Genomic DNA, 144,179 nt, shown 5'->3' on the forward strand with positions numbered 1-144,179 from the left:
AAATATCTCCACATTTCCTCTCTCGTTCTCTTGCCAATTATATTAAACGTGTGACCTCTGGCTACCAGTCCGATTGCCAGAAGAAGCAGTTTCTCCTGTTTTCTTAATCAAAACCCCTCAGATTTTTGAATCCCGCCATTTGTTGTCCTCTTTACTTTTTCTGCTCCGAGAACAATCCCACCTTCTGAAATGTTTCTACATAACTGAAGTCTCTCATTCCTACTATCATCCTATTAAACCTCCTTCTTACCCTCTCCAAGACCTTGCCATCCTTTCTCAAATGTGGTTCCCAGAATTCTACACAATACTCCAGCTGCAGCCTCAGCAGTGATGTGTAAAGGTTCAACATAGCTTCCTTGTATAGAATTCAATCCCCCATTTACAAAGCCAAGTATCCCACAAGCATTCTTCACTGTCTTATCAACTTGCCCTGCCACCTTCAAAGATTTGTGAACATTTACCCCAATTCATTCCGTTTTTGCACAATCCTCAAAATAGCACCATTTAGATTACACTGCCTCTCCATGTTGTTCCCCCCAAAGTGCATCACTTCACACTCAGCCACATTAAATTGTATCTGCCATGTGTCTGCCCATTTCTCCAGTTTGTCTATGTCCTCCTGAAATCTGCTACATCCTGCTCACTATTCAATACGTTGCCAAGTTTTGTATCATCTGATAATTTCAAAATTGTACTTTCTACAGTCGGCGAGAGGCGGGTGCAGAGTCGGGAGGCCGACAAGAGGCCAGCGTGGTGAGTCGGAGAGGCGGCAGTTGGCGAGAGGCAGGAGCAGAGTCGGGAGGCCTCCAAGAGGCCAGCGTGGTGAGTCGGCAGTCGGCGAAAGGCGGGAGAAAAAGCAAAAAAGTAGAAAGAAATCAAAAGGTGACGTCACAGCCAAGGGGGTAAGTGATTGGCTGGCGATTGGTGAGTAGCTTTTCTTTTTATTTTTTATATCAGTAAGTAACCTGTTAACACTGATATCATCAAATGAAGTGTATCTAAGGGTTAAGTCATGGCAGGAGAGCTCGGTCACGTGAAATGCTCCTCCTGTATCATATGGGAACTCAGGGACCCTTCCGGTGTCCCTGACGACTACATCTGCCGGTAGTGTATCTGCCTCCAGCTCCTGACGGACAGCGTTGAGGAATTGGAGCTGAGGGTGGATTCACTCTGGAGCATCCACGATGCTGAGAATGACGTGAGTAGCACGTGTAGCGAGTTTGTCTTACAGCAGGTGAAGGGTCCATCGCCAGACAGGGAATTGAAAACCAGCAGGAAGAGCAGTGCAAGGAAGGTAGTGCAGGGGCCCCTGTGCTCATCCCCCTGCAAAGCAGATACACCACTTTCAGTACTGTTCAGGGGGATGACTCATCAGGGGAGGGCAGCAGCAGCCAAGTTCATGGCACCGTGGCTGGCTCTGTTGCACATGAGGGCAGGAAAAATGGAGGGGGAGCGATAGTGATAGGGGATTCACTTGTAAGGGGAATAGATAGGCGTTTCTGTGGCCGCAACCGAGAGTCCAGGATGTTATGTTGCCTTCCTGGTGCAAGGGTCAAGGATGTCTCGGAGCGGGTGCAGAACATTCTGAAAAGGGAGGGTGAACAGCCAGTTGTCGTGGTGCACATTGGTACTAACGATATAGGTTAAAAAAGGGATGAGGTATTCCGAGACGAATTTAAGGAGCCAGGAGCTAAATTAAAAGTTAGGACCTCAAAAGTAGTAATCTCGGGATTGCTACCAGTGCCAGGTGCTAGTCAGAGTATGAATCGCAGGATAGCTCAGCTGAATACGTGGCTTGAGTAGTGGTGCAGCAGGGAGGGATTCAAATTCCTGGTGCATTGGAACTGGTTCTGGGGGAGGAGGGACCAGTACAAACCGGACGGTCTGCACCTGGGCAGGACCGGAACCAATGTCCGAGGGGAAGTATTTGCTAGTGCTGTTGGGGAGGAGTTAAACTAATATGGCAGGGGGATGGGAACCAATGCAGGACGACAGAGGAAAACAAAATGGATACAGAAGCAAAAGACAGAAAGGAGATGAGTAAAAGTGGAGGGCAGAGAAACCCAAGACAAAAAACAAAAAGGTCCACTGTATAGCAAAATTCTAAAGGATCAAAGCGTATTAAAAAGGCATGCCTGAAAGCTCAGTGCCTCAATGCGAGGAGTATTCGGAACCCAGGAGAGGACTCTGAGCTAGTTATAGTGGGTGAGAACGCAGATGAACAGGACCCCAAGAAAGAATGCAAAAGACAGGAGGCAACATAGCAGCGTACCACTGGGGTAAGTGTAAACTACAAGGTGATAGGAAGGGACAATATGTACGAATATAAAGTCGCTGCAGGAGGGGTCAAAACTAATAATCATGGTTTAAAAACTAGTATTAAAGCACTCTACATAAACGCAAGCAGCATTCGAAATAAATTTAATGAGTTGACGGCACAAATCATTACAAATGGGTATGATTTGGTGGCCATTACAGAAACGTGGTTGCAGGGTGGCCAAGACTGGGAATTAAACATACAGTGGTATCTGACAATTCGGAAAGATGGAAAAGAAGGGAAAGGAGGTGGGGTAGCTCTGTTAATAAAGGATGATATCAGGGCAGTTGTGAGAGACGACATTGGCTCTAATGAACAAAATGTTGAATCATTGTGGGTGGAGATTAGAGATAGTAAGGGGAAAAAGTCACTGGTGGGCCTAGTTTATAAGCCCCCAAATTAGAACTTCACTGTGGGGCGGACAATAATCAAGGGAATAAAGGAGGCATGTGAAAAAGGAACGGCAGTAATCATGGGGAATTTTAACCTACATATCGATTGGTCAAATCAAATCGCACGGGGTAGACTGGAGGAGGAATTCATAGAATGCATACGGGATTGCTTCTTAGATCAGTATATTATAAACCCTAGAAGGGAGAAAGCTATCTTAGATCTGGTCCTGTGTAATGAGACAGGAATAATAAACGATCTCCTAGTAAAAGATCCTCTAGGAATGAGTGATCACAGTATGGTTGAATTTGTAATACAGATTGAGGGTGAGGAAGTAGTGTCTCAAACGAGCATACTATGCTTAAACAAAGGGGACTACAGTGGGATGAGGGCAGAGTTGGCTAAAGTAGACTAAAATTTGAGAAGGAATTTTTCCCCCCAGAGTGTTGTGAATCTGTGGAATTCTCTACCCAAGGAAGCAGTTGAGGCGAGCTCATTGAATGTATTCAAGTCACAGATAGATAGATTTTTATCCAATAAGGGAATTAAGGGTTACGGGTAGCGGGCGGATAAGTGGAGCTGAGTCCACGGCCAGATCAGCCATGATCTCGTTCAATGGCGGAGCAGGCTCGAGTGGCTAGATGGCCTACTCCTGTTCCAAATTCTTATGTTCTTATGTTCTATCCCCAAGTTCAGATTATTTATATACAAGAAGGAAAGCTTATCGTGAATGGTCTTGGATTTCTCACGGATTTGTCTCCATTCTGAATAAAGCAAAATCCTTTTCCTCATTCAGTTCTTGGACCCAATTCTGGTCCTTTTCATCCAAAATATTGCGCAATGCAGAGAATTCAGAGTCAATGAGGTTCTGTGATTGATTCGACTGTTCCTGTGAAGTTTGTGAAAGAGTTATTGTTAAGGAAGGTCACCAGCATATTGATCACAATGCTTAATAAACGGCAAGCCACGCTGCTGAAAATGCACAGGGATAGAGTTCTGTTTGCCAGTATGAGATAGATAACACACTAACTGTACAGTCACATGCCACATTGCCCACTGATAATTCACCGTCATTTTGGAGATGCTCTCTTTATGCTCAAACTCACAATCGTCAAAAGAGGTTTTCTTCTGGCTCAGAGAATATAGGATTGTCTTCATTTCCTCCTGGGAGTGAAACTCCGAGATCTGAAGATAATTGGTAAATGGCAAAAAAATATCCAGGGGGTAAATGAGGGAATCCATTCTTAAACAGCAAGTTATGGTGATCTGGAGTGCCCTGTTTGAAAGGGTGGTGGAAGCAGATTCAATAGTAACTTTCAAAAGAGAATTGGATACATTTTTAAATAATAGACATTCACAGAGCTCTGGGGGAAGAGCAGGGAGTGAGACTAATGGGACAGCTCTTTCAAAGACCCAGCACTGGCAGGATGGGCCGAATTACCTAATCTTGTGCTGTATGCGTCTGTGATTCTCAGTGCTGACAACAGAGCCACGGCCCTTCTAAAATTGGAAATATTAAAAGTATAAAAGTCCCATCTCCTCCTCACATCCCACACCCTACTCCTTACTGCCCAATCCTCTTCCCCCATCTCTTCACCCACATCTTAACTCACCTGCACCATCCCCCAACCACTGTCATCTCCTCACACATCACCCCACATCCTGCCCCGTATCCTCACTCCTCCTCACCCCCATTCCGCCTCCTTACACCTATCCTCACTTCCCACCCCACATATTGCTCCAAATCCTACTCCGCCTCCTGAATCCTCTCCTCCTCCTCACACACCCCTCCCGCAATCCCAGCCTCCGCCTCACCACCACCCCCCCCCATACACCAGCCCTCTTTACCACACAACCCCGTGCCTCAGCCCGAATTACGCCGGCCCTCACCCCACATCCCCCCTCCATCCCCCCTTACCCGGGCGCTCACCACCAATCCCCCCCTCACCTCGGCCCTCACAACCCATCCCCCCCTCACCCTCCATCCCTCCTTATCCAGGCACTCACCCTCCATCACCCCATTACCCCGGCCCTCAAACCCATCACACCCTCACACTCCATCCCCCCTCACCCTCCATCCCCCCTTACCCCGGCCATTACCCACTATCCCCGCCTCACCCTCCATCCTCCCCTTACCCCGACCCTCACCCCCCATTCCCCACTCACCCCGGCCCCACCCCCCATCCCCTCCTCACCCAGGCCCTTACCCCCATCCCCCCTTTCCCCGCCCCACACCCTCCATCCCACCCTCACCCTCCATCCCCCTTACCCCGGCCCTCACCATCCATCCCCCCCTTACCACGGCCCTCACCCCCACATCCCCCCTCAACCTCCTACCCCCGCTTACCCCGCCCCACACCCTCCATCCCCCTCACCCCGGTCCTCACCCCAAATCCCCCCCTCACCCCCCATTCCCCTTACCGCGGCCCTCACCCCCATTCCCACTTACCCGGACCTCACCTCACATTCCCTCTTACCCAGGCCCTCACCCCCCATTCCTCCGCTCACCGCCCCAGCCGCCCCCTTACCCCGGCCCTCAACCATTATCCCCCCATTACCACGGCCCTCACACCCATCCTCCTCTTACCCCGGCCCTCACCCCCCATCCCCCCTGACACATTTCTCACCGCTCCGGCCCCGGCCAATCAGCGCCGCCGGGAGTCGCGGTTTGCGAGATGATTTGAGTTTGCCTTCGCCCCCAGTCAGCAACGTCCAGGGGGCCCCAGTCAGCAAGGTTCAGATGGCCCCCAGTCAGCAAGTTCCAGGGGGCCCCAGTCAGCAAAGACCAGTGCCCACAGTCAGCAAGCTCCATGGGGGCCCCATTTAGAAAGGTCCAGGGGGGCCGCCAGTCAGCAAGGTCTAGTGCCCCGGTCAGCAAAATCCATTGGGCCCCAGTCAGCAAGGTCCAGGTCCCCCAGTCAGCAAAGTCCAGGTGGTCCCGAGTAAGCAAGATCCAGGGGGGCCCCATTCAGCAAGGTCCAGGGGTGCCCCATTGAAAAAGGTCTCGGAGGCGTCCAGTCAGCAAGGTCCAGAGCGTCCCAGTCAGCAACGTCCAGGGGGCTCCAGTCAGCAAGGTTTAGGGCCCACAGTCAGCAAGGTCCAGTGGGGCACAATTCAGAAAGGTCCAGGGGGGCCGCCAGTCAGCAAGGTCCAGAGGGCCCCCAGTCAGCAAGGTCCAGGGTTCCCAGTCAGCAACGTCCAGGGGGCCGCCAGTCAGCAAGGTCCAGGGTGTCCCCAGTCAGTAAGGTCCGGGTGGGCCCCCATCAGCAAGATCCAAGGGGGACTCCAGTCAGCAAGGTCCAGGGGTGCCTCAGGCAGCTAGGTCCAGGGGTTCCCCCAGTCAGCAAGATCAAGAGGGGCCCCCAGTCAGCAAGGTCCAGGGTCCCCAGTCAGCAATATCAAGGGCCCCCAATCAGCAAGGTGTAGGGCCCCAGTCATCAATTTCCAGGGTGCCCCGAGTGAGCAAGGTCCAGGGGCCGCAGTCAGGAAGGTCCAGGGGGACCGCCGTCAACAAGGTCCAGGTCCCACAGTCAGGAACTTCCAGGGACCCCAGTCAGCAAGGTCCAGACGGGCCCCCAGTCAGTAAGGTTCAGGGCCACCAGTCAGCAAGGTCCAGGGCCCCCAGTCAGGAAGATCAAGGGGGCCTTCAGTCAGCAAGGTCCACGGCCCCCTGTCAGCAAGATCCAGGGCCTCCAGTCAGCAAGGTGCATGGCCTCCAGTCAGCAAGGTCCAGGGCCCCCAATCAGCAAGGTCCAGGGCCCCCAGTCTGCAAGGTCCAGGGCCTCCAGTCAGCAAGGTCCAGGACCCCCAGTCAGCAAGGCCAGGACCCACAGTCAGCAAGGCCCAGGTGAGCCCCCAGACAGCAAGCTGCAAGGGGCCCAGTCAGCAAGGTCCAGGGGGGCTCCCAGTAAGCAAGGTCCAGGGCCCCCACTCAGCAAGGTACAGAACCGCCAGACAGCAAGGTCCAGGGTGGCCCACTCAACAAGCTCTAGGGGGACCACAGTCTGCAAGTTCCAGTGCACCCAGTCAGCAATGTCCAGGACCCACAGTCAGCAAGGTCCAGGGCCCCCAGTCAGCAAGGTCCAGAGTTCCAGTCAGCAAGGTCCAGTGCCCCCAGTCAGCAAGGTCCAGGGACCCAGTCAGCAAGGTCCAGGGTCCCTAGTCAGGAAGGTCCAGGGTCCCCAGACAGCAAGATACAGCGCCCCAGTCAGCAAGGTCCAGGGGGGCCGCCAGTCAGCAAGGTCCAGCGGGACCCCCAGTCAGCAAAATCCAGGGGGCCCCCAGTAAGCAAGGTCCAGGGGGCACCCAGTCAGCAAGGTCCAGAGGGTCCCCCAGTCAGCAAGGTCCAGGGCCCCCAGTCAGCAAGGTCCAGGGCCCCCAGACAGCAAGTTCCAGGGGGCCCGGAGTCAGCAAGGTCCAGGGGTCCCCCTGTCAGCAAGCTCCAGTGCATCCAGTCAGCTAGGTCCAGGGGGCCCCCAGTCAGCAAGGTCCAGGGCCCCAGGCAGCATGTTTCAGGGCCTCCAGTCAGCAAGATCTAGGGGTGCCCCTAGTCAGCAACGTACTGGGGGTCCCCATTCAGCAAGCTACAGGGCCCCAGTGAGCAAGGTCGTGTGGGCACCCAGTCAGCAAGAACCAGTGGGGCCCACAGTCAGCAAGTTCCAGGGGGCCCCCAGTTATCAAGGCCAAGAGGGGCCACCAGTCAGTAAGATCAGGGGGCCCCCAGTAAGCAAGGTCCAGCGGCCTCAATCAGCAAAGTCCAGGGAGCCCCCAGTCAGCAAGGTCCAGGGGGCCCCCAGTCAGCAAGGTCCAGGGGTGACCCCAGTCAGCAAGGTCCAGGGCCCGCAGTCAGCAAGGTCCCGGACCCCTAGTCAGCAAGGTCCAGGAACCCTAGTCGGCAAGGTCCAGGACACCCAGTCAGCAAGGTCCAGCACCCCCAGTCAGCAATGTCCAGGGCCCCCAGTCAGCAAGGTCCAGGGACCCAATCAGCAAGGTCCATGGGGACCACAGTCAGCAAGGACCAGGGCCCCAAGTCAGCAAGGTCCAGGGCCCCCAGTCAGCAAGGTCCAGGGGCCCCAGTCAGCAAGGTCCAGGGGGCCCACAGTCAGCAAGGTCCAGGGCCCCTAGTCAGCAAGGTCCAGGGGGGCCCGATTCAGAAAGGTCCAGGGGGACCCCATTCAGAAAGGTCCAGGGGGGCCGCCAGTCAGCAAGGTCCAGGGGGCCCCCAGTCAGCAAGGTCCAGGGGGCCCCAGTCAGCAACGTCCAGGGGGCCGCCAGTCAGCAAGGTCCAGGGTGTCCCCAGTCAGCAATTTTCGTGTGGGCCCCCAATCAGCAAGATCCAAGGGGGACTCCAGTCAGCAAGGTCCAGGGGTGCCCGCAGTCAGCAAGGTCTATGGCCCCAGTCATCATTGTTCAGGGTGCCCCTAGTGAGCAAGGTCCAAGGGCCCCAGTCAACAAGTGTTAGTGACCCCAGTCAGCAAGGTCCAGGGGGGCCACCTTTCAGCAATGTCCAGGGGGGCCCCCAGTAAGCAAGGTACAGAGGGGCCCCCAGTAAGCAAGGTCCAGGGCCTCCAGTCAGCAAGGTCCAGAAGAACCCCACTCAGCAATGTCCAGGTGTGCCTCCAGTCAGCAAGGTCCAGGAGGCCCAGTCAGCAAGGTCGATGGCCCCCTGTCAGCAAGGTCCGGGGTGGCCCCAGTCAGCAAGGTCCAGGGCCCCCAGTCTGCAAGGTCCAGGGCCTCCAGTCAGCAAGGTCCAGGACCCCCAGTCAGCAAGGCCAGGACCCACAGTCAGCAAGGCCCAGGTGAGCCCCCAGACAGCAAGCTGCAAGGGGCCCAGTCAGCAAGGTCCAGGGGGGCTCCCAGTAAGCAAGGTCCAGGGCCCCCACTCAGCAAGGTACAGAACCGCCAGACAGCAAGGTCCAGGGTGGCCCACTCAACAAGCTCTAGGGGGACCACAGTCTGCAAGTTCCAGTGCACCCAGTCAGCAATGTCCAGGACCCACAGTCAGCAAGGTCCAGGGCCCCCAGTCAGCAAGGTCCAGAGTTCCAGTCAGCAAGGTCCAGTGCCCCCAGTCAGCAAGGTCCAGGGACCCAGTCAGCAAGGTCCAGGGTCCCTAGTCAGGAAGGTCCAGGGTCCCCAGACAGCAAGATACAGCGCCCCAGTCAGCAAGGTCCAGGGGGGCCGCCAGTCAGCAAGGTCCAGCGGGACCCCCAGTCAGCAAAATCCAGGGGGCCCCCAGTAAGCAAGGTCCAGGGGGCACCCAGTCAGCAAGGTCCAGAGGGTCCCCCAGTCAGCAAGGTCCAGGGCCCCCAGTCAGCAAGGTCCAGGGCCCCCAGACAGCAAGTTCCAGGGGGCCCGGAGTCAGCAAGGTCCAGGGGTCCCCCTGTCAGCAAGCTCCAGTGCATCCAGTCAGCTAGGTCCAGGGGGCCCCCAGTCAGCAAGGTCCAGGGCCCCAGGCAGCATGTTTCAGGGCCTCCAGTCAGCAAGATCTAGGGGTGCCCCTAGTCAGCAACGTACTGGGGGTCCCCATTCAGCAAGCTACAGGGCCCCAGTGAGCAAGGTCGTGTGGGCACCCAGTCAGCAAGAACCAGTGGGGCCCACAGTCAGCAAGTTCCAGGGGGCCCCCAGTTATCAAGGCCAAGAGGGGCCACCAGTCAGTAAGATCAGGGGGCCCCCAGTAAGCAAGGTCCAGCGGCCTCAATCAGCAAAGTCCAGGGAGCCCCCAGTCAGCAAGGTCCAGGGGGCCCCCAGTCAGCAAGGTCCAGGGGTGACCCCAGTCAGCAAGGTCCAGGGCCCGCAGTCAGCAAGGTCCCGGACCCCTAGTCAGCAAGGTCCAGGAACCCTAGTCGGCAAGGTCCAGGACACCCAGTCAGCAAGGTCCAGCACCCCCAGTCAGCAATGTCCAGGGCCCCCAGTCAGCAAGGTCCAGGGACCCAATCAGCAAGGTCCATGGGGACCACAGTCAGCAAGGACCAGGGCCCCAAGTCAGCAAGGTCCAGGGCCCCCAGTCAGCAAGGTCCAGGGGCCCCAGTCAGCAAGGTCCAGGGGGCCCACAGTCAGCAAGGTCCAGGGCCCCTAGTCAGCAAGGTCCAGGGGGGCCCGATTCAGAAAGGTCCAGGGGGACCCCATTCAGAAAGGTCCAGGGGGGCCGCCAGTCAGCAAGGTCCAGGGGGCCCCCAGTCAGCAAGGTCCAGGGGGCCCCAGTCAGCAACGTCCAGGGGGCCGCCAGTCAGCAAGGTCCAGGGTGTCCCCAGTCAGCAATTTTCGTGTGGGCCCCCAATCAGCAAGATCCAAGGGGGACTCCAGTCAGCAAGGTCCAGGGGTGCCCGCAGTCAGCAAGGTCTATGGCCCCAGTCATCATTGTTCAGGGTGCCCCTAGTGAGCAAGGTCCAAGGGCCCCAGTCAACAAGTGTTAGTGACCCCAGTCAGCAAGGTCCAGGGGGGCCACCTTTCAGCAATGTCCAGGGGGGCCCCCAGTAAGCAAGGTACAGAGGGGCCCCCAGTAAGCAAGGTCCAGGGCCTCCAGTCAGCAAGGTCCAGAAGAACCCCACTCAGCAATGTCCAGGTGTGCCTCCAGTCAGCAAGGTCCAGGAGGCCCAGTCAGCAAGGTCGATGGCCCCCTGTCAGCAAGGTCCGGGGTGGCCCCAGTCAGCAAGGTCCAGGGCCCTCAGTCAGCAATGTCCAGGGCCCCGAGGCAGCAAGATCCAGGGCCCCCAATCAGCAAGGTCCAGGGCCCCCATTCAGCAATGTCCACGGGGCCCAGTTAGCACGATCCAGGGGGCGCCTAGTCAGCAAGGTCCATCGTGCCCCCAGTCAGCAAAATCCAGGGGGTCCAGTCAGCAAGGTCCAGCGGCCCCCAGTCAGCAAGGAGCAGGGGGCCCCCAGTCAGCAAGGTCCTGCGGGCCCTGGCAGCAAGTTCCAGGAACGCCCCCAGTCAGCAAGGTCAAGGGCCCCCAGTCAGCAAGATCCAGGTTCATCAGTCAGCAAGGTCCAGGGCCCCCAGTCGGCAAGGTCCAGGTTCCTCAGTCAGCAAGGTCCAGTGGGGATCCCAGTCAGCAAGGTCCAGTGGGGATCTCAGTCAGCAAGGTCCAGTGGGGATCCCAGTCAGCAATGTCGAGTAGGGCTCCCAGTCAGCAAGGTCCAGGGGGACCCCAGTCAGCAAGATCCAGGGGGGGCCCGCACTCAGCAAGGTCCAGGTGAGCCCCAGTCAGCAAGGTCCAGGGCCCGCAGTCAGCAAGGTCCAGGGGCCCCAGTCAGCAAGGCCCAAGGGTCCACAGTCAGCAAATTCCAGGGCCCCCAATCAGCAAGATCCAGGGGGGTCCTCACTCAGCAAGGTCCAGGGGAGCCCCAGTAAGCAAGGTCCAGGGCCCGCAGTCATCAAGGCCCAGGGCCCCCCGTCAGCAAGGTCTAGGGCCCCCAGTCAGCAAGGTCCAGGGGTGCCCCCAGTCAGCAAGGTCTAGGGGGCCCCCAGTCAGCAAGGTCCAGGGCCCGCAGTCAGCAAGATCCAGGGCCCGCTGTCAGCAAGGCCCAGGGCCCCCAGTCAGCAAGATCCAGCGGTCCCCCAGTCAGCAAGATCCAGGGGGCCCGCAGTCAGCAAGATCCAGAGGGGCCCCCAGTCAGCAAGGTCCAGAGGGGCCCCCATCAGTAAGGTCCAGGGCCCCCAGTCAGCAAGGTCCAGGGCCTCCAGTCAGCAAGTTCCAGAAGAAGCACACTCAGCAATGAGCAGGTGTGCCTCAAGTCAGCAAGATCCAGGAGGCCCAGTCAGCAAGCTCCAGGCCCCCCAGTCAGCAAGGTCCGGGGTGGCCCCAGTCAGCAAGGTCCAGGCCCCCCAGTCAGCAATGTCCAGGGCCCCGAGGCAGCAAGATCCAGTTCCCCCAATCAGCAAGGTCCAGGGCCCGCTGTCAGCAAGGCCCAGGGCCCCAAGTCAGCAAGATCCAGCGGTCCCCCAGTCAGCAAGATCCAGGGGGCCCCCAGTCAGCAAGGTCCAGAGGGGCCACCAGTCAGCAAGGTCCAGAGGGGCCCCCATCAGTAAGGTCCAGGGCCCCCAGTCAGCAAGGTCCAGGGCCTCCAGTCTGCAAGTTCCAGAAGAAGCACACTCAGCAATGAGCAGGTGTGCCTCCAGTCAGCAAGGTCCAGGAGGCCCAGTCAGCAAGGTCCAGGCCCCCCAGTCAGCAAGGTCCGGGGTGGCCCCAGTCAGCAAGGTCCAGAGCCCTCAGTCAGCAATGTCCAGGGCCCCGAGGCAGCAAGATCCAGGGCCCCCAATCAGCAAGGTCCAGGGCCCCCATTCAGCAATGTCCAGGGCCCCCAGTCAGCAAGGTCCAAGGTGCCCCCAGTCAGCAAGGTTCAGGGGGGCCCCAGTGCAAGGTCCAGGGTGACCCAAGTCAGCAAGGTTCTGAGGGACCCACAGTCAGCAGGGTCCAGGGGGGACCCAGTTCAAGGTCCAGGGGTCCCCTTGTCAGCAAGGTTCAGAGTGTCCCCCAGTCAGCAAGCTCCAGTGGGGCCCCAGTCAGTAACGTCCAGGGGGGACCCATGCAGCAAGGTCCAGGTGGCCCAAGTCAGCAAGGTCCATGTCCCTAGTCAGCAAGGTCCAGGGGGGTCCCCAGTCAGAAATTCCAGGGGGCCCCAGTGAGCAATGTCCAGGGGGCCCTCAGTCAGCAAGGTCCAGTGTGTCCCCAGTCAGCAAGGTCCACGGGGCCCAGTCAGCATTGTCCATGGCCCGCAGTTAGCAAGGCCCAGGTGTCCCAGTCAGCAAGGTCCAGGGGGCCCCAGTCAGCAAGGTCCAGGGGCCGCAGTCAGCAAGGTCCAGGGGGCCCCCAGTCCGCAGGGTTCCGGGCCCCCAGTCAGCAAGGTCTGGGCCCCCAGTCAGCAAGGTTCAGGGGGCCCCCAGTTAGCAGGGTTCCTGGCCCCCAGTCAGCAAGGCCTGGGCCCCCAGTCAGCAAGGTTCAGGGGGCCCCAATTAGCCAGGTCCTTACCCAGTCAGCAAGGACCAGGGGGGACCAGTCGGGAAGGTTCCGGGCCCCCAGACAGCAAGGTCCAGGGCCCCCAGTCAGCAATGTCCAGGGCTCCCAGTCAGCAAGGTCCAGGGGGCCTCCTGTCAGCAAGGTCAAGGGGCCCCAGTCAGCAAGGTCCAGAGAGCCTCCAGTCAGCAGGGTTCCGGGCCCCCAGTCAGCAAGCTCTGGGCCCCCAGTCAGCAAGGTTTAGGGGGCCCCCATTAGCAAGGTTCTTACCCAGTCAGCAAGGACCAGGGGGGCCCGGTCAGCAAGGTCCAGGGACTCCAGTGAGCAAGGTCGAGGGCCCGAGCAAGGACCAGGACCCCAGTCAGCAAGGTCCAGGGTTCTCCCAGTCAGCAATGTCCAGGGGCAACAGTCAGCAAGTTAAAGTGCCCCAAGTCAGCATGGTCCAGTGCCCCCAGCCAGCAAGGTCCACGGCCCACAGTCATCAAGATCCAGGGACCCCAGTCAGCAAGGTCCAGATACACCAGTCAGCAAGGTACAGGGGGCCCCCATTCAGCAAGTTCCAGGGCCCCCTGTCAGCACGGTCCAAGGCCCCCAGTCAGCAAGGTCCAGCGGGCCCCCAGTCAGCAATGTTCTGGGGGGCCCATTCAGCAAGGTCCAGGGCCCCCATTCAGCAATGTCCACGGGGCCCAGTTAGCAAGATCCAGGGGGCGCCTAGTCAGCAAGATCCAGGGTGCCCCCAGTCAGCAAGATCCAGGGGGTCCAGTCAGTAATGTCCAGGGGCCCCCAGTCGGCAAGGTCCAGGGGGCCCCCAGTCAGCAAGGTCCAGCGGGCCCTGTCAGCAAGTTCCAGGAACCCCCCCCCCAATCAGCAAGGTCAAGGGCCCCCAGTCAGCAAGATCCAGGTTCATCAGTCAGCAAGGTCCAGGGCCCCCAGTCGGCAAGGTCCAGGTTCCTCAGTCAGCAAGGTCCAGTGGGGATCCCAGTCAGCAAGGCCCAGTGGGGATCTCAGTCAGCAAGGTCCAGTGGGGATCCCAGTCAGCAAGGTCGAGGGGGCCCCCAGTCAGCAAGGTCCAGTGCGGATCCCAGTCAGCAAGGTCGAGTGGGCTCCCAGTCAGCAAGGTCCAGGGGAACCCCAGTCAGCAAGATCCAGGGGGGGCCCGCACTCAGCAAGGTCCAGGGGAGCCCCAGTCAGCAAGGTCCAGGGCCCGCAGTCAGCAAGGTCCAGGTGAGCCCCCAGTCAGAAACGTCCAGGGGGGCGCCCAGTCAGCAAGTTCCAGTGGGCCCCCAGTCAGCAAGGTCCAGGGCCCCCAGTCAGAAAGGTCCAGGGGCCCCAGTCAGCAAGATCCAAGGCAGCACCCAGTCAGCAAGTTCCAGCGGGCCCACAGTCAGCAAGGCCCAAGGGTCCACAGTCAGCAAAGTCCAGGGCCCCCAATCAGCAAGATCCAGGGGGGTCCTCACTCAGCAAGGTCCAGGGGAGCCGCAGTCAGCAAGGTCCAGGGCCCGCAGTCATCAAGGTCCAGGGCCCCCCATCAGCAAGGTCTAGGGCCCCCAGTCAGCAAGGTCATGGGGTGCCCCCAGTCAGCAAGGTCCAGGGCCCGCAGTCAGCAAGGTCCAGGTGAGCCCCCAGTCAGAAACGTCCAGGGGGGCGCCCAGTCAGCAAGTTCCAGTGGGCCCCCAGTCAGCAAGGTCCAGGGCCCCCAGTCAGAAAGGTCCAGGTGCCCCAGTCAGCAAGATCCAAGGGAGCACCCAGTCAGCAAGTTCCAGCGGGCCCACAGTCAGCAAGGCCCAAGGGTCCACAGTCAGCAAAATCCAGGGCCCCCAATCAGCAAGATCCAGGGGGGTCCTCACTCAGCAAGGTCCAGGGGAGCCGCAGTCAGCAAGGTCCAGGGCCCGCAGTCATCAAGGTTCAGGGCCCCCCATCAGCAAGGTCTAGGGCCCCCAGTCAGCAAGGTCCAGGGGTGCCCCCAGTCAGCAAGGTCCAGGGCCCGCAGTCAGCAAGGCCCAGGGCCCCCACTCAGCAAGATCCAGCGGTCCCCCAGTCAGCAAGATCCAGGGGGCTCCCAGTCAGCAAGGTCCAGAGGGGCCCCCAGAAAGCAAGGTCCAGAGGGGACCCCATCAGTAAGGTCCAGGGCCCCCAGTCAGCAAGGTCCAGGGCCTCCAGTCAGCAAGGTCCAGAAGAAGCCCACTCAGCAATGACCAGGTGTGCCTCCAGTCAGCAAGGTCCAGGAGGCCCAGTCAGCAAGGTCCAGGGCCCCCAGTCAGCAAAGTCCGGGTTGGCCCCAGTCAGCAAGGTCCAGGGCCCTCAGTCAGCAATGTCCAGGGCCCCGAGGCAGCAAGATCCAGGGTACCCAATCAGCAAGGTTCAGGGGGGCCCCAGTGCAAGGTCCAGGGTGACCCAAGTCAGCAAGGTTCTGAGGGCCCCGCATCAGCAGGGTCCAGGGGGGACCCAGTGCAAGGTCCAGGGGTCCCCATGTCAGCAAGGTTCAGAGTGTCCCCCAGTCAGCAAGCACCAGTGGGGCCCCAGTCAGTAAGGTCCAGGGGGGGGCCCATGCAGCAAGGTCCAGGTGGCTCCAGTCAGCAAGGTCCAGGTCCCTTCTCAGCAAGGTCCAGTGGGGTGCCCAGTCAGAAAGTCCATGGGGCCCCAGTCAGCAATGTCCAGGGGGCCCTCAGTCAGCAAGGTCCAGTGTGCCCCCAGTCAGCAAGGTCCACGGGGCCCAGTCAGCATTGTCAATGGCCCGCAGGCAGCATGGGCCAGGGGTCCCAGTCAGCAAGGTCCAGGGGGCCCCAGTCAGCAAGGTCCAGGGGCCCCAGTCAGCAAGGTCCAGGGGACCCCCAGTCAGCAGGGTTCCGGGCCCCCAGTCAGCAAGGTCTGGGCCCCCAGTCAGCAAGGTTCAGGGGGCCACCAGTTAGCAGGTTTCCGGGCCCCCAGTCAGCAAGGCCTGGGCGCCCAGTCAGCAAGTTTCAGGGGACCCCCAGTTAGCAAGGTCCTTACCCAGTCAGCAAGGACCAGGGGGGCCCAGTCGGCAAGGTTCCGGGCCCCCAGACAGCAAGGTCCAGGGCCCCCAGTCAGCAATGTCTGGGCCCCCAGTCAGCAAGGCTTAGGGGGCCCCCAGTTAGCAAGGTTCTTACCCAGTCAGCAAGGTCCAGGGGGCTCCAGTCATCAAGGTCCAGGGGTCCCAGTCAGCAACGTCCAGGGGCCCCCCAGTCAGCAGGGTTCCGGGCCCCCAGTCAGCAAGGTCTGGGCCCCCAGTCAGCAAAGTTCAGGGGGCCCCCAGTTAGCAAAGTCCTTACCCAATCAGCAAGGACCAAGGGGGCCCAGTCGGCAAGGTTCCGGGCCCCCAGACAGCAAGGTCCATGGCCCCCAGTCAGCAATGTCCAGGGCTCCCAGTCAGCAAGGTCCAGGGGGCTCCCAGTCAGCAAAGTCAAAGGGCCCCAGTCAGCAAGGTCCAGGGGGCCCCCAGTCAGCAGGGTCCCGGGCCCCCAGTCAGCAAGGTCTGGGCCGCCAGTCAGCAAGGTTTAGGGGGCCCCCATTAGCAAGGTTCTTACCCAGTCAGCAAGGACCAGGGGGGCCCGGTCAGCAAGGTCCAGCGACTCCAGTCAGCAAAGTCGAGGGCCCCAGCAAGGTCCAGGACACCAGTCAGCAAGATCCAGTGTTCTACCAGTCAGCAAGGTCCAGGGGCCCCCAGTCGGCAAGGTCCAGGTGCCCCCAGTCAGCAAGGTCCAGGGTTCTCCCAGTCAGCAATGTCCAGGGCCCACAGTCAGCAAGTTAAAGGGCCCCAAGTCAGCATGGTCCAGTGCCCCCAGCCAGCAAGGTCCAGGGCCCACAGTCATCAAGATCCAGGGACGCCAGTCAGCAAGGTCCAGAGCCACCAGTCAGCAAGTTCCAGGGGGCCCCCAGTCAGCAAGGTCCAGGGGGCCCCCATTCAGCAATGTTCTGGGGGGCCCCCAGTCAGCAAGGTCCAGGTGACCCCCAGTCAGCAAGGTCCAAGGCACTCAGTCAGCAAGTTCCAGTGCCCCGAGGCAGCAAGGTCCAGGGCCCCCAATTAGCAAGGTCCAGGGCCCCCATTCAGCAATGTCCAGGGGGAAGAGTTAGCAGGTCCAGGATGCGCCAAGTCAGCAATGTCCACGAGGGCCCCAGTCAGCTGTGGCCAGAGCCACCAGTCAGCAACATCCAGATACCCATTCAGCAATGTCCAGGGGGCCCAGTAAGCAAGATCGAGGGGGCTGAAGTCAGCAAGGTCCAGGGGGCCCCAGTCAACTAGGTCCAGGGCCCCCAGTCAGCAAGAACCACGGGGCCCCTAGTCAGCAACGTCCAGAGGCCCTTGTCAGCAAGGTTCAGGGGGCCACCAGTCAACAAGTTCCAGGGGGGCCCACAAATAGCAAGGTGCATTTTTCAAATTAAAAAATCTATTTTATTTATATAAAAATTTGCACAGTTCATTCAAACGCAGTTCAGTACATTTACCTGCGGTCAGCAATGTCCTGGAGGGCTCCATTCAGCAAGGTCTAGTGGGCCCCCAGTCAGCAAGGTCCAGGGACCCCAGTCAGCAAGGTCCAGGTGGGCCACAGTCAGCAAGATCCAGTGACACCAGTCAGCAAGTTCCAGGACCCCCAGTCTGCAAGGTCCAAAGGGGCCCCAGTCAGCAAGGTCCAGGGTTCCCCCAGTCAGCAAGCTCCAGTGGGGCCCCAGTCAGTAAGGTCCAGGGGAGCCTCAGTCAGCAAGGTCCAGGGCCCCAGAGTCAGCAACGTCCAGGGCCCCCAGTCAGCAAGGCCCAGGGGCCCCAGTCAGCAAGGTCCAGTGGCCCTAGTCAGCAAGCTCCAGTGGGGCCCCAGTCAATAAGGTCCAGGGGGCCCCCGGTCAGCAAGTTCCAGGGGGCCCCAGTCAGCAAGATCCAGGGGGACCACAGTCAGCAAGGTCCAGCGGGCCCAGTCAGCAAGTTCCAGGAGGGTCCCCAGTCAGAAAGGTGCATTTTTTTAATTTAAAAATATACTTTTTTCTCATAAAAATTTGTACAGTGCATTCAAATGCAGTTCAGTACATTTCCTGCGGTCAACAATCTCCAGGGGGCCCGATTCCGCAAGGTCCAGGGGGCCCCCAGTCAGCAAGTTCCAGGGCCCCCAGTCAGCAAGATCCAGGGGGGCCCCAGTCAGCAAGGTCCAGGGACACCATTCAGCAAGTTCCAGGGCCCCCAGTCAGCAAGGTCGAGGGCCCCCAGTCAGCAAGGTCCAGGGGGGTCACAGTCAGTAAGATCCAGGGACACCAGTCAGCAAGTTCTAGGGTCCCCAGTCTGCAAGGTCCAGGGGGCCCCCAGTCAGCAAGGTCCAGGGGGCCCCCAGTCAGCAAGGTCCAGAGGGGCCCCAAGTCCGCAATGTCCAGTGGCCCTAGTCAGCAAGGTTCAAGGGGTCCCCAGTAAGTAAGGTCCATGGGGTCCTCATTCAGCAACGTCCAGGGGGCACCAGTCAGCAATGTCAAGGGCCCCCACTCAGTAAGGTCCAGTGGGCCCCCAGTCAGCAAGATCCATGGGGTCCAGTCAGCAAGGTCCAGGGGGACCCCAGTCAGAAAGGTGCAGTGGGCGCGAAGTCAGCAGGTCCAGGGGGGCCCCAGTCAGCAAGGTCCAGAAGAGGCCCACTCAGCCATGTCCAGGTGTGCCCCAAGTTAGCAAGGTCCAGGGGGCCCAGTCAGCAATGTGCAGGGGGCCCCCGGTCAGCAAGTTCCAGGGGGCCCCCAGTCAGCAAGGTCCAGGGCCCCCAGTCAGCAAGGTCCGGAGGGTCGCAGTCAGCAAGGTCCAGCGGGGCCCCAGTCAGCAAGGGCCAGGGCCCTCAGCCAGCAAGGTCCTGGGGGCCCAGTAAGCAAGATCCAGTGGGCTGAAATCAACGAGGTCCAGGGGGGCCCCAGTCAACTAAGTCCAGGGCCCCCAGTCAGCAAGAACCAGGGTGCCCCTAGTCAGCAACGTCCAGGGGCCCTAGTCAGCAAGGTTCAGGGGGCCACCAGTCAACAAGTTCCAGTGGGGCCCCCAGTAAGCAAGGTGCATTTTTTAAATTTAAAAATATAATTCATTCATATAAAAATTTGTACAGTGCATTCAAACGCAGTTCAGTACATTTACATGCGGTCAGCAATGTCCAGAGGGTCCCCATTCACCAAGTTCCAGGGGTCACCGAGTCAGCAAGGTCCAGGGCCCCCAGTCAGCAAGGTCCAGGGGTGCCACAGTCAGCAAGGTCCAGTGACACCAGTCAGCAAGTTCCAGGGCCCCCAGTCTGCAAGATCCAGTGGGCCCCCAGTCAGCAAGGTCCAGGGGGCCCCCAGTAAGCAAGCTCCAGTGGGGCCCCAGTCAGTAAGGTCCAGGGGGGCCCCAGTCAGCAATGTCCAGGGCCCCCCAGTTAGCAACGTCCAGGGCCCCCAGTCAGTAAGGCCCAGGGGCCCCAGTCAGCAAGGTCCAGTGGTCCTAGTCAGCAAGCTCCAGTGGGGCCCCAGTCAGTAAGGTCCAGGGGGCCCCCGGTCAGCAAGGTCCAGGGCCCCCAGTCTGCATGGTCCGGTGGCGTCCCAGTCAGCAAGGTCCAGTGGGGCACAAGTCAGCAAGGTCCAGGGCCCCGAGGCAGCAATTTCCAGGGGGCAGAATTAGTAGGTCCAGGGTGCCCCAAATTAGCAAGGTCCAAGGGGCCCCCAGTCAGCAATGTCCACGAGGGCCCCAGTCAGCTATGTCCAGGGCCCCCAGTCAGCAAGGTCCAGATACCCATTCAGCAAATTCCAGGGGACCCAGTAAGCAAGATCCAGGAGGCTGAAGTCAGCAAGGTCCAGGGGAGTCCCAGTCAACTAGGTCCAGTCCCCCAGTCAGCAAGAACCAAAAGGACCCTAGTCTTCAACGTCCAGGGGGCCCCCAGTCAGCAAGGTCCAGGGGGGCCAGCTGTCAGCAACGTCCAGGGGGGCGCCCAGTCAGCAAGGTACAGGGTTCACAGTCAGCAAGGTTCAGGGTGAATCCAGTCAGCAAGGTCCAGGGCCCCCTGTCAGCAAGTCCAGGGGGACCCACTCAGCAAGGTACAGGGGACCCCCATTCAACAAGGTCCAGAGGCCCTAGTCAGCAAGGTTCAGGGGGCCACCAGTCAACAAGTTCCAGGGTCCCCAGTCAGCAAGTTCCAGGGCGGCTCCCAGTCAGCAAGGTGCATTTTTTTCTATTTATAAATATACTTTATTCATATACAAATTTGTACAGTGCATTCAAACGCAGTTCAGTAGATTTACCTGCGGTCAGCAATGTCCAGGGGGGCCCCATTCAGCAAGGTCCAGGGGGCCCCGAGTCAGCAAGGTCCAGGGCCCCCAGTCAGAAAGGTCCAGGGGGGCCACTATCAGCAAGGTCCAGGGACATAGTCAGCAAGTTCCAGGGCCCCATGTCTGCAACGTCCAGGGGGCCCCCGGTCAGCAAGGTCCAGGGGGCCACCAGTCAGCAAGGGCCAGGGCCCTCAGTCAGCAAGGCCCAGGGGCCCCAGTCAGCAAGGTCCAGTGGTCCTAGTCAGCAAGCTCCAGTGGGGCCCCAGTCAGTAAGGTCCAGGGGGCCCCCGGTCAGCAAGGTCCAGGGCCCCCAGTCAGCATGGTCCGGTGGCGTCCCAGTCAGCAAGGTCCAGTGGGGCACAAGTCAGCAAGGTCCAGGGAGCCGAGGCAGCAATGTCCAGTGGGCAGAATTAGTAGGTCCAGGGTGCCCCAAATTAGCAAGGTCCAAGAGGCCCCCAGTCAGCAATGTCCACGAGGGCCCCAGTCAGCTATGTCCAGGGCCCCCAGTCAGCAAGGTCCAGATACCCATTCAGCAAATTCCAGGGGACCCAGTAAGCAAGATCCAGGAGGCTGAAGTCAGCAAGGTCCAGCGGAGTCCCAGTCAACTAGGTCCAGTCCCCCAGTAAGCAAGAACCAAAAGGACCCTAGTCTTCAACGTCCAGGGGCCCCCCAGTCATCAAGGAACAGGGGGGCCAGCTGTCAGCAAGGTCCAGCGGGGCGCCCAGTCAGCAAGGTACAGGGTTCACAGTCAGCAAGGTTCAGGGTGAATCCAGTCAGCAAGGTCCAGGGCTCCCTGTCAGCAAGTCCAGGGGGACCCACTCAGCAAGGTACAGGGTACCCCCATTCAACAAGGTCCAGAGGCCCAAGTCAGCAAGGTTCAGGGGGCCACCTGTCAACAAGTGCTAGGGTCCCCAGTCAGCAAGTTCCAGGGCGGCTCCCAGTCAGCAAGGTGCATTTTATTCTATTTATAAATATACTTTATTCATATACAAATTTGTACAGTGCATTCAAACGCAGTTCAGTAGATTTACCTGCGGTCAGCAATGTCCAGGGAGGCCCCATTCAGCAAGGTCCAGGGAGCCCCGAGTCAGCAAGGTCCAGGGCCCCCAGTCAGAAAGGTCCAGAGTGGCCACAGTCAGCCAGGTCCAGGGACACCAGTCAGCAAGTTCCAGGGCCCCCGGTCTGCAACGTCCAGGGGGCCCCCGGTCAGCAAGGTGCAGGGGGCCACCAGTCAGCAAGGTCCAGGGCCCCCAGTCAGCAAGATGCGGAGGGTCCCAGTCAGCAAGGTCCAGCGGGGCCCCAGTCAGCAAGGGCCAGGGCCCTCAGTCAGCAAGGTCCTGGGCCCCGTGGCACCAAGGTCCAGGGCCCCAAATTAGCAAGGTCCAGGGCTCCCATTCAGCAATGTCCAGGGGGCACAGTTAGCAGGTCCAGGGTGCCCCAAGTCAGCAATGTCCACGAGGGCCCCAGTCAGCTATGTCCAGAGCCCCCAGTCAGCAACGTCCAGATACCCATTCAGAAATGTCCAGGGGGCCCAGTAAGCAAGATCCAGTGGGCTGAAGTCAACGAGGCCCAGGGGGGCCGCAGTCAACTAAGTCCAGGGCCCCCAGTCAGCGAGAACCAGGGGGACCCAGTCAGCAAGTTCCAGGGGACGCCCAGTCAGCAAAATCCAGGGACCCCAGTCAGCAAGATCCAGGGGGCACCGAGTCAGCAAGGTCCAGGGCCCCCAGTCAGAAAGGACCAGGGGGGACACAGTCAGCAAGGTCCAGGGACACCAGTCAGCAAGTTCCAGGGCCCCCAGTCTGCAACGTCTAGGGGGCCCACAGTCAGCAAGGTCCAGGGTGCCCCCAGACAGCAAGTTCCAGGGGGGCTCCAGTTCAAGGTCCAGGGGGCCCCAATCAGCAAAGTCCAGGGGCCCCAATCAGCAAGGTCCAGTTGGCTGCAGTCAGCAATGTCAGGGGCCCCCTCTCAGTAAGGTCCATTGGGTCCCAGTCAGCAAGATCCATGGGGTCCAGTCAGCAAAGTCCAGGGGGCCCCCAGTCAGAAAGGTGCAATGGGCCCGAAGTCAGCAAGGTACAGGGGGCCCCCAGTAAGAAGTTCCAGAAGAGGCCCACTCAGCCATGTCCAGGTGTGCCCCCAGTCAGCAAGGTCCAGGGCCCCCGGTCAGCAAGGTTCAGGGGGCCCCCAGTCAGCAAGGTCCAGGACCCCCAGTCAGCAAGGTGCGGAGGGTCCCAGTCAGCAAGGTCCAGCGGGGCCCCAGTCAGCAAGGTCCAGGGCCCTCAGTCAGCAAGGACCTGGGCCCCGAGGCAGCAAGGTCCAGGGCCCCCAATAAGCAAGGTCGAGGGCCACCATTCAACAATGTCCAGGGAGCACAGTTAGCGAGGTCCAAGGGGCCCCCAGTCAGCAATGTCCACGAGGGCCCCGTAAGCAAGACCCAGGGGGCTGAAGTCAGCAAGGTCCAGGTGGGCCCCAGTCAACTAGGTCCAGGGCCCCCAGTCAGCAATGTCCAGGGGGACCCAGTCAGCAAGTTCCAGGGGACGCCCAGTCAGCAAGATCCAGGGACCCCAGTCAGCAAGATCCAGGGCCTCCAGTCATCATGGTCAGTGGCCTCAGTCAGCAAGGTCCAGGGGCCACAGTCAACAAGGTCTAGGGTGCCCGCAGTCAGCAAGGTCAAGGGCCCCCAGTATGCAAGGTCCAAGGGGCCCAGTCAGCAAGTTCCTGGGGGCCACCAGTCAGCAAGGTCCAGGTGGCCCGAGTCAGCAAGGTCCAGGGCCCCCAGTCTGCAAAGTCCAGGTGGCCCGAGTCAGCAAGGTCCAGGGTCCCCAGTCAGCAAGGTCTAGGGGGGCCCCAGTCAGCAAGGTCCAGGTCCCCCAGTCAGCAATGTCCAGGGGGCCCTAGTCAGCAATGTCCAGGGGGCCCTCAGTCAGCAAGTTCCAGGTTGACCCCCAGTCAGCAAGGTCCAGGGGGACGCCCAGTCAGCAAGGTCTAGGGCCCACAGTCAGCAAGGTTCAGGGTGCCCCCAGTCAGCAAGGTCCAGGGCCCCCAGTCAGCAAGGTCCAGGGGCCCCCCAGTCAGCAAGGTCTAGGGCCCCCAGTCAGCAAGGTCCAGGGGCCCAAGTCAGCAAGGTACAGGGGGCCCACATTCAGCATGTTCCAGAGTCCCCACTCAGCAAGATACAGGGGGGCCCAGTCAACAAGGTCTAGGGCCCCAGTCATCAAGGTCCAGTGGCCCCAATCATCAAGGTCCAGGGGCCCCAGTCAGTAAGGTCCAGGGGCCCCAGACAGCAAGGTCCAGGACCCCCAGTCAGCAAGGTCCAGGGGCCCCGGTCAGCAAGCTCCGGGGGCCCCAGTCTGCAAGGTCCAGAGGCCTCAGTCAGCAAGGTCCAGCGCCCCAGTCAGCAAGGCACAGGGCCCCCAGTCAGCAAGGTCCAGCATCCCAGTCAGCAAGGCCCAGGGCCCCCAGTCAGCAAGGTCCACCGTCCCAGTCAGCAAGGTCCAGGTGCCCTAGTCAGCAAGGCCCAGGGGCCCCATTCAGCAAGGACCAGGGCTCCAGACAGCAAGGTCCAGGGCCCCCAGTCAGCAAGGACCAGGGGCCCCAGTTAGCAAGGTCCAGGGGCCCCATTCAGCAAGGTCCAGGGGCCCCAGTCAGCAAGGTCCAGGGCCCCAGTCAGCAAGGTCCAGGGGCCCCATTCAGCAAGGACCAGGTCTCCAGTCAGCAAGGTACAGGGGGCCCACATTCAGCATGTTCCAGAGTCCCCACTCAGCAAGATACAGGGGGGCCCAGTCAACAAGGTCTAGGGCCCCAGTCATCAAGGTCCAGTGGCCCCAATCATCAAGGTCCAGGGGCCCCAGTCAGTAAGGTCCAGGGGCCCCAGACAGCAAGGTCCAGGACCCCCAGTCAGCAAGGTCCAGGGGCCCCGGTCAGCAAGCTCCGGGGGCCCCAGTCTGCAAGGTCTAGAGGCCTCAGTCAGCAAGGTCCAGCGCCCCAGTCAGCAAGGCACAGGGCCCCCAGTCAGCAAGGTCCAGCATCCCAGTCAGCAAGGCCCAGGGCCCCCAGTCAGCAAGGTCCACCGTCCCAGTCAGCAAGGTCCAGGTGCCCTAGTCAGCAAGGCCCAGGGGCCCCATTCAGCAAGGACCAGGGCTCCAGACAGCAAGGTCCAGGGCCCCCAGTCAGCAAGGACCAGGGGCCCCAGTTAGCAAGGTCCAGGGGCCCCATTCAGCAAGGTCCAGGGGCCCCAGTCAGCAAGGTCCAGGGCCCCAGTCAGCAAGGTCCAGGGGCCCCATTCAGCAAGGACCAGGTCTCCAGTCAGCAAGGTACAGGGCCCCAGTCAGCAATGTCCAACGGGCCCCCAGTCAGCAAGGTCCAGCGGCCCAGTCAGCACGGACCAGGACCCCAGTCAGCAAGGCCCAGGGCCCCCAGTCAGCTAGTCCCAGGAGGGCCCCAGTCAGCAAGGTCCAGGGTGGCCCCAGTCAGCAATGTCCAGTGCCCCCTGTCAGCAAGGTCAAGGGCACCCAGTCAGCAAGGTTCAGGGCCCCCAGTCTGCAATGTCCAGGCTACCGCCAGTCAGCAAGGTCCAGGGGGCCCAAAGTCAGCAAGGTCCAGGGGGCCCCCAGTCAGCAAGGTCCAGATACCCATTCAGCAAATTCCAGGGGACCCAGTAAGCAAGATCCAGGAGGCTGAAGTCAGCAAGGTCCAGGGGAGTTCAAGTCAACTAGGTCCAGTCCCCCAGTCAGCAAGAACCAGGAGGACCCTAGTCAGCAACGTCCAGGGGGCCCCCAGTCAGCAAGGTCCAGGGGTGCCAGCTGTCAGCAAGGTCCAGTGGGGCGCCCAGTCAGCAAGGTACAGGGTTCACAGTCAGCAAGGTTCAGGGTGACTCCAGTCAGCAAGGTCCAGGACCCCCTGTCAGCAAGTCCAGGGGGACCCACTCAGCAAGGTCCAGGGGACCCCTATTCAACAAGGTCCAGAGGCCCCAGTCAGCAAGGTTCAGGGGGCCACCAGTCAACAAGTTCCAGGGTCCCCAGTCAGCAAGTTCCAGGGCGGCCCCCAGTCAGCAAGGTGCATTTTTTTCTATTCATAAATATACTTTATTCATATAAAAATTTGGACAGTGCATTCAAACGCAGTTCAGTAGATTTACCTGCGGTCAGCAATGTCCGGGGGGGCCCCATTCAGCAAGGTCCAGGGGGCACCGAGTCAGCAAGGTCCAGGGCCCCCAGTCAGAAAGGACCAGGGGGGCCACAGTCAGCAAGGTCCAGGGACACCAGTCAGCAAGTTCCAGGGCCCCCAGTCTGCAACGTCTAGGGGGCCCACCGTCAGCAAGGTCCAGGGTGCCCCCAGACAGCAAGTTCCAGGGAGGCTCCAGTTCAAGGTCCAGGGGGCCCCAATCAGCAAAGTCCAGGGGCCCCAATCAGCAAGGTCCAGTGGGCTGCAGTCAGCAATGTCAGGGGCCCCCTCTCAGTAAGATCCATTGGGTCCCAGTCAGCAAGATCCATGGGGTCCAGTCAGCAAAGTCCAGGGGGCCCCCAGTCAGAAAGGTGCAATGGGCCCGAGGTCAGCAATGTACAGGGGGCCCCCAGTAAGAAGTTCCAGAAGAGGCCCACTCAGCCATGTCCAGGTGTGCCCCCAGTCAGCAAGGTCCAGGGCCCCCGGTCAGCAAGGTTCAGGGGGCCCCCAGTCAGCAAGGTCCAGGGCCCCCAGTCAGCAAGGTCCGGAGGGTCCCAGACAGCAAGGTCCAGCGGGGCCCCAGTCAGCAAGGTCCAGGGCCCTCAGTCAGCAAGGACCTGGGCCCCGAGGCAGCAAGTTCCAGGGCCCCCAATAAGCAAGGTCGAGGGCCCCCAATCAACAATGTCCAGGGAGCACAGTTAGCGAGGTCCAAGGGGCCCCCAGTCAGCAATGTCCACGAGGGCCCCAGTCAGCTATGTCATGGGCTCCCAATCAGCAAGGTCCAGGGTACCCATTCAGCAATGTCCAGGGGGCCCCGTAAGCAAGACCAAGGGGACTGAAGTCAGCAAGGTCCAGCGCCCCAGTCAGCAAGGCACAGGGCCCCCAGTCAGCAAGGTCCAGCATCCCAGTCAGCAAGGCCCAGGGCCCCCAGTCAGCAAGGTCCACCGTCCCAGTCAGCAAGGTCCAGGTGCCCTAGTCAGCAAGGCCCAGGGGCCCCATTCAGCAAGGACCAGGGCTCCAGACAGCAAGGTCCAGGGCCCCCAGTCAGCAAGGACCAGGGGCCCCAGTCAGCAAGGTCCAGGGGCCCCATTCAGCAAGGTCCAGGGGCCCCAGTCAGCAAGGTCCAGGGCCCCAGTCAGCAATGTCCAACGGGCCCCCAGTCAGCAAGGTCCAGCGGCTCAGTCAGCACGGACCAGGACCCCAGTCAGCAAGGCCCAGGGCCCCCAGTCAGCTAGTTCCAGGAGGGCCCCAGTCAGCAAGGTCCAGGGTGGCCCCAGTCAGCAATGTCCAGTGCCCCCAGTCAGCAAGGTCAAAGGCACCCAGTCAGCAAGGTTCAGGGCCCCCAGTCAGCAATGTCCAGGCTGCCGCCAGTCAGCAAGGTCCAGGGGGCCCAAAGTCAGCAAGGTCCAGGGGGCCCCCAGTCAGCAAGGTCCACGGGGCCCAGTCAGCAAGGTTCAGGGGAATACCACTCAACAAGGTCCAGGGGACCCAGTCAGCAATGTCCAGGGGTCACCCAGTCAGCAAGGTGCAGGGGAGGCCCCTCTGCATTGTCCAGGTTTGCTGCCAGTCAGCAAGATCCAGGGAGCCCAGTCAGAAAGGTCCAGGGAAGGCCCCTCTGCATTATCCAGGTTTGCCACCAGTAGGCAAGGTCCAGGGGGCCCAGTCAGCAAGGTCGAGGGCCCCCAGTCATCAAGGTCCGGGGAAGCCCCAGTCAGCAATGTCCAGTGTGGCACCAGTCAGCAAGGTCCAGGGCCCCGAGACAGCAAGGTCCAGGGTCCCCAATCAGCAAGGTCCAGGGTCCCCAATCAGCAAGGTCCAGGGTCCCCAGTCAGCAAGGTCCAGGTGGACCCCAGTCAGCAAGGTCGAAGGGGCCCCCAGTCAGCAAGGTCCAGCGCACCCAGTCAGCAGCGTCCAGGGGGGCCACCAGTCAGCAAGGTCCAGGGGGGCCCCCAATCAGCAAGGTCCAGGGCCCACAACTCAGCAAGGTTCAGGGTGCCCCAGTCAGCAAGGTCCAGGGCCCCCAGTGAGCAAGGTCCAGGGCCCCCAATCAGCAAGGTCCAGTGCCCCCATTCAGCAATGTCCAGGGGGTCCAGTTAGCAAGGTCCAGGGGGCCCCCAGTCAGCAAGGTCCAGGGTGCCCCCAATCAGCAAGGTCCAGGGGGCCCCCAGTCAGCAAGATTCTGGGCCCCCAGTCAGCAAGGATCAATTTCTTCTGTTGCGAAGGTCGAGTTCCACGGGACAAAACTATAAATTTCGAGCTAACCCGTTCAGGGATGATGTAAGGAATGACGTTTTCACACATTGGTTTGTGCAACGCTGGATCCATCTCCAAAAGCCATTGAGGCTGGGTTTCAACGGAGAATTTCAAAATTGAGATTGATCGATTTTTGTGAGGCAATGATTTGAAGTTTATTGGAATCATCGCAGGTAGATGGAGTAATGTTCACCCCGGATCTAATTGAATGACGGAGCAAGCTCGAGGGGCTGAATGTCACCTCCGCCTTCGATGTCCTGTAAAATGGCTGCAAAAATTACAAAACGTGCTTAGGAAAGGCTAAGTTAAAAAGCTTGGAAAGCAATGTCGTAAAATCTAAACGAGGTTATTCAAGGCCCCTGACAACACCTCTGACAACTGCTGTGGGGGAAGGTTGAGTAATGAAAAGATGTGCCTTCAGAAGTTCTGTAAAAAGAACCAAGCAGTCTTCTGCCTGAGGGGGCACTGATCAATCGAGTTTAAAACAGAATAGACTACCTGGTAACTCAGTACATAAGTCTGATGGTAGTAAGTAATCATTTTTCATGCAGTCAAGAACGAGCCGTTGGAGAAGTTACCCAGGGCAAAGTAAGTTTTACCAACTATTAGGTTTGGATAGTATAAAAAACGGAGCCCTTAGTTATTTACTCTGTTTGTGTTATGTTGTAGTGTTTAGCTAAATATAATCTTGCCCGCCGTGTCAGATTTAACTTTAGTTCAACAAAAAACATTCGACACGGTTAATCCGATATTGTGTGTATGTGTCTTTCATTCCCAGAGTCAGGTACACTGTAACAGGGGTAAAGGCACATTCCTTTTAGCCTACATATTTGGCAACCTGTGGCAGGACTCTGAGGTCAGACCATTATACAGAATGCAAATGTTACATTATTATCTGTCGAAAGTAAATCCTAAGGAAGAATGGATGAAATCCATTTTGAAAGCGTCTTCTTCAAAGGGACGGAGCTGTTAACTGGTCTAAGATTTCGGCCAGGAAAGGAAAAACGATGGAAGAGGAGAGGTTATTCCACCTTCGTTTCTAACTTTTAACAAAGTTTGATTTATTGAGCTTTAAAATGCAAAAAAATTCATCTGCTTGTGAAAAGATAATTTTCATTCAGAAACTTAATTTCTATGGTGCCTGCTACAAAAGATGAAATGAATTTGACCGTTTAAATAGTAAACAAGACAAAATATTTTGTTTTGATTGTATTGCAACATACTTGCTATTTGCTTACAGTTTCAATCCAACTCTAAAAGTCGAATCATAACAAGCAGCTATTTTTTCAATTTGGTTACTTGAACTCCGAGATAGAGACTCTCTAAGTTTTGCTAAGTGAAAAGTGTTCAGAAATTTTAAAATGGATGGACAAAAAAACATATTTGTTTATGATGAGATGCTCAAGGAAAGCTAAAATCTTTTTGAATTGTCGAGATGAGCTTACGGGGATAAGAATATTAAATGTAGGTGCAGGAATAGGCCATTTAACCCCTCGAGTCTGCTCCGCCATTAAATAAGATCATGGCTGATCTGACAATGGACACAGCTCCGTTGCCTGCCCGCTGCACATAACCCTTTACTCCCCTATCGCTCAAATGTGAATCTATCTCCGCCTTAATATATTCAATGACCCATCCTCCACAATTCGCCAGGGCAGAGAATTCCATGTATTTACAACCCTCTGAGGGAAGAAATTTCTCCTCATCTCCATTATAAATCTGCGGCCCCTTATTTGAAGTATATGTCCCCTAGTTATAGTTTCCCCTATGAGTGAAACTCTCTTATCTGCATCCACCTTGTCGAGCCCTCTCATATAGAAACATAGAAACATAGATAATAGGTGCAGGAGTACGCCATTCGGCCCTTCGAGCCTGCACCGCCATTTAATGCGTTCGTGACTGAACAGTCCCTCATTCCTGCTTTCTCGCAATACCCCTTGATCCCCCGAGTAGTAAGGAGTACAACTATCTTATAAGTTTGAATAAGATCAGCATTCAATCTTCTGAACGCCAATGTGTAAAGGCCCAATATACTCAAGCTATCCTCATAAGTCGCCCACCTCATCGCCAGAATCAACCTGGTGAACCTTCTCTAAACAGCCTCCAAAGGAAATATAACCTTACTTAAATATAGAGATCAAAATTGTACGCAGTATTCCACGTGTGGCATCAACAATACACTGTAAAGTTGTAGCTTCTCTGCTCCTATACTCCATCCCCATCGAAAGAAAGGTCAAAATTTCGGTTGCTCTCACGATCACCCACCGTACCTGCATACCTACCCCGCGTGTCCCTTGCACAAGGGCCCGCAGGTCCCTCTTCACTGCAGCACTGTGCAACATCTCTCCATGTAAATTATGATTTGGTTTTCTATTATTTCTGCCAAAGTGAATAATTGGTAACTGGCGAAGGTGCAGCGCGTGCCGGATAGCGAGCGAATAGATTTGACATCACCAAGGTCCTCATCGCTGATTGGAGCATCGGCATTTATAGCAAACGAGTTGAGATTGGGGCGCAAGAGCAGAGACTGATCGTGGAAACATAGAAACATAGAAACATAGAAAATAAGTGCAGGAGTAGGCCATTCGGCCCTTCGAGTCTGCACCCCCATTTAATGAGTTCATGGCTGAACATGTAACTTCAGTACCCCATTCCTGGTTTCTTGCCATACCCCTAGATCCCCCTATTAGTAAGGACGACATCTAATTCCCTTTTGAATATATTTAGTGAATTGGCCTCAGCAACATTCTGTGGTAGAGAATTCCACAGGTTCACCACTCTCTGGGTGAAGAAGTTTCTCCTCATCTCCGTCCTAAATGGGTTACCCGTTATCCTTAGACTGTGACCCCTGGTTCTGGACTTCCCCAACATTGGGAACATTCTTCATGCATGTAACCTGTCCAGTTCCGTCAGAATTTTCAACGTTTCTATGAGCTCCGAAAGCGTGTAACCTGGGGGCCCAGTGAGATCAGACAGTGTTTAACCAGGGGGCCCAGTGATATCAGACAGTGTGTAACCCGGGGGCCCAGTGAGATCAGACAGTGTGTAACCAGTGGACCATTGATATCAGACAGTGTGTAACCCGGGGGCCCAGTGATATCAGACAGTGTATAAACCAGAGACCAGTGATATTAGACAGTGTGTAACCCAGTGGCCCAGGGAGATCAGACAATGTGTAACCCGGGGGCCCAGTGAGATCAGACAGTTTGCATCCCGCGGGCCCAGTGAGATCAGGAAGTGTGCAATCCTGGGGCCCAGTGAGATCAGACAGTGTTTAACCCGGGGGCCCAGTGAGATCAGACAGTGTGTAACTCTGTGGCCCAGTGAGATCAGACAGTGTGCAACTCTGGGGCCCAGTGAGAGCAGACAGTGTGTAACCCGGGGGCCCAGTTAGATCTGACAGTATGTAGCCCGGGAGCCAGTGAGATCAGACAGTGTGTAACCCGGGGGCCCAATGAGATCAGACAGTGTGTATCCCGGGGCCTAGTGAGATCAGACAGTGTGTAACTCGGTGGCCAGTGAGGTCGGACAGTGTGTTACCCGGGGTCCCAGTGAGTTCAGACAGTGTGTAACCCGGGGCATAGTGAGATCAGACAGTTTGTAAGCCTGGGGCCCAGTGAGATCAGACAGTGTGGATCCCAGGGGCCCAGTGAGATTGGACAGTGCGTAACCCGGGGTCCCAGTGACATCAGACAATGTGAAGCCATGGGGCCCAATGAGATCAGAAAATGTGTAACCCGGGGGTGGGCCCAGTGAGATCGGACAGTGTGTAACCCGAGGGCCCAGTGAGATCAGACAGTGTGTAACCCCGCGGCCCAGAGAAGTCAGAGAGTGTGTATCCCGGCGGTCCGGTGAGATTAGACAATGTGTTACCCGGGGGCCAAGTGAGATCAGACAGTGTGTAATCCGTTGCACAGTGAGATCAGACAGTTTGTAAACCTGGGGCTCAGTGAGATCAGACAGTGTATAACCCAGGGGCCCAGTGAGATCGGACAGTGTGTAACCCGGGGCCCCAGTGAGATCAGACAGTCTGCAACCCGGGGATACAGGGAGATCAGACAGTCTGTAACCCGGGGATACAGTGAGATCAGAGTGTGTGTAATCCAGGGTCCCAGTGAGACCAGACAGTGTGTAACAAGGTGGCCCAGTGACAACAGACAAAGTGAAGCCATGGGGCCCAGTGAGATCAGACAATGTGTAACCCGGGGGCCAGTGAGATGAGACAGTGTGTAACACGGGCGCCTAGTGAGATCAGACAGTGTGTAAACCTGGAGCCCAGTGTGATCAGACAGTGTGTAACCCGGCGCCCAGTGAGATCAGAGAGGTGTAATCCGGGGGCCCCGTGAGATCAGATAGTGTATAACCCTTGGGCCCAGTGAAATCAGAAATCGTGCAACGCGGAGTTCAGAGAAATTAGACAGTGTGTAACCCGGGGTGAAGTGAGATCAGACAGTGAGTAACCCGGGGGTGAGCCCAGTGACATCAAAAAGTGTGTAACCCGGGGGCCAGTGAGATCAGACATTGTGTTACGCGGGGGTCCAGTGAGATCAGACAGTGTGTAACCCGGGGATGTGCCCAGTGACATCAGACAGTGTGTAACCCGGTGTCAAGTGAGATCAGAAATTGTGTAACCCGGGCACCCAGTGAGATCAGACAGTGTGTAACCCGGGGATGTGCCCAGTGAGATCAGACAGTGTGTAACCTGTCCGTTCAGTGAGATCAGACTGTTGTAACCCGGGGGCAAGAGAGATCGGATAGTGTGTAACCTGGGGGCCCAGTGAGATCAGACAGTGTGTAAGCCGGGGGCCCAGTGTGATCAGACAGTGTGTAAACCGGGGCGTAGTGAGATCAGATAGTGTGTAACCCGGGGGTCCAGTAAGAACAGACAGTGTGTAACCCGCAGGCCCAGTGAGATCGGACAGTTTGTAAACTTGGGTCCCAGTGAGATCAGACAGTGTGGAACCCAGGGGCCCAGTGAGATCGGACAGTGTGTAACCCGGGGCCCTAATGAGATCAGACAGTGAGTAACCCTGAGGCCCAGTGAGATCAGACAGTGTGTAACCAGGGAATCAGTGACATCGGACAGCATGTAAACCGGAGGCTCATTGAGATCAGACATTGTGTAACACGGTGGGCCCAGCGAGATCAAACAGTGCGTGCACCGGGTCCAGTGAGATCCGACAGTGTGTAACCCGGGGGCCAGTGATATCAGACAGTGTAAAACCCGGGGGTCCAGTGAGATCAGACAGTGTGTAACCCGGGGGCCCAGTGAGATCAGACAGTGTGTAACCCGGGGGCCCAGTGAGATCAGACAGTGTGTATCACGGGGGACTAGTGAGATTAGACAGTGTGTTACACGGGGGCACAGTGAGATCAGAATGTGTGTAACCCTGGGGCTCAGTGAGATCAGACAGTTTGGAACCGAGGGGCCCAGTGAGATCGGACAGTGTGTAATCCGGGGCCCTAATGAGATCAGACAGTGAGTAACCCTGGGGCCCAGTGAGATCAGACAGTGTGTAACCAGGGAATCAGTGACATCGGACAGCATGTAAACCGGAGGCTCATTGAGATCAGACATTGTGTAACACGGTGGGCCCAGCGAGATCAAACAGTGCGTACACCGTGTCCAGTGAGATCCGACAGTGTGTAACCCGGAGGCCAGTGATATCAGACAGTGTAAAACCCGGGGGTCCAGTGAGATCAGACAGTGTGTAACCCGGGGGCCCAGTGAGATCAGACAGTGTGTAACCCGGGGGCCCAGTGAGATCAGACAGTGTGTATCACGGGGGACTAGTGAGATTAGACAGTGTGTTACACGGGGGCACAGTGAGATCAGAATGTGTGTAACCCTGGGGCTCAGTGAGATCAGACAGTTTGGAACCCAGGGGCCCAGTGAGATCGGACAGTGTGTAATCCAGGGGCCCATTGAGATCAGACAGTGTGTAACCCGCGGGGCCCAGTGAGATCGGACAGTGTTTAATCCGGTGCACAGTGAGATCAGACAGTTTGAAAACCTGGGGCTCTGTGAGATCAGACAGTGTGGAACACAGGGGCCCAGTGAGATCGGACATTGTGTAACCCGGGGCCCCAGTGAGATCAGACAGTGTGAAAACCGGTGGCTCAATGACATCAGACAGAGTTTAACGCGGGGCCCAGTGAGATCAGACAGTGTGTAACTTGGGGGCCCAGTGAGAGCAGACAGTCTGTAACCCGGGTATACAGTGAGATCTGAGTGTGTGTAGCCCAGGGGCCCAGTTAGATCAGACAGTGTGTAACAAGGGGGCCCAGTGAGATCAGACAGTGTGTAACCCGGGGACCCAGTGAGATGAGACAGTGTGTAACCCGGGCGCCCAGTGAGATCAGAAAATGTGTAACCCGGGCGCCCAGTGAGATCAGACAGTGTGTAACCCGGTGCACAGTGAGATCAGACAGTTTGTAACACGGTGCACAGTGAGATCAGTCAGTTTGCAACCCAGGGGCCTAGTGAGATCGGACAGTGTGTAACCCGGGGCCCCAGTGAGATCAGACAATGTGAAACCCGGTGGCTCAATGACATCAGACAGAGTTTAACCCGGTGGTCCTTTGAGATCTGACAGTGTGTAACCTGGAGGACCAGTGAGATCAGACAGTTTGTAACCCGGGGGTGCAGTGAGATTAGACAGTGTGTATTCGGGGGTCCGGTGAGATCAGACAGTGTGCAACCCGGGGGTGGGTCCTGTGAGATCAGATAGTGTGTGACCCGGGGGTCCAGTGAGATCAGACAGTGTGTAACCCGGGTCCATTGAGATCAGACAGTGTTTAACCCGGGGGCCCAGTGAGATCAGACAGTGTGTTACCCGGTGCACAGTGAGATCAGGCAGTGTGGAACCCAGGGGCCCAGTGAGCTCGGACAGTGTGTAACCCGGTGCACAGTGAGATCAGTCAGTTTGTAACTCAGGGTCCCAGTGAGATCGGACAGTGTGTAACCCGGGGCCCCAGTGAGATCAGACAGTGTGAAATCCGGTGGCTCAATGACATCAGACAGAGTTTAACCCGGGGCCCAGTGAGATCTGACAGTGTTTAACCCGGGGGCCCAGTGAGATCAGACAGTGTGTAACCCGGGTATACAGTGAGATCAGAGTGTGTGTAACCCGTGGTGCCAGTGAGATCAGACAGTGTGTAACCAGGAGGCCCAGTGAGATCAGACAGTGTGTAACCCGGGGGCCCAGTTATTTTGTTCCTAACACAGATGAGACTGCACACAGGGAGGTTAAAGTAACAGTGACCTTAATCTTTATTAAGACACTCCAGAGTGAGGAACAGGCCTTCGAGGCTGGATTATATACAGTGCTCCCAAGAGATCTGGGATCCCTTGAGACTTCAGCGATGCACTCCCTGATGGTGGAATAGGAGTGCATGTTTTACAGATACACAACATCACTCCCCTCTCCAAAAGTGAAAACTATTTACAAGGTGAGGCAGTCGGGAGCCTTTTTTTTTCCCTGGTGGACCTTCTCGGTACAAATGTCTGTTGTGGTGTGTTAGTTTCTGGTAGTTTGAGGGCGGTTGGGTTACAGGTCTGCTCGATATAAAGATGACAGTACTTTGCTTATACAATATTTAAGTAACATACATCGGCAATACAGCATTCTTACCCACACCACAAAGGTAACCAGACCTTGGATTCGTGAAGTTCCCATAGACGCTAACCAACCTGAGAACCAGTCCCACAACGTGGAGACTCGTGGTTTCTTAAGCTTTTAAACCTCTTCTTGGATATGCTCTGCCAGATCAGTAATTTCTCCCGAGCTATCCGGGATGTATGTACAACATTCGGCCCTGATGAGGGCACAGGTTCCCCTTTTTCTGCCAACACATAGTTAAGGGCAATCCAATTTTGCAGAGCTGCTGTGCGGAGGGCTGCCTTCTCGGCATGAACCTTAACTGGGGCTTCAGCTGTATCGTTGGCCACCTGTTCCAGGAAGCAAGCTATGTTCATGGATTCCCTTGCCAATTTACCAGCTCCATATCAGGCAAACGCAATGGTCCAGAATCTTTCCGTCTCCGTGATTGCTCGTCTGGCTCTCCGGTAGAGGTCCTTCAGAGAACCCAGGTGATACATGTCGGGTGCGATATAAGCCCGAAAACCAGAACCCATCCATTCTCGGGGCAACCAGGGGTAGGACCTGTGACCGCACACAAAATTTGTCCCGTTGTAGGGCGTATACTTATGTATCACTGGGGGGTCCCTTTGGACCGGAAAGTCACCGTTTACGTTTAATGACGGGAGTGTCACCCTACCCCGTTCGGCAGCTAAGGCACAGCTATATGTGCAGTTACTGGACCCCACAATAGGATCTTCTGGTCGTCCCTGCCTTGTGAGACATAGCCCCCCTCCCTGTCCCTTCTTACATCTTGTACTCAGGAAGAGTGGTAGATAGGAATCGTTATAGGATGATCGTCTCCACCCACTACATTGTTCTGGATTATACCCATGTCTTTTAAGTTTTATTATGGTGCTGCCGTCTCCCTCTCTGGCACAAGAACCAACGCATGTGGATCCTGTTCTAACTCCAGACATCCAGCTGGCTATCTCATTATCACTAAATGGGATTGATTGTGGAGGGATTCCTTCCTCCGAGTTTGTGGGGACATGGGCACAGATCCAACAGCTGGCAACATTGGCTTTCAAGGCATAGGTGTATGACATGGACAAAAAGGTGTTCACATACTACTCTCTCTTGGTCCGTGGGGGTTCTATGGCCTGAGTTCTCCCTCGGCTACATAGTACAATTAGACAAAAAACAAACTGCACACAATATTGCATAAAACATTCATCTTGTATTGTCTTTATTTCTTCTGGCATTTTCTGCTGATGCGTCCGCTTTCAGTTTCCTAGAATGTGTATGAAGACAGGGTTATTTGTTTTGTTCGCTTGTGCTGGGGTCGTTGGATTCATATTCTTTGAGCTGAGACCAATGTTTCCATCGGCCAACCCCAACCATATCTATGCAGGCGCAGATATCTCCGCTAATTAGGACTTCAAATGGGCCAGACCAACGGGGAGCAAACCCCATTCGTCCTGGCAGACATTTTACCATTACCTTCGCGCCTATCTGCGGGACCTCCCCTTGGTCCTCCAATTCCTTCTATTCTTCCCTGCCTGCCTGCTGTTCCCTCACTTCCTTCTTCAATTCCTTCAGTTGCTTGCTCAGTTCCAAGACATACTTTCGAATCCGATCCCTCGGTCCTACGTCGGATCCCGCAGTTATGATTCCTTCCGGCAGGCGCATCGCCCTGCCTGTAATCAACTCATGTGGAGTTAATCCTGTCACTCGGTTAGGAATTGCTCTTTGTCTCATCAAGATTGTGGGTAGTAAATCCGCCCAAGCTTGTCCCGTCCCTTGGATGGCCTTTGCTAAGGCTGTTTTAAGTGTCCTGTTCATATGTTCTACCATCCCACAGCTTTGTGGGTGGTAGGGGTATGAAACTGCTTTCTAATACACAACATAGTACACATCCTTCATTATATGTCCGGTAAAATGGATTTACTGGTCGGAATCGATTTGGATAGGGACGCCCCAACGTGCGCTTACTTCCTCTGCCAATATTCGGAACACCGCGATTGTGGTGCAGTTTCACGTGGCGAACGCTTCTACCCACCGCATAAACTGATTTATTATTACTCGACAATATTTCTTGCCCCTTGAGGATGGTAAAGGTCCCGTGCAGTCTATCTATATACATTCCCACGGCCCCCTTGGTCGTGGTTGGTAAGCCATTCTAACCTTAACGGTCTTTCCTGGGTTTTGCTGGACACACGTGACACATTGCTGACAGTACTTATCTACGTCCCGTACCATTCCTGGCCACCACCAATCCCCAGTTATGTTTGTTATCATGACGTTCCGTCCGACATGACTGTTGCCATGGTGTAGTTCCATGAGCATTTGTCTAATACCAGCCGGGACTATCATCTTCCCATCATTCCTCCATACGAAGTCGTCACCCTGCCTCCCTCCTTTTGTGCCCCAATCTTTCTTTTCTTCATCACTTACATCGGCATGCAATCTCACAATGTCTATGTCTTCCCTGGTAATGATACTACATACAACTTCTTCCAGCACTTCTAAGGATATACTTGCTTCCTGTGCCGCTTTATCCGCTGCTTCATTGCCCCGTTGGACTTTGTTTACTACTTTCTGGTGAGCCTTAACCTTGATCACTTCTGCCTCTCCGGGTTTACCTGCAGCGTCTAACAGTAGTCTGATTCGGCCCTCATGTTTGATAGCCTCCCCGCCCGCAGTGAAGAACCCTCTCCTGGCCCAGGCAGTCATGTAGTCATGGACCACCCGAAGGCACAGCAGGTAAATGTATATCTATTTCCCCGCCGGCCTTCGACCAGTTTGAGGGCTTCAGTCAGGGCAGTGAGTTCAGCTACTTGAGCCGACATTCCTCCGGCGAACCTTACCTTTCGGACAGTGTTTAGTGCTTCGTCTACCACCGCCCCTCCCGAGTGCGGGGTACCCTGAATATATTTCCGGGACCCATCCACGTACAGGATCAGCTCGGGGTTTTCAATGGGAATCGCACTTATGTGTCCCAGTGAATCCTCCCATTCCTGTGCCTGGCACTCATGAGGCTCACGCAAGGATAAGAGGCCCTCTGTCGGGTTCTCTCCGAGTCTCGTACAATTTTTACGGAGCCATATGAGGGAAGTAATACTGCTTCCCATTTGGCCCGGCGGACGGTGGACACGGAGCACAATTTCCCGGTGTTGAGCTTTTCCACCAAGGTATGTTTGGTATGTAGTATAACCGCCCCTGTCATTATTACTGGCTCACTAACTTTCACCGCCCATTTTACACAATCCAAGGCTGCTACTCATCTTGACAGACCTCCTGCCAGGGGCGACTGTTTGGTGGAATAGTACGCTACTGGGCGGGCTCGGTCTCCATGCATTTGAGTAACGACTGCTCCGTAAAACCCGCCCTCGTTTTCACAATGAATGTGAAACGGTGCGTTAATATTTGGCAGTCCTAGGCCTGGTGCAGAAATGAGGGCTTCCTTTATCTGGCCGTATGCTGTTTCTTGTTCCGGGCCCCACTCCATACTTTCTAGAGCTGATTTTCCTCCCTAACTAGTATCTGTATAGGTTCCGCGATTCCGGCGAAGTTGGCTATAAACTTCCTACTGTAGTAAAAGAGTCCTAATAACTTACACACTCCTCGGAAAGTTTCCTTTGACGTGGGACATTGTTTTTGTCCCCTGCGACAGTTGATGTCCCAAGTGCTGTACCTCCTTCAATCCGATCTGAGCTTTCTTGGGGTTTACCTTCAATCCCGCTTTCTTTAAGGAATTTAGGGTTTATATTAGAGCCCGCATATGTCCTCTCTCATCCTCTGAGGCAATCAGCAGATCGTCCACATATCGGAGGATGGTACTTCGATAGAGGGCTAAATCTACGGTCTCCAAGGCACGACACTGAGTTCGGTGAAATATGGCCGGGCATTTGTGAAAACCCTGGGACATTCGTGTCCAAGTTTGCTGCCTATCCTCGACCGTGAATGTGATTTTATCTTGGGACTCCCGGACTATTGGTATGGACCAAAATCCATTAGCTGTACCTAAGACCGTGACTTTTTTATGTTCTGGTATCAGACCATTAAAAATGGTCACTGGGCTTGCTACGATGGAGTGCTGACGGGGAGTTACATTATTTAACGCCATTTAGTCTGTGGTCAATCGGTATGACCCATCTGGTTTCTTTACGGGCCAGGTTGGCGAGTTCGTAGTGCTTTCGGCTTCCCGAAGGACACCGGTTCGCAAGACGTCCTGCACTATTTGTTTTGCAGCATCTCGGGCTTCAGGTTTAATGGGGTATTGCTTATGAGGAGAGTGTTCGGGCCCAGGAATGACCAGTGGCTTGGTATTTACCAGCCCACAATCCTGCTTCGATTGAGCCCACACTTCCCTCATTTATTCACAAAATGGGCCGCAGTCTCCTGCTGTATCCCAATCTCTGGGAGAAGTTGCACACTTCCGACCTTTGCGTGATGGTGCAAATTAGTCTGTTCACCGTACGTTGTGATTTTGTGTCCTCCCTTATTTCTCCAAACTATTCTCTTATTCTGTGGGTCTATTATTGCCCAGAACTGTTCCAGGAGGTCGATCCACAATATGGTCCCTTCTGCAATTCGGCATACATAAAATTGTGCCGGGATCGAATAGAATTACTTCTCTCTGGTTGGCTTTGGAGGCAAATCCTCCCACGCCAGTTATATGGACTACGTGTTTAGTTGTGGGTAAGGGAATATCTGTCATAGATACCGATGTTCCGGTATCCACTAACATATTACGCTGCCGGCCCCCTAACAGTGCTGTTATGTGAATACGCAGATCCTCTCCCTGCCCCGTGGGGGCCGCTGGCCTTCAGTCTCTTCCTCAGTGCCTCAGCGCAGTGATTAGCGGCTTTCGGTTCATCGCTCTACTCTAAAGCCTGACTGACTATTTATTTTCTCCTTGGGCGTCCAACATTTATCAGTGGCATGCCACTTTTTCCCGCGATTGTCACATCGGATGGTTGGTCTTTTCGGGCCCCTTCAGTCGGCGGCAAAATTACCTTTCTTGCCATAGTTGTAGCATGCCCCTCGGCCAGCACTCTTACTACTCTTAGCCGCGGCCACTTCTTGTTTTAATCCCCCAGAGTTAATCGACACCTTGGTCATAGGTGTCCGTGACTACCACCCCCATTTTTAAGATCTTTTGATGGTCGGCCGAAATGCCATCCTCAAACATTTTCGCGAAGATTGGGTCATCTCTGTTCAGGGCCCCCTGTCCAGAGGATTCTTGGTGTTCGACCCATAATCTCTCTCCGTAGTCTTTGGCGTTTTCTTTCTTTTTCTGACGTGTCTGCATTATCAATCCCCAATTTGGAGTGGGTGCTCCCATTAAGGCCTGTACAGCCTGCACGTAGCCCGTTCTGGCAGCGTCCTTTTTTGCCCTTGTGGCACTCATGGCAGGTATCCATATGCCGTCACAGTGAGGGGATGCTAGCCCTGTCCACCGGTCCTTTCGACACTTAGCCCGAACTATTTGGTGGACATCTCGCTCATGCATATCGTGGGTCTCATAGAATTCTTCTAACTTTTGCCAAAATCCTACATTTCTCCTCCGTAGTTCCAGACTCCACAAATCCTGATTCGTTATTTGTTTTTCTGTGGGAATGAAAGTGTAGTATTGATATCGGGGGTTCCCTCCCTGTACGTCCTGGGTTACCTGAAGAGCAGCTGCCCTTTCTGTATTTACTGAATTTGACCCATCCATCTCGGTCTCCTCGTCAAAGGGAGGAGCCGAAGCCGCTACTGTGGCAACATAACATAGAAACATAGAAAATAGGTGCAGCAGTTGGCCATTCGGCCCTTCGAGCCTGCACCGCCATTCAATGAGTTCATGGCTGAACATACAACTTCAGTACCCCATTCCTGCTTTCTCGCCATACACATTGATCCCCCGAGTAGTAAGGATTACATCTAACTCCTTTTTGTATATATTTAGCGAATTGGCTTCAACAACTTTCTGTGGTAGAGAATTTCACAGGTTCACCAATCTCTGAGTGAAGAAGTTTCCCCTCATTTCGGTCCTAAATGGCTTACCCCTTATCCTTAGACTGTGACCCCTGGTTCTGGACTTCCCAAACAATGGGAACATTCTTCCTGCATCTAACCTCTCTAAATCCGTCAGAATTGTTTAACGTTTCTATGAGTTCCCCTCTCATTCTTCTGAACTCCAGTGAATACAAGCCCAGTTGATCCAATCTTTCTTGATATGTCAGTCCGGCCATCCCGGGAATCAGTCTGGTGAACCTTCGCTGCACTCCCTCAAGAGCAAGAATGTCCTTCCTCATGTTCGGAGATCAAAAATTTACACAATACTCCAGTTGTGGCCTCACCAAGGCCCTGTACAACTGCAGTGACACCTCCCTTCCCCTGTACTCAAATCCTCTCGCTATGAAGGCCAACATGCCATTTGCTTTCTTAAAAAACTGCTGTACCTGCATTCCAATCGTCAATGACTGATGTACCATGACACCCAGGTCTCGTTGCACCTCCCCTTTTCCTAATCTGTCGCCATTCAGATAATAGTCTGTCTCTGTTTTTACCACCAAAGTGGATAAACTCACATTTATCCACATTATACTTCATCTGCCATGCATTTGCCCACTTACCTCAGTTATCCAAGTCACTCTGCAGCCTCATAGCATACTCCTTGCTGCTCACACTGCCACCCAACTCAGTGTCATCTGCAAATTTGGTGATATTACATTTAATCTCCTCGTCTAAATCATTAACGTACAACGTAAACAGCTGGGGCCACAGCACAGAACCTTGCGGTACCCCACTAGTCATTGCCTGCCATTCTGATAAGTGGCCATTTACACCTACTCTTTGCTTCCTGTCTGACAACCAGTTTTCAATCCACGTCAAAACACTACCCACAATTCCATGTGCTTTAACTTTGCACATTAATCTCTTGTGTGGGACACTGTCGAAAATCTTCTGAAATTCCAAATACACCACATCAACTAGTTGCCCCTTGTCCACTCTACTGGAAACATCCTCCAAAAATTCCAGTCGAAGTGAGGTCATAATCTGATCCTCCTCACTTAGCAGTTTGTTCATACCGCTCTCTCCATTTCTTATTCTCGGCTTCTGTCTCCTTACTTTTCTCGACTAATTGTTTGATTTTACTTTGTAACACCCATAACTGATATACTAAAAGTACTCCGACTTTCTTTGCCATTTTCTTTTTCTGTTTCTCCCACCAATTCTTTTGCTCCTTGGGGAGCCAAGGGATCCCACACGTCTTTAATCATTTTATCTATTAAGCCCTTCTGGTCGTCTGCATAAAACCGACTAAGAACCCTCGCGGCCCCCATTCAAGGTCTTCCCCCGAGGCCATCATGTGATCTGACCACTCTCGCTTCCTCTATGAATGAGTCTCTTGTTCTACTCCCTCAATTATTTACTGAGATGGGATTTTCCCTGAACTCTCTCTCCAGTTCATGCGTATCACAAAGTCACTCACAGGTTTCCGCCGTCACTTTGTCCTCCCGGTGTTCCCTTCGACCTTAATCCTTGGCCATTACATGGGGCATTTACCCTCTTAATTCCGGCTCAAGTTAGGTGATTGTGACAATTGATGAGAAGGGGACACCCGTTTCTCTTACACACCACTTATCTTACTTATATTCTATTTTATTTCTACTCACGCTGTCTGTTATCAAACCTCTCCGAGTCTCACTTATTCGTTGGGAGTCCGGCAGCCTCACGCCTGCCGGTTGACGTTCCTATTTCTGGGATGTTGTGAAATCCGACCTTTTCCCCGTACATTCGATCCTCAGTCAGGAGGGCTTAACGTACACCTTGCTCACAGCGGTAAAACGTTTTGGGGAAAACCGCGAGGTAGAAATAAATCTACTCCGAGACTAGGTTAGAGAGTTTGAAAACACACACAGTTTATTAATACAAGGTACCTGGGAGTTTTATAGGCAGCAACTCAACTTGGGTTCACAAAAAATGAGTATTTAATGTCGTAAATCGCAAAAGTCACATATCACTGTTCTACATCTGTCATTGCCATAAGTGTCTAGGCAAGGAGTTCATTTTCGCCTTTGTCCCACTTACTTCAACATCTTCGGCCAGCGTCTGGTGTGATTGGTTTCATTCTTGCTCCGGGTCTTCTGACCTTTTCGCAATTGCTTATCTCATTCTGTCATGGTACATTTTCTAAAGCACAGCAATTTCGCACTAACGCGATAAACCCTTCAGGTTGTGACAGTATGAGTGAGGTCAGAGATGTACCTGAATGGGTAGAGACAATAAGAGTGACATCAGTCTTTATCTAGATGGGCAGTAAAAGTTGTTGTGAGGTCCAGATGTGCGTGGATGGGCAATTAAGTACCAGTGACGTCAATGATCTATCTGGAAGTGTAGTGGCAGTACGAGTGAAGTAAATGATTTATCTGGATGGGTAGTGTCAGTATGAGTGAGGTCAGTGCTGTATCTGGATGGGTAGTGTCGGCATGAGTGGGATCAGTGATGTATCTGGAAGGTTAGTGAAAGTATGAGTGAGGTCAGTGTTGTATCTGGATGGGTAGCGATAGTATGACTGAGGTCAGTGATGTACCTGCCTGGGCAGTGACAGTATGACTTAGGTCAGTGATGTATCTGGATGGTTAGTGACAGTATGAGAGAAGTAAGTGATTTAACTGGATGGGCAGTGACAGTACGAGTGATATCAGTGATGTATCTGGATGGGTAGTGATAGTATTAGTGAGGTCAGTGATGTATCTGTATGGGTGGTGACAGTATGAGTGAGGCCAGTGATGTATCTGGATGGGTAGTGACAGTATGAGTGAGATGAGTGATGTAACTGGATGTATTTGAGTGTATGCTTAAGAGCAACCATAAACATTGAATGGTCTGTAACTGTTGATATTATGTCAGTGAGATATCCAAATAGCCACCAAATCTTACCGCTTCTTTTGTGTGATGCGATAATTTGGTGTTGCAAATTCCAGCGAGTCTTTCAGATTAGATCACCATATTAATGCAGGTCGGTTGCACACAACAGCATCAGAAATTATTCCCGATCATTTTATGAAATAACTGAATTTATTTAAGTACAGATATAGAGAAGAGGCAATCAGGATATTCCAATTCACCCAAAGATCAGTGTCTGAATACACCACATTTGCTAAAATAGTATGATTGTTAAATCGTACTGGACCAGATAATGTTAGTTGTGATCTGACTTGCACCATGGATCATGGACCGTCTTGAGTGAAACCTAATCATTATGATGTTCTGTCCCAGTGAATGTTAGTTATGAACTGACTTGCACCATAGTTCAAGACCGACCTAGTTACATTGGATGGACAGTCGCTGAAATGGCATGATTAAAATTTATGACCGAAATTCCCCCTGAAAATCTGCTCTCGGTACTCGCCAGTGCTATCAGACTGTAGTTCCCACATGCGCTACACTTCTCAGTAGGAAGTGAAATAGGTGGATAGGCAATGGCAAACTTTTAAAGATCATATGACAGTGACAAGATCAGTACAATTCAAAAATTGTACATCCCTGTCTGCAGTAAAAATAAAAGGGGGAAGATGGCTGAACCGTGGCTGACAACGGAAATTAAGGATAGTGTTAAATCCAAGGAAGAGGCATTTAAATTGGCCATAAAAAGCAGCAAACCTGAGGACAGGGAGATGTTTATAATTAATCAGAGGAGGATAAAGGATTTAATTAGGAGGGGGAAAATAGGGTATTTGAGGAAGCTTGTTTGGATCATAACAACTGACTACAAAAGCATCTATAGATATGTGAAGAGAAAAAGATTAGTGAAGACAAACGTAGTTCCCTTGCAGTCAGATTCAGGTGAATTCATTACAGGGAGCAACACATTTACGGTGCAGTTACACAAATACTTTTGTTCTGACTTCACGAAGGAAGATACACATAACCTACCAGAAAGACTAGGGGACTGAGAGTCCAGTGAGAAAGAGGAACTGAAGCAAATCCTTATTAGGTGGTGAAATTGTGTTCGGAAACTGATGGGATTGAAGGCCGATAAATCACAGGGGCCTGATATTCTGTATCCCAGAGTACTTAAGGAATTGGCCCGAGAAATAGTGGCTGCATTGGTCAACATTTTGCAACAGTCTATCGACTCTAGATCAGTTCCTATTGACTGGAGGGTAGCTAATGTAACACCATTTTTGAAGAAAGGAGGAAGAGTGAAAACAGGTAATTATAGACCCGTTAGTCTGACATCAGTAGTGGGCAAAATGTCGGAATCAATTATTACAAATGAAATAGCAGCACATTTGGAAAGCAGTGACAGTACCGGTCCAAGTTAGCATGGATTTATGAAAGGGAAATCTTTTTTGACAAATCTTCTAGAATTTTTTGAAGATATAACAGATCGAGTGGACAAGGGAGAATCAGTGGATGTGGTTTATTTGGACATTGAAAAGGCTTTTGACAAGGTCCCTCACAAGAGATTGCTAAGCAAAGTCAAAGCACAATGTATTGGAGGTAATGTACTGACGTGGATAGAGAACTGGTTGGCAGACAGGAAGCAGAGTGTCGGAATAAATGGGTCCTTTTCAGAATGGCAGGCAGTGACGAATGTGGTGCCGCAGGGCTCAGTGCTGGGATCCCAGCTGTTTATAACATACGTTAATGATTTAGATGAAGGAATTGAATGTAATATCTGCAAGTTTGCAGATGACACAAAGTTGGGTGCCAGTGTGAGCTGTGATGAGGACACTAAGAGCTACAGGTCGAATTGGACAGTTCAGGTGAGTTGTCAAATGCATTGCAGATGCAGTATAATGTGGATAAATGTGAGGTTATCCACGTTGGTGACAAAAACACGAAGGTAGAATATTATCTCAATGGCGGCAGATTAGGAAAAGGGGAGGTGCAAGTGGACCTGGGTGTCATGGTTCATCAGTAACTGAAAGTGGGCATACAGGCACAGCAGGCGGTAATGAAGGCAAGTGGTATGTTGGCCTTCATAGCTGGGGGATTTGAATATAGGAGCAGGGAGGTCTTACTGCCGTTGTACAGGGCCTTAGTGAGGCCTCATCTGGAATATTATGTTCAGTTTTGGTCGCCTAATCTGAAGAAGGATGTTCTTGCTATTGAGGGAGTGCAGCTAAGGTTCACCAGACTGATTCCCGGGATGGCAGGACTGACATATGAGGAGAGACTGGATCAACTGGGCCTTTATTCACTGGGGTTTAGAAGGGTGAGATGGGATCTCATAGAAACGTGTAAGATTCTGACGGGACGGGACAGGTTAGATGCAGGAAGAATGTTCCCGATGTTGGGGAAGTCCAGAACCAGGGGGCACAATTTTGGATAAGGGATAGGCCAGTTAGGACCGAGATGAGGAGAAACTTCTTCACTCAGAGAGTTGTTAACGTGTGGAATTCCCTGCCACGGAGAGTTGTTGGTTTCCAGCTCCTTGGACACATTCAAGAGGGAGTTAGATATGGCACTTATGGCAAAAGGGATCAAGGGGTATGGAGAGAAAGCAGGAAACGGGTAATGAGGGAATGATCTGCCTTGATCATATTGAATGGCGGTGCAGGCTCGAAGTGCCGAATAGCCTGCTCCTGCACCTATTTTCTCTTTTTCTGTGCGTGAAGCATCCTCCTTTCCAAATTGCATAGCCTCCCTAATTATATGCATATATATTATATACCTTCTGTTTTATATGTAAAGTGCCGGACCAGAACGGGTTAATATCCCCCTGTGCAATGACTGTAATTAATACTAATTTCCATGGGAACTTATTATTGATATTAATTCTAGTCCGGACACAGCAGGTCCATGCAGTATACTTCTTCAAGTTTATTATTTTGGAAAATATTTACAACATATTTCAGATCTGCATGTTGCTTACAGCAATAAATCAATTCCTATCTTTTAATCATTAATACGCTGACTGTAAAGCACCAAGCGATTTTCATCTCACTCAGTGAGGTTGCTTTGTGGGAATTGTGGTCAGTGTGCAGGATTGAAAGTACAGACCTTGTGTGAGACAGTTCGAGCCATGAACTCATTGAGTGGCCGTGCAGGTTCGAAGGGCCGAATGGCCTACTCCTGCATCGATTTTCTATGTTTCTATGATTAATAGCAGGACTTTCAAAATACAGTAATAGATTCTCCCATTGCAAACAACAGCGTTCATTGTTTCACTGTTCATCTTTATAATTTCAGTCTAAAGTGCATCAATTTGGAAATCCGAACTCTCCGATAAAGGCAGGAACCATACAACACAAACAGTTCCTCATTGCGGGGAGGTAGATTGAGCTGAACGTTTGCCTACAATGGTGAAAATCTGGATCATATATTTTAATGCTCTGGTCCTGAACGAAAAATGTCCCACATAAGATCACTTTGATATTTCAAACACGATGAGTCATGCTGAATTCCAGCAATAAACACGTCAGGTTACTTAACCGACCAGATGAGGATGGGTAGTGACATTATGAGAGAAATCAGTGATAATGCTGCATGGATAGTGACAGTATGAGTGAGTTCAGTGATGTATCTGGATGATAGTCTCAGTATGACTGAGGTCTGTGATGTATCTGGATGGGTAGTGACAGCATGAGTGTGGTCAGTGATGTACCTGGATGGGTTGAGACAATATGAGTGACATCAGTGTTGTATCTAGATGGGAAGTGAAAGTTTTTGTGAGGTCCTGATGTGTGTGGATGGGCAATGAAATACCAGTGAGGTCAGTGATCCACCTGGAAGTGTAGTGACAGTATGGATGAGGTTAGTGATGTTGCTGAATGGGTAGTGAGAGTATGAGTGAGGTCAGTGATTTATCTGGATGGGCCGTGATAGTATGAGTGAGATCAATGATGTAACAGGATGGGTAGTGAGACTATGAGTGAGGTCAGTGATGTATCTGGATGGGCAGTGATAGTATGAGTGAGATCAGTGATGTAACTGGATGTGTAGTGACAGTATGAGTGAGGACAGTGATGTATCCGGATGGGTAGTGACAGTATGAGTGAGGTCCGTGATTTATCTGGATGGGTGTGACAGTATGAGTGAGCTCAGTGATGTACCTGATTGGGTAGTGAAAGTATGAGTGAGGTCAGTCATGTACCTGGATGGGTAGTGACCCTATGAGTAAGATCAGTTATGCACTTGGATGGGCAATGACAGTGAGTGAGGTCAGTGATGTATCTGGATGTATTTTGAGAGTTCACTTGGGAGCAATGATAAACATTGGATGGTCTGTAACTGTTGATATTATGTCAGTGATTATCCAAATAAATACCAAATCTTACCGCATCTTCTTTGTGAAGTGATAATTTCTGTTGTTGGTGTTGCAAATTCCAGTGAGTCTTTCAGATTAGATCACCATATTAGTGCCAGTCGGTTGCACACAGCAGCATCAAAAAGTATTCCCGGTCATGTTTATTAAATAACTCAATGTATTTAAGTACAGATATCGAGAAGATGGAATCAGGATATTCCAATTCACCCAAAGATCAGTGTCTGAACACACCACATTTGCTAAAATAGTATTATTGTTAAATCGTACTGTAACAGATAATATTAGTTGTGATTTGACTTGCACCAAGGATCATGGACCATCTTGAGTGTAAACTGATCATTATGACGTACTGTCCCAGTGAATGTTAGTTATGAACTGAAATGCACCATGGTTCAGGGACGACCTAGTTAAATTGGATGAAAAGTCGCTGAAATGGCATGATTATAATTTATGGACAAAATTCCCAAAAATCTCTCTGAATATCTGCTCTCGGTACCCGCCAGTCCGATCAGACTGTCGTGCCCACATGCGCTACACTTCCCAGTCGGTATTGAAATAGGTGGATAGGCAAAGGCAAACTTTTAAAGATCACATGACAGTGACAGGATCGGTCGAAGTCAACAATTGTGCATCCCTGTCTGGAGTAACAATAAAAGGGGGAAGATGGCTGAACCGTGGCTTACAAGGGAAATTAAGGATAGTGTTAAATCCAAGGAAGAGGCATTTAAATTGTCCAGAAAAAGCAGAAAACCTGAGGACAGGGAGTATTTTATTATTCAGCACAGGAGGACAAAGGATTTAATTAGAAGTGGGAAATAGAGTATGAGAGGAAGCTTGCTGGGATCATAAAAACTGACTGCAAAAGCATCTATACATAAGTGAAGAGAAAAAGGTTAGTGAAGACAAACGTAGGTCTCTTGCAGTCAGATTCAGATGAATTTATAACAGGGAACAAAAAATTGGCGGACCAGTTAAACAAATACTTTGGTTCTGTCTTCACGAAGGAAGACACAAATAACCTTCCGGAAATACTAGGGGACTGAGGGTTCATTGAAAAGGAGGAACTGAAGGAAATCCTTATTAGGTTGGATATTGTGTTTGCAAATTGCTCAGATTCTAGGACGATAAATCACAGGGCCTGATAGTCTGCATCCCAGAGTACTGAAGAAATTGGCCGAGAAATAGTGGCTGCATTGGTGATCATTTTCCAACAGTGTAGCGACTCTCGATCAGTTCCTATGGACTGGAGGGCAGCTAATGCCACACCACTTTTTAAGAAAGGAGGGAGAGAGAACACGGGTAATTGCAGAATGGTTAGTCTGATATCTGTAGTGGGAAAATGTTGGAATCAATTTTTAAAGCTGAAAAAGCAGCGCATTTGGAAAGCAGTGACAGGATCGGTCCAATCAACATGGATTTACGAAAGGGAAATCATTTTTGACAAATCTTCTTAATTTCTTGAGGATATAACAGTTAGAGTGGACAAGGTAGAACCAGTTAATGTGATGTATTTGGACATTCAAAAGGCTTTTGACAAGGTCCCACACAAGAGATTGGTGAGCAAAATTAAAGCACATGGTATTGGGGGTAATGTACTAACGTGGATAGAGAACTGGTTGGCAGACAGGAAGCAGAGAGTCGGGATAAACAGTTCCTTCTCAGAATGGCAGGCAGTGACTCGTGGAGTGCCGCAGGACTCAGTGCTGGAACCCCAGCTATTAACAATATGCATTAATGATTTAGATGAAGGAATTGAGTGCAATATCTCCAAGTTTGCAGATGACACGAAGTTGTGTGGCGGTGTAAGCTGTGAGGAGGATGCTAAGAGGCTGCAGGGTGATTTAGACAGGTCTGGTGAATGGGCAAACGCTTGGCAGATGCAGTATAATATGGATAAATGTGAGGTTATCCACTTTGGTGGCAAAAACACGAAGGCAGAATATTATCTCAATGGTGGCAGATTAGAAAAAGGTGACGTGCAGGTGGACCTGGTTATCATGATACATCAGTCATTGAAAGTTGGCACGCAGGTCCAGCAGGCGGTGAATTTGGCAACTATGTTGGCCTCCATAGCTTGGGGATTTCAGTATCGGAGTAGGGAGGTCTTACTGCAGTTGTACAGGGCCTCAGTGAGGCCTCATTTGGAATATTGCGATCTGTTTTGATCTCCTAATCTGAGGAAGGACGTTCTTGCTACTGAGGGAGTGCAGCAAAGGTTCATATACTGATTCCCTGGATGGCAGGACTAATACATGAGGAGAGACTGAATTGACTGGGCCTGTCTTCACTGGAGTTTAGAAGGATGAGAAGGGATCTCATAGAAACATATGAAATTCTGACGGGACTGGACAGGTTAGATGCAGGAAGAATGTTCCCGCTGTTGGGGAAGTCCAGTACCAGGGGACATCGACTGAGGATAAGTTGTAATCCATTTCGGACCGAGATGAGGAGAAACCTCTTCACTCAGAGAGTTGTTAACCAGTGGAATTCGCTGCCGCAGCGAGTTGTTGATGACAGTTCATTGGATATATTCAAGAGGGAGTTAGATGTGGTCTTTATGGCTAAACGGATCAAGGGGTATGGAGAGAAAGCAGGAAAGTGGTACTGAGCTGATTGTTCAATCATGATCATTATTGAATAATGGTGCAGTCTCGAATGGCCAAAGCACCGTATACTGAACCTATTTTCTATGTTCTACGTTTCCATGTTTGGAGCATCCTCCTAACGAAATTTCAAAACATCTCTAATTATATGAGTTTCTATTATATATATTCTGTTTTATATGCAAAGTGCCGGACCAGAACGGGTTAATATCCCTTTGTGCAATGACTGTAATTAATACTAATTTCCATGTGAACTTATTATTGATATTAATTCCATTCAGGAGGACACAGCAGGTTCATGCAGTACACTTCTTCATGCTTATGATTTTGGAAAATATTTACAACATATTTCAGATCTGCATGTTTCTCACAGCAATAAATCAATTTCTGACTTTTAATCATTCAAATCCTGAATGTAAAGTGCGAAGCGATTTTCAACTCACTCAGTGAGGTTGCATTGTCAGTGATATAATTGGACATGTAGTGATAGAAGGAATAAGTTCAGTGATGTATCTGGATGGGCAGTCAGAATCTGAGTGAGGTCAGTGTTGCAACTGACATGGAAGCGGCAGTGTGAGTCGCGGCAGTATGAGTCACGTCAGTGATATATCTGGATGGGTAGTGAGAGTATGAGTGAGATCAGTGATGTATCGTGATGGGTAGTGAGAGTATGAATGAGGTCAGTGATGTATCTCGATGTGTAGTGACAGTATGAGTGAGGTCAGTGATGTTACCGGATGGGTAATGACAGTATGAGTGAGATTAGTGATGTATCTGGATGGGTCGTGACAGTATGAGTGAGGTCAGTGATGTATCTGGATGGGTAGTGACAGTATGAGTGAGGTCAGTGATGCAACTGACATGGTAGCGGCAGTATGAGTCACGTCAGTGAGGTATCTGGATGTGTAGTGAGAGTATGAGAGAGATCATTGATGTATCTGGATGGCTAGTGACAGTATGAGTAAGGTCAGTGATGTATCTGGATGAGTAGTGACAGTATGAGTGAGATCAGTGATGTATCGAGATGGGTAGAGACAATATGAGAGTGGTCAGTGATGTATCTAGATGGGTAGTGACAGTATGAGTGAGGTCAGTGATGTACCTGGATGGGTAATGACAGTAGGAGTAAGATCAGTGATGTATCTGGAATGGGTAGTGACAGTATGAGTGAGGTCAGTGATGTATCTGGATGATAGTGACAGTATGAGTGAGGTCAGTGATGTATCTGGATGGGTAGTGACAGTATGAGTGAGGTCAGTGATGCATCTGGATGGGTCGTGACAGTACGAGTGATATCAGTGATGTATCTGGATGGGTAGTGACAGTATGAGTGAAATCAGTGATGTATCTGGAAGGTAGTGACATTACGAGTGATATCCGTGATGTATCTGGATGGGTAGTGAGAGTATGAGTGAGGTCAGTGATATATCTGGATGGTAGTGACAGTATGAGTGAGATCAGTGATGTATCTGCATGCATAGTGACAGTATGGGTGAGGTCAGTGATGTATCTGGATAGGTAGTGACAGCATGAGTGAGGTCAGTGATGTATCTGGATGGTAGTGACAGTACGAGTGATATCAGTGATGTATCTGGATGGGTAGTGACAGTATGAGTGAGATCAGTGATGTATCTGGATGGGTAGTGACAGTATGAGTGAGGTCAGTGATATATCTGGATGGTAGTGACGGTATGAGTGAGGTCAGTGATGCATCTCGATGGGTAGTGACAGTATGAGTGAGGTCAGTGATGTATCTGGATGGTAGTGACAGTATGAGTGAGGTCAGTGATGTATATGGATGGGTAGTGACAGTATGAGTGAGGTCAGTGATGTATCTGGATGGGTAGTGACAGTGTGAGTGAGGTCAGTGATGTATCTGGATGGGTAGTGACAGTATGAGTGACGTCAGTGATGTAACTGGATGGTAGTGACAGTGTGAGTGACGTTAGTGATGTATCTGGATGGTAGTGACAGTGTGAGTGACGTCAGTGATGTATCTGGATGTGTAGTGACAGTATGAGTGAGGTCAGTGATATATCTGGATGTGTAGTGACAGTATGAGTCAGGTCAGTGATGTATCTGGATGAGTAGTGACAGTATGAGTTAGATCAGTGATGTATCTGGATGGGTAGTGAAAATATGTGCGAAGACAGTGATGTATCTGGATGGGTAGTGACAGTAGGAGTGAGGTCAGTGATGTATCTGGATGAGTAGTGACAGTATGAGTGAGGTCAGTGATGTAGCTGGATGGGTAGTGACAGTATGAGTGAGGTCAGTGATGTACCTGAATGTGTAGTGACAGTATGAGTGAGGTCAGTGATGTACCTGGATGGGTAGTGACAGTATGAGTGAGGTCAGTGATGAACCTGGATGGGTGATGACAGTATGAGTGAGATCAGTGCTGTATCTGGATGGGTAGTGACAGTATGAGTGAGGTCAGTGATATATCTGGATGGGTAGTGACAATATGAGTGGGGTCAGTGATGTATCTAGATGGTAGTGACAGTATGAGTGGGGTCAGTGATGTATCTGGATGGTAGTGACAGTATGAGTGAGGTCAGTGATGTATCTGAATGGCTAGTGACAGTATGAGTCAGGTCAGTCATGTATCTGGATGGGTAGTGACAGTATGAGTGAGGTCAGTGATGTATCTGGATGGGTAGTGACAGAATGAGTGAGGTCAGTGATGTAACTGACATGGTAGCGGCAGTATGAGTCACGTCAGTGATGTATCTGGATGTGTAGTGAGAGTATGAGTGAGATCATTGATATATCTGGATGGCTAGTGACAATATTAGTAAGATCAGTGATGTATCAAGATGAGTAGTGACAGTATGAGTGAGATCAGTGATGTATCTAGATGGGAAGTGACAGTATGAGTGTGGTCAGTGATGTATCTGGATGGGTAGTGACAGTATGAGTGAGGTCAGTGATGTACCTGGATGGGTCGTGACAGTATGAGTGAGGTCAGTGATGTAGCTGGATGGGAAGTGACAGTATGAGTGAGGTTAGTGATGTATCTGGATGTGTAGTGACAGTATGAGTGAGGTCAGTGATGTAGCTGGATGGGTAGTGACAGTATGAGTGAGGTCTGTGATGTATCTGGATGGTAGTGACAGTATGAGTGAGGTCAGTGATGTATCTGGATGGTAGTGACAGTATGAATGACGTCAGTAATGTATCTGGCTGGTAGTGGCAGTATGAGTGAGGTCACTGGTGTACCTGGATGGGTAGCGACAGTATGAGTGACGTCAGTGATGTATCTGGATGGTAGTGACAGTATGAGTGATGTCAGTGATGTACCTGGATCGGTAGTGACAGTACGAGTGACGTCAGTGTTGTACCTGGATGGATAGTGACAGTATGAGTGAGATCAGTGATGTATCTGGATGGGGAATGACCGTATGAGTGAGATCAGTGATGTATCTGGATGAGTAGTGATATTATGAATGTGGTCAATGATGTATCTGGATGGGTAGTGACAGTATGAGTGAAGACAATGATGTATCTGGATGGGTAGTGACAGTATGAGTGAGGTCAGTGATTTATCTGGATGAGTATTGACAGTATGAGTGTGGCCATTGATGTATCTGGATGGGTCGTGACAGTATGTGTGAAGACAATGATGTATCTTGATGGGTAGTGTCAATATGAGTGAGGTCAGTGATGTATCTGGATGGGTAATGACAGTATGAGTGAGATCAGTGATGTATCTGGATGGGTAGTGATACTATGAGTGAGATCAGTGATGTATCTGGATGGGGAGTGACAGTATGAGTGAGGTCAGTGATTTATCTGAATGGCTAGTGAAAGTATGAGTGGGGTCAGTGATGTATCTAGATGGTAGTGACAGTATGAGTGACGTCAGTGATGTATCTGGATGTGTAGTGACAGTATGAGTGAGGTCAGTGATATACCTGGATGGGTAGTGACAGTATGAGTGAGGTCAGTGATGAGCCTGGATGGGTAATGACAGTATGAGTGAGATCAGTGCTGTATCTGGATGGGAAGTGACAGTATGAGTGAGGTCAGTGAGATATCTGGATGGGTAGTGACAATATAAGTGGTGTCAGTGATGTATCTAGATGGTAGTGACAGTATGAGTGGGGTCAGTGATGTATCTGGATGGTAGTGACAGTATGAGTGAGGTCAGTGATGTATCTGAATGGCTAGTGACAGTATGAGTCAGGTCAGTCATGTATCTGGATGGGTAGTGACAGTATGAGTGAGGTCAGTGATGTATCTGGATGGGGAGTGACAGTATGAGTGAGGTCAGTGATGTATCTGAATGGCTAGTGACAGTATGAGTCAGGTCAGTCTTGTATCTGGATGGGTAGTGACAGTATGAGTGGGGTCAGTGATGTATCTGGATGGGTAGTGACAGTATGAATGAAGACAATGATGTATCTGGATGAGTAGTGAAAGTATGAGTGAGGTCAGTGATTTATCTGGATGGGTAGTGACAGTATGAGTCTGGCCATTGATGTATCTGGATGGGTCGTGACAGTGTGTGTGAAGACAATGATGTATCTTGATGGGTAGTGTCAGTATGAGTGAGGTCAGTGATGTATCTGGATGGGTATTGACAGTATGAGTGAGATCAGTGATGTATCTGGATGGGTAGTGATGCTATGAGTGAGATCAGTGGTGTATCTGGATGGGGAGTGAGAGTATGAGTGAGGTCAGTGAATTATCTGAATGGCTAGTGACAGTATGAGTGGGGTCAGTGATGTATCTGGATGGTAGTGACAGTATGAGTGACGTCAGTGATGTATCTGGATGTGTAGTGACAGTATGAGTGAGGTCAGTGATATACCTGGATGGGTAGTGACAGTATGAGTGAGGTCAGTGATGTATCTGTATGGGTAGTGATAGTATGAGTGAGGTCAGTGATGTGTCTGGATGAGTAGTGACAGTATGAGTGAGATCAGTGATGTATCTGGATGGGTGATGACAGTATGAGTGGGGTCAGTGATGTATTTAGATGGGTAGTGACAGTATGAGTGGGGTCAGTGATGTATCTAGATGGTAGTGACAGTAAGAGTGGGGTCAGTGATGTATCTGGATGGTAGTGACAGTATGAGTGAGGTCAGTGATGTATCTGGATGGGTGATGACAGTATGAGTGAGATCAGTGCTGTATCTGGATGGGTAGTGAAAGTATGTGTGAAGAAAGTAATGTATCTGGATGGGTAGTGACAGCACGAGTGAGGTCAGTGATGTATCTGGATGGGTAGTGACAGTATGAGTGAGGTCAGTGATATATCTAGATGCGTAGTGACAGTATGAGTGGGGTCAGTGATGTATCTAGATGGTAGTGACAGTATGAGTGGGGTCAGTGATGTACCTGGATGGTAGTGACAGTATGAGTGAGGTCAGTGATGTATCTGGATGGGTGATGACAGTATGAGTGAGATCAGTGCTGTATCTGGATTGGTAGTGAAAGTATGTGTGAAGAAAGTGATGTATCTGGATGGGTAGTGACAGTACGAGTGAGGTCAGTGATGTATCTGGATGGGTAGTGACAGTATGAGTGAGGCCAGTGATATATCTGGATGGGTAGTGACAGTATGAGTGGGGTCAGTGATGTATCTAGATGGTAGTGACAGTATGAGTGCGGTCAGTGATGTATCTGGATAGCAGTGACAGTGTGAGTGACGTCAGTGATGTATCTGGATGTGTAGTGACAGTATGAGTGAGGTCAGTGATATATCTGGATGAAGTAGTGACAGTATGAGGGAGGTCAGTGATGTATCTGGATGAGTAGTGACAGTATGAGTGAGATCGGTGATGTATCTGCATGGGTAGTGAAAGTATGTGTGAAGAAAGTGATGTATCTGGATGGGTAGTGACAGTACGAGTGAGGTCAGTGATGTATCTGGATGGGTAGTGACAGTATGAGTGAGGTCAGTGATGTATCTGGATGGTTAGTGACACTATGAGTGAGATCAGTGATGTATCTGGATGGGGACTGACAGTGTGAGTGACGTCAGTGATGTCTCTGGATGGTAGTGACAGTGTGAGTGACGTCAGTGATGTATCTGGATGGTAGTGACAGTATGAGTGACGTCAATGATGTACCTGGATCGGTAGTGACAGTACGAGTGACGTCAGTGTTTTACCTGGATGGGTAGTGACAGTATGAGTGAGATCAGTGATGTATCTGGATGGGGAGTGACAGTATGAGTGAGATCAGTGATGTATCGGGATGGGGAGTGAAAGTATGAGTGAGGTCAGTGACTTATCCGATAGGCTAGTGACAGTATGAGTGAGGTCAGTGATGTATCTGGATGAGTAGTGACAGTATGAATGTGGTCAATGATGTATCTGGATGGGTAGTGACAGTATGTGTGAAGAAAATGATGTATCTGGATGTGTAGTGACAGTTGAGTGAGGTCAGTGATTTATCTGGATGAGTAGTGACAGTATGAGTGTGGCCATTGATGTATCTGGATGGGTAGTGACAGTATGTGTGAAGACAATGATGTATCTTGATGGGTAGTGTCAGTATGAGTGAGGTCAGTGATGTATCTGGATGGGTAATGACAGTATGAGTGAGATCAGTGATGTATCTGGATGGGTAGTGACACTATGAGTGAGATCAGTGATGTATCTGGATGGGGAGTGACAGTATGAGTGAGGTCAGTGATATATCTGGATGGGTAGTGACAGTATGAGTGGGTTCAGTGATGTATCCAGATGGTAGTGACAGTATGAGTGGGGTCAGTGATGTATCTGGATGGTAGTGACAGTGTGAGTGACGTCAGTGATGTATCTGGATGGGTAGTGACAGTACGAGTGAGGTCAGTGATGTATCTGGATGGGTAGTGACAGTATGAGTGAGGTCAGTGATGTATCTGGATGGGTAGTGACAGTATGAGTGACGTCAGTGATGTATCTGGATGTGTAGTGACAGTATGAGTGAGGTCAGTGATATATCTGGATGGGTAGTGACAGTATGAGTGAGGTCAGTGATGTATCTGGATGGTAGTGACAGTATGAGTGAGGTCAGTGATATATCTGGATGAGTAGTGACAGTATGAGTGAGATCAGTGATGTATCTGGATGGGTAGTGAAAGTATGTGTGCAGAAAGTGATGTATTTGGATGGGTAGTGACAGTATGAGTGGCGTCAGTGATGCATCTGGAAGGTAGTGACAGTATGAGTGAGGTCAGTGATGTATCTGGATGGTAGTGACAGTATGAGTGACGTCAGTGATGTATCTGGATGGTAGTGACAGTGTGAATGACGTCAGTGATGTATCTGGATGGTAGTGACAGTGTGAGTGACGTCAGTGATGTATCTGGATGTGCAGTGACAAAATGAGTGAGGTCAGTGATATATCTGGATGGGGAGTGACAGTGTGAGTGAGATCAGTGATGTACCTGGATGGTCGTGACAGGATGAGTGAGGTCAGTGATGTATCTGGATGGTAATGACAGTATGAGTGTGGTCAGTGATGTGTCTGGATGGTAGTGACAGTATGAATGACGTCAGTAATATATCTGGATGGTAGTGACAGTATGAGTGAGGTCACTGATGTACCTGGATGGGTTGTGACAGTATGAGTGACGTCAATGATGTATCTGGATGGTAGTGACAGTATGAGTGACGTCAGTGATGTAGCTGGATGGGTAGTGACAGTATAAGTGACGTCAGTGTTGTACCTGGATGGGTAGTGACAGTATGAGTGAGTCAGTGATTTATCTGGATGAGTTGTGATAGTATGAGTGTGGCCATTGATGTATCTGGATGGGTAGTGACAGTATGGGTGAAGACAATGATGTATCTTGATGGGTAGTGTCAGTATGAGTGAGGTCAGTGATGTATCTGGATGGTTAATGACAGTATGAGTGAGATCAGTGATGTATGTGGATGGGGAGTGACAGTATGAGTGAGGTCAGTGACTTATCTTAATGGCTAGTGACAGTATGAGTGGGGTCAGTGATGTATCTGGATGGTAGTGACAGTGTGAGTGACGTCAGCGATGTTTCTGGATGTGTAGTGACAGTATGAGTGAGGTCAGTGATATATCTGGATGGGTAGTGACAGTATGTGTGTATTCAGTGATGTATCTGGATGGGTAGTGACAGTGTGAGTGAGATCAGTGATGTATCTGGATGGGTAGTGACAGTATGAGTGACGTCAGTGATGTATCTGGATGGTAGTGACAGTATGAGTGAGGTCAGTTATGTATCTGGATAGTAGTGACAGTGTGAGTGACGTCAGTGATGTATCTGGATGTGTAGTGACAGTATGAGTGAGGTCAGTGATGTATCTGGATGGGTAGTGACAGTATGAGTGAGGTCAGTCATGTATCTGGATGAGTAGTGACAGTATGTGTGAAGACAATTATGTATCTGGATGGGTAGTGACAGTATGAGTGAGGTCAGTGATTTATCTGGATGAGTAATGACAGTATGAGTGTGGCCATTGATGTATCTTGATGGGAAATGACAGTATGTGTGAAGACAATGATGTATCTTGATATGTAGTGTCAGTATGAGTGAGGTCAGTGATGTATCTGGATGGTTAATGACAGTATGAGTGAGATCAGTGATGTATCTGGATGGGTAGTGACAGTATGAGTGAGGTCAGTGACTTATCTTAATGGCTAGTGACAGTATGAGTGGGGTCCGTGATGTATCTGGATGGTAGTGACAGTGTGAGTGACGTCAGCGATGTATCTAGATGTGTAGTGACAGTATGAGTGAGGTCAGTGATATAACTGGATGGGTAGTGACAGTATGAGTAAGGTCAGTGATGTATCTGTATGAGTAGTGACAGTATGAGTGAGATCAGTGATGTATCTGGATGGGGAGTGAAAGTATGTGTGAAGACAGTGATGTATCTGGATGTGTAGTGACAGTATGATTGAGGTCAGTGATATACTTGGATGGGTAGTGACAGTATGAGCGAGATTAGTGCTGTATCTGGATGGGTAGTGACAGTATGAGTGAGGTCAGTGATATATCTGGATGGGTAGTGACAGTATGAGTGGGGTCAGCGATGTATCTAGATGGTAGTGACAGTATGAGTGGGGTCAGTGATGTATCTGTATGGTAGTGACGGTATGAGTGAGGTCAGTGATGTATCTGAATGGCTAGTGACAGTATGAGTGAGTTCAGTGATGTATCTGGATAGGTAGTGATAGTATGAGTGACGTCAGTGATGTATCTGGATGGTAGTGACAGTATGAGTGACGTCAGTGATGTATCTGGATGGTAGTGACCGTGTGAGTGACGTCAGTGATGCACCTGGATGGGTAGTGACAGTATGAGTGAGGTCAGTGATATATCTGGATGGGTAGTGAAAGTATGTGTGAAGAAAGTGATGTATCTGGATGGGTAGTGACAGTACGAGTGAGGTCAGTGATGTATCTGGATGGGTAGTGACAGTATGAGTGAGGTCAGTGATGTATCGTGATGGGTAGTGAAAGTATGTGTGAAGAAAGTGATGTATCTGGATGGGTAGTGACAGTATGAGTGAGATCAGTGATGTATCTGGATGGGTATTGAAACTATGTGTGAAGAAAGTGATGTATCTGGATGGGTAGTGAGAGTACGAGTGAGGTCAGTGATGAAACTGGATGGGCAGTGACAGTATGAGTGAGGTCAGTGATGTATCTGGATGGGTAGTGGCAGTATGAGTGACGTCAGTGATGTATCTGGATGGTAGTGACAGTGCGAGTGACGTCAGTGATGTCTCTGGATGGTAGTGACAGTGTGAGTGACGTCAGTGATGGATCTGGATGGGTAGTGACAGTATGAGTGACGTCAGTGATGTATCTGGATGGTAGTGACAGTGTGAGTGGCGTCAGTGATGTATCGGGATGGTAGTGACAGTGTGAGTGACGTCAGTGATGTATCTGGATGTGTAGTGACAGTATGAGTGAGGTCAGTGATATATCTGTATGGGTAGTGACAGTATGAGTGAGGTCAGTGATATATCTGGATGTGTAGTGACAATATGAGTGAGGTCAGTGATATATCTGGATGTGGTGTGACAGTATGAGTGTGGTCAGTGATGTATCTGGATGGGTAGTGAAAGTATGTGTGAAGAAAGTGATGTACCTGGATGGGTAGTGAAAGTACGAGTGAGGTCAGTGATGTATCTGGATGGGTCGTAACAGTGTGAGTGAGATCAGTGTTGTATCTGGATGGGTAGTGACAGTATGAGTGGCGTCAGTGATGCATCTGGATGGTAGTGACAGTGTGAGTGAGATCAGTGATGTACCTGGATGGTAGTGACAGTATGAGTGAGGTCAGTGATGTATCTGGATGGTAGTGACAGTATGAGTGAGGTCAGTGATGTGTCTGGATGGTAGTGACAGTATGAATGACGTCAGTAATATATCTGGATGGTAGTGACAGTATGAGTGAGGTCACTGATGTAACTGGATGGGTAGTGACAGTATGAGTGACGTCAATGATGTATCTGGATGGTAGTTACAGTATGAGTGACGTCAGTGATGTACCTGGATGGGCAGTGACAGTATGAGTGACGTCAGTGATGTACCTGGATTGGTAGTGACAGTATGAGTGAGGTCAGAGATGAATTTGTATGGTAGTGACAGTACGAGTGAGGTCAGTGATGTATCTGGATGGCTAGTGACTGTATGAATGAGGTCAGTAATGTATCTGGATGGGTAGTGACAGTGTGAGTGACGTCAGTGATGTCTCTGGATGGTAATGACAGTGTGACTGATGTCAGTGATGTATCTGGATGTGTAGTGTCAGTATGAGTGATCTCAGTGATATATCTGGATGTGTAGTGACAGTATGAGTGAGGTTAGTGATGTATCTTGATGAGTAGTGACAGTATGAATGAGATCAGTGATGTATCTGGATGGGTAGTGAAAGTATGTGTGAAGAAAGTGATGTATCTGGATGGGTATTGACAGTACGAGTGAGGTCAGTGATGTATCTGGATGGTAGTGACAGTGTGAGTGAGATCAGTGATGTACCTGGATGGTCGTGACAGGATGAGTGAGGTCAGTGATGTATCTGGATGGTAATGACAGTATGAGTGAGGTCAGTGATGTGTCTGGATGGTAGTGACAGTATGAATGACGTCAGTAATATATCTGGATGGTAGTGACAGTATGAGTGAGGTCACTGATGTACCTGGATGGGTTGTGACAGTATGAGTGACGTGAATGATGTATCTGGATGGTAGTGACAGTATGGGTGACGTCAGTGATGTAGCTGGATGGGTAGTGACAGTATAAGTGACGTCAGTGTTGTACCTGGATGGGTAGTGACAATATGAGTGAGTCAGTGATTTATCTGGATGAGTAGTGATAGTATGAGTGTGGCCATTGATGTATCTGAATGGGTAGTGACAGTATGGGTGAAGACAATGATGTATCTTGATGGGTAGTGTCAGTATGAGTGAGGTCAGTGATGTATCTGGATGGTTAATGACAGTATGAGTGAGATCAGTGATGTATCTGGATGGGGAGTGACAGTATGAGTGAGGTCAGTGACTTATCTTAATGGCTAGTGACAGTATGAGTGGGGTCAGTGATGTATCTGGATGGTAGTGACAGTGTGAGTGACGTCAGCGATGTTTCTGGATGTGTAGTGACAGTATGAGTGAGGTCAGTGATATATCTGGATGCGTACTGACAGTATGAGTGAGGTCAGCGATGTATCTGGATGGGTAGTGACAGTATGAGTGAGGTCAGTGATGTATCTGGATGGGTAGTTACAGTATGAGTGAGATCAGTGATGTATCTGGATGGGTAGTGACAGTATGAATAGCATCAGTGATGTATCTAGATGGTAGTGACAGTATGAGTGAGGTCAGTGATGTATCTGGATGGGTAGTGACAGTATGAGTGAGGTCAGTGATATATCTGGAGGGGTAGTGACAGTATGAGTGACGTCAGTGATGTATCTGGATGGTAGTGACAGTATGAGTGAGGTCAGTTATGTATCTGGATGGTAGTGACAGTGTGAGTGACGTCAGTGATGTATCTGGATGTGTAGTGACTGTATGAGTGAGGTCAGTGATGTATCTGGATGGGTAGTGACAGTATGAGTGAGGTCAGTCATGTATCTGGATGAGTAGTGACAGTATGTGTGACGACAATTATGTATCTGGATGGGTAGTGACAGTATGAGTGAGGTCAGTGATTTATCTGGATGAGTAGTGACAGTATGAGTGTGGCCATTGATGTATCTGGATGGGTAGTGACAGTATGTGTGAAGACAATGATGTATCTTGATGGGTAGTCTCAGTATGAGTGAGGTCAGTGATGTATCTGGATGGTTAATGACAGTATGAGTGAGATCAGTGATGTATCTGGATGGGTAGTGACACTCTGAGTGAGATCAGTGATGTATCTGGATGGGGAGTGACAGTATGAGTGAGGTCAGTGACTTATCTTAATGGCTAGTGACAGTATGAGTGGGGTCCGTGATGTATCTGGATGGTAGTGACAGTGTGAGTGACGTCAGCGATGTATCTAGATGTGTAGTGACAGTATGAGTGAGGTCAGTGATATACCTGGATGGGTAGTGACAGTATGATTAAGGTCAGTGATGTATCTGTATGAGTAGTGACAGTATGAGTGAGATCTGTGATGTATCTGGATGGGGAGTGAAAGTATGTGTGAAGACAGTGATGTATCTGGATGTGTCGTGACAGTATGATTGAGGTCAGTGATATACTTGGATGGGTAGTGACAGTATGAGTGAGATCAGTGCTGTATCTGGATGGGTAGTGACAGTATGAGTGAGGTCAGTGATATATCTGGATGTGTAGTGACAGTATGAGTGGGGTCAGTGATGTATCTAGATGATAGTGACAGTATGAGTGGGGTCAGTGATGTATCTGTATGGTAGTGACAGTATGAGTGAGGTCAGTGATGTATCTGAATGGCTAGTGACAGTATGAGTGAGTTCAGTGATGTATCTGGATGGGTAGTGACAGTATGAGTGAGGTCAGTGATATACCTGGATGGGTAGTGAAAGTATGTGTGAAGAAAGTGATGTATCTGGATGGGTAGTGAGAGTACGAGTGAGGTCAGTGATGTATCTGGATGGGTAGTGACAGTATGAGTGAGGTCAGTGATGTATCGTGATGGGTAGTGAAAGTATGTGTGAAGAAAGTGATGTATCTGGATGGGTAGTGACAGTATGAGTGAGATCAGTGATGTATCTGGATGGGTATTGAAAGTATGTGTGAAGAAAGTGATGTATCTGGATGGGTAGTGAGAGTACGAGTGAGGTCAGTGATGAAACTGGATGGGTAGTGACAGTATGAGTGAGGTCAGTGATGTATCTGTATGGGTGGTGACAGTATGAGTGACGTCAGTGATGTATCTGGATGGTAGTGACAGTGCGAGTGACGTCAGTGATGTCTCTGGATGGTAGTGACAGTGTGAGTGACGTCAGTGATGTATCTGGATGTGTAGTGACAGTATGAGTGAGGTCACTGATGTATCTGGATGGGTAGTGACAGTATGAGTGACGTCAGTGATGGATCTGGATGGGTAGTGACAGTATGAGTGACGTCAGTGATGTATCTGGATGGTAGTGACAGTGTGAGTGGCGTCAGTGATGTATCTGGATGGTAGTGACAGTGTGAGTGACGTCAGTGATGTATCTGGATGTGTAGTGACAGTATGAGTGAGGTCAGTGATATATCTGGATGGGTAGTGACAGTATGAGTGAGGTCAGTGATGTATCTGGATGGGTAGTGACAGTATGAGTGAGGTCAGTGATATATCAGGATGAGTAGTGACAGTATGAGTGAGATCAGTGATGTATCTGGATAGGTAGTGAAAGTATGTGTGCAGAAAGTGATGTATTTGGATGGGTAGTGACAGTATGAGTGGCGTCAGTGATGCATCTGGATGCTAGTGACAGTGTGAGTGAGATCAGTGATGTACCTGGATTGTAGTGACAGTATGAGTGAGGTCAGTGATGTATCTGGATGGTAGTGACAGTATGAGTGACGTCAGTGATGTATCTGGATGGTAGTGACAGTATGAGTGACGTCAGTGATGTATCTGGATGGTAGTGACAGTGTGAGTGACGTCAGTGATGTATCTGGATGTGTAGTGACAATATGAGTGAGGTCAGTGATATATCTGGATGGGGAGTGACAGTATGAGTGTGGTCAGTGATGTATCTGGATGGGTAGTGAAAGTATGTGTGAAGAAAGTGATGTACCTGGATGGGTAGTGACAGTACGAGTGAGGTCAGTGATGTATCTGGATGGGTAGCAACAGTGTGAGTGAGATCAGTGTTGTATCTGGATGGGTAGTGACAGTATGAGTGGCGTCAGTGATGCATCTGGATGGTAGTGACAGTGTGAGTGAGATCAGTGATGTACCTGGATGGTAGTGACAGTATGAGTGAGGTCAGTGATGTATCTGGATGGTAGTGACAGTATGAGTGAGGTCAGTGATGTGTCTGGATGGTAGTGACAGTATGCATGACGTCAGTAATATATCTGGATGGTAGTGACAGTATGAGTGAGGTCACTGATGTAACTGGATGGGTAGTGACAGTATGAGTGACGTCAATGATGTATCTTGATGGTAGTGACAGTATGAGTGACGTCAGTGATGTACCTGGATTGGTAGTGACATTATGAGTGACGTCAGTGTTGTACCTGGATGGGTCGTGACAGTATGAGTGACGTCAGTGATGTACCTGGATTGGTAGTGACAGTATGAGTGAGGTCAGAGATGACTTTGTATGGTAGTGACAGTACGAGTGAGGTCAGTGATGTATCTGGATGGCTAGTGACTGTATGAGTGAGGTCAGTTATGTATCTGGATGGTAGTGATAGTGTGAGTGACGTCAGTGATGTATCTGGATGTGTAGTGACAGTATGAGTGAGGTCAGTGATGTATCTGGATGGGTAGTGACAGTATGAGTGAGGTCAGTCATGTATCTGGATGAGTAGTGACAGTATGTGTGAAGACAATTATGTATCTGGATGGGTAGTGACAGTATGAGTGAGGTCAGTGATTTATCTGGATGAGTAGTGACAGTATGAGTGTGGCCATTGATGTATCTGGATGGGTAGTGACAGTATGTGTGAAGACAATGATGTATCTTGATGGGTAGTGTCAGTATGAGTGAGGTCAGTGATGTATCTGGATGGTTAATGACAGTATGAGTGAGATCAGTGATGTATCTGGATGGGTAGTGACACTATGAGTGAGATCAGTGATGTATCTGGATGGGGAGTGACAGTATGAGTGAGGTCAGTGACTTATCTTAATGGCTAGTGACAGTATGAGTGGGGTCCGTGATGTATCTGGATGGTAGTGACAGTGTGAGTGACGTCAGCGATGTATCTAGATGTGTAGTGACAGTATGAGTGAGGTCAGTGATATACCTGGATGGGTAGTGAGAGTATGAGTAAGGTCAGTGATGTATCTGTATGAGTAGTGACAGTATGAGTGAGATCAGTGATGTATCTGGATTGGGAGTGAAAGTATGTGTGAAGACAGTGATGTATCTGGATGTGTAGTGACAGTATGATTGAGGTCAGTGATATACTTGGATGGGTAGTGACAGTATGAGTGAGATCAGTGCTGTATCTGGATGGGTAGTGACATTATGAGTGAGGTCAGTGATATATCTGGATGGGTAGTGACAGTATGAGTGGGGTCAGTGATGTATCTAGATGATAGTGACAGTATGAGTGGGGTCAGTGATGTATCTGTATGGTAGTGACAGTATGAGTGAGGTCAGTGATGTATCTGAATGGCTAGTGACAGTATGAGTGAGTTCAGTGATGTATCTGGATGGGTAGTGACAGTATGAGTGACGTCAGTGATGTATCTGGATGGTAGTGACAGTATGAGTGACGTCAGTGATGTATCTGGATGGTAGTGACAGTGTGAGTGACGTCAGTGATGTACCTGGATGGGTAGTGACAGTATGAGTGAGGTCAGTGATATATCTGGATGGGTAGTGAAAGTATGTGTGAAGAAAGTGATGTATCTGGATGGGTAGTGACAGTACGAGTGAGGTCAGTGATGTATCTGGATGGGTAGTGACAGTATGATTGAGGTCAGTGATGTATCGTGATGGGTAGTGAAAGTATGTGTGAAGAAAGTGATGTATCTGGATGGGTAGTGACAGTATGAGTGAGATCAGTGATGTATCTGGATGGGTATTGAAAGTATGTGTGAAGAAAGTGATGTATCTGGATGGGTAGTGAGAGTACGAGTGAGGTCAGTGATGAAACTGGATGGGTAGTGACAGTATGAGTGAGGTCAGTGATGTATCTGGATGGGTACTGACAGTATGAGTGACGTCAGTGATGTATCTGGATGGTAGTGACAGTGCGAGTGACGTCAGTGATGTCTCTGGATGGTAGTGACAGTGTGAGTGACGTCAGTGATGTATCTGGATGTGTAGTGACAGTATGAGTGAGGTCACTGATGTATCTGGATGGGTAGTGACAGTATGAGTGACGTCAGTGATGGATCTGGATGGGTAGCGACAGTATGAGTGACGTCAGTGATGTATCTTGATGGTAGTGACAGTGTGAGTGGCGTCAGTGATGTATCTGGATGGTCGTGACAGTGTGAGTGACGTCAGTGATGTATCTGGATGTGTAGTGACAGTATGAGTGAGGTCAGTGATATATTTGGATGGGTAGTGACAGTATGAGTGAGGTCAGTGATGTATCTGGATGGGTAGTGACAGTATGAGTGAGGTCAGTGATATATCAGGATGAGTAGTGACAGTATGAGTGAGATCAGTGATGTATCTGGATGGGTAGTGAAAGTATGTGTGCAGAAAGTGATGTATTTGGATGGGTAGTGACAGTATGAGTGGCGTCAGTGATGCATCTGGATGGTAGTGACAGTGTGAGTGAGATCAGTGATGTACCTGGATTGTAGTGACAGTATGAGTGAGGTCAGTGATGTATCTGGATGGTAGTGACAGTATGAGTGAGGTCAGTGATGTATCTGGATGGAAGTGACAGTATGAGTGACGTCAGTGATGTATCTGGATGGTAGTGACAGTATGAGTGACGTCAGTGATGTATCTGGATGGTAGTGACAGTGTGAGTGACGTCAGTGATGTATCTGGATGTGTAGTGACAATATGAGTGAGGTCAGTGATGTATCTGGATGGGGAGTGACAGTATGAGTGTGGTCAGTGATGTATCTGGATGGGTAGTGAAAGTATGTGTGAAGAAAGTGATGTACCTGGATGGGTAGTGAGAGTACGAGTGAGGTCAGTGATGTATCTGGATGGGTAGTAACAGTGTGAGTGAGATCAGTGTTGTATCTGGATGGGTAGTGACAGTATGAGTGGCGTCAGTGATGCATCTGGATGGTAGTGACAGTATGAGTGAGGTCAGTGATGTGTCTGGATGGTAGTGACAGTATGAATGACGTCAGTAATATATCTGGATGGTAGTGACAGTATGAGTGAGGTCACTGATGTAACTGGATGGGTAGTGACAGTATGAGTGACGTCAATGATGTATCTGGATGGTAGTGACAGTATGAGTGACGTCAGTGATGTACCTGGATGGGTAGTGACAGTATGAGTGACGTCAGTGTTGTACCTGGATTGGTAGTGACAGTATGAGTGACGTCAGTGATGTACCTGGATTGGTAGTGACAGTATGAGTGAGGTCAGAGATGAATTTGTATGGTAGTGACAGTACGAGTGAGGTCAGTGATGTATCTGGATGGCTAGTCACTGTATGAGTGAGGTCAGTAATGTATCTGGATGGGTAGTGACAGTGTGAGTGACGTCAGTGATGTCTCTGGATGGTAATGACAGTGTGACTGATGTCAGTGATGTATCTGGATGTGAAGTGTCAGTATGAGTGATCTCAGTGATATATCTGGATGTGTAGTGACAGTATGAGTGAGGTTAGTGATGTATCTGGATGAGTAGTGACAGTATGAATGAGATCAGTGATGTATCTGGATGGGTAGTGAAAGTATGTGTGAAAAAAGTGATGTATCTGGATGGGTATTGACAGTACAAGTGAGGTCAGTGATGTATCTGGATGGGTAGTGACAGTGTGAGTGAGGTCAGTGATGTATCTGGATGTGTAGTGACAGTATGAGTGAGGTTAGTGATGTATCTGGATGAGTAGTGACAGTATGAATGAGATCAGTGATGTATCTGGATGGGTAGTGGAAGTATGTGTGAAGAAAGTGATGTACCTGGATGGTAGTGACAGTAAGAGTGAGGTGAGTGATGTTTCTGGATGGGTAGTGACAGTATGAGTGAGGTCAGTGATGTATCTGGATGGTTAGTGACAGTATGAGTAACGTCAGTGATGTATCTGGATGGTAGTGAAAGTGTGAGTGACGTCAGTGATGTATCTGGATGGTAGTGACAGTGTGAGAGACGTCAGTGATTTATCTGGATGTGTAGTGACAGTATGAGTGAGGTCAGTGATATATCTGGATGGGTAGTGACAGTATGTGTGAAGAAAGCGATGTATCTGGATGGGTAGTGACAGTACGAGTGAGGTCAGTGATGTATCTGGATGGGTAGTGACAGTGTGAGTGAGATCAGTGATGTATCTGGATGGGTAGTGACAGTATGAGTGACGTCAGTGATGTATCTGGATGGTAGTGACAGTGTGAGTGACGTCAGTGATGTCTCTGGATGGTAGTAACAGTGTGAGTGACGACAGTGATGTATCTGGATGTGTAGTGACAGTATGAGTGAGGTCAGTGATATATGTGGATGGATAGTGACAGTATGAGTGAGGTCAGTGATGTATCTGTATGAGTAGTGACAGTATGAGTGACATCAGTGAAGTATCTGAATGGGTAGTGAAAGTATGTGTGAAGAAAGTGATGTATCTCGATGGGTAGTGAAAGTATGAGTAAGGTCACTGATGTATCTGGATGGGTAGTGACAGTATGAGTGACGTCAGTGACTTATCCGAATGGCTAGTGACAGTATGAGTGAGGTCAGTGATATATCTGGATGGGTAGTGACAGTATGAGTGACGTCAGTGATGTATCTGGATGGGTAGTGACAGTATGAGTGAAGTCACTGATGTATCTGGATGGGTAGTGACAGTATGAGTGAGGTCAGTGATGTACCTGGATGGGTAGTGTCAGTATGAGTGAGGTCAGTGATGTAACTGGATGGGTAGTGACAGTATGAGTGAGATCAGTGATGTACCTGGATGGGTAGTGACAGTGTGAGTGAGGTCAGTGATGTATCTGGATGTGTCGTGACAGTATGAGTGAGGTCAGTGATATATCTGGATGGGTAGTGACAGTATGAGTGAGGTCAGTGATGTATCTGGATGGGTAGTGACAGTATGAGTGAGGTCAGTGATGTATCTGGATGAGTAGTGACAGTATGAGTGAGATCAGTGATGTATCTGGATGGGGAGTGACAGTATGAGTGAGGTCAGTGACTTATCCGAATGGCTAGTGACAGTACGAGTGAGGTCAGTGATGTATCTGGATGGGTAGTGACAGTGTGAGTGAGATCAGTGATGTATCTGGATGGGTAGTGACAGTTTGAGTGGCGTCAGTGATGCATCTGGATGGTAGTGACAGTGTGAGTGAGGTCAGTGATGTATCTGGATGGTAGTAACAGTATGAGTGAGGTCAGTGATGTATCTGGATGGTAGTGACAGTATGAGTGAGGTCAGTTATGTATCTGGATGGTAGTGACAGTATGAGTGACGTCAGTGATGTATCTGGATGGTAGTGACAGTGTGAGTGACGTCAGTGATGGATCTGGATGTGTAGTGACAGTATGAGTGAGGTCAGTGTTATATCTGGATGGGTAGTGACAGTATGAGTGAGGTCAGTGATGTATCTGGATGGGTAGTGACAGTATGAGTGATGTCAGTGATGTATCTGGATGGGTAGTGACAGTATGAGTGATGTCAGTGATGTATCTGGATGGTAGTGACAGTATGAGTGAAGTCAGTGATGTATCTGGATGGTAGTGACAGTGTGAGTGACGTCAGTGATGTACCTGGATTGGTAGTGACATATTGAGTGATGTCAGAGATGTATCTGTATGGTAGTAACAGTATGAGTGAGATCAGTGATGTATCTGGATGGGGAGTGACAGTATGAGTGAGGTCAGTGACTTATCTGAATGGCTAGTGACGGTATGAGTGAGGTCAGTGATGTATCTGGATGAGTAGTGACAGTATGAATGTGGTCAGTGATGTATCTGGATGGGTAGTGACAGTATGTGTGAAGACAATGATGTATCTTGATGGTTAGTGACAGTATGAGTGAGGTCAGTGATGTATCTGGATGGGTAATGACAGTATGAGTGAGATCAGTGATGTATCTGGATGGGTAGTGACATATGAGTGAGATCAGTGATGTATTTGGATGGGTAGTGACAGTATGTGTTAAGACAATGATGTATCTGGATGGGTAGTGACAGTATGTGTTAAGACATTGATGTATCTGGATGAGTAATGACAGTATGAGTGTGGTCATTGATGTATCTGCATGGGTAGTGACAGTATGTGTGAAGACAATGATGTATCTTGATGGGTAGTGACAGTAAGAGTGTGGTCATTGATGTATCTGCATGGGTAGTGACAGTATGTGTGAAGACAATGATGTATCTTGATGGGTAGTGACAGTATGAGTGAGGTCAGTGATGTATCTGGATGGGTAATGACAGTCTGAGTGAGATCAGTGATGTATCTGGATGGGTAATGACAGTCTGAGTGAGATCAGTGATGTATCTGGATGGGTATTACACACTGTTCCACCACAAATGTTGCAGCTGCGTGTTGATCTGGATATTTCTCCACACCAGGATTTGTATGTCGTGCCATCTGCCTGCACTGGCTTCAACACGCAGGCACACGTTACAATCATATCCCACAGGCTCGATGCTCACACCTGCTGGAGCAAACTTCGGTGCGGGCGGGCTGGCCCTATTTCGGACCCTGTTATCTGGAAACCGCTACAGGCAGGAGCCCTGTGCCACTGTGTATAAGAAAAGCACCAAAATACAGATACTGTGCTGCAAATTGTGGCTTGAAAGAGGGTGCTCTTATAAAGCGCGTTGGCACACTGAACGCTTTAAGCCCTAGAATATCAGATGCAGTGGTGGAGAGAGAGTGGGAGAGAGAAAATGTTGGATAGTGAGTTTGGGCAATTTGATAGTGGGGAGAGAGATAGAGGGGAGAGCGAGATTGTGGAGAGAAAGTGGGAGAGATTGAGAGACAAATTTTGAGGAGTGAGAGATACTGGAATGAGCATGGCTGAGGGAAACCGAGAGAGGGGCTAGAGATTGGGGGAAAGAGAGGGGAGATAGAGAGAGCAGTGGACAGAGAGATAGTGGTTTGAGTGGGAGAGAAACTGAGAGAAACAGTGACAGAGACACAGACAGACATACATTGAAAGAGAGAGCGGGGTCAGAGAGATAGTGGTGTGAGTGAGAGAGAGACTGATAGAAACAGAGACATAGACACAGACAGACATACAGTGACAGAGAGAGAGAGAGAGGGAGAGAGAGATAGAGGTGTGAGTGAGAGAGAGGAGAAAGTCTAGAGAGAAACAGTGACAGAGACACAGACAGACATGCATTGACAGAGAGAGTGAGAGGGAGAGGGACAGAGAGATAGTGGTGTGAGTGAGAGGGAGACTGAGAGAAATACAGACATAAACACAGACAGACATACAGTGACAAAGCAAGAGAGAGGGACAGAGAAATAGTGGTGTGAGTTAGAGAGTGACTTAGAGATACAGAGACAGAGACACAGACCGAAATACAGTGATAGAAAGAGAGAGAGGGAGAGGGACAGTGAGATAGGGGTGTGAGTAAGAGAGGAGAGAGAATGAGAGAAGCAATGACAGAGACACAGACAGACATACGTTGACAGAGAGAGAGGGAGAGGGAGAGAGACAGAGAGATAGTGGTGTGAGTGAGAGAGAGACAGAGAGAAACAGAGACAGAGACACAGACAGACATACAGTGACAGAGAGTGGGACAGAAAGATACTGGTGTGCGTGAGAATGAGACTCAGAGAAACAGTGACAGAGACATAGACAGACATACTGTGACAGAGAGAGAAGGAGAGGACAGAGAGATAGTGGTGTGAGTGAGAGAGAGACTGAGAGATACAGAGACACAAACAGACATACCCTGACAGAGAGAGGGTGAGGGACAGAGATGTAGTGGTGTGAGTGATAGAGCGACTGAGAGAAACAGTGACAGAGACGCAGAAGACATACAGTGACAGAAAGAGAGAGGGACAGAGAGATAGTGCTGTGAGTGAAAGAGAGACTGAGAGAAACAGTGAAAGATCACAGACAGAAATACAGTGACAGAGAGACAGAGGGACAGAGAGATAGTGGTGTGAGTGAGAACAGACTGAGAGAAACAGTGACAGGGACACAGACAGACATACAGTGACAGGGACAGAGAGGGGGAGGTTCAGACAGAGCGAGGGAGACTGCGAGACAGTGTCACACGGAAATGGAGGGAGAGAGATAGACAGCAAAAGAGGGGCAAAGAGAGAGAGAGAGAGAGAGTGAGAGGGAGAGGGACAAAGTAATAGTGGTGTGAGTGAGAGAGAGACTGAGAGAAACAGTGACAGAGACACAGACAGACATAACTTGACAGAGAGAGAGAGGGACAGATTAATAGTGGTGAGAGTGAGAGAGAGACTGAGCGAAACAGACACAGAGACACAGACAGACATACAGAGATAGAGAGGTAGCGGGGTCAGAGAGATAGCGGTGTGAGTGAGAGAGAGACTGAGAAAAACAGTGACAGAGACACAGACAGACATAAAGTGACGGAGAGAGAGAGGGTCAGAGAGATAGTGGTGTGAGTGAGAGAGCGACTGAGAGAAACAGTGACAGAGACACAGAAGGCATACAGTGACAGAGCGAGAGAGTGGGAGAGGGACAGAAAGATAGTGGTGTGAGTGAGTGAGAGAATGAGAGAAACAGTGATAGAGACACAAACAGACATACAGTGACACAGAGAGAGAGAGGGACAGAGAGATAGTGGTGTGAGTGAGAGAGAGACTTAGAGAAACAGTGACTGAGACACAGACAGACATACAGTGACAGTGAAAGAGAGGGAGAGAGAGATAGTGGTGTGAGTGAGAGAGAGACTGAGAGAAACAGAGTGTGAGACACAGACAGACATACAGTGACATAGAGAGAGAGGTACAGAGAAATAGTGGTGTGAGTGAGTGAGAGACTGAGAAAAACAGTGACAGAGACACAGACAGACATACAGAGACAGAGAGAGAGAGAGGGACAGTGAGATAGTGGTGTGAGTGAGAGAGAGACAGAGAGAAATAGTGTCAGAGACACAGAGACGCATACATGACAGAGAGAGAGATTGGGAGAGGGACAGAGAGATCGCGGTGTGAATGAGAGAGAGACTGAGAGAAACAGAGACAGAGACAGAGACAGAAATACAATGACAGAGAGAGAGAGGGACAGAGACATAGTGGTGTGAGTGAGAGAGAGACTGAGAGAATCAGTGACAGAGACACAGAGACGCATACAGTGACAGAGAGAGAGTGGGAGAGGGACAGAGAGATCGCGGTGTGAGTGAGAGAGAGACTGAGAGAAACAGAGACAGAGACACAGACAGACATCCAATGACAGAGAGAGAGAGGGACAGAGGGATAGTGGTGTGAGTGAGAGAGAGAGTGAGAGAAACAGTGACAGACACACAGACAGACATAAAGTGACGGAGAGAGAGATGGTCAGAGAGATAGTGGTGTGAGTGAGAGAGTGACTGAGAGAAACAGAGACACAGACAGACATACAATGACAGAGAGAGAGGGACAGAAATATAGTGGTGTGAGTGAGTGAGAGAATGAGAGAAACAGTGACTGAGACACAGACAGACATAAAATACAGGGACAGAGAGCGGGAAGTTCAGACTGAGCGAGGGAGACTACGAGACAGCGTCACACGGAAATGGAGAGAGTGAGATAGACTGCAAAAGAGGGGGAGAGAGAGAGAGAGTGAGAGCGGGGGACAGAGAAATAGTGTTGTGAGTGAGAGAGAGACTGAGAGAAATAGTGACAGAGGCACAGACAGACATATTGTGACATAGAGAGAGAGGGACAGAGAGACAGTGGTGTGAGTGAGCGAGAGATTGAAAAAACAGTGACAGAGACACAGACCGACATACAGAGACAGAGAGAGAGAGGGACAGCTTGTCGTGGTGAGAGTGAGAGAGAGACTGAGCGAAACAGAGACAGAGACACAGACAGACATACAGTGATAGAGAGAGAGCTGGGATCAGAGAGATAGTGGTGTGAGTGAGAGAGAGACTGAGAGAAACAGTGACAGAGACACAGACAGTCATTCAGTGACAGAGAGAGTCAGTGTGAGAGGGACAGAGAGATAGTGGTGTGAGTGAGAGAGAGACTGAGAGAAACAGAGACACAGGCACAGACAGACATACAGTGACGGAGAGAGAGAGGGACAGAAAGTTACTGGTGTGTGAGCATGAGACTGAGAGAAACAGTGACAGAGACAGCGACAGACATACAGTGACAGAGTGACAGGGAGAGCGACAGAGAAATAGTGGTGTGAGTGAGAGAGAAACTGTGAGAAGCAAAGATAGTGACACAGACAGACATACAGTGACAGAGAGAGAGGGTGAGGGACAGAGAGATAGTGGTGTGAGTGAGAGAGAGACTGAGAGAAACAGTGACAGAGACACAGAAAGACATTCAGTGATAGAGAGAGAGGGAGAGGGACAGAGAAATAGTGGTGTGAGTGAGAGAGAGACTGAGAGAAACATTGACAGAGACAAAGACAGACATACAGTGACAGAGAGAGAGAGGGACAGAGAGATAGTGGTGTGAGTGAGAGTGAGACTGAGAGAAACAGAGACAGAGACTCAGACAGACATACAGTGACAGAGAAAGAGCGGGGGACAGAGAGCTAGCGGTGTGTGTGAGTGAGAGACTGAGAGAAGCAGTGACAGAGACAAAGACAACATACCATGACAGAGAGAGAGGGAGAGGGACAGAGAGATAGTGGTGTGAGTGAGAGAGAGAATGAGAGAAACATTGACAGAGACACAGACAGACATACAGTGACAGAGAGAGAGAGGGACAGAGAGATAGTGCTGTGAGTGAGAGAGAGAAAAGAGAAACAGAGACATAGACAGACATACAGTGACAGAGAGAGAGAGAGAGGGACAGAGAGATAAGGTGTGAGTGAGAGAGAGACTGAGAGAAACAGGTACAGAAGCACAGACAGACATGCAGTGATAGAGCGAGCGAGAGGGAGAGGGACAGAGCGATAGTGGTGTGAGTGAGAGAGAGACTGAGAGAAACAGAGACAGAGACACAAACAGACATATAGTGACAGAGAGAGAGAGGGACAGAGTAATATTGGTGTGAGCGAGAGAGAGACTGAGAGAAACAGAGACAGAGACTCAGACAGACATACAGTGACAGAGAGAGAGTGGGGGACAGAGAGCTAGCGGTGTGTGTGAGAGAGAGACTGAGAGAAGCAGTGATAGAGACACAGACAACATACCATGATAGAGAGAGAGGGAGAGGGACAGAGAGATTTGGTGTGAGTGAGAGAGAGAATGAGAAAAACATTGACAGAGACTCAGACAGACATACATGACAGAGAGAAAGCGGGGGACAGTGAGATAATGGTGTGAGTGAGAGAGAGACTGAGAGAAACAGTGACTGATACACAGACAGACATGAAATGACAGGGACAGAGAGCGGGAGGGTCAGACAGAGCGAGGGAGACTGCGAGACAGTCCCACACGGAAATGGAGAGAGAGAGATAGACAGAAAAAGAGGGGGAGAGAGAGAGAGTGAGAGGGACAAAGTATTAGTGGTGTGATTTTGAGAGAGACTGAGAGAAATAGTGACAGAGACACAGACAGACATAACTTGACAGAGAGAGAGAGGGACAGATTAATTGTGGTGAGAGTGAGAGAGAGACTGAGCGAAACAGAGACAGAGACACAGACAGAAATACTGTGACAGAGAGAGAGAGGGACAGAGAGATAATGCTGTGAGTGAGAGAGAGACTGAGAGAAACAGTGACAGGGACCCAGACAGACATACAGTGACAGGGAGAGAGAGGGAGAGAGAGATAGTGGTGTGAGTGAGAGAGAGTCTGAGATAAACAGAGTCAGAGACACAGACAGACATATAGTGACAGAGAGAGAGCGGGAGACAGAGAAATAGTGGTGTGCGTGAGAGAGAGAGACTGAGAGAAACAGTGACAGAGGCACAGATAGACATACAGTGACATAGAGAGAGAGGGACAGAGAGACAGTGGTGTGAGTGAGTGAGAGACTGAGAAAAACAGTGACAGAGACACAGACAGATAGACAGAGACTGAGAGAGAGAGGGACAGCTTGTAGTGGTGAGAGTAAGAGAGAGACTGAGAGAAGCAGAGACAGAGACTCAGACAGACATACAGTAACAGAGAGAGAATGGGGGACAGAGAGCTAGCGGTGTGTGTGAGAGAGAGACTGAGAGAAGCAGTGACAGAGACACAGACAACATACCATGACAGAGAGAGAGGGAGAGGGACAGAGAGATAGTGGTGTGAGTGAGAGAGAGAATGAGAGAAACAGTGACAGAGACACAGACAGACATACAGTGACAGAGAGAGAGGGACAGAGAGATAGTGCTGTGCGTGAGAGAGAGAGACTGAGAGAAACAGTGACAGAGGCACAGACAGACATACAGTGATGGAGCGAGCGAGAGGCAGAGGGACAGAGTGATAATGGTGTGAGTGAGAGAGAGACTGAGAGAAACAGAGACAGAGACACAAACAGACAAATAGTGACAGTGAGGGAGAGGAACAGAGATATCGTGGTGTGAGTTGGAGAGAGACTGAGAGAAACACAGACAGGGACACAGACATACAGTGACAGAGAGAGAGAGGGAGAGGGACAGAGAGATAGTGTTGCGAGTGAGAGGGAGACTGAGAGAAACAGTGACAGAGACACAGACAGACATACAGTGACAGGGACAGAGAGGGAGAGGGTCAGACAGAGCGAGGGAGACTGCGAGCCAGTGTCACAAGGAAATGGAGAGCGAGATAGACAGCAAAAAGTGGGGAAAGAGTGAGAGAGAGAGAGAGTGAGAGACAGATAAATATTGGTGTGGGTGAGAGAGAGACTGAGAGAAACAGAGACAGAGACTCCGACAGACATACACCGACAGAGAGAGAGAGAGAGGGACAGAGAGATAGTGGTGTGAGTGAGAGAGAGACTTAGAGAAACAGTGTCAGAGACACAGAAGACATACAGTGACAGAGATATAGCGGGGGACAGAGAGATTGTGGTGTGAGTGAGAGAGAAACTGAGAGAAACAGAGACAGAGACACAGACAGACATACAGTGACAGAGAGAGAGAGGGACAGAGAGATCGTGGTGTGAGTGAGAGAGAGACTGATAGAAACAGTGACAGAGACACAGAAGACATACAGTGACAGAGATATAGTGGGGGACAGAGAGATTTTGGTGTGAGTGAGAGAGAGACTAAGAGAAACAGTGACAGAGACACAGACAGTCATACAGTGACAGAGAGAGAGCAGGGGTCAGAGAGATAGTGGTGTGAGTGAGTGAGAGACTGAGGGAAACGGTGACAGAGACACAGACAGACATACAGTGAAAGAGAGAGAGAGGGAGAGATTCAGACAGAGCGAGGGAGACGACGTGACGGTGTCATACGGAAATGGAGAGAGAGAGAGATAGACAGCAAAAGAGGGGGAAAGAGAGAGAGAGAGAGAGAGAGAGAGACAGAGAGAGAGAGAGAGAGAGGGAGAGGGACAGAGCGAGGGTGATGCGAGACAATGTCATACTGCAATGGAGAGAGAGAGATACACAACAAAAGAGGGGGAAGGAGAGAGAGAGAGGTGGAGATACTGTGGTTTGTGTAGTCCTTTCCCGGGGACTGCACAGCAGTCACATGTTGGACCGACAACACCTTCTATTTATATCGTGACTTTAACGTGGCAAAACATCCCAAGTTGCTCAATCGGTATATTATGAGATAAAACAAACTTGACACTGAACCACACAAGTAGAAATTAGTGCCAGTGATCAAGAGGAAGCTTATCAGGAACATCTTTATGGAGAAAAAGAGGTCGGGAGGTGGGGAGGATAAGTGACAAACTCCAGAGCTTGGGGCCCACGCAACAGAAGTCATGGCCACCAATGGTGGAGCGATTATAATCAGGAAAGTCCAAGAGAGCAGAATTATACGGATTGCAGACATCTCCAGGGTTGTAGGGTCGAGGAGGTTAGATAGATAGAGAGGGGCTAAGGGCAATGGAGCGATTTTAAAACAAGGATGAGGATTTTGAAATGGAAACTTTGTTTAACCAGGGAGTCAATGTAGTTCAGCGAGCACAGGGGAGATGGGTGACAGGAATTTTGTGCGAGTTAGGTCATGGGCAGCAGAGTTTCGGATTACCTCTAGTATACGTCGAGTAGAATGTAGGAGGCCTGCCAGGGGTGTGTTTGAATAGTCATGTCTAGAGGTAACGGAGGAATGGACGAGGGTTTCAGCACCGGATGAGCTGAGGCAAAGGGCAGAGACGGGTGATGTTACGGAAATGGAAATAGGTGGTCTTCGCTATGCTGCAGATATGTGGTGGAATGCTCATTTCAGTGTCTAATATAACAGCAAGGTTGTGAACAGCCTGGTTCAGTCTCAGACATAGATGGGGAAAGGGATGGAGTCAGGAGCTCGGGAACGGAGTTTGTGGCGGGGACTGAAAACAATTGCTTTTGTCTTCCCAATATTCAATTGGAGAAAATACCTGCTCATTGTAAACAACACAGGTGGAGGTGCAGCACATGTTCTGTGGCTGTTGGGAGGGGGCTAAATACAACAATCCTTAGGCTCACAGAGTCCCCAGCTCAGTTCCAGTTACATTTTGCGAGGTTTTGTTCCCCTTTTTGAAAGTGTTTCTCCGGGTTGTTCAAATCATGTTACGAGAGACGGGATATGGTTTGTGGACCCGTTTGTACCTCAGAGTCTGTGAGAGACGGAGGGAACGGCAGCAGACAAAGAGAAAACTGATCCCAACTCCTCGCCAAGTCTGAGGGTAGATAAGTTCACCGCCTTCTTAGGAAGTTTCACCACTTTATTCACCACCTTATTTGAGCTCCGTTTGGAATCCGTTTATTTTATTATTCTTGTTGAGTGTTTAACGACAGCATTGAAGCGGGACAAGAAACTTGGTGCAAATTATTCTCGCAATGCTACAACGAGACTAGAAACAGTTCAAAGATATTTAATGAGCCTTTCACAAAAAACGAGTGTTGAAAACACTTTTCCTCCGATTTTTCGCAAATGATTTTGGACGAAACAGCCAAAAATCAGTTTACGCCTCCTCCGAACAAGTCCCAACCTGGTCTTGAAATCCAATCGCTTCTAAAGAGGCACCGAATTGCTTAACACTTTTAATATTGAAGGTGTTCAATATTTGATGTTGAGCGATTGAATAAAGTGAGCAGCTTCACACAAACACGCTCCCCATGTTGTTGAGGAGGGGAGGGCGGGGGAGGAGGTGTCGGAGTTACACGTTACCTGTTATTAACATTAAAAAGTATCAATAAGCCGTTTAGGAAGAGAAGCAAAAAAAAGTTAAAAACATAAACTTTTTATGTTATATAACATAAAAACAGAAATTGCACGAAATACTCAGCAGGACAGGCAGTAACTGTGGAGAGAGAAACAGAGTTAATGTTTCAGGTCTGTCAACTTTCATCAGAACTGTAAAATGATCGAGATGTAACAGATTTAAACCAGCTGCAGAGGTAGAGAAAGTTGGGAGGGGAGGAAAGAACAAAAGGGAAGCTCTGTGTTGTGGTGGAAGACAGGAGAGGTTAAATCTTGCCTCTGCACCTGGTTAAAATCTGTTACATCTCTAACTTCTTCCAATTCTGACCGAAAGCTCAGACCTAAATGGTTACCTTAGTTTCTCTCTCACCAGAAGCTGCCTGAACTCCTGAGTAGTTCCAGCATTTTCTGTTTTAGTTTCTGATTCCAGCATCCGCTGTTTATTGCTGTTGTGCACTATTTTATTTTGTCTGTCGTTCTACAGTCCAAACAAGTCTCAGGGAAAATGTAAATATAGATTTACTCCGAAACATTTTATGGAATGTTAATAGAAACAAGAGTTATATAATGATGTATAAAATAGCAGGAAGCGAGTTTAGAAGAAACCACTATTTGTTTTTGACAACTACACAGAAAATACTTTGATAAACTGACAATGTACAATTTAGATTTTGTATATATGTTTGAAATAGGAGAATAAAAATTGAGAGTACAATCAAGTTTGTTTCCCAATATATAATTGGGAAGTACCTAAACTAATTCAACACTTTTGGTAATAAGAGCAGGAATTAATATCGTGCCGAATGTTTGAGAGAAAAACATTAGAAGCAACATTTGTATTTTAGCATCATTAATTCACCATATTAGTAAACATTTCCAAGTCAGACTGGTTGTCCTGTCCAGGAAGAAAGATGAATGTTTATTTCAGTTAAATCATAGCTCTCCCTGCATTTAGTTTTTAATTCGGTGATGCACAGTGTGGATGTGTTTTTCTGCACTTGTGAAAAAGTTTCTCATTTCTGACATGTTACATGGCATGGTGCTCGTACAAGAAGGCCACCTTTATTAATGGAAGTGGTTGCAGTTGGAAATTGCGGTCCATTTTGTTCAATTCCTTTTTATACCTTTAACTAAAGAATTGCGGCAATTTAATGTGCTGGTTGTCTGTTTGTATTATGATTAATATTCTAATTACTTATGTGGACATACAGGATATCAGCATCCTAGGAAAGTCACTGTTCCTGCTGCTTTTGCTGCTATTGCTATGGTCACATGAGAGATGCGGCTAATAAATTGACAACTTTAAAATTAATACAAATTGCACGAATATATAGGCCTCTTTCAGCTCACCTTGGGCGTTTGGATTGTCTGTCGATGCATAACCGTGTAACTGAGTAATGGTTATGTAGTGTTAATGCATTATTATGCAGTTCTTTTATTTCCACTCATTTGTGATCAGTGATATTTTTTTGAATTGATTTTGTACATGAGGAACTTAAAACTTCTAATTAATTCTATAGTAAACAACATGCATAAGAGTCCTCCAAATATCAAACGATTTTCAATATGGATCAATGTGAGTTGGTAAATTTTGGTAGTAGAGAAAATGACCCAACCAACCCTTGGAAACTAAGAGTACAAATGGGGTAGAAGTGCAAAGGGATCTCTGGGTAATGATACACAAGTCACTAAATGTAGCAATGGAGGAGAATAAGGCCATACAAGTTCAAATGAAGCACTGGAGATCATTTATAGAGGAATAACATTAAACATCAGAGAAGTTATGCAAACCCTGTACCGAACATTGTCTGATTGTCTAATGACCTGAGACGGTGGGCTGCCAATATGGTATAAAACTACATATGATTTCAAGTGGTTGCTGTTGTTGTTGTTGTAAAAGTTGTTGCATATAATGTTGTTGCAAACTTTGCCCAGAGGTGAAAACGTCGCGCAAAAAGGATTTTCTGGACCGCTCAATAAAAACAATTAGAGGCAACATTACTGGGGAGGGTCTGAGGATATTGGGTGGGGTGGGGAGGGTCTGCTCTTATTGGGTGTGGTGGGGAGGGTCTGAGGATATTGGGTGGGATGGGGAGGGTCTGAGGATATTGGGTGTGGTGGGGAGTGTCTGAGGATATTGGGTGGGATGGGGAGGTTCTGAGGATATTGGGTGGGGTGGGGAGTGTCTGAGGATATTGGCTAGGGTGGGTCTGAGGTTATTGGGTGGGGTGTGGAGGGTCTGAAGACATTGGGTGGGGTGGGGAGTGTCTGAGGATATTGGGTGGGGAGGGTCTGAGGATATTGTGTGGGGAGGGCAGTGTCTGAGGATCTTGGGTGGGGTGTGGATGGTCTGAGGATCTTGGGTGGGGTGTGGATGGTCTGAGGATATTGGGTGGGGAGGGGCTGAGGTTATTGGGTGGGGTGTGGATGATCTGAGGATATTGGGTGGGGAGGGTCTGAGGATATTGGGTGGGGTGGGGAGTGTCTGAGGATCTTGGGTGGGGTCGGGATGGTCTGAGGATATTGGGTGTGGATGGTCTGAGGATATTGGGTGGGGAGGGTCTGAGGATATTGGGTGGGGTGTGGAGGGTCTGAGGTTATTGGGTGGGGTGGGGATGATCTGAGGATATTGGGTGGGGAGGGTCTGAGGATATTTGGTGGGGTGTGGAGGGTCTGAGGTTATTGGGTGGGGTGGGCATGGTCTGAGGATATTGGGTGGGGTGTGGAGGGTCTGAGGTTATTGTGTGCGGTGGGGATAGTCTGAGGATATTGGGCGGGGAGGGTCTGAGGATATTTGGTGCGGTGTGGAGGGTCTGAGGATATTGGGTGGGGTGGAGATGGTCTGAGGATATTGGGTGGGGAGGGTCTGAGATATTTGGTGGGGTGTGGAGGGTCTGAGGATATTGGGTGGGGAGGTTCTGAGGATATTTGGTGGGGTGTGGAGGGTCTGAAGATATTGGGTGGGGACGGTCTGAGGATATTTGGTGGGGCGGGGAGGGTCTGAGGATATTTGGTGGGGTGGGGAGGGTCTGAGGATATTGGGTGCGGTGAGGAGGGCCTGAGAATATTGGGTGGGGTGGGGAGGGTCTGAGGATATTGGGTGGGGTGGGTCTGAGGATATTTGGTGGGGTGGGGAGGGTCTGAGGATATTGGGTGGGGTGTGGAGGGTCTGAGGATATTGGGTGAGGAGGGTCTGAGGATATTGGGTGGGGTGGGGAGGGTCTGAGGATATTGGGTGGGGTGGGGAGGGTCTGAGGATATTGGGTGGGGTGGGGAGGTTCTGAGGATATTGGGTGGGGTGGGGAGGGTCTGAGGATATTGGGTGGGGTGGGAAGGTTCTGAGGATATTGGGTGCATTTTTAGATACAGATTGACAAAAAGTGAGGCTGATGTTAAGAGGGCAGCGGTGCTTTTATTTGTAATTAATACTATCTTCACCAACTTTAATGCACATCAGCGGTACCCTGTGACATAACGTGAGGAATAGGAGCAGGAGTGGGTTATTTGTCTCCTCGAGCCTGCTGCACTTTTAACCTTTGGAATTACTGATCAAATTCCCACAACGCTGTGGGTAGCTGCCGTCATTAATTATTGTTGTTTTTATTGAGTAAACAGATGCTCCCCATCCTATATTGAAGAGATAGTTATCTAAAGGAGATTCACAATTGACATTAGAATACATGCAGACTGTGCAGTTATGGCAAGTGAACTTTAATGGAAGTGAATGCGAGGTGATACATTGTGTTGGGAATCCATATATATATATATATATATATATATTCGGTTTTTGATGATGTGTATACAGACTTTCGAAGTGTGTATCACAAACTACCACCTAACTGTTGTGGATAAAATTCCAACCCATGAGATTAAATGGTCAGGGTAGCATGGACATGACAATGGCTCAGAGACAGAAAACAGAGAGCATTGATGACTGGTTGTTGTTCAGACTGGATGGAGCTATACTGCTCCCTCCAATCTTTTTAGTAGGCCTGTCCTTTTTGATATATATTCATGCACCCTCGATCTGGGTGTCTCTGGTACCATTTATAGTTTGTAGATGATACAAGATGACGAAGTGCAGTACACAATGAGGACAATAATAATAGTTTTCAGGCTGCTTATAGACTGACTGGTGAACATGAGAAAGTTTAGGCAGAACATCAGTAAGAAGGACAATGATTTAACATTTTCCAACTAACTCTGAATATCAAGTTATCTCCTCACTCAGTTAAAGGCTATATAGAAACATAGAAACATAGAACATCGATGCAGGAGTCGGTCATTCGGCCCATCTCGCCTGTACAGCCATTCAATAAGATCATGACTGATCATTCCCTAAGTACCCGTTTCCTTCTTTCTCTCCATACACCTTGATCCCCTTAGCCATAAAGGCCATAACTAACTCCCTCTCGAATATTTCCAATGAACTGGCAGCAGCAGCTCTCTGCGGCCGGAATTCCACAGGTTAACATCTCACTGAGTGAAGAAGTTTCTCCTCATCTCGGTCCTAAATGGCCTGGCACTTATCCTAAGACTATGTCCCCTGGTTCTGAACTTCCCCAACATCGGGAATATTCTTCCCGCATCTACCCTCTCCAGTCCTTTCAGAATCTTATACGTTTCCATGAGATCCCCTCGCATCCTTCTAAACTCCAATGAATAAAGCCCAGTTGATCCAGTCTCTTCATATCAAAGTCCAGCCATCCCTAGAATCTCTCTGTTGAAACTTCGCTGCACTCCCTCAATAGCAAGAACGTCCTTCCTCAGATTAGGAGACCAAAACTGAACACAATATTCCAGCTGAGGCCTCACTAAGGCCCTGTGCAACTGCAGAAAGACTTCCCTGCTCCGATACTCAAATCCCCTAGCTATGAAGGCCAACATAACATTTGCCTTCTTCACCGCCTGCTGTACCTGCATGCCCACTTTCAATGACTGATGTACCATGATACCCAGGTCTCGTTGCACCTCCTCTTTTCCTAATCTGCCGCCATTCCGATAATATTCTGCCTTCGTGTTTTTAACCCAAATTAGATAACATCACAGTTATCCACATTATACTGCATCTACCATGTATTTGCCCACTCACCTAACCTGTCCAAGTCACCCTGCAGCCTATTAGCATCCTCCTCACAGCTCACACCGCCACCCAGTTTAGTGTCATCCGCAAACTTGCAGATATTACAATCAATTCCTTCATCGAAATCGTTAATGTATATTGTAAAGAGCTGTGGTCCCAGCACTGAGCCCTGCGGCATTCCACTAGTCACTGACTGCCATTCTGAAAAGGACCCGTTTATCCCGACTCTCTGCTTCCTGTCTACCAATCAGTTCCCTATTTACGTCTGTGCATGACCCCAATACCATGCGCTTTGATTTTGCACACGAATCTCTTGTGAGGTACCTTATCAAAAGCCTTCTGAAATTCCAAATACACCACATCCACTGGATCTCTCTTGTCCAGTCTGCTAGTTACATCCTCAAAAACTTCCAGAAGATTTGTCAAGCATAAATCATAAATCATAAATCATAAATCCATGCTGACTTGGACCGATCCTGTCACTGCTTTCCAAATGCGCTGCTTAATGATTGATTCCAACATTTTTCCCACTACTGATGTCAGGATACCCGGTCTATAATTACCCGTTTTCTCTCTCCCTCCTTTTACAAAAAGTGGTGTTACATTACCTACCCTCCAGTCCATAGGAACTGATCCAGAGTCGATAGACTGTTGGAAAATGATCGCCAATGCATCCATTATTTCTAGGGTCACTTCCTTAATTATTCTGGGATGCAGACTATCAGGCCCCGGGGATTTATTGGCCTTCAATCCCATCACTTTCCGAACACAATTTCCCGCCAAATAAGGATATCCTTCAGTTCCTCCTTCTCACTAGATCAATTGTCACCTAGTACATTCGTGTCTTCATTCGTGAAGACAGAAATTAAGTATTTGCTCAATAGGTCTGCCATTTCTTTGTTCCCCATTATAAATTTACCTGAATCCGACTGCAAGGGACCTACGTTTGTCGTCACTCATCTTTTTCTCTTCACATATTTAAAGAAGCTTTTGCAGTCAGTTTTTATGTTCCTTGCAAGCTTCCTCTCGTAACCTATTTCCCCCCTCTTAATTAAACCCTTATTCCTCCTCTGTTGACTTCTAAATTTCTCCCAGTCCTCAGGTTTGTTGCTTTTTCTAGCCAATTTTTATTCCTCTTCCTTGACTTTAACACTATCTTTAATTTCCCTTGTTAGCCACGGTTGAACCACCTTCCACATTTTTATTTTTACTCCAGACAGGGATGTACAATTGCTGAAGTTTATCCATGTGATCTTTAAATGTTTGCAATTGCTTATCCACCGTCAATCCTTTTAGTATCCAATGCCAGTCTATTGTCGCCAATTCACGCCTCATAAAGTCAAAGTTCCCTTTGATTAAGTTCAGGACCCTAGTTTCCGAATTAACTTTGTCACTCTCCATCTTAATGAAGAATTCTACCATGTTATGGTCACTTTTCCCCAACGGGCCTCGCACAATAAGATTGCTAATGAGTCCTTTCTCATTACACATCACCCAGTCGAGGATGGCCAGCTCTCTAGTTGGTTCCTCGACATATTGTTCTTGAAAACCATCCCGAATACACTTCAGGATATCCTCCTCCATCGCAATTCTACCAGTTAGGTTAGCCCAATCAATATGTAGATTAAAGTCGCCTATGATAACTTTTGTACCTTTATTGCGCACATCTCTAATTTCTTGTTTGATGCTGTCCCCAACCTCACTACTACTGTTTGGTGGTCTGTACACAACTCCCACTAACGTTTATTGACCTTTGGAATTCCACAGTTCCACCCATACCGATTCCACATTATCCAGGCTAATGTCCCTCCTTACTGTTGCATTATTTTCCGCTTTAACCAGCAACGCCACCCAGCCTCCTTTTCCTTTCTTCCTAAATGTTGAATACCCCTGGATGTTGAGTTCCCAGCCTTGGTCACCCTGGAGCCATGTCTCCGTGATGCCAATTACATCATATCCGCTAACTGCTGTCAGCATAGTTAATTCATCCATATTATTGCGAATACTACTAGCATTGAGGCACAGAGCCTTCAGGCTTATCATTTTAACTCACTTTACCCCTTTAGAATTTTGCTGTAAGGTGGCCCTTTTTGTTTTTTGCCTTGGATTTCTCTGCCCTCCACTATTACTAGTCTCCTTTCTATCTTTTGTTTGTGCTCCATTTTATTTCCCTCTGTCTCTCTGCATCGGTTCCCATCCACCTGCCATATTAGTTTAACTCCTCCCCAACAGCACGTGCAAACACCCACCCACCCCTCTAGGACATTGGTTCCGATCCTGCTCAGGTGCAGACCCTCCGGTTTGTACTGGTCCCACCTTCCCCAGAACTGGTTCCAATGTCCCAGTAATTTGAATCCCTCCCTTTTGCACCATTGCTCAAGCCACGTATTCATCTGCGCTATCCTGCGATTCCTACTCTGACTTGCACGTGGCACTGGTAGCAATTCTGAGATGACTACTTTGAGGTCCAACTTTTTAATTTAGCTCCTAGTTCCCTAAATTTGAATCGGAGGACCTCATCCGTTTTATACCTATATCGTTGTTACTTATATGCACAACGACAACTGGCTGTTCAACCTCCCTTTTTAGAATGTCCTGCACCCGCTCCGAGACATCCTTGACCCTTGCACCAGGGAAGCAAAATACCATCCTAGAATCTCGGATGTGGCCGCAGAAACGCCTATCTATTCCCCTTACAATTGAATCTCCTATCACTATCGCTCTTCGACTCATTTTCCTGCCCTCCTTTGCAGCAGAGCCAGCCACGGTGCCATGAACCTGTCTCCTGCTGCTCCACTCCCCTGATGAGTCATCCCCCTCAACAGTACCCAAAGGGGTGCATCTGTTTTGCAGGGGGATGACCGCAAGGGACTCCTGTACTACTTTCCTTGCACTGCTCTTCCTGCTGGTCACCCATTTTCTATCTGGCTGTGTGCCCTTTACCTGCGGTAAGATCAACTCACGAAACGTGCTATTCACGTAATTTGCAGCATCTTGGATGCACCAGAATTCATCCACTCGCAGCTCCAGTGCCGCAATGCGGTCTGTTAGGAGCTGGATGCGGATGTACTTCCCGCACACATCGTCGTCAGGGACACCGGAGGCGGCCCAGATTTCCCACATAGTACAGGAGGAGCATAACACGTGTCGGAGCTGTCCTGCCATGACTTAACCCTTAGAAAAACTTAATTTGGCAACAACAATGCTAAATGTTACTTACTGACAGAAAAAAAAAAAGAAAAGCTACTTACCAACTTTGCATTAATCGAAGCACATAATCAGTGGAGCCTAAAACAGGCCCTAAATGCCCAGCAACTGTATTCAGGCAAGAGGGCCTGAGAGCTACAGAGAAGTCCATGACCTGATCAACATTTCCAGGATGGTGATTCAATCTAAATCCAAACCCTTCGCTTACGACATAACCCTAACTCTGATTCAAATGTGCAGACGCATGGCAGATTAAATTTAACACAGAGAATTGTGAAGTAAGGTATGTTGGTAGGAAGATTGAGGAGGGGCAATATGAACCAAATTTTACAATTTAATGGGAGAGCAAGGACATAGCGACCTGGGGGTGTATTTACACAAATCTTTGAAGGATGCCGGACAAGGTGAAAAGGATGTTAATTGTCCTTCTGTGCCTTATGCTTCATTAATAGAGCAATAGAGCACAAAAGTAAGGAAATCATGTTAAGATATTATAAAACACTGCTTAGGATTCAGCTGGGGTATGGAGTTCATTTCAGGCACCTCACGTTGGGAAAAATGTCAAGGCATTGGAGCATGTACAGAAGAGAAATTCTAGAGTGGTTCCATGGATGAGGGTCTTCAGTACCGTGAAGACACTGTATAACTGGGGTTCTTCTCCTTAGAACAGAGGATGTTAAGGGCAGATTGATCAGTATAATACCAGTAATGGGGACGTCAGTTATGTGGATTGACTGGAGAAGCTGGTGTTGTTCTGATTTGAGCAGAGATGACCAAGAGTTTCTGTAGGTATATCAAATGAAAAAAGTTGCTAAAGTAAATGTTGGTCCCTTAGAGGACGAGACCGGGGAACTAGTAATGGGGAACTTGGAGATGGCAGAAACTCAGAACAATTATTTTTTTTATCAGTCTTTATGGTAGAGGATACTAACAATATTCCAACAGTGGATAATCATGGGGCTATAGCGGGGGAGGAACTTAATACAATCACAATCACAAAGGAGGTGGTCCTCAGTAATATAATGGGACAAAAGGCACGTTAATCCCTTGGACCTGATGGCTTGCTTCCTCGGGACTTACGAGAAGCAGTGGCAGGGATTGTGGATGCATTGGTCCGAATTTACAAAAATTCCCTGGATTCTGGGGAGGTCGCACAGATTGGAAAACTGCAAATTGAACGCAACTATTTAATAAAGGAGGCAAACAAAAAGCAAGAAACTCTAGACCAGTTAGCCTAACATCTGTGCTTGGGAAAATGTTGGACTCCATTATTAAAGAAGTAGTAGCAGGACATTTGGAAAAGCAAATTCGGACAGGCAGAGTGAGCATGTATTATTAAGGGGAAGTAATTTTGATAAACTTGCTGGAGGTCTTTGAGGATGTAACGAACAGGGTACATAAAGGGATGTGGTGTATTTCAAATCTCAGAAGACATTTGGTAAGGAGCCATATAAAAGGTTACTGCACATGATAAAAGTTGACAGGGTTGGAGCTAATATTTTATCATGGATAGAGGATTGGCTAACTAAGAGAAAACTGAGAGTCGGGATAAATGGTTAATTTTTTAGTTGGCAATCAGTTTCGACTGGGGTGCCGCAAGGATCTATGCAGGGACGGCAGCTATTTACAATCTATATTAACGAATTGGAAGAAGGGACTGCGTGTAACGTAGCCAAGTTCACTGACGATACAAAGATGGAAGGAAAAGCAATGTGTTTAGGAGGACACGTAAAATCTGCAAAAGGACATATACAGGCTAAGTGAGTGGGCAAAAAAATGGCAGTTGGAGTATAATGCTGGAAAGTGTGAGGTCATGTACTTTGGCAGAAAAAATCAAAGAGAAAGTTATTATTTAATTGAGAAAGTTTGCAAAGTTCCACAGTACAGCGGGAACGTGGGTTACTTGCGCATGAAACACAAAAGGATAGTATATAGGTACAGATATTTATCAGGAAGGCCAATGGTATATTGGCCTTTATTGCAAAGGGGATGGAGTATAAGAGCAGGGAAGTCTTGCTACAGTTATACAGGGTATTGGTGAGGCCACACCTGGAATACTGCGTGCAGTTTTGGTTTCCGTATTAAAGAAAGGCTATATTTGCTTTGGAGGCAGTTCAGAGAAGGTTCACCATGTTTATTCCGGGGATGGGGAAGTAGACTTATGAGGAAAGGTTGAGTAGGTTGGCTTCTCTTCATTGGAGTTCAGAAGAATGAGATGTGATCTTATCGAAACGTGTAATATTATGAGGGGGCTTGACAAGGTGGATGCAGAGAGGATGTTTCCACTGATGTGGGAGACTAGAACTAGGGGGCATGAACTTAGAATAAGGTGCCCCCCATTTAAAACTGAGGTGAGGAGGAATTTCTTCTCTCAGAGGGTTGTAAATCTGTGGAATTTACCGCCTCGGAGAGCTGTGGAAGCTGAGTCATTAAATATACAAGAGAGAGATAGACATTTTCTTGAGCGATAAGGAGATAAGGGGATATGGGGAGTGGGCGGGGATGTGGAGCTGAGTCCAGGATCAGATCAGACATTATTTTATTGCATGGCGGAGCAGGCTCGAGGGGCCGAATTGCCTATTCCTGTTCCTATTTCTTAAGTACTCATGTTCTTATGTTAATGAGAGATTGACCAGAATGGTTCCCGGAATATGGTCCTTCAGTTACGTGGAGAGACGGGAGATGCTGGGGTTATTCTCCTTTGAGCTGAGATGGTTAAGGGAGATTGACCAGAATTGCTCCAGAGATGGGGGATTTCAGTTATGTGGAGAGATTGTAGAAGCTGTGTATATTGTGCTTCGAGCAGAGAAGGTTAAGAAGAGATTCAATAGAGGTCTTCAAAGTCCTAAATAGTTTCAATAAAGTAGTAAAGGAGCAACTGTTTCCAATGACAGGTGGGCCAGTAATCAGAGACACAGATTTAATGTGATTGCCAAAAGAACCAGGAGCGACTGAAGGAAGATTTTGTTTAAACAGCGAGATGTTGTGATCTGGAATGAACTGTCTGAAAGGGAGCTGGAAGCAGATTCAATAATAACTTTCAAAAGGGAATTTGCCAAAAATACTTGAAGTAAAAAAGATACAGGGGATAGAGCAGAGGAGTGGGATTAATTGGAAAGCTCCACCAAAGACACAAAGCCGGCAGGATTTGACAAATGGACTCTCTCTGCGCTGTACAATTCTATGATTCTACAATCACCTACACTTTAGCAAATAAGATACTGAATGCGTCAGAAGATCAAAGTGAACTTGTGGATCAGATGAACAAATCATTAAAAACTGTATCACAGGTCAGCAAAGCGATTCAAATGAAACAGTGAATTAGGGTGTATTTCTAAGCTAATTTAAATAAAAAGCAGCGAAACTGGCAAAGGTGAGAAGTAATGTTCCACAAGCATCGGTGCTGGGACAACTCCTGTTCAACATTTACATAACCAATTCGGACTCGGGAATCGGGAGTGACATTTCAAACTTTATGGATGCTTCCACAATGGGCGTGTATCGTTAACACTGAGGAGTTAAGCGGCAAAAACATTCAATACAATAATAAACTTGCAGACTGGGCGTGTAATTGGCAAATAAACTTCTGTTGTGTATCTGTAACGCATGCACTCCCATGTTCCGCCACCAGGGCGCGCAACCCCTGAAGTCCCAAGGGATCCCAGCATCCTTTGGAAGCATTGTATATAAGCCGGCCTCTAAGGGCTGTTCCTCAATCTGGAGTGTCTTAATAAAGACTGAGGTCACTGTTACTTTAACATCCCTGTGTGCAGTCTCATCTGTGTTTGGAACACAATACTTCAATATAGAGGAGTGTGAGTTGGGGCGTTTTAATAGGAAGAATATGAAGGTGATATTCTCCTTGGAAAATAATTATCTAAACAGGAATGAGGAACAGAGGGATGGGACAGTAAGTTACACCAATCTCTAAATGCAGCGATGGAGGTTCATCAATCCATAAAAAACAAAGAAAAAGCTTGTGTTCGTGTCTGGAGGGATAGAATTGTAAAACATTGAAGTTATGTAAACTTGATTGGATCCTTGGTGTAAATATTATAAAATGACTTCGAGGCACTGCAGAAGGTGCAAAGTGTATTCCCTGGAATGTTACCAGAACTGAGAGGGTGTATTATCAGGAAATGTTCAACAGTCCGTGGCTCTTTTCTTTAGCAAAGAGAAGACTGAGGAATGGTCAGATTGTGTCTTTTAGGATATGAAAGGCTTTGATAGGGTAAAGGGAGAAAAGATGTTTTCACTTGTGGGAGATACCAAAACTCAGGGACATAGGTTTTAGACAGCCATTTATAAATCCAACAGAGAATAGAGGTCATCTTGACATCGAGGCACAAAATGAGGTTTTAGCAAATACTCTTCATCAAATATTTAGTGTTAAGGGGAATCTTAAAGGAGGAGGAGAGTTAGAGAGGAATAGAGGTTTATGTAGGGAATCTTAGAGCTTGGGACCCAGGTAGCTGAAGGAAGAGGAGAGTTAGGGTGGAGAGGTTTAGGGAGAAAATCCCAGAGCTTGGGACCAAGGTAACTGAAGGAGGAGGAGAGTTAAGGGTGGAGAGGTTTAGGGAGAAAATCCCAGAGCTTGGGACCCAGGTAGCTGAAGGAGGAGGAGAGTTAGAGGTGGAGAGGTTTAGGGAGAGAATTCCAGAGCTTGGGACCCAGGTAACTGAATGAGGAGGAGAGTTAGAGGTGGAGAGGTTTAGGGAGGGAATCTCAGAGATTGGGACCCAGGTAGCTGAAAGCATGTTTACCATTGATGGAGCAGTTTAAATCGGGGATGTGCAATCTGCCAGATTTGGAGCTGCACAGAGATCTCAGGAGGTCGAAGTTATGGTGCAGGTTACAGAGGCCGTGAAGTGATGTGAAAACAAGAATGGTCATTTTAAAATTGAGGCGCTGTGGGACAGGGAGCCAATGAAGGTCAGCGAGCACAGGTATGATGGGGTATTGTGATAAGGTGCAAGTTAGGGAAACAGGCAGCAGAGTTTTGGATGAGCTGAGGTATATGGATGGTGGGAGATTGGAAGCCACCCAGGAGAGCATTGGAGGAGTCATATCTAGAGCTAGTAAAGGCACGTATGAAGTTTTGAGCAGCAAATTAACTGTTACAGAGGCACAAAGATGCCGTCCTGGTGATAGAGTGGATATGGGGACGGAGGGCCATCTCCTGCTCAAATGAGACACTAAGGTTGCGAACGGCTAGGTTCAGCATTAGACTGCTGACAGGAAGAGGGATGGAGTCGGTGGCTAGGGCAATGGAGATGGTGATGGGTGCCACTAGTATGGTCTCACAAATATTTGGTTGAACTGCACCAGAACTGAAAGATAACAGTTATCAGGAACAATTGAACAGGTTGTGCTTGGTTCCTGTAGAAGACAGAGAACAGAGAAGAGTCCTGATCGAAGTCTTGTAAATTATGATTGTTTCGGACCGGGTCGATGGGGAGAGAAAAGTTTATACTCGTGGGAGCATCCAAATCTGTGGAGCCATAAATGCAAGATAATCACTAATAACACCAATAGGGAAATAAAGAAAAATTTATTTACTCAGAGAGTGGTTAGAATGTGGCATTCCCTCCGACAGGAAGTGGTTGAGATGCATAGTTCAGATGCTGTCAAAGGGAAAGTAGACGAGTAAATGAGTGAAAATGAAATAGAAAGATATGCTGAGAGGCTGAGACGAAGTAGTTGCCATGGGATGAGTCTGGTCTGGATCATAAACACCAGCACAGACCAGTAGGCCCGAAGTGTATTTTTCTGTGCTGTATATTCTATGTAATGTAGCCTCTGAACTACAGCTCCACTCTGCCTAGCTACCTATTGACGAGCCTCTCACTCTGGAAGCTGCAATGAATTCCCTCACTAAATAGCTGCAGTGACCATTTACAGAAGAACTCGGACAGAATGCAACAAGCTCGTGGTGCTGACCAGAAAGACAAGGTGGGAAATGTCAATCAGAACATGTGCCGTGTCCTGAACAGGTCGCTGGGTGTATTATCAGATCACCAGCCATTCCTGGTGTAATTCAGTGGATGGAAGTCTGTGGCTAAATATTATATTCCTGGAGTGGAAACACTGGGACCCGCCTCTGAGCTGTGCTCAGTTGTTCTGTTTATTAATTAATTGTATAATTGAGGTAACCGGATATTTCACCGCACTCTTCAACTGCTCTCTGAACTTGGTCTGAGTCACCCCGTAAATAAATGTGTTTGTGCAGCAAGTTAAATTCTGTAGAATATATCCGACTTTTCGAAAGGTATATAAAGAAACACTGTAATGAGTGGGATTTATTGCTGCAATGGTATAATTAAAACATTCTATAACAATTACCAGCCACAGCAGTATGAAACTGCCAGATATGGTGAAGAGTAAAATCATACACTTCCTCCTGCTCTCCATCTCTGGGTCACTGCCATTCTCCCCCTTGCTCTCACCCCTCAGTCCCTTCCGGACTCGACTGGCCACTAAAATATGTCCTACTGTCAGAGCATTGAGCAACAAAATTACAGCGAATGGGAGCAGTGGAGTTAAAACCGTATCAACCCAGTCAAATGCCACCCATCCGGGCTCAGTGCAATAGGCTGTGATTGTGAGGCAGAGCCACGGAACATTGTCGAGTATATATCCAGTTTCTAATGTAAAGTAGTGAGGAATGTTTTTTGAACAGAGCAGAATGCAGCTTGTTGCCAGAACCATAGCCGCAGTTCTCCCGGTGCAATATTTGGTTTTCAGCTTCTCCCAACAAATGGCCACAAATCGGTCAAAGGTGAAAGCGACGGTGAACCAGACAGAACAGTTTGTGGCTGCACGGGCCAGGACAGCTATAACAGTACACACAGGGGTGATATCCAGGAAAGATCCCGGTAAATAATACCAACTGATCCGCCACAGTATGACCTCAGTGATGACCACCAGTAGATCCGCCGCTGCCATGGCCACCAGGTAGCGAGTGGTGCAGGTGGACAGCCCGCATTTTCACCGGGACAGGATCACAATCGCCACCAAATGCACTGAAATAAACAGAAGGGAAAAGAGACAGTCAATTATTGGTTAAACATTGTCGGTGACTGAGTCCAGACAGTAAGGCCTGTGATTTAGCACAAAAACAGCCGGGTGGACAGCGGCTCAGGTGTTAACATGTAAAGTACATCATCCCAACCCAACCTACCTGCAACCCGCTGCTTCCCAGTTTAGCAGAGACGGGGCAGTGGGAGGGAAGCCGAGCCATCATAGTAACATAGAAACATAGAAAATATGTGCAGGAGCAGGCCATTCGGCCCTTCTAGCCTGCACCGCCATTCAATGAGTTCATGGCTGAACATGCAACTTCAGTATCCCATTCCAGCTTTCTCACCATACCCCTTGATTCCCCTAGTAGTAACGACTTCATCTAACTCCTTTTTGAATATATTTAGTGAATTGGCCTCAACAACTTTCTGTGGTAGAGAATTCCACAGGTTCACCACTCTCTGAGTGAAGAAGTTTCTCCTCATCTCGGGACAAGGGGCGGGGCAGTGGGCGGGCCAAGTTGCGGGGCAGTGGGTGGGACAAGGGACATGACAGTGGGCGGGACAAGGGTCGCGAAATTGGTCGGGGCAGTGGGCGTGACATTGGTCGTAACATTGGTCGTGACAAGCGGCCGGGCAGTCGGCCGGACAGTGGTTGGGACAATGGGTAGGAAAAGGGGCGTGGCAGTGAACGGGACAGGTGGCGGGCAGTGGGCAGGACAATGGGCTGGAAAACGGAAGGGGCAAGAGGCGTGTCAGTGGGCGAGACAAAGTGCGTGGTAGTGCGCATTGCAACGAGAGGGGCAGTGGGCGCGGTCGTTGGCAGACAAGGGCCGGGAAAGTCGGTGGAACAATGGGCGGGGCAGTGGGCCGGTCAGTGTTTAGGATAAGGGGCGTGGCAGTGGGATGGGCAAGGGGTGGTGCAAGGGGCGTGGCAGTGGTGCGACAAGGGACGCGGTAAAGTGCGGGACAAGGGGAGCAGCAGTCGGCAGGGCAGTGGGCAGAACATAGGATGTGACAGTGGACGGAGCAAGGGCTGGAAAGTGGGTGGGGCAAGAGGAGGGACAGGAGGCGGTGCAATGGGCGTGGCATTGGAGGCAAAACGGGCCTGGCAGTGGGCAGGACAGGGGGCGGGCAGTGGGCATGGCAATGGTGGAAACAAGGGACGTGATAGTGAGCAGGACAGTTTGCGGGAAAAGGGGTGGAGCAGCGTGAGGGCCAAGAGGCGTGCAGTGGGCTGGACAAGGAGCGGGACTGTGGGCGGGGCAGCGGTTGCGAAAAGGAAATGAACAGTGGGCGGAAACGTTTGCAGGAGCGTGGGCGCGGCAATGGGCGGGACAATGGGTGGGCAGTGAATAGAACAATTGGCATCACAGCGGGCGGAGCAGTGAGCTTGACAGCGGGCGTGGCAGTGGTCGGGGCAAGGGCCGGTACCTTGGGCGGCGCAGTGGGTGTGGCAAGGGGCGTGGCAGTGGGCGGGACCAGTGTCGTTGCAGTGGGCGGGACAAGGGGCGGGAAAGTGGGCGGGACAATGGGCGTGACAATGGAGGGTGAGAGTGGGCGGGACCAGGGTAGGGGCTTTGGGCAGGATATTGGCTGGGACCAGGGGCGGGGAAAGTGGTTGGGAAGTGGGAGGGACAAGTGGGCCCGAGCGGCTGGACTATTAGTCGCAAAGTGGACGGGGCAATGGGTGGTACAAGGATGGGTTAGCGGGCGATTCATTCAGCGAGAATGTGGTCGGCTCTTTGGGCGGGAGAAGTGGCGGGTAAGTGGGTGGGGCAAGGGTCGGTCGATTGGGCGGGTCAAGGGGCGGGGCAGTGGACGCGGCAAGGGGCGGAAGAGTGGAAGGGGCAAGGGGCAGGGCAGTGGGCAGTGCAGTGGGCAGATCAAGGAGAGTGGCACACGGCGGGGCAATTGGCGGGGCAGTGGGAGGCATCAGCGGCGTCAGTGGACAGGGCAGTGGGCTGCGCAGAGTGCGGGGCAGTTGGCGGGAGAAGATGTATGACAGTGGAAGGGAAATTAGCGGGACAAGCGACGTGATAGTGGGCGGGGCAGTGAACAGGACAAGTGCGTCACAGTGGGCGGGGCAGTGGGCGGGACTGCGCGTGTGGCAGTGGTCGGGGCAAGGGCTGATATATTGGGCGGGACAAGGTGCGGGAAAGTGAGCCGTGGGAGTGTGTTCGACTAGGGTAGTAGCTTTGGGCGGGAAATTGGGCGGGACCAGGGGCGGGGAATGTGGTGGGAGAGTGGGAGGGACAAGTGGGCCCAAGCGGCTGGAATTTTGGCGGCAAAATGGGCGGAGCAATGGGCGCGACAAGGGACGGGATAGCGGGCGGGTCATTCAGCGGGAAAGTGGTCGGCACTTTGGGTGGGACAAGGGGGGGGTAAGTGGGCGGGGCAAGTGGCGGCCGATTGGGCAGGGCAAGGGGCGGGAATGTGGGCGGGGCAAGTGGCGGAAAGTGGACGGGGCAAGAGGCAGACCAGTGGGCAGGGCAGTGGGCAGAACAAGGGGCATGGCAGAGTGTGGGCAAGGGGCGGGGCAGTGGGAGGTACCAGCGGCGGGCAGTGGGCAGGGCAGTGGGTTGGGCAGGGTGCATGACTGTAGGCGGGAGAAGGGGCGTGACAGTGGAAGGGTCAGTGGGCGGGAAATGCGATGGAACAGTAGGCCGGTCAGTGGGCGGGTCAAGGAGCGGGTGATTGGGCGGAACAATGGGCGGTACATTGGGTGGCACAAGTTGTGGGACAAGGGGACTAAGTGGGCGGGACAGGTGTTGTGTCAGTGGGCGAGGCATGGTGTGGTACAGTGTGCGGGGCATTGGGCGGGACCGTTTGAAGGAGAAGATGCGTGGCAGTGGGCGGGTCCAGGGGCCTGGCAGTGGGCGGGGCAGTGTGCTGGACTGGCGGTGTGGGCTGTGGGCGTAGCAAGTTACGGTACATTGGGCGGGGTATTGGGCGGGACAAGTGGCCTGGTAGTGTGTGGGACAATGGCAGAGACAGTGGGCGGGGCTTTGGGCGGGAGCAGGATCATGGCAATGGGCGGGACAGTGGGCGGGTCAAACAGCCGTGCAGCTGGCGGGACAAGGGCGATGCAGTGGGCGGGGCAAGTGGCGTGGCACTGGGCGGGATAATGGGCGTGGCAGTGGGCGGGATAAGGGAAATTCCTGTGACTATGTAAGGATAAATAGGTTAGGTGCAAGCAGAATCCAAGGAGAGTAGAGATAAGGGGGTCTGGAAAACATCACGAGGCCAGGGGTAAGTCTCCAGCTAAACATAAGATGATCACGCTGTCTACTGGTGCCTGGGGACCAATTCCATTGGGCCAAATGAATCGATTTGTCACTTCTATTCAGAATGATTGGATTGTGTCCAGCCAACATGGGCTGAGTAATTGTAAAGAATAGTTGCAGAACATATACATATCGACAGATTTCTTTGTTCAGTGGAGAGTAGTGCTGGAGTAACCCAAAGGCATTCTCTCCGCCGGCCTAAATAAACGGTATTGACGAACCGACCTGAGTGACGAGTGATTCTTCCAGAAAACATTTGCGCTAACAGTCCCATTGGAAGAAAAGCCACACTCTGAAGTTTCACAGGATTGTTTCACTGGTTCCGCCCATACCAAGGTCACAACGAGGATGGTTAGAGTTGGATCACCAGGAGCAGTTTGGGTAGGGTGATATCCTTCCTATAATATCGCGACCTGAACTGCATGCAGTACTCCAGCTGTGGTCTTCCAAAGAATTAAACAATTTAAGCAAAACCCCTGCTCTTATATTCTATGCCTTGGCCAATAAAGGCAAGCATTCCATATGCCTTCTAAATCACCTTATCCACCTGGCCTGCTACTTTCAGGAATCGTTGGACAAGTTCTCCAAGATCCCTTTGTTCATCTACACTATTAAGTGGCCTACCGCTTAATGTGTATACCCTTTCCTTATTAGTCCTTCCAAAGTACATCACCTCACACTTCTCTGAATTAAATTCCATTTGCCACTGCACTTCACACCTGACCATTCGTTTGATATCCTCCTGTAGCCCATGACTTTCCTCTTCATTATCAACGACACTGCCAATTTTAGCGTCATCTGAAAACTTCTTAATCATACTCCAAAATATATCCAAATCTAAATCGTTGATATATACCACAAAAAGTAAGGGACCCAGTACTGAGCCCTACGGGACCACACTGGAAACTTCCTTCCAGTCAAAAAAATATCCATCAATCATTTTCCTTTGCTTCCGACCTCATACCTCCTTCCTTCCTATAAAAGAGATGGTGCAGAGCAGAATTATTAGGATGCTTCCTGGAAAGAAGAATCTTAGTTTGCATAGGCTGGGTTTGTTCTCATTGGAACAGAGGAGGTTGAGAGGAGACCCCATTGAGGTGGACAAAATATTGAAGGCCCTGCTCATAGTGGATAATAAGGGCCGATTTGCATTTGTGGAGGTGGCTATTACGAGGAGGCATAGATCCAAGGTTTGTTGGTTTAAAGGTTTGGAGGCGATTTGAGGGTAGGGCTTCTTTACGCAGAAGATTGTGGTGATCTGGAACTCGCTGCCTGGAAGAGTGGTGCATGCTGAAACCCTCACCACATTTAAGAGATGGTTGGATGGGCACTTAAAGTACCATAACCTGCAGGTTTACGGACATCGAGCTCGTAATTGGGATTAGACTGAATGACCTTTTGTTGGACGGCGCAGATATAAAGATAACTGCTGCAGCAAACAGAATACGGCCAGGTTGATCTCCTGGACTATTTTCAAACATCTGGATGGGTCCGAGAAAAGTTTTCCAAGATTTTTTCTCCCTAAACTGACTTTGTTTTTTATCTGTTTTTTTCTCCCAGGAGCTCACATGGCTCTCGTTGGGGCAGAATGTAGAATGTTTCAGGATAAGGGGTTTCACATTTTTGTGAGGCGGACTGGTTGGACTGGGCGCTTTTTGCCTTTCCATCGTTATTCATAGGTTTATATATTTAACCTTTCGGGCTGCTGATCAACTGCCATGCAGCGCTTTTCAGCCGGCGTGGAGAGAAATGGCCGAAATGGCCTCCTTCTCCACTGCAAGTTTCTATGTTACTATGTGAGCAGCGGTCTTGTTAAAGTAAAATTAGCAGCAGTAATTTTAACACCAAAATTATAGAGTTGAGTCACCATCAATAATGTTAAAGTAGTATCAGTTCCAGTCAAATTGGCGTTCGATCACCACAAGTAATGTTAGTATAGGGACAAAACCTGTAATGTTAATTTAGATTAACAGGCAGTACTTAAGAGTATGGAAACCAGAAGGAATGTTAGAATAGCATTACCACCAGTATGGTGGAACAGGACCACCAGCAGTAATGTTAGTGTAGGGACATCAAAAGTTAGTTTGGAGTAGGGTCATCATCATTAATGTAAAACTCTTCTCAAAACCAGTAAAAATAAAGTCGGGTGACCAGGAGTAATGTTAGATTATGGTCAGCACCAGTAATGCTATTCTTGGTTCACCACGACTAATATTGGAGTAGATTCAACATACGTAATGTCAGAGTAGAGTCAGTACCAATAATGTTGTAGTTGGGTTGCCGTCGATAATGCTAGGCTGGGATCAATATCATTAATGTTAAATTAGGGTCAATAACATTATGATCAGTGTAGAATCTGCACCATTAACATTAAAGTAGAATCTCCACCAGTAATGGAAGTGTCGAGTAATCTCCAATAATGTTACAATAGGGTCGCCACCAGTAATGACAGAGAAGGGTCACCACCATTAATGTTACATTAGAGTCACCACTAGACTAGTAATGTTAGCGTAGAATCACCATTAGTAATGTTAGAGTCGAGTTAACACCAATAATGTTCGAGTAGTTTTATCACCAGTAATTTTGGACGAGGTTCACTACCATTAATGTTAGCGTAGGGTCACCACTAGTAATGTTAAAGTAAACTCACCAACAGTAATGTTAGAGCAGCTTCACACCAATAATGTTAGAGTAGGGTCACCACCAGTAATGTTAGATTAGTGTCACCACTAGAAATGTTAAAGTAAACTCACCAACAGTAATGTTAGAGCAGTTTCACACCAATAATGTGAGAGTGGAGCCACCACCAGTAATGTTAGATTGGAGTCACCACAAGTAATGTTAGAGTAGGGTCACCACAAGTAATGTTAGTGTAAGGTCACCAGCAGTAATGATAGAATACGGTCACCACAAATAATGTTAGAGCACGGACACCGCCAGTAATGCGAGAGTAGCTTCACCACGAGTGCTGTTGAAGGGCGGTCACCATCAGTAATGTTGGAATAATGACCAGTAATGTTACAGTAGCATCACCACCAGTGATATTACAGTACGGTCACCATCATTAATGTTAGAATCACAATCAGACATTTTAGAGTAGCGTCATCTCCAGTAATGTTAGTATAGGGGCACACCAGTAATTTTAAAGCCTATTCATAATCACAGTACAGATTAATTGTAATTATGTACAGCTTTCACTGAAGTAATATGAGGTTTCAAGAATCTGATGCAGAACCCGGGCGGGAACTTCCCTTGAGGGAATTTCCCTTGAAAAAATCCCTCTGGTTTTATTTTTCGTTCATTGATTTAATGGACGGAGTTTCACTGACGGAGTTGTACAATTTCCCCAGAGGCCTCTGGCCGCGCTGCAGTGGAAAGTCTAGCCTTGTTTGTTAAGTGACTGGAACTAACGCCAATTATGGATTAAACTGATTTTCTCACCGGGGCAACGATTGTCCTATAAAAGGTGAGCGTTAACGGATCACAGAGGAACTACAGTCAGAATCGTGAAGCCGGACATCAGTCAGATAGTCTTCCAAAAATGGCACAGCCAACAATTCTACAGTTAAGGGAAATTTACTATCCTTTCCCTCGCTGTTCCTGGTAGGTCAATATATCCTTTTGCCGAATAGCTTTTGTCAACGACGCTGTTAATGATTGTATTACAGATTACGAAAAGTCCTTGACTGCAGTCACTGATGCACTGGGAGAAGTCGGTAAATATCATAGGGAATCCTCCCAGTCCGCACAGCTGCTGAGACACTGTTCTGGTTGCTGGTGCTTGGGTTTGGGAGGTCAACTTTTTTCCATATACTGAGGGAGGGCGAGGCTGATGCCCCGGCAACTCTAAAAGTACATAGTTCACTCCAGCTTAGTATAGTCATCAAATATGTGCCCTTGTTCCCTGTCTCCATTAAACTGATAATCCCTTGAACTGCAGCCAGCAGCACGCAACAGGGAACTGTGAAAGATATTTGGAGCAATAATTGCCGCTCAGGGAACGGCTCCACTGACATCCGCTGCCATACGCTGCCAAGAATCTTCGCGGCTCCACCAGCTCCTGCTCTGTGAAATAACAGCTCCCTCTGCGCGAATGTAAATAGAAAATGCACGAAACCTTGACCCAAACTGAATGGTTGTCTCAGCTGGATACTTTATTTGAACTGATATATTTCTGGTAATTGTTTGGAAATTAAATGTAATACAGCTGACAACCGATGCAACTCCCGGGATCCAATTCCCCAATTAAACCGATGAAATTCAATGTAAAACCCCATCGATTACCTCCTGCGGCAGTACATTATATAACTGGCTCCTTGCATCACTCAGTACCAGCCTCATGGTGGATGGTTTAAGCGCTCCACACTGCATTGAAATATGCGTTTGGATGTACGGAAGGGGATCCGCTTCTTTATTGTCTCTCGCATATGAACAAGTTGGAGAAACAGCCAAGTATCCACTTGTAGGTGCTTTTTTCTCTAACTGTACAATCCTGCGAGGTACTGCAGCTTGACCGGGATGCAAAGTTAGTGTGCATCGAGCCTCAAACTGGTGTCCAGGGCGATAGCGATTAGAATAACAATCGGGAGAGATGTATGACGGAAAGCTGATCCAATGTCGCACAGATTCAAAGTTGGCCTCCGACCTCGCCCCAGCCCTTCATCCATCTGTGCCTGGGTGTCGGAGGTGCTGGGGTCGCTCTCCGTTACAATTTCCCCGATTGATTCCGTCTGACCCTTGGCCACAGCCCCGACAATAACTGACTGAATTAAAAACATATAATGCAGTAAATCTCAGCGGGTCAGCCAGCATCTGTGGAGAGAGAAACCGAGTTAACTTGTCAGGCCGCTGACCCTTCGTGAGAACAGGCAATAGTTCGAAAAGTAACAGATTCTTAATGAAGTGCTGGGGCCCTGAAACGGAGAGCAGTGGGTAGGAGGAAAGAAAAAAATGATAGGGGGAAAGGCAGAATGGATTTGAGAGAAAAAAGGAATAATGGGCTGAATTGAGATGGTAATAGCACAAGTTAAGAAACAAAAGGTGAGTCCAGGTGGGGTGTGAATGGCAGACTAATTGCCAGCTACTTTGGAAAACAGAGGGAAACAAAATAAAAATTAAGAAGGGGAATGGTTTTGCAAAAAAATAAGCGAGTAAAGGGAGCAAAGTGTGGGGAGAGATTCTGGTCTTAAATTGTTGATCTCGATGTTGAGTCCAGAAGGCTGCAAATTTCCGAAACGAAAGTTGACGTGCTGTTCCTCGAGCTTGCCTTGAGCTTCATTGGAACAGTGTCGGAAGCCGAAAAGTGAGAGGTCAGAGTGGGAGTGGAGTGGAGAATTAAACTGACATGTGATCGGAAACTCTGGGTCAAACTTGCGGAATGAACACAGGTGTTCCGCAAAGCGGTCACCCAATCTGTGTTTGGTCTCTCCAATGTAGAGGAGAATATTGGACTGAAGTGTGCTGGACTCTGGGTTCTCAGACCCTCGATCTTGAGGACAGAATGATGTGCTACTTTTGCACAAAATGTCATCACCATTCGACTTGATAAAAATGTAATATGAAGGCATTTCAACTTCTCCCTAAAATATCTGTACTTATTATTTACAAGCTATTTTGCAGACTTGGAAGAAAGGCCCGATTGTAATGTAGCCACGTTTGCTGGCAATACAATGATGGGAGGAAAAGTAATTGTGTGAGGAGAACACAAAACATCTGCAAAAGGACATAGACAGGTTAAGTGACTGGGCAAAAAATTGGCAGATGGAGAATAATGTTGCAAAGTGTGAGGTTATGCACTTCGGCATGGAAAGATCAAAGAACAATTTATTATTAAATGGTGAAAGATTACAAGGTGCCGCAGTCCTGCTGGACCTGAGGGTCCTTGGGCATGGAACATAAAAGGATGGTATGCATGTACAGCAAGTGATCAGGAAGGCCAATGGTATCTTAGCCTTTCTTGCAAAGTGGATGGAGTATAAAAACAGGGATGTCTTAAGACAGCTATATAAGGTGTTTGTGAGGCCATTCCTGGAATACTGCGTGCAGTTTTGGTTTCCATATTTACGAAAGGATAGACTTGCTTTGGAGGCAGTTCCCACAAGGTTCACAAGATTGATTCCGGGGATGAGGGGATTGACTTATAAGGAAAGGTTGAGTATGCTGGACCTCTACTCATTGGAATTCAGAAGAATGAGAGGTGATCTTATCGAAACGTAAAAGATTGTGAGGAGCCATGTCAAGGTGGATGCAGAGACGATGTTTCCACTGATGGGGGAGACTAGAACTAGAGGGCACGATCTTAGATTTAGGGGCTATCCATTACAAGCAGAGATGAGAAGACATTTATTCTCTCAGATGTTGTAAATCTGTGGAATTCGCTGCCTCAGAGAGCTGTGGAATCTGGGACCTTGAATAAATTTAAAAAGAAATAGATAGTTTCTTAAACGATAAGGGGATAACGGGCTGGAGGGAGCGGGATGGAAGTGGAGCTGAGTCCATGATGGGTTCAGCCATAATCTTATTAAATGGCGTAGCAGTCTCGAGGGACCACATGATCTACTCCTGCTTCTGTTTCTTATGTTCTTATGTTCTTATGACCTCCTGTCCCTCTCTCCTACAGCGAACCTATTGACAAAAGTGATTCTCTCCCGAGGAAACTGCGGCCTTTCCAAATGTATCTCTATTTGCATGGTGGCCATGGCAACAGCAGATCAACTGGTCATGACCTTCTATGTAATATTGTATCACATTTGTACAATTCACATTCCATATTCCTTCCTGTCCTACACTGCCGTTTGTAAGTTTAATATTTACCTCAATTCAAGCAGCCTGAATATGTCGGTGTGGTTTACAGTCTTGTTCATAGTTGACCGATGTGTAGCGAAATGTTGTCAAAAGTTTAAAACAAAGTATTGCCGAGTGAGAACGGCAGCCACGGTTATAACAACGGTCTCTGTCCTGATTTATTGCAAGTGCCGCCCATTTTGGTTTGCTTATAAATTTGAACGAATAATTAACAATATTCATTGGGGTTGTCGCCCCAGTATTGACTTTTTTACTTCGCTTGCAGGCGACGGATTCTCATGGATGGTATGTCTATTAACGTCAATGTTTCCGTTTGTTGTGATATATCTGTTTAATTGCTTGGCAGTGAGACATATTTAAGTGGCCAGTAGAGACCACAATGGACTCTGGGTTAACAGCAGTGAGAATCGGAGCGATCACGAGATGGAGAACCGAAGGAAATCGATTATTTTACTATTCACCGTATCGGGCAGTTTCTTAATGCTGTGGCTAACACCATTCGTCAGTTTTTTATCTACTGGACTGACAAACATCGCACATTACCGAGGTGATTATAAAGCTCCTGCGTACATCGCCATAGAAACCGGATATATGCTCATATATTTGAGTTAATGCACAAACACGTGTGTCTATGCAGCTACTCAAACTAAATTCAGAGAAGAGCTGAAGAAGGTGGTGAAATCTCATTGGACATTGATTCTGATATTGGTTAAAAAATTAAGAATGCAACCAAAGTCTCATCTCCAAACTAGAGCTAAATTACAACCTGTGTTCCTGTTTAGAATGGCAGCCTTTCTGTTCGAACTAAAATGGTTTGCTTTTGTGATAATGAACAGGTATCAGACAACATTTCTCCCACTTTGTGCCTTACGTGTGATGTCTGCTGCTTTCCCCGGCTGAACATGATCCATCCACGCTGAAACAGCTTTCATCCCATTCAAGATTCAAAGAGATAATGCAAGTTGATGTTTTAGTCTAATTGATAATGTTGTTTGCTGTGACTCGTCAAAAGCTCCCTTACCAACTATAACAAGATTCACAAATTGCACAGATTATTCATGTCATAAAAAAGCAAACCAAGCAGTGGGGTTAATTTCTATGGGGATAGATGGAAAACAGAGAAGTTATGTTGAAATGCATGGAAACATGGTTAGACCATACTTGGAGTACTGAGCATAGCAGTGGTCTCGATATCATAAAACCGATATACAAGCATACTAGAAGATGCAAAAACGACTGATCGAGACAGTAGGAACTTGACTCCTCAATGTGAACTTCGACATTTTTGTACACAGATATTTGCTAAAAATCTGAACTGGTCATCACAATGTTGAAATGTTCGAAGAGCAGAATTAAACATTCGACCCAACCAGTCCAATCGTTGTTTACCCAACACCCTAAAAAATATTTTCAATCACTTTATCAGCTCTGTCTCAACATCCATTCAATCTACATTTCTTTATCGTTCTTCTCAATTTAATCTTGAATATTGACATATTATCTGACTCTGTTAATGCCACTACACCACAACTCTTCCTGTAATAGGGTTCTCCGACTATCCGTTATCAATTGCTTACATTTATCTTGAAGCCCTGGCATTTCTTTATAGATGCCACAAATAATGGAAGCAGCCTGCTTGTACCTGCCATGTCCCATCCCTTCTTAATGCAAATCACTTGTGTACTACGGGACAAATGATATCAGCCTGGTATCAACGGACAATATATTCAAATTAGAAAAGTGCAGCTAAAATTGCTAATTGATACCTTCCTTTTAGAGATGCTTGTGTTTTTGCTTGTCCTGAACAGTGAGAAGAAAATATTTGATTGCTTGATCACCCCCAAAAATTAGGACATCAAGTGGATATTCCACTCAAACACGTCCAGACCCTGGATCCATTGCTAGGTCGCCAAAAGGGGCAGCTTTGGCTTGTGTGAGATATTTGCTGCTTCCTGATCTTAAAACATTGAGGAGAAAATTGCGGTTGGAGGTATCCTTCGGACGAACACATCCGACCCGAATTAAATCTACAAAATTACCTCTCTGTCCCCGAGATATGTTGGATTCCGGTCTGAGGCCTTCATTCACTGCGTACGCAGATATGACTTTCACATACAGATGCCTACATTTCAATGACGTAGGCCTGGACCACCAATCACGATCTATAATTCTGATTGAAGAATGTGCTAACTCGATTTGTACGAGTTCCTATGACCATCATTGAGAATAACCCTTAAGATAAGAAACACAGCACACAAATAATTAAAAAAACAAATCAAATACTTAACTTTAATTGAAATTAAATGTAATTAAATATTTTAGAAAAAAATATATTTTTTCTAACGTGTCTTAATATGGTTAAAATAAACTTACCTTAATGGACCGGGTTTTTAACATAAAAATAAATAATTAAGTGACATTTACTACGCTCCTGCTTTTAGCAGACATATAATTTTGAAGGAGATTCGCTGTGCATGAGTTGGGCAATAGTCCAATCTCTGCCGCGTGGACATCATTCTCCTGGGGATGCGTTCCATCTGTGGAGAGAAATTTTGACAGATCAAAAAACCCAGTTATCGGCGCATGCGCATTGCACCCCGAAATCCGCAGTTTGCGAGGCCTCTCTGGGTCTGCGCACACTTCGCATCGATTCACCGAGACCGCAATCATCGGCCTATTGCTGTATTTGCAGAAATAATGTGTGGTCCATGAAGCAACCAGCATGTGATATGCATGAAGAATGTGTCCTGAGGAATGGTTCCAAAAAATTGTCAGTCACGCTGACAGCATCACTGCATGAAATGGTAAATGTGGCTCAAGAGAGTGAGAACATGTGTAAAACCAAAGTGTGGAGTTCTGCGTAAATGTCGAGATAAATATATGATAATGATGAGGTGTTGTTTCATGAGAGCCTTAAGTGTACTAATGACAACAGAGGAGGCACAGTTAGGAAAGGATTAATCAGACTGCTTTGAACTGGGATACTGCATTGGTTTCTCTTTATATTTCAATAATATCAATCTTGAGCCTTTGCTTGTTAAGTAGCGAAGTATAAATCATTCTAAATTACCTCTTGGCTGATGGGTCAAGGCTAACTGCAGGATGAAGGACTTAGAGATTTAATTAAAGACATGTCACTCTTTACAGATTCATAAATCTCAGCGAAAGTTAATCATTTTAGAAAGCGTAGGATGGTGTTGGTCTGCCAGGGAAAACATCTTGGCACACATCATCATTTTAATAGACATCAGTGATAACTAAACAAAACAAGACAGATAATTCAAGATTTTATTTGGTAGTATTGCAATTATATTTATAACCTAACGAGGTAAGATTATAAAGAAACTGAAGAAATAAAGGACGGTTTCCGATTAAAAATGAAGACATACAAATCGGCCATACTAGTGGGAGAACAGAAGATTGGGAAGCTTTTAAAATAAGCAAAGAATGATAAAAATGATTAAGAAAGGGAAGATAGACAATGAAAATAAACTTGCACAAAATATAAAAACAGACAGTAAGAGTTTCTTTAGCTATATAAAAAGAAAAAGAGTGGCTGAAGTAAATGTTGGTACCTTAGTGGACGAGACCGAGGAATTATTCATGGGGAAAATGGAGATGGCAAAAATTCTAATCAAGTATTTTGTAGCAGTTTTTAAGGTGAGGACATTAACAATATTCCATTAGTGGATAGACAAGGGGCTGTATGGCGGCGGGGGTGGGGGGGGTGGGGGGATGGGGAGGCAATTAACACAATTACAATCACTAAGGAGGTGCTACTAAGTAAGATAATGGAACTAAAGGCAGATAAATCCACTGGACTTGATGGCTTGCATCCTAGGGTCTTAGAGAAGTAGTGGCAGGGGTTGTGAATGCATTGGTTGTAATTTACCAAATTTCCCTGGATTCTGGTGTCCCCTTACTGCCCAAATCTCTCTTTCTAATTAAACACTCACTGTGTTCCCGTTACTATCCCCAGTCGATATTTCCAATTAAACCCCCATTGTGTTCCCCTTACTGCACCTTTCTCTATTTCTATTTAAACACTCACTGTGTTCCCCTTGGTGCTCACAGTCTCTATTTTTAGTTAAACCCTCACTGTGTTCCCCTTACTGTCCGCACTCACTATTTCGAATTAAACATTCACTGACTACACCTGATTGCATCTATCTCTATTTCTAATTACACACTCACTGTGCTCCTCTCACTGCGCCAACTTTCTATTTCTAATTAAACACTCGCTGTGTTCCCCTTACTGCCCCCACACTATATTTCTACGGAAACACTCACTTTGTTATCCTTACCGCCAACACTCCATATTTCGGATGAAACACTCACTGTGTTCCCCTTACTGCCCCCAATCTATATTTCTAATTAAACACTCACTGTGTTCCACGAGTGCCCGCACTGGCTATTTCTAATTAAACACTCACTGTTTTCCCGTTACTTTCCCAACTAATTATTTTTAATGAAACACTCCTTGAGTTCACCTTACAGCCTCCACTCTCTTTTTCTGATTAAACACTCACTGTGTTCCCCTGAGTGCACCTCTCTCTATTTCTCATTAAATACTCAACGTGCTCCTCTTACTGTCCTCACTCTCTATTTCTAATGAAACACTCACTTTGTTACCCTTTATGTCCATTCTCAATTTCTAATTGAACATTCACTGTGATCCCTTTACTGACCCAACTCTCTATTAGAATTTAAACACTCACTCTATTCCCCTTATTGCCCAACTCTCCATTTCTAATTAGACACTAACTGTGTTTTTCTCCCTGCCCCCACTCTCTATTTCTGACTAAACACTCACTGTGTTCAACTTATTGCCCCCAATCTCTATTCGTATTGAAACACTAACTGTGTTCCTCTTACTGCCGCAACTAGCTATTTCTTATTTTACACTCACTGTGTTCCCTTTATACAATGATGCTCTATTTGTGATTAAACACTCACTGTGTTCGCCTTACTGGCCACACTCTCTATTTCTAATTAAACACTCATTGTGTTCTCCTTACTGCCCCCACACTCTATTTCTGATTAAGTATTCAACGTGTTCCACAAACTGTCCTCACTCTCTATTTCGAATGAAACACTCACTGTGTTTCCGTTATTGACCCTACTCTCTATTTCCAATTAAACATTCACTTTCTTCCCCTTACTATCCATTCTCAATTTCTAATTAAACACTCACGGTGATCCCCTTGCTGACCCCAGTCTCTATTACTATTAAAAACACACACTCTATTCCCGTTATTGCCCCACGCTCTATTTCTAATTAAACACTAACTGTGTTCCCGTCACTGCCCCCAATCTCTATTCCTGAGTCAACACTCACTGTGTTCACCTTATTCTCCCCAATCTCTATTTCTATTTAAACAATAACTGTGATCCTCTTACTGCCGCAACCAATTATTTCAAATTTAACACTCACGGTGTTCCCTTTATACACTGATTCTCTATTTGCGATTAAACACTCACTGTGTTCTCCTTACTGCCCCCACTCTCTATTTCTATTAAATATTCACTGTACTCCCCTTACTACCCAAACTGTATATTTCTAAGTAAACACTCACTGTGTTCTTCTTACTGCCCAAGTAGCTCTTTCTAATAAAACACTCACTGTGTTCCTGTTACTATCCCCACTCTCTATTTCCAATTAAACATTCACTGACTTCCCCTTATTGTCTCTACTCTCTATTTCTAATGACACACTCACTGTGTTCCTCTCACTGCGCCAACTCTCTATTTATAATTAAACACTTACTGTGTTTCCCTTACTGCCCCCACACTCTGTTTCTAATGAAACACTCACTGTCTTCCCCTTACTGCCCCCATCTCTATTTCTAACTAAACACTGACTCTGTTCCCCTTACTACCCAAACTGTCTATTTCTAATTAAACACGGACTTTGTTCGTCTGACTGCCCAAGTCGCTAATTCTAATTAAACACGCACTGTGTCCCCGTTACAATCTCCACTCTATATTTCCATTTAAACACTCATTGTGTTCCCCTTAGTGCACTTTCTCGATTTCTAATTAAGCAATCACTATGTTCCCCTTATTGCCCCCACTCTCTATTTTTAGTTAAACCCTCAGTGTGTTCCCCTTACTGTCCCCACTCTCTATTTCTAATTCAACATTCACTGACTACCCTTATTGCCTCTACTCTCTATTTCTAATTGCACACTCACTGTGTTCCTCTCACTGCGCCAACTCTCTATTTCTAATTAAACACTCACTGTGTTCTCCTTACTGCCCCCACTCTCTATTTCTGATTAAGTACTCAACGTGTTCCACAAACTGTCCTCACTCTCGATTTCGAATGAAACACTCACTGTGTTTCCGTTTTTGCCCCTACTCTCTATTTCCAATTCAACATTCACTTTGTTCCCCTTACTGTCCATTCTCAATTTCTAATTAAACACTCACTGTGATCCCTTTGCTGACCCCACTATCTATTACAATTAAAAACACACACTCTATTCCCGTTATTGCCCCACTCTCTATTTCTAATTAAACACTAACTGTGTTCCCGTTGCTGCCCCCACTCTATTTTCCTGAGTAAACACTCACTCTGTTCACCTTATTGTCCCCAATCTCTATTTCTATTTAAACACTAACTGTGATCCTCTTACTGCCGCAAATAGTTATTTCTAATTTAACACTCACTGTGTTCCCTTTATACACTGATTCTCTATTTGGGATTAAACACTCACTGTGTTCTCCTTACTGCCCCCACTCTCTATTTCTGATTAGATACTCACTGCTTTCCCCTTACTACCTCAACTGTCTATTTCTAAGTAAACACTCACTGTGTTCCTCTCACTGCACCAACTCTCCATTTATAATTAAACACTCACTGTGTTCCCCTTACTGTCCCCACTCTCTATTTCTAACTAAACACTGACTCTGTTCCCCTTATTGCCCCCTCTCTCTATTTCTATTTAAAAACTCACTGTGTTCTCCTTGACGCCACCATTCACTATTTCGGACTAAACACTCACTGTGTTCCCCTTACTGCCCCCAATCTCTATTTCTAATAAAACACTCACTGTGTTCCCTTACTGACCCCACACTCTATTTCTAATTAAACACTCACTGTGTTCCCCTTACTGTCCCCACTCTCTATTTCGAATAAAATACTCACGGTGTTCCCATTACTGCCCCATTCTCTATTTCTAACTAAACACTCACTGTGTTCCCGTTACTTTCCCAAAAACCTATTTCTAATTAAACACTCAGTGAGTTCACCTTACTGCCCTCACTCTCTTTTTCTGATTAAACACTCACTATGACTCCCATACTGCACCTCTCTCTATTTGCAATTACACACTCAATTTGTTCCTCTTACTGTCCTCACTCTCTATTTCTAATCTAACACTCACTGTGTTCGCGTTATTGCCCCCACACTCTGTTTCCAATTAAACATTCACTTTGTTCCCCTTACTGCCCCATTCTCATTTTCTAATTAAACAGTCACTGTGATCAACTTACTGACTCCACTCTCTATTACTTTTTAAACACTCACTCTATTCCCCTTATTGCCCCACTCTCTATTTCTAATTAAACACTAACCGTGTTCCCCTTACTGCCCCCACTCTCTATTTCTGATTAAACATTCACTGTATTCTCCTTACTACCCCCACTCTCGATTTCTGATTCAATACTCATTGTTTTCCCCTTACTACCCCAACTGTCTGTTTCGAAGTAAACACTGACAGTGTTCGTCTGACTGCCCAAGTCGCTCTTTCTAATTAAATACTCACTGTGTCCCCGTTACAAACTCCGCTCTATATTTCCAATTAAACACTCATTGTGTTCCCCTTACTGCAATTTCTCGATTTCTAATTAAGCAATCACTATGTTCCCCTTATTGACCCCACTCTCTATTTTTAGTTAAACCCTCACTGTGTTCCCCTTACTGTCCCCACACTCTATTTCTAATTCAACATTCACTGACTCCCCTTATTGCCTCTACTCTCTATTTCTAATTACACACTCACTGTGTTCCTTTCACTGCGCCAACACTCTATTTCTAATTAAACACTCACTGTATTTCACCTTACTGCCCCCACTCTCTATTTCTAATTAAACACTCTATGTTTTCTCCTTAATGCCCCAAGTCTCAATTTCTATTTAAACACTCACTGTATTCTACTTCCCGCCCCCATTCTCTATTTTCTAACTAAACACTTAATGTGTTCCCGTTACTTTACCAACTACCTATTTCTAATGAAACACACATTGAGTTCACCTAAATGCCCCACTCTCTTTTTCTGATAAAACACTCACTGTATTCCCCTTACTGCACCTCCCTCTATTTCTAATTAAATACTCAACGTGTTCCCCTTTCCGTACCCCCACGCTCTATTTCTAATGAAATATTCACTGCGTTCCCCTTACTGCCCCCACTCTCTATTTCGTTTTAAACACTCATTGTGTTCGCTTTACCGCCCCCATTCTCCAGGTCGGATGAAACACTCACTGTGTTCTCCTTACTACCCTCGGCATCAATTTCTATCTAAACTCTGCGTTCCTCTTACAACCCCCAGTCTCTTTTTCTAATTAAACACTCACTGTGTTCAACTTATTGCCCCAACACTCTATTTCTAATTAAACAATCACTGTGTTCCCCTTTCTCCCTGATTCTCTTTTTGTGATTAAACACTCACTGCGGTCCCCTTACTGCCCCCACTCACTATTTCTATTTAAACACTCATTGTATTCGCCTGACCACCCCCATTCTCCAAGTCTGATTAAACACTCACTGTATTCCCATTACGGCCCCCTGCCTCAATTTCTATTTCAACACTGCGTTCCTCTTACTGCCCCCAGTCTTTTTTTCTAAGTAAACACTCACTGTTTTCAACTTATTGCTCCCACTGTCTATTTCGAATTAAACAATCACTGTGTTCCCCTTATTCCCCGATTCTCTATCTGTGATTAAACACTCACTGTGTACACCTCATTGCCCCAACTCTCTATTTCTAATTAAACACTCACTGTGTTCCCCTTACTGCACCCAATCTCGATTGCCCCTTTAACCATTACTCTTTTCCGCTGACTGGCCCCATTCTCTAGTTCTAATTAAACACTCACCGTAATCCCCTTACTGCCCCCAATCTCTCTGTCTAATTAAACACTCACTGCGTTTCGCTTACTGCACCATTCTCTATTTCTCATTAAACGCTCACAATATTCCCCTTACAGCCCCCAATATCAATTACTAATGAAACACTCATTGTGTTCCCCTTACTGCCCCCACTTTCTTCTATTAAATTAAATAGTCACTGTCTTCCCCTTGCTGCCCCCACGCTCTTCTTCGAATTAAATACTCACTGTGTTCCCCTTACTATCCCCACTCTCTTCAACTAATTAAACACTCACAGCGTTCTCCTTACTTACCCACATTCTCTATTCCTTATTAAACAATCACTATGTTCCCGTTACTTTCCCAACTACCTATTTCTAATTAAACAATCATTGAGTTCACCTTCCTGCTCCCACACTCTTTTTCTGATTAAATACTCAACGTGTTCCACTTACTGTCCCGACTGCCCACAGTCTCAATTTCTATTTAAACTCTCAGCGTGTTCCCCTTTCTACCCACACTCTCTATTTCTAATTAAACACTCACTGCTTTTCCCTTACTTCCGCAACTCACTATTTCTATTTAAACACTCATTCTGTTCGCCTTGCTGCCCCCATTCTCTAGATTCGGATTAAACACTCACTGTGTTCCCCTTACTGTCCCTTGTCTACATTTCAAATTAAACACTCACTGTGTTCGCTTTCTGTCCCCAGCCTCATTTTCTATTTAAACACTGCGTTCGTCTTACTGCCCCCAGTCTCTATTTCTAATTAAACACTCACTGTGTTCAACTTATTGCCACCACTCTCTATTTCTAATTAAACCCTCACTGTGTTCCACTTACTGCCCCCAATCTCTATTGCTCTATAAAGACATTACCCTGTTCCCCTTACAGATTCCAATCTATATTTCTCATTAAACACTCACTCTATTCCCCTTACAGCCCCCAATCTCTATTCCCAATAAAACACTCACTGTTTTCCCCTTCCTGCCCCCACCCTCTTCTTCTAATTAAACAAGCACTGTGCTCCCCTAACTGCTCCCACGCTCTTCTTCTAATAAAACTCTCACTGTGTTCCCATTACTGCTCCCACTCTGTTCTTCTAATTCAATACTCACTGTGTTCCACTTACGACTCCAACACTCTTCTGCGAATTAAACACTTACTGGGTTCCCTTCACTTCCCCCACTCTTTATTTCTAATTGAACAGTCACTGAGTTCCCCTCACTGTCCCCACTCACTATTTCTAATTAAACACTCGCTGTGTTCCACTCCAGCCCCCACTCTCTATTTCTAATTAAAAACTCACTGTGTTCCCTTACTACTACCACTCTCTATCTCCAACTAAACACTCACTTTGTTCCCCTATAGCCCCCACCCTCTAATTCTAATGAAACCCTCACTGTGTTCCCCTTACTGCCCCCACACTCTATTTCTTTTTAAACACTCACTCTTTTCCTCTTACTGCCCCATTCTCTTTTCCTAATTAGATACTCACTGTGTTCCCCTCACTGTCCCCACCCTCTATTTCTAATTAAACATTCACTGTGTTCCACTCCAGCCCCCACACTCTATTTCTCGTTAAACACTGACTGTGTTCCCCTTACTGTCGCCACTCTCGTCTTCTAATTAAACACACACAGCGTTCCCCTTATTGACCCCCCACTCTATATTTCTTATCAAACACTCTCTGTGTTCGCTTTACTGCCCCCAATCTCAATTTCTATTTAAACACTCAGCAGGATACCCTTTCTGCCCTCACTCACTTTTGCTAATTAAACACTCACTGTATTCCCCTGACCGCCCCATTGTCTATTTCTGATTAAACACTCACTCTGTTCCCCTCACTGTCCCCACACTCTATTTCTAATTAAACACTCACTGTGTTCCCCTCCAGCCCCCACTCTCTTTTTCTCATTAAAAACTCACTGTGTTCCCCTTACTGCCCCCACTCTCTATTTCTAATTAAATACTCACTGTGATCCCCTTACTGACCCAATTGTCTATTTCTATTTAAACACTCATTGTATTCGACTAAAAACCCCCATTCTCTAGGTCGGATTAAACATTCAGTGTTCCCCTTACTGTCCTTTGTCTCCATTTCAAATTACTCACTCATTGTGTTCGCCTTACTGCTCCAAGCCTCAATTTCTATTTAAACACCGCGTTGCTCTTACTGCCTCCTTTCTCTATTTCTAATTAAACACTCACTGTTTTCCCCTTACAGCCTCCACTCTCAATTTCTAGTTAAACAATCACTCTGTTCCCCTTACTACTCTCACTCTCTATCTCTAATTAAACACTCACTGTGTTCCTATTAGTGCCCTGATTCTCTATTTGCGATTAAACACTGACTATGTTCACCTTATTGCCCCAACTCTCTATTTCTAATTAAGCACTGACTGTGTTCCCCTTACAGCCCCCAATCTCTATTGCTCTATAAACACATTACTCTCTTCCCCTTGCTGCTCCAATTCTCTATTTCTCATTAAACACTCACTGTTTTCCCCTTACTGCCTCCAATATCAATTCTTAATTAAACACTCACTGTGCTCACCTCACTACTCCCACTCTCTTCTGCTGATTAAACACTCACTCTGTTCCCCTTGCTACTCCCACTCTCTATCTCTAATTAGACACTCACTGTGTTCCGCTTAGTGCCCTGATTCTCGATTGGTGATTAAACACTGACTGTGTTCACCTTATTACCCCAACTCTCTATTTCTAATTACATACTCACTGTGTTCGCCTTACTGCCCCCAATATCTATTGCTCTATAAAGACATTACTCTGTTCCCCTTACAGCTTCCAATCTATATTTCTCATTAAACACTCACTCTATTCCCCTTACAGCCCCCAATCTCAATTCCCAATAAAACACTCACTGTTTTCCCCTTCCTGCCCCCACTCTCTCCTTCGAATTAAACAAGCACTGTGCTCCCCTAACTGCTCCCACGCTCTTCTTCTAATTAAACTCTCGCTGTGTTCCCATTACTGCTCCCACTCTGTTCTTCTAATTCAATACTCACTGTGTTCCACTTACGACTCCAAAACTCTTCTGCGAATTAAACACTTACTGTGTTCCCTTCACTTCCCCCACTCTTTATTTCCAATTGAACAGTCACTGAGTTCCCCTCACTGCCCCCACTCACTATGTCTAATTAAACACTCACTGTGTCCCCATCCAGCCCCCACTCTCTATTTCCAAATAAGTACTCAGTGCGTTCCCCTTACTGCCCCCATTCTCTATTTCGAATTATAAATTCACTGTTTTCACCTTACTGCCCCAACTCTCTTCTTCTAATTAATCAATCACAGTATTCCTCTTGCTGACCCCACTCTCTATTTCTAATTAAACACTCAATCTGTTCCCCTTACTGCCCCCACACTTTACTTCAAATTGAACACTCACTGTGTTCCCCTCCAGCCCCCATTCTCTATTTCTAACGAAATACTCACTGTGTTCTCCTTACTGCCCCCACTCTCTATTTCAAATTAAACAAACAAAGTTTTCGCATGACTGCTCCCAGCCTCAATTTCGATTTGAACACTGCGTTCCTCTGAATGCCCCCAGTCTCAATTTCTAATTACACACTCACTGTGCTCCTCTTGCGGACCCCACCCTCTATTTCCAATTAAACACTCATTCTGTTCCCCTTACTGCCCCACTCTTTATTTCTAATTGAACAGTCAATGTATTCCCGTCACTGCCACCACTCTCTATTTCTAATTAAACACTAACTGTGTTCCCCTCCAGCCCCCATTCTCTATTTCGAATGAAATACTTACTGTGTTCCCCTGACTGCACCTTGTCTCTATTTCAAATTAAACACTCACTGTGTTTGCCTTACTGCTCCAAGACTCAATTTATATTTAATCGCCGCGTTCCTCTTACTGCCTCCAGTCTCTATTCCCATTTAAACACTAACTGTGTTCCCCTTACAACCTCCACTCTCTATTTCTAGTTCAACATTCACTCTGTTTCCCTTACTACTCCAACTCTCTATCTCTAATTAAACACTCACTCTGTTCCCCTTAGTGCCCTGATTCTCTATTTGTGATTAAACACTGATTGTGTTCACCTTATTTCCCCCAATCTCTATTGCTCTATAAACACATTACTCTGTTCCCCTTACTGCTCCCATTCTCCATTTCTCATTGCACATTCACTGTATTCCCTTTACAGCCCCCAATCTCAATTCCCAATAAAATACTCACTGTGTTCCCCTTACTGACCAGCTCTCTTCTGTCAATTAAATATCACTGTGCTCCCCTAACTCTCTTCTCCTACTTAAATACTCACTGTGTTCCCCTTACGACTCCAAGTCTCCTCTGCTAATTAAACACCTACTGTGTTCCCATCACTGCCCGCATTCTCTATTTCTAATTCACCTTACTGCCCCTCTCTTCTTCGAATCAAACACTCACTGTGTTCCTCTTGTAGAACTCACTCTCTATTTCTAATTGAACAGTCACTGTGTTCCCCTTACTGCCCCCACTCTATATTTCTAATTAAACACTCAATGTGTTCCCCTCCAGCCCCCACACTCTATTTCTAATTAAAAACTCACCGTGTTCTCCTTACTGCCCCACTCTCTATTTCTAATGAAATACTCACTGTTTTCCCCTTACTGCCCCAATTCTCTATTTCTATTTAAACACTCATTGTGTTCGCCTTGCCGCCCCAATTGTCTAGGTCGGATTAAACACTCACTGTGTTCCCCTGACTGCACCTTGTCTCTATTACAAATTAAACACTCACTGTATTCGTCTTACTGCTCCAAGCCTCAATTTCTATTTAAAAACAGCGTTCCTCTTACTGCCTCCAGACTCTATTTCGAATTAAACACTCACTGTGTTCCCCTTACAGCCTCCACTCTCTATTTCTAGTTAAACACTCACTCTTTTCCCCTTACTACTCCCACTCTCTATCTCAAATTAAACACTCACTGTGTTCCCCTTAGTGCCCTGATTCTCAATTGCTCTATAAATACATTACTCTGTTCCCGCTACTGCTCCCATTCTATAATTTTCATTAAACACTCACTGTATTCCCCTCACAGCCCCAAATCTCAATTACCAATAAAACACTCACTGTGTTCCCCATACTGCCCCAAATGTATTCATCTAATTAAACACCCACTGTGTTCCCTTGCAGTCCCCACTCTCGTCTTCTAATTAAACACTCACAGCATTCCCCTTTCTGCCCTCACTCCCGATTTCAAATTAAACTGTGTTCCCCTTACAGCCCCCATTCTCTATATCTGATTGAACACTCACTCTGTTCACCTTACAGTCCCTTGTCCCTATTTATTTCAAATTAAATACTCACTGTGTCCCTCCCACTGCCCGCACTCTCTATTTCTAACGAAGCACTCACGGTGTTCCCCTCACTGCTCCCACTCACTATTTCTAATTAAACACTCACAGTGTTCTCCTTTCTGCCCCCAGCCTCAATTTCGATTTAAACACTGCGTTCCTCTTACTGCCCCCAGTCTCAATATCTAATTAAACACTGACTGTGTTCACCTTATTGCTCCCACTCTATTTTTCTAATTAAACACTCTCTTTGTTCCCCTTACGGCCCGCACTCTCTCTTTCTAACTAAGCACTCACTGTGTTCCCCTTACTCCTCCCACTCTCTATCTCTAATGAAACACTCACTGTGTTCCCCTTAGTGCCCTGATTCTCTATTTGTGATGAAACACTTACTGTGTTCACCTTATTGCCACCATTCCCTATTTCTAATAAAATAGTCACTGTGTATACCTTTTAGCCCCAACTCGCTATTTGTAATTAAACACATATTGTGTTCCCCTTACTGCCCACCGATCTGTATTTCTCTTTAAACACACTGCTCTGTTCCCCTGACTGCTCTCATTCTCTATTTCGAACTAAACACTCACTGTGATCCCCGTTCTGCGCCCAGTTTCTAGTTCTAATTAAACACTCACTGTGTTCCTCTTACTGCACCATTCTATATTTCTGATGAAACACTCACTGTGTTCCGCTCACAGACTCAATCTCAATTCCTAATTAAACAGTCACTGCGTTCCACTTAATGCCCCCACTCTCTTCTTCTAATTAAATACTCACTTTGTTCCCCTTACTGCACCCACTCTCTTCTGCTAATTAAACACTCAACGTGTTCCCCTTTCTGCCCCACTTTCTATTTCTAATTAACACTCACTGTGTTCCCCTTACGGCCCCCATTCTCTATTGCTGATTAAACACTCACTGCATTCACCTTGATGTCCCTTGTCCCTATTTCAATTTAAAGACTCACTGTATCCCTCTTACTGCCCCCAGTCTCTATATCTAATTAATCATTCACTGTGTTCCCCTTACCACACCCATTCTCGATTTCTAATTAAACATTCACTGTGTTCCACTTACTGCCCCCACTCTATATCTAATTAAACACTCACTGCCTTGCCCTTACTGTCCCCATTCTCTATTTCTCATCAATCTCTCACTGTGTTCCCCTCACTGCCCCATTCCATATTTCTAATTAATCATTCACTGTGTTCCCCTTATTGCCCACACTCGCTATATCTATTTAAACACTTACTGTTTTCCCCTATTGCCCCACTCTCTGCTTCTAATTAAACACTCACTGTGCTCCCCTTACTGCCCCCACTCTCTATATCTAACTAAACACTTACTGTGTTCCCCTTGCTGTTCCCACTCTCTTCTTCTAATTAAAAACTGACAGCGTACGCCTTACTGACCCCCACTCTGTATTTCTAATGAAACAGTCACTGTGTCCCCCTTACTGACCCCCACTATGTATTTATATTTAAACAGTCACTGTGTTCCCCTTACTACCCCCAATCACTATTTCAAATTAAACACTCACTGTGTTTGCCTTACAGCCCCCAGTCTCCATTTCTAATTAAATACTCTATGTGTTCGCCTTACTGCCCCCAGTCTCAATTTTTATTTAAACCCTCAGCATGTTCCCCTTTCTGCCCTCATTTTCTTCTTCTGATTAAAAACTCACTGTGTTCCCCTTAGCGCCCCACCCTCTATTTCTAATTGAACAATCACTGTGTTCCCCTTACTGCCCGCACCCTCATTTCTATTTAAACATCAATGTGTTCCCCTGACTGCTCGCATTCTCTATTTCTATTTAAACACTCACTGTGTTCTCTTCACTGTCCCCACTCTCTTCTTCTAATTAAACACTCACAGCGTTCCCCTTACGGACCCCCACTCTGTATTTCTAATTAAACAGTCACTGTGTTCCCCTTACTGACCCCCACTTAGTATTTCTAATTAAACAGTCACTGTGTTACCCTTACTACCCCCAATTACTATATCTAGTTATACACTCACTGTGCTTGCCGTACAGCCCCCACTCTCAATTTCTAATTAAATACTCACTGTGTTCCCCTTACTGTTCCATTCTCTATTTGAAATTAAACACTCACTTTGTTCCCCTTACTGCCTCCACTCTCGATTTCTATTCATACACTCACTATGTTCCCCTTACCGCCCCGCACTCTCTATTTCGAATTAAACACTCACTGTGTTCTCCTTACTGCCTCATTCTCTATTTGTAATTCAACACTCACTGTGTTTCTCTCATAGCACCCATTCTCTATTTCTAATTAATCACTCACTGTATTGCCCTTACTGCCTCCACTCTCTATTTCTATTATAACACTCATTGTGCTTGCCTTACTGCTGCCATTCTCTCGGTCGGATTAAACACGAACTGTGCTCCCCGTACTGTCCCTTGTGTCTATTTCAAATTAAACACTCACTGTCTTCGCCTCACTGACCCCAGCTTCAATTTGTATTTAAACACTGCGTTCCTCTTACTGCCCCCAGTCTCTGTTTCTAATTAAAGATTCACTGTGTTCATTTATTCCCACCATTCTATATTTCTAATTAAACAGTCACTTCGTTCCCCTGACTGCCCCATTCTGTATTTCGAAGAAAACACTCACTGTGTTCTCCTTACTGCTCCCACTCAATATATCTAATTGAACAGTCACAGTGGTGCCCTTGCTACCCCCAATTTCACTTTCTAATTAAACAGTCACTTTGTTTGCTTTACAGCCCCCACACTCTATTTCTAATTAAGCACTCACTGTGTTCCCCTTACTGTCCCATTCTCTATTTGTAATTAAACACTCACTTTGTTCCCCTTACTGCACCCACTCTCTATTTCTATTTAAACACTCACTGTGTTCCCCTTATTGCCCCTACTCTCTACTTCTTTTTAAACACTCACTGTGTTCCCGTTACAGCATCCACTCTATGTTTCTAATTGAACACTCACTGTGTTCGCTTTACTGCCCCACTCTCTATTTCTAATTAAACATAAACTGTGTTCACCTTATTGCCCCCACTCTCTACTTCCAAGTAAACACTAAATGTGTTCCCCTTACAGCCCCCACACTCTATTTCTAATTAAAAACTCACTATGTTCCCCTTACTGCCCATTCCTTATTTGCAATTAAACACTCACTGTGTTCCTCTTACTGCACCCACCCTCTCTTTCTATTGAAACACTCACTGTGTTCCCCTTACTGCTCCCATTTTCTACTTCTTATTCAACACTCACTGTGTTCGTCTTAAAGCCCCAAATCTCTATTTCTAATCGAACACTCACTGTGTTCCCCTTACTGCCCACACCCTCTATTTATATTTAAAAACTCACTATGTTCCCCTTACTGCCCCCACTCAATATTTCTAATTGAACAGTCATAATGTTGCCCTTACTGCCCCTACTCTCTATTTCTAATTAAACACTAACTGTATTCCACTTATTGCCCCAACTCTCTACTTCTAATTAAACACTCACTGTGTTCCCCTTACTGCCTCAACTCTCTATTTGTAATTAATCACCCACTGTGTTCCCCGTACTGCCCCATTCTCTATTTGTAATTAAACACTCACAGTGAACCCATTACAACACCCACTCTCTGTTTCTATTTAAACAGTCACTGTGTTCCCCTTACTGCCACAACTCTCTATTTCTATTTTAACATACAGTCTGTTCCCCTTACTGCTCTCACTCTCTACTTCTAATTAAACACTAAATATGATCCCCTTACTGCTCTCACTCTCGATGTCTAATCAAACACTCACTCTGTTCCCCTTCCTGCCCCCAATGACGATGTCTAATTAAACACTCACTCTGTTTGCCTTACAGCCGTCAAACTCTATTTCTAATTAAATACTCTATGTGTTCGCCTTCCTGTCCCCAGTCTCAATTTCTACTTAAACCCTCAGCGTGTTCCCCTTTCTGCCCCCACTCCCTACTTCTGATTAAACACTCACTGTGTTCCCCTTTCCGCCCCCATTCTCTATTCCTGATTAAACACTCACTGTGTTCACCTTACTGTCCCTTGGCCCTATTTCAAAATAAACTCTCATTGTGTCCCTCTTACAGACCCCAGTCTTTTTTTCTAATCTAAGACTCACTGTATTCCCCTTACTGCCCTTCTCTCCATTTCTATTTAAACACTCACTGTGTTCCCCTTACTGCCCCCACTCAATATTTCTAATTAAATACTCACTATGTTCCCGTTACAGCCCCCACTCTATGTTTCTAATTGAACACTAATTGTGTTCCCCTTACTGCCACCACTCTCTATTTCTAATTAAACACTAACTGTGTTTCACTTATTGCCCCCACTCTCTACTTCTAATTAAACACTCTCTGTGTTCCCCTTACTGCCCCAACTCTCTATTTCTAATTAACACCCATTGTGTTCCCCTTACTGCTCCATTCTCTATTTGTATTTAAACACTCACTGTGTTCCCCTTACTGCCCCCGCCCTCTATTTCTATTTAAGCACTCACTGATTTCCCCTGACTGCCACAACTCTCGATTTCTATTTCAACACACTCTGTTCCCCTTACTGCCCTCACTCTCTACTTCTAATTAAACACTCACTCTGTTCCCCTTCCTGCCCCCACTCTCTCTTTCTATTCAACACTCAATGTGTTCCCCTTACTACTCTCACTCTCTATTTCTAATTAAACACTCACTGTATTCCCATTTCTGCCTATTCTCTCTGTCGACTTAAACACTCACTGTTTTCCCCTACCTGCGCCCACTCTCTATTTCTAATTAAACATTCACTCTGTTTCCATTAATGCACCCACACTCGATTTCTAATTAAACTCCAACTGTGTTCACCTTACTGTCTCTTGTCCATATTTCAAATTAAACACACACTGTGTCGCTCTTACTGCTCCCAGTCTCTATTTCAAATGAAATACTCACTGTATTCCCCTTAATGTCCTCACTCTCTATTTCTATTTAAATACTCAGTGTGTTCCACTTACTGCCCCCATTCTCTATTTCTAATTAAACACTCACTGTTTTCCCCTGCCTGCGCCCACTCTCTATTTCAGATAAAACTTCACTGTGTTCCCCTTACTGCCCACACTCTCTATTTCTATCTAAACACTCACAGTGTTCACCTTACTGACCCGACTCTTTATTTCTTGTTAAACACTCAGTGTGTTTCCCTGACCGCCCCATTCTCTATTTATAATTAATCACTGACTGCGTTCTCGTTTCTGACACCACTCTCTATTTCGAATTAAACACTGAATGATTCCCCTTTCTGCCCCTTACTCTATTTCTAATTAAACACTCACAGTGTTCCCCTCACTACCCCCACTTTTTATTTCTAATTAAACACACATTGTGCTCCCCTCACTACACCCACTCTCTATTTCAAATTAAACACTCACTGTGATCCCCTTACTGCCGCAATTTCTATTTCTAATTAGATACTCACTATGTTGCCCTTAATGCCCCTATTCTCTATTTCTAATGACACACTCAATGTGTTCGACATACTGTCCCCTTTCTCTACTTCTCTTTGAACACTCACTCTGTTCCCCTTACTGCCCCACTCTCTATTTCCAATTAAACACTCACACTTATCTCTTTACTGCTCCCATTTTCTATTTCTAATTAAACGTTCACTGTGTTCCCCTTACTGCCCCACTCTCTATTTCAAATGAAACAGACACGTTGTCACCCTTACTTCCAACACACATTATTTCTAATTATACTCTCACTATGTTCCCCTGACTGCCCCCACTCTTTATTTCTATTTAAGCACTCATTATATTACTCTTACTGCCCCCACTCTCTATTTCTAATTGAGCAGTCACTGTGTACCCTTTACTGTCCCCACTCTCTATTGCTAATTAAACACTCACTGTATTCCCCTTACTGCCCCCACAATCTATTTCTAATTAAACACTCACTCTTTTCCCCTTACTGCCCCCACTCTTTATGTCTAATTAAGCACTCATTATATTACTCTTACTGCCCCCACTCTCTATTTCTAATTGAGCAGTCACTGTGTACCCTTTACTGTCCCCACTCTCTATTGCTAATTAAACACTCACTGTATTCCCCTTACTGCCCCCACTCTTTTGTTCTAATTAAACACTCTCTGTTCCCCTTGCTTCCCCCACTCTCGATTACTAATTAAACACGCACTGTGTTCCACTTACTGCCCCCATTCTCTACTTCTCTTTGAACACTCACTCTGTTCCCGTTACTGCCTCCACTCTCTATTTCTAATTAAAGACACACTCTTATCTCCTTACTGCCCCCATTTTCTATTTCTAATTAAACGCTCACTGTGTTCCCTTTACTGCCCCACTCTCTATTTCTCATAAAACAGACACGTTGTCAACTTTACTACCACCACACATTGTTTATAATTATACTCTCACTATGTTCCCCTTTCTGCCGCCACTCATTATTTCGAATTAAGCACTCACTATATTACCCTTACTGCCCCACTCTCTATTTCTAATTAAACAGTCACTGCGTACACTTTAATGCCCCACTCTCTGTTTCTAATTAAACACTCTGTGTTCCACTTACTGCCCCTACTTTCTATTTCTAATTAGAAACTCACTGTGTTCCACTTACTGCCCCCACTCTCTATATCTAATTAAACACTCTGTGTTCCACTTACTGCCCCTACTTTCTATTTCTGATTAAAAACTCACTGTGTTCCACTTACTGCCCACACACTTTAATTCTAATTAAACACTCACTGTATTCCCCTTACTGCCCCCACTCTCTATATCTAATTATACACTCACTTTATTCCACGAACTGCACCTTCTCGATTTCTAATTAAACAGTCACCATGCTCCACTTACTGCCCCCATTCTCTACGTCTCTTTGATCACGCACTCTGTTCCCCTTACTGCCCCCACTCTCCATTTCTAAATATACACTCACTATTATCCCTTTACTGCCTCTACTCTATTTCTAATTAAACACTCACTGTTTTCCCCTTACTGCCCCCATTCTTTATTTCTAAGCTAGCATTCACTATGTTCCCTTACTGCTCCCACGCTCTATTTCTAATTAAACAGTCACTGTGTATCATTTACTGCCCCCACTCTCTATTTCGAATTAAACACTCTGTGTTCCCCTTGCTGCCCCTACTTTCTATTTCTAATTAAAAGCTCACTGTGTTCCCCTTACTGCCCCCACTCGCTATTTCTAATTCAACATTCACTGTGTTCCCCTTACTGCTCCCACTTTCTCTTTCGAATTAAACACTCTCTGTGTTCCCCTTACTGCACCCACTCTCTATGTCTAATAAACAGTGACTTTGATCCCCTTACTGCCCCCACTCTTTATTTCTAATCGAGCATTCACTACGTTCCCCTTACTGCCCCCACGCTCTATTTCTAATTAAACAGTCACTGTGTATCATTTACTGCCCCCACTCTCTATTTCGAATTAAACATTCGGTGTTCCCCTTACTGCCTCTACTTTCTATTTCTAATTAAATGCTCACTGTGTTCCCCTTACTGCCCCCACTCGCTATTTCTAAATAAACATTCACTGTATTCCCCTTACTGCTCCCACTCTCTTTTTCGAAATGAACACTCACTGTGTTCCCCTTACTGCACTCACTCTCTATGTCTAATTAAACATTGATTTGTTCCTCTTACTGCCCCCACTCTAAATTGCTAATTAAACTTTCACTGTGTTCCCCTGACTGCCCCCATTCTCTATTTCTAATAAACAGTCACATTGTTACCCCTACTACCCCCACACATTGTTTCTAATTATACCCTCACTTTGTTCGCCTGTCTGCACCAATTCTCCATTTCCAATTAAACACTGACTTTGTTCCCCTTACTGCCCCCACTCTTTATTTCTAATTAAGCACTCTGTGATCCCATTACTGCCCCTACTTCTATTTCTAATTAAAAACTCACTCTCTTCTTCTTACTGCCCCTACTATCCATTTCTCCATTTCTAATTAGCACTCACGGTGTTACAGTTACGACCCCACTCTCTATTTCTAATTCAACACTCATGTATTCGCCTCACTGCCCCCACGCTCTATTTCTAATTAAACACTCTGTGTCTTCCTCTTACTGCACCCATTCTCTATTTCTAATTAAACACTCACTGTGTTCCCCTTATTGCCGCCATTCTCTTTTTCTAATTAGAAACTCACTGTATTGCCCACACTGCCCATACTGTCTATTTCTAATTAAATACTCATTGTATTCCACTTCCAGCCCCATTCTCTACTTCGCTTTGATATTAAACACTCACAGTATTCCCCTTACTGTCCCCACTCTCTATATCTAATTAAACACTCACTGTACTCCACTAACTGCCCATTCTCGATTTCTAATTAAACACTCACTATGTTTCACTTACTGTCCCCATTCTCTACGTCCCTTTCAACACTCACTGCGTTCCCCTTACTGCCCCCACTCTCTATTTCTCATTATACACTAACTATTATCCTCTTAATGCCTCCATTCTCTATTTCGAATGAAACACTCACTGTTTTCCCCTTACTGCCCCCACTCTCTTTTTCCAAGTAACCAGTCATTTTGTTCCATTTACTATACCCACTCTCTTCTTCCAATTAAACGGCCATTGCGTTCCCCTTCCTGCCCCCACTCTCTTCTTCTAATTAAACACTCACTGTGTTCCCCTTACTGTCCCAACTGTCTATTTCTTATTCGAGAATCACTGTGTTCTCCTTGCTGCCCCCACACTCTATTTCTAATAAAACAGTGACGTTGTTACCCAACAGCCCCCAATTTCTATTTCTTATTAAACACTCACTGTGTTCCCCTTACTGCACCCACTCTCTATTTCTAATTAAACAGTCTGTGTTCTCCTTACAGCCCCTATTTTCTATTTCCAATTAAAAACTCACTCTGATCCCCTTACTGCCCCAATCTCTATTTCTAATTAAACGCTCTGTGTTCCCCTTACAGCCCCTACTTTCTATTTCTAATTAAAAACTCACTGTGTTCCTCTTACTGCCCACACTAACCATTTCTAATTAGCATTCACGGTGTTACATTTACTATCCCCACTCTCTATTTGTAATTAGAGACTCTGTGTTCCCCTTCCAGCCCCTACTTTCTATTTCTTATTAAACACTCACTGTGTTCCCCTTACTGCACCCACTCTCTATTTCTAATTAAACAGTCTGTGTTCTCCTTACAGCCCCTATTTTCTATTTCCAATTAAAAACTCACTCTGATCCCCTTACTGCCCCAATCTCTATTTCTAATTAAACGCTCTGTGTTCCCCTTACAGCCCCTACTTTCTATTTCTAATTAAAAACTCACTGTGTTCCTCTTACTGCCCACACTAACCATTTCTAATTAGCATTCACGGTGTTACATTTACTATCCCCACTCTCTATTTGTAATTAGAGACTCTGTGTTCCCCTTCCAGCCCCTACTTTCTATTTCCAATTAAACACTCACTGTGTTCCCCTTGCTGTTCCCACTCTCTTCTTCTAATTAAAAACTCACAGCGTATACCTTACTGACCCCCACTATGTATTTATAATTAAACAGTCACTGTGTTCCCCTTACTACCCCCAATCACTATTTCAAATTAAACACTCATTGTGTTTGCCTTACAGCCCCCAGTCTCCATTTCTAATTAAATACTCTATGTGTTCGCCTTACTGCCCCCAGTCTCAATTTGTATTTAAATACTCAGCATGTTCCCCTTTCCGCCCTCATTTTCTTCTTCTGATTAAACACTCACTGTGTTCCCCTTAGCGCCCCACCCTCTATTTCTAATTGAACAATCACTGTGTTCCCCTTACTGCCCGCACCCTCATTTCTATTTAAACATCAATGTGTTCCCCTGACTGCTCGCATTCTCTATTTCTATTTAAACACTCACTGTGTTCTCTTCACTGTCCCCACTCTCTTCTTCTAATTAAACACTCACAGCGTTCCCCTTACGGACCCCCACTCTGTATTTCTAATGAAACAGTCACTGTGTTCCCCTTACTGACCCCCATATGTATTTCTAATTAAACAGTCACTGTGTTACCCTTAATACCCCCGATTACTATATCTAGTTATACACTCACTGTGCTTGCCGTACAGCCCCCACTCTCAATTTCTAATTAAATACTCACTTTGTTCCCCTTACTGCCTCCACTCTCGATTTCTATTCATACACTCACTGTGTTCCCCTTACTACCCCCAGTCTCTATTTCGAATTAAACACTCACTGTGTTCTCCTTACTGCTTCATTCTCTATTTGTAATTCAACACTCACTGTGTTCCTCTCATAGCACCCATTCTCTATTTCTAATTAATCACTCACTGTATTGCCCTTACTGCCTCCACTCTCTATTTCTATTATAACACTCATTGTGTTCGCCTTACTGCTGCCATTCTCTCGGTCGGATTAAACACGAACTGTGCTCCCCGTACTGTCCCTTGTCTCTATTTCAAATTAAACACTCACTGTCTTCGCCTCACTGGCCCCAGCTTCAATTTGTATTTAAACACTGCGTTCCTCTTACTGCCCCCAGTCTCTAGTTCTAATTAAAGATTCACTGTGTTCATTTATTGCCACCATTCTATATTTCTAATTAAACAGTCACTTCGTTCCCCTGACTGCCCCATTCTGTATTTCGAAGAAAACACTCACTGTGTTCCCCTTACTGCCCCCACTCAATATATCTAATTGAACAGTCACAGTGGTGCCCTTGCTACCCCCAATTACACTTTCTAATTAAACAGTCACTTTGTTTGCCTTACAGCCCCCATTCTCTATTTGTAATTAAACACTCACTTTGTTCCCCTTACTGCACCCACTCTCTATTTCTATTTAAACACTCACTGTGTTCCCCTTATTGCCCCCACTCTCTACTTCTTTTTAAACACTCACTGTGTTCCCGTTACAGCACCGACTCTATGTTTCTAATTGAACACTCACTGTGTTCGCTTTACTGCCCCACTCTCTATTTCTAATTAAACATAAACTGTGTTCACCTTATTGCCCCCACTCTCTACTTAGAAAGTAAACACTAAATGTGTTCCCCTTACAGCCCCCACTCTCTATTTCTAATTAAAAACTCACTATGTTCCCCTTACTGCACATTCCTTATTTGCAATTAAACACTCACTGTGTTCCTCTTACTGCACCCACCCTCTCTTGCTATTGAAACACTCACTGTGTTCCCCTTACTGCTCCCATTCTCTACTTCTTATTCAACACTCACTGTGTTCTTCTTACAGCCCCCACTCTCTATTTCTAATCGAACACTCACTGTGTTCCCCTTACTGCCCACACCCTCTATTTATATTTAAAAACTCACTATGTTCCCCTTAATGCCCCCACTCAATATTTCTAATTGAACAGTCATAGTGTTGCCCTTACTGCCCCTACTCTCTATTTCTATTTGAACATACAGTCTGTTCCCCTTACTGCTCTCACTCTCTACTTCTAATTAAACACTAACTGTGATCCCCTTACTGCCCTCACTCTCGATGTCTAATCAAACACTCACTCTGTTCCCCTTCCTGCCCCAATGACTATGTCTAATTAAACACTCACTCTGTTTGCCTTACAGCCGTCAAACTCTATTTCTAATTAAATACTCTATGTGTTCGCCTTCCTGTCCCCAGTCTCAATTTCTATTTAAACCCTCAGCGTGTTCCCCTTTCTGCCCCCACTCCCTACTTCTGATTAAACACTCACTGTGTTCCCCTTTCCGCCCCCATTCTCTATTCCTGATTAAACACTCACTGTGTTCACCTTACTGTCCCTTGGCCCTATTTCAAAATAAACTCTCATTGTGTCCCTCTTACAGACCCCAGTCTTTTTTTCTAATCTAAGACTCACTGTATTTCCCCTTACTGCCCTTCTCTCCATTTCTATTTAAACACTCACTGTGTTCCCCTTACTGCCCCCACTCAATATTCCTAATTAAATACTCACTATGTTCCCGTTACAGCCCCCACTCTATGTTTCTAATTGAACACTAATTGTGTTCCCCTTACTGCCACCACTCTCTATTTCTAATTAAACACTAACTGTGTTTCACTTATTGCCCCCACTCTCTACTTCTAATTAAACACTCACTGTGTTCCCCTTACTGCCCCAACTCTCTATTTCTAATTAACACCCATTGTGTTCCCCTTACTGCTCCATTCTCTATTTGTATTTAAACACTCACTGTGTTCCCCTTACTGCCCCCGCCCTCTATTTCTATTTAAGCACTCACTGATTTCCCCTGACTGCCACAACTCTCGATTTCTATTTCAACACACTCTGTTCCCCTTACTGCCCTCACTCTCTACTTCTAATTAAACACTCACTCTGTTCCCCTTCCTGCCCCCACTCTCTCTTTCTATTCAACACTCAATGTGTTCCCCTTACTACCCTCACTCTCTATTTCTAATTAAACACTCACTGTATTCGCCTTTCTGCCCATTCTCTCTGTCTACGTAAACACTCACTGTTTTCCCCTACCTGCGCCCACTCTCTATTTCTAATTAAACATTCACTCTGTTTCCATTACTGCACCCACTCTCGATTTCTAATTAAACTCCAGCTGTGTTCACCTTACTATCTCTTGTCCATATTTCAAATTAAACACACACTGTTCGCTCTTACTGCTCCCAGTCTCTATTTCTAATGAAATACTCACTGTATTCCCCTTACTGCCCTCACTCTCTATTTCTATTTAAATACTCAGTGTGTTCCACTTACTGCCCCCATTCTCTATTTCTAATTAAACACTCACTGATTTCCCCTGCCTGCGCCCACTCTCTATTTCAGATAAAACTTCACTGTGTTCCCCTTACTGCCCACACTCTCTATTTCTATCTAAACACTCACAATGTTCACCTTACTGACCCCACTCTTTATTTCTTGTTAAACACTCAGTGTGTTTCCCTGACCGCCCCATTCTCTATTTATAATTAATCACTGACTGCGTTATCGTTTCTGACCCCACTCTCTATTTCGAATTAAACACTGAATGATTCCCCTTTCTGCCCCTTACTCTATTTCTAATTAAACACTCAAAGTGTTCCCCTCACTACCCCCACTTTCTATTTCTAATTAAACACTCATTGTGCTCCCCTCACTACACCCACTCTCTATTTCAAATTAAACACTCACTGTGATCCCCTTACTGCAGCAATTTCTATTTCTAATTAAGTAGTCACTGTGTTGCCCTTACTGCCCCTATTCTCTATTTCTAATGAAATACTCACTGTGTTCGACTTACTGTCCCCTTTCTCGACTTCTCTTTGAACACTCATTCTGTTCCCCTTACTGCCCCACTCTCTATTTCCAATTAAACACCCACTCTTATCTCCTTACTGCTCCCATTTTCTATTTCTAATTAAACGTTCACTGTGTTCCCCTTACTGCCCCACTCTCTATTTCAAATAAAACAGACACGTTGTCACACTTACTTCCAACAGACATTATTTCTAATTATACTCTCACTATGTTCCCCTGACTGCCCCCACTCTTTATTTCTTTTTAAGCACTCATTATATTACTCTTACTGCCCCCACTCTCTATTGCTAATTAAACACTCACTGTATTTCCCTTACTGAACCCACTCTTTATTTCTAATTAAGCAATCATTATATTACTCTTACTGCCCCCACTCTCTATTTCTAATTGAGCAGTCACTGTGTACCCTTTACTGTCCCCACTCTCTATTGCTAATTAAACACTCACTGTATTCCCCTTACTGCCCCCACACTCTATTTCTAATTAAACACTCACTCTTTTCCCCTTACTGCCCCCACTCTTTATGTCTAATTAAGCACTCATTATATTACTCTTACTGCCCCCACTATCTATTTCTAATTGAGCAGTCACTGTGTACCCTTTACTGTCCCCACTCTCTATTGCTAATTAAACACTCACTGTATTCCCCTTACTGCCCCCACTCTATTTTTCTAATTAAACACTCTCTGTTCCCCTTGCTTCCCCCACTCTCGATTACTAATTAAACACGCACTGTGTTCCACTTACTGCCCCCATTCTCTACTTCTCTTTGAACACTCACTCTGTTCCCGTTACTGCCTCCACTCTCTATTTCTAATTAAAGAAACACTCTTATCTCCTTACTGCCCCCATTTTCTATTTCTAATTAAACGCTCACTGTGTTCCCTTTACTGCCCCACTCTCTATTTCTCATAAAACAGACACGTTGTCAACCTTACTACCACCACACATTGTTTATAATTATACTCTCACTATGTTCCCCTTTCTGCCGCCACTCATTATTTCGAATTAAGCACTCACTATATTACCCTTACTGTCGCCACTCTCTATTTCTAATTAAACAGTCACTGCGTACACTTTAATGCCCCACTCTCTGTTTCTAATTAAACACTCTGTGTTCCACTTACTGCCCCTACTTTCTATTTCTAATTAAAAACTCACTGCGTTCCACTTACTGCCCCCACACTCTAATTCTAATTAAACACTCACTGTGTTCCCCTTACTGCCCCCACACTCTATATCTAATTAAACACTCACTTTATTCCACTAACTGCACCTTCTCGATTTCTAATTAAACAGTCACCATGTTCCACTTACTGCCCCCATACTCTACGTCTCTTTGAACACGCACTCTGTTCCCCTTACTGCCAACACTCTCCATTTCTAATTATACACTCACTATTATCCCTTTACTGCCTCTACTCTATTTCTAATTAAACACTCTGTGTTCCCCTTACTGCCCCCATTCATTATTTCTAATCTAGCATTCACTATGTTCCCCTTACTGCTCCCACGCTCTATTTCTAATTAAACAGTCACTGTGTATCATTTACTGACCCCACTCTCGATTTCGAATTAAACACTCTGTGTTCCCCTTACTGCCCCTACTTTCTATTTCTAATTAAAAGCTCACTGTGTTCCCCTTACTGCCCCCACTCGCTATTTCTAATTCAACATTCACTGTGTACCCCTTACTGCTCCCACTTTCTCTTTCGAATTAAACACGCTCTGTGTTCCCCTTACTGCACCCACTCTCTATGTCTAATAAACACTGACTTTGTTCCCCTTACTGCCCCCACTCTTTATTTCGAATCGAGCATTCACTACGTTCCCCTTACTGCCCCCACGCTCTATTTCTAATTAAACAGTCACTGTGTATCATTTACTGCCCCCACTCTCTATTTCGAATTAAACATTCGGTGTTCCCCTTACTTCCCCTACTTTCTATTTCTAATTAAATGCTCACTGTGTTCCCCTTACTGCCCCCACTCGCTATTTCTAAATAAACATTCACTGTATTCCCCTTACTGCTCCCACTCTCTCTTTCGAAATGAACACTCACTGTGTTCCCCTTAATGCTCTCACTCTCTATGTCTAATTAAACATTGATTTGTTCCTCTTACTGCCCCCACTCTAAATTGCTAATTAAACACTCACTGTGTTCCCCTGACTGCCCCCATTCTCTATTTCTAATAAACAGTCACATGGTTACCCCTACTACCCCCACACATTGTTTCTAATTATACCCTCACTTTGTTCGCCTTTCTGCACCAATTCTCCATTTCCAAGTAAACACTGACTTTGTTCCCCTTACTGCCCCCACTCTTTAATTTTAATTAAGCACTCTGTGATCCCCTTACTGCCCCTACTTTCTATTTCTAATTAAAAACTTACTCTCTTCTTCTTACTGCCCCTACTATCCATTTCTAATTAGCACTCACGGTGTTACAGTTACGACCCCACTCTCTATTTCTAATTCAACACTCATGTATTCGCCTCACTGCCCCCACGCTCTATTTCTAATTAAACACTCTGTGTCTTCCACTTACTGCACCCATTCTCTATTTCTAATTAAACACTCACTGTGTTCCTCTTACTGCCGCCATTCTCTTTTTCTAATTAGAAACTCACTGTATTGCCCATACTGCCCATACTGTCTATTTCTAATTAAATACTCATTGTATTCCACTTCCAGCCCCATTCTCTACTTCGCTTTGATATAAAACACTCACAGTATTCCCCTTACTGCCCCCACTCTCTATATATAATTAAACACTCACTATGTTTCACTTACTGTCCCCATTCTCTACGTCCCTTTCAACACTCACTGCGTTCCCCTTACTGCCCCCACTCTCTATTTCTCATTATACACTAACTATTATCCTCTTAATGCCTCCATTCTCTATTTCTAATGAAACACTCACTGTTTTCCCCTTACTGCCCCCACTCTCTTTTTCCAAGTAACGAGTCATTTTGTTCCATTTACTGTACCCACTCTCTTCTTCCAATTAAACGGCCATTGCGTTCCCCTTCCTGCCCCCACTCTCTTCTTCTAATTAAACACTCACTGTGTTCCCCTTACTGCCCCAACTGTCTATTTCTTATTCGAGAATCACTGTGTTCCTCTTACTGCCCACACTAACCATTTCTAATTAGCATTCACGGTGTTACATTTCCTATCCCCACTCTCTATTTGTAATTAGAGACTCTGTGTTCCCCTTCCAGCCCCTACTTTCCATTTCCAATTAAACACTCACTGTGTTCCCCTTACTGCCTTTACACTCTTTTTTCTAAATAAACACTCACTGTATCCCGCTTGCTGCCCCCAATCTCTATTTCTCATTTAACAATCACTGTGTTTCAATTCCTGCCCCCATTCTCTATTTCTAAGTTAACACTCACTGTGTTCTTCTTACTGCCCCACTCTCTGTTTCTGAAAAATAGTCACGTTGTTACCCTTACAAACCCCATACTTTATTTCTAATTACACACTCACTATGTTCCACTTTCTGCCCCCACGCACTATTTCCAAATAAACACTCACTGTGTTCCCCTTACTGCCCCCACTCTCCATTTCTAATTAAACACTCACTGTGTTGCTCTTACTGCCCCCATTATCTATTTCTAATTCGCACTTTCGGTTTTACAGTTACTACCTCCACTCCATTCTTCTAATTAGACACTCACTGTGTTCCCCTTACTGCCCCACTCTCGAATTATAATTAAACATTCTCTGTGTTCCACTTACTGCCACGCTCTCTATTTCAAATAAAACAGTCACGTTGGTACCCTTACAATCCCAAGACATCATTTCTGATTATACATGCACTCTGCTCCACGTAATGCCCCCACTCTATATTTCTAATTAAACACTGACTTTGTTCCACTTACTGCCCCACTTATTATTTCTAAATAAGCACTCACTCTGTTCCCCTGACTGCCCCGACCCTCTATTTCTAATTGAACAGTCACTGTGTACCCTTTACTGCCCACCCTCTCTATTTCTAATTGAACACTCTGTGTTCCCCTTTACTGCCCCTACTTTCTATTTCATTTAATAACTCACTGTGTTCCCCTTACTGCCCCCACTCTGTATTTCTAAATCAGCACTCACTGTGTTCCCCTTATTGCCCGAAATCTCTATTTCTAAATCAGCACTCATGTCTACCCCTTACTGCACCCACTCTCTATTTCTCATTAAACACTCACTGTGTTCCACTTAATGCCTCCAATCTCTATTTGTAATTAAACACTCACTTTGTTCCACTTAATGCCTCCAATCTCTATTTATAATTAAACACTGACTGTGATCCCTTTACTGCCCACACTGTTTATTATGAATTAAACTTTCACTGTGTTCCCCTTGCTACCCCAACACTTTATTTCTAATTAAGCACTCACTCTGTTCCCCTTACTGCCCCCATTCTCTTTTTCTCATTAAATGTTAACAATGTTCCCCTTACTGCCCCAACTCTCTGTCTAATTAAAGACTCTCTGTGGTCCCCTCACTGCGTCCACTCTCTATTTCTAATTCAACACTCACTTTGTTCCACTTACTGCCCCCATTCTCTAGTTCTAATTAAACACTCGCTGTGTTGCCCTTACTGCCCCCATGCTCTATTCCTAATTCAACACTCACTGTGTTCCACTTACTGCCCACACTTTCTATTTCCAATTACACACTCACTGTTTTCCCCTCACTGCCCCACTCTCTATTTCGATTATACACTCACTGTGTTCCGCTAACTGCCCCCATTCTCTGTTCCGAATTCAACACTCACTGCATCCCCTAACTGCCCCTACTCTCTATTTCTAATTTAACACCCACTGTATTCTTCTTATTCCCCCACTCTCTATTTCTAATTATACACTCACTGTTTTCCCCTTACTGCCCCCACAATCTATTTCTAATTCAACACTCAATGTGTTCCCCTTACTGCCTTCATTCTCTATTTCTAATTTAACAGTAACTGTATTCCCCTTACTGCCCCTACACTCTATTTCTAATTAAACAGTCACTGTATTACACATACTGCCCCCACACTCTATTTCTAATTAAACATTCACTGTATTCCCCTTACTGCCCCCACTCTCTATTTCTAATTAAACACTCACTCTTTTCCCCTTACTGCCCCCACTCTCTATTTCTAATGAAACACACACTGTATTACCCTTACTGCCCCCAAAAAATATATTTCTAATTAAACACTCACTGTTTTCCCCTTACTGCCCGACAATCTATTTCTAATTAAACACTCAATGTTTTCCTCTTACTGCCTCCATTCTCTATTCGTAATTCGATACTCATTGTGTCCCCATTACTGCCCCCACGCTCTATCTCTAATTCAACACTCACTGTGCTCCCCTTACTGCCCCCACTCTTTATTTCTAATTGAACACTCAATGTTTCCCCTTACTGCCCCCATTCACTATTCCTAATTTGACACTGACTGTGCTCCCCTTTCTGCCCCCACTCTCTATTTATAATTCAACACTCACTGTATTCCCCTTAGTCCCCTCACTCTCTATTTCTAATTCAACACTCAATGTGTTCCAATTAGTGCCCCCATTCTCTATTTCCAATTAAACACTCACTGTGTTCCCCTTCCTACACCCAAGCTCCATGTCTAATTAAACACTCAGTGTTCCCCTTACTGCCCCACTCTCGATTTCTAATTATACACTCAATGTGTTCCCCTCATTGCCCCACTCTCTATTTCGATTATACACTCACTGTGTTCCCGTTACTGCCCTGAATCTCTATTTCCAACTATTCACTCACTGTATCCCCTTACGGCCCCTTCTCTCTATTTCCCGTTAAACTCTCACTGTATTCCACTTACTGCCCGAATTCTCTATATCTAATGTAACACCCAATCTATTTCACTTATGCCCCCACTCCCTATTTTTAATTATACACTCACTGTTTTCCCCTTACTGCCCTCACACTCTATATCTAATTAAACACTCACTGTGTTCCTCTTACTTCCCCCATTCTCTAATTCTTATTAAACACTCAATGTGTTCCCCTTACTGCCCGAGTTGAGTCTCATTCAGCAGCGGCATTACTGGTTTCCACTTGGAGCCTGTCTTGCTGTGGGTCCTTAACATTAAATATCCAATTAAAACTGGTGGGTGGACTGAGATTCCTTGCTTGTAATTCTGCTGTGGCAAGGTGTGCTCATGTTTTTAAGACCAAAGTGGATAACTTCACGTTTATCCACATTATACTGCATCTGCCATGTGTTCGCCCACTCCCTCAACCTATCTAAATCGCCTTGCAGTGTCTTTGCATCTTGCTCACAACTCACAATCCCACCTAGTTTTATGTTGTCAGCAAACTGGGAAAAATTAAATTTCGTTCCCTCATCCAAAACATTATATATATTATGAAAAGCTGGGGGCCAAACACTGATCCTTGTGGTTCCCAACTAGTCACTGCCCGAACAAAGTCGCGTTTCTTCCTACTCTCTGTTTCCTGTCATTTAGCCAATTTCCCCCAATACTATGTGCTTTAATTTTGCACTGTAACCTCTTATGTGGGACTTTATCAAAGGCCTTCTGAAAATCCAAATAAACCACACCCACTGGTTCTCCCTTATTTATTTAATCAGTTACATCCTCAAAAATCTCCAGTAGGTTTGTCAAATATGATTTTCGTTTCATAAATCTATGTTAACCATGTTTAATCCAGTTGATAGTATCTAAATGTGTCGTTTTCACATCCTTTATAATCGGCTCCCTAATTTTCCCTACTACTCATGTAAAGCTAAACGGTCTGTAGTTCCCCGTTTTCTCTCTCCGTCCTTTTTTAAATATCAGGGTTACATTTGCCACCCTACAATCAGCAGGAACTGTTCCACAATCTATCGATTTTTGGAAGATGACAACCAATGCAGCTCATATTTCCATGGCTACCTCGTTTAGTACTCTGGCATGGCAGATCATGAGGCCCTGGGGATTTATCTTGTCTTCAGTCCCATTAACTTCTTCAGCACTATATGCTTACTAATTATCATTTTATTTAATTCCTCTTGCTCACGAGACCCCTGGTTCCCAAGCATTTCTGGAACATTATTTCTGCCCTCTTGCGTGAAGACAGAACTGAAGTATTTATTTAATTGTTCTGCCATTTCCTTCTTCCCAATACAATTTCTCCTGTTTCTGTCTGTATACGACCTACATTTGTCTTCACTCATCTTTTTTCTTTCTGCGTACTTGTAGAAACTTTTCCAATCGGGTTTTATGTTCCTGGCAAGCTTACTCTCATACTCGATGTATCCATCTTCATCAATTTCTTGATTCTTTTTTGCTGAAATCTAAACAGCTCCCAATCCTCAGGCTTGCTACTTTTTCTGGCAATTTTGTGTAAATTCTTTTTGATCAAATACTATCCTTAATTTCTTTTGTTAGCCATGTTTGGGCCACTTTTCCTTTTGTTTTTTTACGTCAGAAAGGAAAGTGTAACTTTTGAAATTTATGCATTTGTTCCTTACACATTGGCCATTGCCAATCCACTGTCATGCCTTGCAACGAATATCCCCAATCTATCATAGCCAATTAGTTCCTCATACCTTCGCAATTTCCTTTTTTAGAGTGAGGACACTAGTTTCGGTTTGGACTACCTCACTGCCCATTTTAATAATGAATTCATGTTATGGTCACTGCTCACAAAATGACCCCGAACAACAGGACTGTTAATTAACCCCTTCCTATTACACATTACCCTATCTAGGATAACCTGTTACCTATTCGGCTCCTCAACATATTGATATAAAAAAAAGACATCTCGTACACATTCCAGAAATCCGTTTACCACAGTATTATTACGAATATGGTTTGGCTAGTCTATACTTAGATTAAAGTCACTTTGCTGCATGCATCTCTAATTTCCTGTCTTTTACCGTCCCCTGCACTGTCCCTACTTTTTGGAGGCCATATGGCAACTCCCACCAATATTTTCTGCCCATTGGTGCAATTGATTCCATCCAGACTGATTATACATCTTGATTTTCTGAGCGAATATCCTTTCTCTCTATTGCTCTTATTTGATCCTTTACTAACAATGCCACACCAACCGCTCTTCATTTTTGCCTGCCCTTCTTAAAATAGAATGTCCTTCGATATTCAATTCCCAATCATGGTCACGCTGCAACCATGTCTCCATAATTTGAACTATATCGTATCCTTGTACATCTATTTGCGCTGTTAATTCGTTTACCTTATCACAGATGCTTCGTGAATTGAGATACAATGATTTTAAATTTCTGTTTTAACGTTATTAGACATCTTAATATTATTTTTTTACTATTGCCCTATTTGTCTTATCGTTTTTTTTCGGAACTGGACCCTATTTCCTGGTGCACTCTTTTGTTTGTCTGCTCTGTCCCTTCCTGACATAATCTGCTTATCTGTGTGAGAGGAACCACCCCAGATACAGGAGTGTGAGAGTGAGGTTAGAGGGACCTCCCCAGGTACAGGAGTGAGGGAGAGGGGTTTGAGGGACCTTCCCAGATACAGGAGTGTGAGAGGGGGTTAGCTGGACCACCGCAGATACAGGAGTGTGAGAGAGAGGTTAGAGGGACCTCCGCAGATACAGGAGTGTGAGAGAGATGTTAGAGGGACCTCTCCAGGTACAGGAGTGAGAGAGAGGGGTTAGAGGGACCACAAGAGATGCAGGAGTGTGAGAGAGAGGTTAGAGGGACCTCCGCAGATACAGGAGTGTGAGAGAGATGTTAGCGGGACCTCCCCAGATACAGGAGTGTGAGAGAGGATTTCGAAGGACCTCCCCAGATATAGGGGTGTGTTAGAGAGGGGGTTAGAGGGAACTCCCCAGATACTGGAGTGTGAAAGAAGGTTTAGAGGGACTTAACAGATACAGGAGTGAGAGAGAGTCGTTAGAGGGAACTCCCCAGATACAGGAGTGCGAGAGAGGGGTTCGAGGGACCTCGCCTGATACAGGAGTGATAGAGAGGAGTTAGAGGGACATCTCCAGATACAGGAGTGAGAGAGAGGATTCAGGGAGAGATCCCCAGATACAGGATTTTGAGAGAGGGGTTATAGGTATCTCCCCAGATACTGGAGTGTGAGAGAAGGTTTAGAGGGAACTTACCAGATACAGGAATGTGAGTGGTTAGAGGGAACTCCACAGATACAGGTGTGTGAGAGAGAGGTTGGAGGGACCTCCGCAGATACAGGAGTGTGAGGTAGATGTAAGATTGATCTCCCCAGGTACAGGAGTGTGAGAGAGGTGTTGGAGGGACCTTCCCAGATACAGAATTGTGAGAGCAGGGTTAGAAGGACCTTGCCAGACACAGGAGTGTGAGGGTTTAGAGGGACCTTGCTCGATAGAGGAGTGTGAGAGAGTAGTTAGAGGGACCTGCCCCGATACAGGGGTGAGTGAGCGGCTTACAGGGACCTCCCCATATATAGGAGTGAGAGATAGGGATTAGAGGGACCTCCCCAGATACAGGAGTGTGAGAGGGGGTTAGAGAGACCTCCCCAGATACAGGAGTGAGAGAGGGGGTTAGAGGCACCTCTCCAGATACAGGAGTGAGAGAGAGTGGTTAGATGGACCTCCTAGATACAGGGGTGTAAGAGAGGGGTTAGAGGGTCCTCCCCAGGTACAGGAGTGTGAGAGAGATGTTGGAGGGACTACCCAGATACAGGAGTGTGAGAGAAAGGTTAGAGGGACCTCCCCAGGTACAGGATTGTGATAGAGGTGTTAGAGGGACTGCCCCTGATACAGGAGTGAGAGAGAGGGTACAGAGTGAACTGCCAAAATACAGGAGTGTTAGTGAAAGGTTAGAGGGTCTTCCCCAGATACAGGATTGTGAGAGAGAGGTTATAGGGACATCCCCAAAGACAGGAGTGTGAAAGACGGTTTAGAGGGTCCTCTCCAGATACAGCAGTGAGAGAGCGGGGTTAGTGTGACCTCTTCAGTTGCAGGAGTGCGAGAGTGTGGTTGGATGAACGTCCCGAAATACAGGAGTGTGAGAGAGGGGTTCGAGGGACCTCCCCAGATACAGGAGTGAGAGAGACCGATTAGAGGGACCTTGACAGATACAGGAATGTGAGGGGTTTGAGCGACCTACCCAGATAAAGGAGTGAGTGAGAGGGGTTAGAAGGACCTCCCCAGCTACAGGAGTGTGAGAGTGAGGTTAGAGGGACTTCCGCAGACACAAGAGTATGAGAGAGATGTTAGAGCGACCTCCCCAGACACAGCAGTGTGAGAGAATGGTTAATGGGACCTGCACAGGTACAGGAGTGAGAGAGAGGATTTAGAGGGACCTCCCCAGATAGAGGAGTGTGAGAGGGGGTTAGAGGAACCACCGCAGATACAGGAGTGTGAGGGAGATTTTAGAGGCACCTCCCCAGATACAGGAGCGTGTGAGAGAGTGGGTTCGAGGGACCTCCCCAGATGGACGAGTGAGAGAGAGGGGTTAGAGGGACCTCCCCAGATACAGGAGTGTGAGAGGGGGTTCGAGGGAGCTCGCCAGATACAGGTGTGTGAGAGATGAGTTAGAGGGACCGCCCCAGATACAGGATTGTGAGAGAGGGGTTATAGGGATCTCCCCAGATACTGGTGTGTGAGAGAGGGTTAGAGGGACCTCCCCAGATACAGAATTGTGAGAGCAGGGTTAGAAGGACCTTGCCAGACACAGGAGTGTGAGGGGTTAGAGGGACCTTGCCAGATAAAGGAGTGTGAGAGAGGGGTTAGGGGGACCTCCCCAGATACAGGGGTGAGAGTGAGTGGT

The sequence above is a fragment of the Pristiophorus japonicus genome, unplaced genomic scaffold (genome assembly GCF_044704955.1).
Source record: "Pristiophorus japonicus isolate sPriJap1 unplaced genomic scaffold, sPriJap1.hap1 HAP1_SCAFFOLD_37, whole genome shotgun sequence".
NCBI classification, from domain to species: Eukaryota; Metazoa; Chordata; class Chondrichthyes; family Pristiophoridae; genus Pristiophorus; species Pristiophorus japonicus.